We start from the raw sequence: 144,179 nt of genomic DNA on the forward strand, positions 1-144,179 counted from the left end.
GTCTCCAATAGTCACCACAGAGAGTTATGGGATCATCGCTGTCTGCTGCACCCTGCACAACCTAGTGCTACAAAGGGGGGGGATGTCTTGGCTGAGGGAGAGTTGGGGGAGTGAGATGTTTCCTCTGACGAGGATGGTGAAGGGGATGGAACTGATGAGGGCCAGGATGTCGCCAAACCACATGCAGAGGCCATGACAGAGCTATTACATGGCTGACAGGCCATACCAATCTGACAGCTACCAGATTCCAGGCAGAGTAAGCTGCTGACATACTTCTTTAAATTTTTGGTTTTCTATCCTCTGTTGGCTGGAAGGCCCCAGTTCCTTTTCGTTTACAGACGTTATACCTTGCTCCAAGATACCTTGATTTATGGGAGCTGAGTTAAATTGCACAACTACCATCTGCCCTGCTGGTAGTTTGCTCCTTTGCATGCACCAAACTTTGCCAATACGCAGAGACCTGGCACTAAATGCACGCATTAGAACCTGCACATCACCCCATTCTCCCGCAACCTCGGGCACCTGTCAGTAATAATTGTGATTTTACCCATGCCCAAAGTCTGTGTGCATGGTGACTTGGAAGCAATCTCAAATCTTACTTTGGCAGGAATACACTCGTGTCACCCTCACACCTGCTCCCAAGCGGGATTGACCTGGCAGAGAGCTTTTTCAGGCAGAAGCAGATAGATGGATCCACAGTAAGGAGCAGCATGAGAACCCCATTTAGCTCCTGGAGACCACTCCTCCGTGCAGATTAATTAGGGAAGATCATGTTCCTGTCCATCTCCCCACATGCCACTCGCTCTTATCCCTTGACATCTCTATCATGCTGAGAAGTTTCCATGTAACTTTGGAGTCCGCTCACAGAGAGTGCCTCAACTGCACTGTGGGTTAATGCAACCACTCCGGACCCTCCAATAGCAGAGACCCCTACAAATCTCAGTCCTAAATGGCCTTAGCATTAGTGCGAGACTGTGATCTGTGATTGTGGACGCCCCAGCTGAGGTAAACTTCTTCCATGCAAGCACTCTGCAGAGGCCTGTTAAAGCTGCTGATGCTTCACTTGGATAGTCTCAAAGTCCTTGGCTCGGTCCACACACAGGCCCATTGTACTCTGCTTCTCCTCATGCACTGATAGATATCCCAGTCCTTCAATGATGCCCGATGCACTTTGGTTGCAAATCTTTTATGTGATGTCTACTGCCACCCTTGAAAAGGAGGCGAGCTGGCCAAAGAAATCTCCATGTGGTCTCACAAAGGCTTCAGTCAACTGCACACACAACTCTTAAATCATTATCAAGGCTAATATACTCGTTGCCTCCTTACTTACAGCTCTGCATGCACATTAACTCAAAATGACAAAACACCAGGAAGGCCATTAACGAATGGATGCACCCACCACAGCTTCCTCCAGACATGTGGGGTAGCCTCTGGTTTTCTACCTTTAAGGAGACAGTGTAGAGCTTCACTCTTTCAGCCCTGAAACTGCATCTAGAGTGTTACTAGCCACTCACATAGCGGATTTAATTCCGCTCAAGTACTCTTGGCATCCACCCACATCTTGCATCAGGGCAACAGCAGCAGGAGATACAATGACCTTGAAGAGCGGATTTTCAGAGGTCAGGACATGGTGAGCTGCTAGTAATGGATTACATGATGTGTTGCCAGGCAGCACGCTCACAAATAAAAACCAGAGCTTAATCATACACATGTGGGATTATTGAGCAATCACTACGTTGATCATGTGAGAGAAGTGAATCTATAGGAGTTCATTATCAGACTCTGATGGGGGCCCACATTCCACACCCTTAAATGGTTGTGACCGTTGAAGCAACTAGCAGCAAGATGGAATCCAGGAAACCTCCAAACAGTGCAAGTGAACATATATTTACAAGTGCGAAAATAATAAACAATAAACAATGATTGTGCACATGTACAAGTGTGCTTTCAATACTTTTAAATCTTTTTTTGCCTACTGCTATGTCTAGGTGCAGCCCTGACACCCACAGCTGATGTAGAGGCAGCCTGCTGACTGCGATGCCCTGTTGACTGTGAGGACTTTGGTGGGTATCCTCTGGTGACCCAAGGCCTAGAGGACTTCAGCCTGCTAAGAGTCTCCTGCTCAGGTGCAGGTGCACCCCTCCTGGCCTGGCCTGCTGGATGTGTGGGGTCACTGGCAGAGGGGAGGTGGAGCAGCAGGGCACCCTTGGAGTGTCCTGGGATGAAGCCACCGGGGTGCCTGGCTGATGCTGCTCCTCCCTGTGGGTGCTGATGGCACCTCTCTGACTCCTTGAGGATAAGGGGCAACTGGAGGGAGGTCGAGGTGCCCCTTCTACCTCTCGCCTAGCCAGTGCTGCTCTGCACCCATGGGTGGAGAGGTGGAGTACTGGTTCGAGTGCATATCCAGCAGCCACTGTGCATTCTGCTGGACTGGGTCTCTAAGGCGGCCACCACCCTTTGCATTGAGGCAGCCAAGAACTTGCATGATGGAGCCATGACATCAGACAGAACATGGATGGACTCTTCTTCGGTCCAGTCTGTGCATGGCCTCTGGTATCTCTGCCTGATGTTCCCTCCCTGTTTCTGCATCTACAACAGATCTCTTAGGGCCGAGTCCAGAGGCTTGTCATCTGAGCAGGGGCCTGGTCTCCAGCAGTGCTCTGAGTGTCGGAGACCTTGGCTATCACCTCCTCTGCCAGCTGTGGACCTGTGACAGTGATATGTTCACCAGACTGTGATCCTGAACCTACTCTAAAACCTAGACCCACCGAAGTGACTGTATCTGTGCTGGTGGAGGGTGCAGCTGAATGCCATGACAGTGCATCCTTTGAGGATTCTGAGGCATCCTCCTCCACAGAGACCATGCACAGACTGAACCAAAGACTGGAAGAGTCCGTCTATGTTCTGTCAGATGTCATGGCTCTGGCATGTGAGCACTTGGCTGCCTCCATGGAAAGGGTGGTGACTGCCTTGGAGGACTCCGAGGCATCCTCCTCAGGGATGGAGCTGGGGCAGGGGCATGGCGGGTCTGGGTTGCTGGCCTCCCCTGCTTATTACTGGTACCTGGAATGGAGAAAAGAAAGATTTAGAGATTGACTAAACAGGCTCCTTAATTAAAGCAATTTGCTTCTCTAAGGGTGCATCTGACAGCTGCAGACTGGAGGCATCCTCACTGGCTTCCTGGGGGAGCCCTATTTGTCCCTCCACACAGTCATGGTCCTGCTTCTCCTTGGATATCTCTGTGGCCAGCTCCTCGAATGTCCAGAATTCCACCTCAGTCCTGGGAGCGCTCACACTTTTTGTGTGTGTTTTTGTTCTGCAGAAAGACAGAAGGAATGATGTCCTGTCGAAGGGTCATGAGGACTCGAAACGTCAACTCTTTTCTTCTCCGCCGATGCTGCCAGACCTGCTGAGATTTTCCAGGTAATTCTGTTTTTGTTTAGGAATGATTGGCATCCCAATGGTTGCAGGAGCAGTTCAGGAACGGGCGTGCCTATGGCAGCTGCTCAGCCCTTCCCTGTAAGAAGTTGGATGTCCTGAAACTGATATGAGATCGAGAGCATGAAGTGGCTGGCACACATTCAGTGCAGAAGTCTCATCTGCTGGCGAGTGCTACAACCCACATTCCAAGTGACATCCCTGCGCACTCACACACTTAGACTGCCTGATGCCCTTATGAGTGTCAGTTTGCAGTGAGAGTAGACGGTGCACTTACCCTGGCAGAGCGCAGCAGATCACTGATCCACTTCCTGCACTGCTAGGCATCTCCATGCTGGGCCCCACTGACACCAGCTTCCACTGTGAACTGCGCCCAGGCCACCATGGTCAGATGGGAGGACCTGCTGCTGCCATCCCAGGGAAGCAGTGCCACCTGCTTTCCCTGGATGACCTGGAGGAGAATCTCCAAAACTCCAGGGAGGCTTTGCTGAACCACTGTTTGCATTTCTGGATGAGTAATGCGGAGCTCCTGGCCTGTAGTGAGTGAATGGCTGTCCAGGTTCCCTTTAAATATGGTGACCGGACCCTCGACCCTATGAGGTAATGATGGAGACGGTGAATTCCTGCCCACCACCACCACAAGATTCGCCATGCTCATGCGTGTTCAGCTGTTTCACCCTCCAGTGGAAACAGAAACATAGAAAATAGGAGTAGGAGTAGGTCATTCGAGCCTTGATATGATCATGGCTCTACCTCAATGTCACACTGCCGCTCTCCCCATACCACCCTTGATGCCTTTAGAGTCTAGAAATCTATTTCCTTCTTAAATATATTCAGTGACTTGGTCTCCACAGCCTTCTGTGGTAGAGAATTCCACAGGTTCACCATACACTGAGTGAAGAAATTTCTCCTCATCTCAGTCCTAAATGGCCTATCCCGTATCCTGAGACTGTGACCCCTTATTCTACGCCCTTCCGCACCGCCGGCACCCCCCCGCCCCCCCACCCCACCACCCCACCCCCCACCACCCCCGCCCCTCCACCAGCCAGAGGAACCATCATCCCTGCATCCAGTCTGTCTGGCCGTATCAGAATTTTATACGTTCAATGAAATCCCTTCTCGTTCTTTAAAATTTCAGAAATCAATCCGGCTTCTGCTCCTCCCATCAATCTTAAACTTCAGAGCGGAAGATTCCACCCACAGCTCTGTACAAAAATGGATTAATCTTAATGGAAAAGAAAAACAATCTGAACTAGTGCCAGATCACAATAATAATTGTTGCCAAGGTAATAACATATTACTAGACCATTCTCTGTGATATAGTAGTGTTGTTAGAATAATAATATTTTTGAATTCAATGCTCCTATCAAGGGGTCTCGACCAATACATATCGGTGGTACATACTGGAAACTTGGCATGCACTTAAATTTCCTTGTCAAATTTGAAGTGCACTCTCAGATGGCAAGGCCCACGGTCAGCATTAAAGATCTCAGTTTAGATTAACTACTTGAGCCATGCCAGATTTTTGAGAAAGAAATATACCTGGAGCGGATCCATCAGCTCCATATGCCTATAATATAATTGGGAGGTCTGAGGCCCTGCTGGGGGAGATTGTGGTGTAGTGGTAATGTCACTCAACCAATAATTCAAAAGCCCAGGCTTAGCTGTCAGGATACTGGTTCAAATCCCACCAGGGCAGTTGGTGGAATTTAAATTAGATTAATTAAAAGAAATTCAATAGATTAATTGTAAAAATCTGGAATTGAAAGCTCATCTCAGCGATGGTGCCATGAAACTACCGTTGATTGTCGTAAAAAAAAACATCTGGTTCATTAATCTCCTTTAGGGAAGGAAATCTTGCCATCCTTACCTGGTCTGGTCTATGTGTGACTACAGACCCACAGCAATGTGGTCACTCATAACTGCTCTCTGAAATGGCCCAACGAGCCATTGAATTGTAATAAACTACAACAGAAAAGCCAAAAAGGAATAAAACCGGACGGACCACTTGACATTGATCTAAGCATGAGAAATGGCAATGCACACCCAGACCTATCGACTCTGCAAAATCCTCCTTCCTAACTTCTGGTGCCTTATGCCAAAATTGGGACAGCTGTCCCACAGACTAATCAAGCAACAGCCTGACATAGTCATACATAGAATCATAACTTATAGACAAAGTTCCAGACTTTGCCATTACCATCCTTGGTTATGTCCTGCCCCACCACAGGACTGACCCAGCAGAGGATGAAGCAAATGGAGTTAGCAGGGAGTTGCCCTGGGAGTCTTCAACGTTGACTCCAGACCCTATGAAGTCACATGGGATCAGGTCAAACATGGGCAAGTAAACTCCTAATGATTACCACCTGATCCTTACCAATCTACCTGTCACAGATCATCCATGATAGTATAAGTAGGAGTGACCACTGCATAGGCCTTGTAAAGATGAAGTCCTGTTTTCACACTGAGTATTCCCTCCATTGTGTTATGTGGTAAATGGGATAGATTTAGAACATATCCAGCAGCTCAAAATTGGGCATCCATGAGGCGCTGTGGGCCATCAGCAGCCACAGAATTGGATTCAACCACAAACTGTAACCTCATGGCCCAGCCTATCCCTCACCCTACCATTATCATCAAGCCAAGAGATCAACCCTGCTTCAATGAAGAATGCAGGAGGGCATACCAGGACCAGCACCTGCCATCCTTAAAATGAAGGGTCAACCTGGCGAAACTACAACACAGGACTACTTACATGCCAAACAATGGAAGCAGCATGGGATAGACAGAGCTAAGTGATCCCACGACCAATGGGTCAGATCAAAACTCTGCTGTTCTGCCACATCCAGACATGGATCGTGGTCGGCGATTAAACAAGTAACTGGAAGAGGAGTCTCCACCAATATGCCCATCCTCAATGATGGGGAGCCCAGCACATTAATGCAAAAGACAAGGCTGAAGCATTTACAACCATCTTAGCTGGAAATGCCGAGTGGATGGTCCATCTTGGCCTCCTCCTGATGTCCCCAGTGTAACAGATACCAATCTTCCACATAACCTCAAGAAACAGCTGAAGGCACTGCTACTGCAAAGATTATGGACCCTGACAACACCCCGGCAATAGTATTGAAAACTTGTGTTCCAGAACTAGCTGTGCACCTAGCCAAGCTGTTCCAATATAGCTAATACACTGACATCTGCCTGACAGTGTGGAAAATTGCCCAGGTATGTCCTGTCCACATAAAGCAGGACAAATCTAATCTGGCCAATTACTGCCCCCTCAGCCTCCCCTCAATTATTAGCAAAGTGATGGAAGGTGCTGTCAATGGTGCTATCAAGTGGCACATACACAGCTCTAACCTGCTCACTGATGCTCAGTTTGGGTTCTGCCAGGGTCACTAAGCTCCTGTCCTTATTACAGCTTTAGTCCAAATCAAACAAAATAACTGAATTGCAGAGGTGAGGTGAGAGTGACTGCCTTTAACATCAAGTCAGGATTTCACCGTGTGTAGCCTCAAGGAGCCCTGGCAAAATTGTAGTCAATGGGAATCATGGGGAAAACTCTCCACTGGTTGGAGTCATACATAGCACAAAGGAAGATGGTTGTGGTTGTTGGAGGTCAATCATCTCAGTTCCAGGACATTGCTGCAGGGGTTCCTTAGGGTAGTGTCCTAGGCCTAACCATCTTCAGCTGCTTCATTAATGACCTTCCCTTCATCATAGGGTCAGAAGTGGGGATGTTTGCTGATGGTTGCACAATGTTCAGTACCATTCGAGACTCCTCAGATACTGAGGCAGTCAGTGTCCATATGCAGCGAGACATGGACAAAATTCAGGCTTGGGCTGATAAATTGGCAAGTGACATCTGTACCACGCAAGTGCCAGCCAATGACCATCTCCAACAAGAGAGAATCTAACCATCACCCCTTAACATTCAATGGCATTACTATTGTTGAATCCCCCAGAATCAACATTCTTGGGGTTAACATTAACCAGAAACTGAACTGGACCAGACATAAAAATACAGTGGCGACAAGAGCAATTTAGAGGCAGGGAATTCCGAGACAAGTAACTCACCTCCTGACTCCTCAAATCTGTCCACCATCTACAAGACACAAGTCAGGAGTGTGATGGAATACTCTCCACTTGCCTGGATAAGTGCAGCTCCAACAACACAGAAGAAGCTTGACACCATCCAGGACAAAGCAGCCCACTTGATTGACACCCCATCCACGCAGCTAAACATTTGGTCTCTCCGCCATCAACAGCCAATGGCAGCAGTGTGTATTATATGCAAGATGCATTGCACCAAGTTTCCCACAACCTCTACCACCTAGAAAGACAAGAGCAGCAGGTGCATAGGAATACTGCCACTGCAAGTTCCTCTCTGAGCCACATACTATCCTGACTTGAAACTATACCGCTGGTTCCTTCACTATCACTGATCTCGGAACTCCCTTCGTCACAGCACAGTGAGTGTTCCTACACCACATGGATTGGAGCAGTTCAAGTAGGTGGTTCATCGCCATCTTCTCAAGGGCAATTAGGGATGGGGAACAAATGCTAGCCTTGCTAGTGATGCCCACATCCCATGAAAAAATAAAATAAGCTATGAGCAAAGCCCAAGACCAAGCTGTGAGTTGCAATGGGAAACTGATGGATAAAGAGAGAGGTACAACCTACATTTAATATAGGTTAAAAGTCATACACATTTCAGATAAACCTCTACCAAAGCCCCTCACACGAGGGCCTGAATTATGTAGCTGCTAATAAGAAAGCTTGATATATGACATCTGACTGAGCACCAAGAGACCGCATTATACATTGCCGCTAGCTCCCTGCTCATTCCAATTGACATTCCTCGCTTAAAGTACAGTGACCTGGTCAGGCTACAGTTCAGTTCTGGTCACCAAGTCATAACAGAAGTTTCAAGTCATGTGTCGTTGTAGAAAAGAGCATTAGGTTAATCCATAAATTGAGGTATGAGGGCATGTCTGCTTGCTCAGGTGGACATAAAAGATCCCATGCTTTTTTTCAAAGAAGAATGTAGAGTTTTCCTGATGTCTGAATCAATGTTCACTCAACCAGTATCATTAAAAAGAAATGATCTGTTCATGTGCAGATTGTATGTCCTTGCTGTGTGAATGTCTGTCACATTGTCTACATAACACCCATATCAGTACTTCAAAATTAATTTATTAATTGGATTGTAAAGCACTTTGGGATGTCCTGTGGACATGATATGGTGCTATATAAATGCAAGTTCTTTCTTGTGCGGGAAGAAATTCATTCGCGCATTGCTGCTTCTAGTTTCTAGTTTCACTATGCAGAGTTATGTTAATTCCCTGGGGACAGGCAGCACCGAGGGCCACTTCCTGTGAGACCCATGCCATGTTCCTCATTCGTATCACTCAGAGTTCCTGGATTGGCAGCGCTTCTTGCTCCCCAGCGAATTGAGTTAAGTCTGTGCTAGAAGTGAAGCAGTGTAATGTGCACCAATTTCTCCCTGGTGGATCACCTGAATAAATGTTAATTATATTCTTTTTTATATGTTGAAATGTCCTATATGTGATAACAAAAATATAAAAGGATAAGTAACAGAGGCCTCTGAGTCTGCCATCTGCTTAGTGTTAAAAAGCTGGAGAGTGATCAGTTTCATACTTACAAATTAGACAAACTAAGTTTTACCTAGAACTTGGAGGAGATTTATTAAAAAGTCTCCAAAGTACAAATTGCTAAACTTTCAGAGATACATTTATAATACAATTGCAACAGGCACTTTTTGAACTTGGTGTAATTCTTTCACTCAGAAAATTTATCAAATTTCTAATCAGAGGAAATGGATGTCAAATGGAATAAAATATATTTATAGTGTGGATGACAACTGGGCTATTAGGGTAAGGGAAACTTTGCAACAAGCTGAAAGGATCAGATGTAGCATCAAAGCACAGAAAGGAAGGATTGGAGATGGATGAATAATGAAATGCTGGTGAATTGCTTTATTTTTGTGCAAATCTAGAAAGAAATTCAACCCTCATTTGTTGGAAGTAGAATTTTACAGCCCTGCTCAGACTGTTCTTGCATTTGGCTTCCAATCAGAAATTAATGAGCGCCACTGCTATTAACTTTGCTTATCATAAAACTTCATAATTATGTCAGAGCAGGTCGCTGGGCAGGGCATTATGTGAAAATGGGCCATTTCAAATCAGTAGTAAACAGACTGATACATTTCCTTGTCGCATTTCGAATGTAATTCTGTTTTGATGATGGAGTAGCATGAATGGTGGGCTTGGAGAGGTCCACAGCCCAGATGGCTGTTGATGCTGTTCCTCTGGAGGTTCCACAAGAGGATAACTCCTGCTGAATGGTATCTAAGCTGGCTTACATCACATCATTAGTATTTTTGTTTAAAATAAACTTATTGCTGGGTTTAAAGACATGCAGAAGATAATCACAGAAACTAGAGATTACTTAATTTACACAGTTGTGAAGATAATTTATATTTTACAGAAGTAAAAAAGGCTTACAAGAATTGATACTTATTCCCAATCATGCCCAGTGTCTGAGTTTTGATGCACTTCATTAGTAGGCTATTGGAAGCTTCCAAGAGACATGAAGGTCAAAGTGTGCACGCACTATTGTTGAACTTTTTCAACTACGATGGCAGCCAACTTTCACTTCCAGCAGAGACTTCCTCGTTCTTCTATATGTCCAGTGCTTGTACTCATGTTGAGTTGATACTGGTACAATGCTACAATGCTCTATTACCCAGTAAGAGAAGGTATGTTACTAATTGGTCATTGCTGCACTGTATTATAAACACCCTTCGCATGAATAAAAACAAAGTAATTTTCTGTGAAGTTGGACTTTGGTAGGTTACTAAGCCTCTGGACACATTAAAAGTTCAGGAATGTCTTGATTGCATATCCGAGTTTAAGTTCATCCCAATATGAAGGGAACAACTTAAATAGTACTTTCCATGTATGACAGGCCCTCTTGAGTCTGATTATAAGATTTCACTCCCACAGTTTTGAATAATTACTGCCCTGGTGGTGCAATTGTTACAAATGACAAGCCATATTCAAAAGAGAGATTAAAATATTTATTTTACACTCTCACATTTCAATTTTTAAGAAGTTAAAATCAGAAGGTTTGGCATTATGGACAGAAGTTAACAAAGGATCTCCTGAGTTCACCGGATGACCCAGACTTTACTTGATCTATTAGTACCAACCTAGTGAAACAACAACATGTTAAACAGTGGAAGCAGCATGCCACAGATAAAGCCAAGCAATTTTAAACTAACAGATCAGATCAAAGCACTGCAGTCCACATCAAGTTGTGAATTTTAGTGGACAAATAAATACCTAATGGGAGGCGGAGGAGGCTCTTGATCATCCCTACCCTCAAGGATTGTGGAACCCAGCACGTGATGGCAAAAGGCAAGGCTGAAATATGTGCAACCATCTTCAACCAGAAGTGCCAAGTAGATTTGGCCTCCTCCTGAGGTACTCACTATTCTGGTTGCCAGTCTTCATTCCATTCAATTCACTCCATGTGATATCAAGAAATGGCTGAAGACACTAGATACTGCAAATGATATGGCTCTAACAACATCATGGCTGCAGTATTCAGGACTAGCCACACCTCTAGACAAGTTGTTCCAGTACAACTAAAATATGGCACATAACCAACAAAGTGGAAATTTTATCCAGGTATGTCTAGTCCACCAAAACCAAGTCAAATGCAATTTGGCTTATTACTGCCCCATCAGCCTACTTGCAATCATCAACAGAGTGATGGAAGGTGTTATCAATAGCGCTATCAAGTGACACTTGCTCAGCAATAATCTGCTCACTGATGGTGAACTTGAGTTCCACAAGGATCAATCAGTTTCAGACTCATTATAGCCTTGATTCAAACAAGGATGAAAGAGCTGAATACCTGAGGTGAAGTGAGAGCACCTGTCCTTGACATCAGGGAAGCATGTGACTGAGTATGGCACCAAGTGGTACTAAAATTGATATAGTCATACTACCAAAAAGGACAATGGCTGTGGTTGTTGGAGGCCAATCATCTCAGTTCCATGACATTGCTGCAGGAGTTCCTAAGGGTAATGTCCCCAATCATCTTCAATTGCTTCATTAACTTCTTCCAACGTAAGGTAAAAGTGAGGATGTTCACTGATGGTTGCACAGTGTTCAGTACCATTCGTAATTCCTACAAACCAGGCCATCTCCGCAAGCAGCAAACAGCAAGGCCTGGACAACAACCAAGGTTGGACAAACACTTGGCCATACAAACACTTGGACAAACACCTTGGCCACAAGGGCAGGTCTGAAGCCGGGTATTCTGCAATGAGCACCTCCTGACTCCCCAAAGCCTGTCCACCATCTACAAGGCAAAAGTTAGGAGTGTGATTGAATACTCTCCACTTGCTTGGATGATTGCAGCTCTAACAACATTCAAGAAGCTTAACATAATCCAGGATAAAGTTGATCGACAACCCAGCCACCACCTTCACTTCCTCCAACACCAATGGAATGTGGCTGCAGTGTGTACCATCGACAAGATGCACTGCAGCGACTCACCAAGGCATCTCCACAGAATTTCCCAAACCTATGGTCTCTACCACCTGGAAGGACAAGGGTAGCAGGTGCACTGAAACACCACCACCTTCAAGTCACATGCCATCCTGACTTGGTAATATATCATTGTTGCTGGATCAAAATCTTGGCGGTGCCTACCTAAGAGCACTGCGGATATACTTTTCCTGTACATTGGCAGACTGAAGTGGTTCAAGAGCACAACTCACCACCAGCGTCTAAAGGGCAATTAGGGTTAGGCAATAAATGTTGGCCTTGCCAGTGACACCAGCATCCCATGAATGAATATATGAAGCACTTAGAACAACAGGTTGAATTTTAGACATACGCCAGACATTCAGCAATCGATAATTCCAGAAGCTATGAATTTTTGCATGGGTCAACTATGTATTAGCTTACAAAATACTTTTTTCTGATGCATTATTTTTCTCTCTTTTCTCTTTAGGTTTAACATTAGTTGTGCATCCTGTGGTGTTGCTTTACAAATGTAAGTTTAACTTTAATTTTAGATTAAGTGTTTTGTTTCCATCTATCAGTTCCCTATAATATAATGGTGGAACTGATGTTATTGCAAGCGATGCTCTGGGGCCCTTCTCACTATGGAGCAAGATCCAGGACCAAGCTATGAGGTGAGATTGTAGCAAAAAGCTGAAACTTTTGAATGGAGAGAGGACCACAATCCACATTCATTCTGGAGGGAAAGTCAGTCATACTTGAGATAAATCTCTAGGAAAACTCATGAAGACCAGAATTAAGCAGCTGGTTTTAAGAAAGCCTGGTATGTGACTTGGGATTGAGCAACAAGAAAACTGGCTCATTGTACAATGCGCTGCATGGGCCCTTCGCCACAGTTGAACTCTCCCCCTCCCTCTCCTCCTCCCTCTCCCCTTCTCCCTCAATCCCTCTCCCTCCTCCTTCTCCCCCTTTCCACCCTCTCTCTCCCTCTCCCTCTCCCCCTCTCTCTACTTCTTGTCCCTCTCCCACTCCTCCCTTGTCTCCCTTCCCCTCCCTCTCTCCCTTTACCCCCTACCCCCCTCACTCCCCAACCTTCTAGATCGCCCCCTTTGTTCTCCCCCAGGCTGAAATTGGATAAGCATACACTCATGCCAGGAGCGCAATGGGGCGATGGTGCTGTGCATCATGAGGCTGGTGGCAATAGAGCCTGTTGCATCTAGCATTGCTGACGGTATTCAGGATGATTGTAGTTCCTGCCTTATGCTGCTTCTCAGCCCCTACCTATCTCTCATTCTGCATTATGTGCATAGTGCAGATAGCATAACCATGAACTTCCTGCTTTCCTCCCCATTTCCCAGACCTCGCCCCAACCCTCCACTTCCGATTTCCTGCTGTCAAATAATCAAGACTTTCAGCCGCAGCACATCCAGGAGGAAGAGGGATGGCAGCACCTGACACCCGAGGAAGAAGTGTCACCACTTGAACTGACATCCACAGCTACTGGCTCAGATGCTGGCTCTGCATGAACTTTAGAGGGCAGTGTAGAGTCAGGTGAGTCACGAGCCACAAACAGGCTGCAGCCTGACCAGGGAAAAGAATGGTGCAGGCACCAGCTCCCCAGAGGGCAAGGTCACAGATGCATTCTGTTGCAAGAGGCTCAGATGAGGGCTTCAATGGGGAAGCGTACAGGAGGACGCTGCTGAACACGCACACAGAGATACTTGGTGAATTGGCAGGCCTGTCTCACAGCCTCTTGGGGCATGGAGGTGTCAGAAATGATAGCCTCTTGTACAGAGGGCAGCTTTTGCCTCCAAGCAACCACTCTCTGGTGGCAGGAATGGCAGGCCACCTCAGAATGAAGGTATTGTGGTTGCTGCCAGGATAGCAGATTTTCACTGACATAACATAGTGTGCATGGTTGCACACCAGCTGCTATAATTGATTTGTAAACCTTGCAATTTCTACATCTCTCCCCTTAGGGCCAGGTGCCTGCAGCTGATGACACCCTGCACTTTTGGGGATCTCACTATGTTGGCAAATCCACAAACTTTCTCATCCTGCCTCTCCCTTCTGATGGTGAAAACGATGTATTCAATTCTCCTGGAAACATGGTGTCTGTCATTTCCCAGATGCCTCGATGGATGATGTGCAGGGAGATGCTGGGTATGTCATCTGATCCTTAGGAAGATCTGGATGCATAAAAGTTCAATGTCACTGTGACTATTATGGCCACTGGCAGTGCCATCCTTACACTTGTACAAGGTTCCAGGTCATGGCACAGTTCTGTAACCACCTCTGTGTTGAACCTGAGTGAGCTGAGGCATTGTTCCTGGGTTAGGTGGAGGTAGGAGAACTGCTCTCAGGAAATCAATGGTGGTTAGGGTCTTCAATGGAGAGTCCACCTCCTTCTCTTCCTCTTCACAGAGTTTCCCCTCTCAGTAGCATCTACTCCATTTCTCGGTCATATTGCAGACCCAAAGGCATTGCAACTAAAGCCCCCGTACCCCATGCAGAGTTGAGCACTAGATCCTCTGGTCTTACTGAATGTAAGCTGCAGCTCACAATGAAACCAGCAAAAATCTAGCCTGAGACTTTAAATAACACTAGCTAGTGATCCTCATGATGCTAAATGTATGTTGAGGTGAGAGTGACTAGCACAGGCCTTCAATGCAAATGCTCGGACCAAGTTAGTGAAACATGCATCAAATCAGTGGAACGACTGGCTGACCTCACAACCAGGCCTCTTCTCAAGCTGTCAGGACATGCACAGCATGACCAGTGCCTTGCAATATGTGGGCTAGTATACGGAATTCACCGGAAGTCATCGATGCTGTGGCCCATGCCACTTTATTGCTTCAGGACATCCATAGTGCAGGCACCAACAGCACTACTGTGCAGTCTATATCTGTACCCATAATAATCCAGTAATCGTAATAGCCATCCCATGTATCACCACACATAAAGATTGTAAAATATATATGGGAAGTTGGCATGATGTCAGTACCACATTGAATATTTGCTTGTGGAAAAATATTCTGTGGAGCCATTTATCACTGAGTGGTTGGAGATGAATTTCCTTGCTGTTTTTGGCATATTTTTGGTGCATAATCAGGACAAGTAAATTTTTGTGGTTGGAAAATTGGGGGGGAGCCTTTTTATCAATCTTCCATCACTAAATCATTTCCCTGAGTTCCCTGGAGATCTATGGTCCTTCCCACAATCCTTATGTCCAGTCTCAAGTCTCATTTAAATATATGATAATAAGGGGCTATGACGACAATTCTTACATTCCCAGTGCATTAAGGGTAACTCAGACTGAAAATCATAAATGTAGTTCTTGCCAGGGTTATTGGAGAGAAGCAACAGTGCAGTCTTTCTGAGTCTGAATAACCTGGAGAGAATTATTAATGATTTCTGCAGCTGAAAAAGCAGCAATCATTTATTATTCTCCTTCTACAGACCTTGAAACGGACTTGCTTCTCACTGCTCCTGTCAGGATCAGACCACTGGCAGAATCCTCCACACCCACACCCAGCTTCCACTCCACTCTTTACCTCTACATATTGTGAGCACAGATCGCATTCTCTATTAATGTGCCATGATTGTGCAGACAGGGGATGAACATACGAACATAGGATTTAGGAACAGAAGTGGGCTATTCAGTCTTCGAGCCTGCTCCGTCGTTCAATAAGATCATGAATGACCCGGTTTTGGTCAACTCCACTTTGCTGTTTGCCCCCCATAAACCATGACTCTGTTGTCTATCAAAACTCTGTCATCTCTGCCATGAATAAATTCAATGACACAGCCTCCACTGATTCCTGGGGAAGTGAATTCCACGTACTAATGACCCTTTGAGAGGAAGAATTTCTCCTTACCTCTGTCTTAAACGGCAGACCTCCTATTCTTAAGCTGGTGTGCCCTGGTTCTACAGTCTCCTACAAGTGAAAACATCCTCCCAGTATCTACCCTATCAAATCTTCTCAGGATCTTATATGTTTCAATAAGATCACTTCTCATTCTTCTGAAGTCCAATGGGTATAGGCCCAACCTGTTCAACCTTTCTTCATAAGATAAGCCCCTCATTCCAGATTGAGAGTGAGTCATATGGAGCTTCTCTGTACTGCTTCTAATGCAATTAAATCTTTTTTCAAATAAGTAGACCAAAACTGTTCATAATATTCCAGATGTGGACTCACCAAGGCCCTGTAAAGCAGTAGTAAAGCTTCTCTAATTTTATATTCCATTCACCTTGCAATAAATGCCAACATTCCATTTGCCTTCCTAATTGCTTGCTGTATCTAAATACTAACATTTTGTGATTCATGTGCCAGGACACCCAGATCCCTCCGTACCACCGAGCTCTGCAATCTCTCTTCATTTAAATAGTATATTGCCTTTCTATTCTTCCTGCCAAAGTGGACAAGTTCACATTTACCCACGTTATACTCCATTTGTCAAACTTTTTCCCACTTGATTAACCTGTCTATATCCCTTTGCAGACTCTCTACCTCCCCTTGCCTTCCTACCAATCTTGGCATTATCAGCAAATTTAGCTACCATACATTCAGTCGCTTCATCCAAATTATTGATGTAGGTTGTAAATAGTTGAGGGCCCAGCACTGATCCCTGTGGTACTTCCCTAATTACAGGTTGGCAACCTGAAAAAGACCCATTTATTCCTACTCTTTGCTTCCTGTTACTTAACCAATCCTTTAACCACGCTAATATGTTACCCACTACATTATGTAACTTTATCTTGTATAGTAACCTTTGATGTGGCACCTTATCAAATGCCTTTCAGAAATCCAAGTACACCACATCTACAGGCACCCCTTTATCTACCTAGCTTGTTAATTTCTCAAAAAAACTCAAATACATTAGTTAAATGATTTCCCTTTCACAAACCCACGTTGAATCTGCCTGATCAAATTATGATTTTCTAACTATCCTGCTATAAACTCCTTATTGATAGATTCTAGCAATTTCCCTATGACAGATGCTAGGTTAACTGGCTTGTAATTTCCTGCTTTCTGTCTCCCTCCTTCCTTGAATAAAGGTTGCACATTAACTATTTTCCAATCCACTGGGATCCTTCCAGGATCTAAGGAATTTTGGAAGATTATAACCAATGCATCTACCATCTCTGCAGCCACTTCCATTAAGACCCTAGGATGCTGGCCATCTGGTCCCCAGGACTTGTCAGATTTTAGGTCTAATAATTTTCCCAACACCTTTTCCCTAGTGATGATAATTGTTTTAAGTTCCTTACTGCCATTCGCCTCTTGATTTTCAAGTATTTTGGGAAGTTTTCTAAGTCTTCTACTGTAAAGATAGGCCCAAATACCTGGTCAATACCTCTGCCATTTCTTTGTTTTCTATTATCAATTCTCCAGACTTATTCTCTAGAGGACCAGCACTAGATTTAGTTACTCTTTTCCTATTTAAATACTTGTAGAAACTCTTACTATCTACTTTTACATTACTATCTAGCTTACTCTCATGCTCTGCTTTGTCTTTTTTTAGTCTCATTCTTTACACATTCTTAAAATTCGACCAATCTTCTGACCTACCACTAATCTTTGCAGATTTGTACAGTGTTTCTTTCAATTTGACACTATCCTTAAATTTTTTATTCGGCCCTGGATAGTGAATCCTTCTCAAAGAGCCTTTATTTCTCACTGGGATAAATCTTTGCTGAAATTTATTAAATATCTTCTTAAAAGTCTGCCACTGCATCTCAACTATCCAATGTTTTAACAAAGTTTCCCAATTCACTTTAGCTATATTTGCCTTCATACCCTCATAATTACCTTTAAAACACTAGTTTAAAACACTAGTCTTAGACTTACACTTTTCCCCTTCAAACTAAACATGAAATTCTATCATGTTATGATCACTGTTGCCTAGAGGCTCCTTTACTATGAGGTTACTGATTAATCCTATTGCATTTTTTATTACCACATCCAGAATAGCCTGCTCACTTATTTGCTCTAGAACATGCTGCTTGAAGAAATTGTCCTAAAAACACTCAAGAACTCATGTTCCAGACTACCTTTGCCAATCTGATTCATCCAATCTACACATGGATTAAAGTCACCCATGCTTATTGTGGTAACATTCTTACATACCCTAATTATTTCTTCCGCTATATCCTGTCCTACCGTGCAACTACTTTTGGGGGGGGGGGGCGGGGGAGCCTATAAACGATTCCCACAAGTGACCTCTTAACTTTGCTATTTCTTATCGCTACAAAACTGATTCTATATCTTGCTCTTTCCAGCCAAGTTAATTTCTCACTACTGTACTAATGGCATCTTTAATTAACAAAGCTACCCCACCACCTTTGCCTAGCTTCCTATCTTTTTGAAATGTCAAATGCCTTTCAGTGTGAGATGTCATTAGGTGAGTGTCCCAACATGATTGCACACTCAATTGATATTTCACTCAGCAGGCGCACATAACAGTCAGAAGTGCACTTGCCAACAATTAAGTGGGCAATTAAGCCCATTAACGATGCAATCAACAGCTGTTTCATGTGGTCCGTCTACATTTACAGTTGGTGGACGGGCTAGTTTCCCAAGCAACATTCATATTTTTGCTCAAACCTTGATCCAGGATGGGATGAAATCTACATGGGGAAATAAAATGAAAAGAGATATCTGGATACTGGCTTATTATAAGGTATGCTTTCAGGTGCTTGATTGTGCTGCATGGACGTATTTTGTGGCATTTTTGCCTAAACTTCAGCCTGTGGAGATCTGCAGTCCCTAGGGAAGCTGTCTGCCTTCAGGGAGCTCTCGAAGTGCTCACCTGCACCCTCAGTTACCCGCCCCCACCCAGGCAGCACTGAGCATTTCAGTGCATTTCACGCTGGCTGGCTGTTAATTGGCCAACCAGCATGAAATCGCAGTCAGGGGCCGATAAATAAATGAATGAATAAATAAATAAACAAACAAATAAATAAATAAATACATAAATAGATGAATGAATAAATGAATGATTGAAGGGAAAAAGAGGCAAGGGTGGAGGACAAAGTTCATAGTGTGAAGTTGTTGAACTTAATGTTGAGTCCGGAAGGCCATGAAGTGCCTCATCGGAAGATGAGGTGCTGTTCCTCCACTTTGTGTTGGGCTTCACTGGAACATTGAAGAAGGCCAAGGACAGACATATGGGCATGACAGCAAGATGGTGAGTTGTAATGCCAAGCATCATGAATGTCTGGGTCATGTTTGCAGGCTGAGCGAAGGTGTTCTGCAAAGTGATCACTCAGTCTGTAGAGGAGACCTCATTGGGGGTGGTGAATACAATAGACCAAATTGAAGGAGGTGCAAGTGAAGCACTGCTTCACCTGAAAGGAGTGTTTGGAGCCTTGGATGGTGAGGAAGGAGGAAAAGGGGCAGATGTTGCACCTTCTGCGGTTGCATGGGAAGATGCTGTGGGAAGGGTTTAAGGTGTTATGGGTGATGGAGGAGTAGATCAGAGTGTCCTGGAGGGAGCGGTCCCTACGGAATGCTGACGGTGGTGGTGAGGGGAAGATGTGTTTGGTGGTGGCATCATGCTGGAGTTGGTGGAAATAGCGGAGGATGATCCTTTGAATGTGGAGGCTGGTGTGGTGAAATGTGAGGACAAGTGGGCCCCTATCTAGTTCAGGGTGGGAGGCGAAGGGGTGAGGGCAGAGATGCTGGAGATGTGTCAGACACAGTTGAGGGCCCTTTCAACCACAGTGGGGGGGAACCCTTGGTTAAGGAAAATGGAAGACGTCAGAAGTGCCCTTTTGGAAGGTAGCATCGTCGGAACAGATGCAAAGGAGGTGGAGGAACTGAGAAAATGGGATAGAGTCCTTACAGGAAGCATATTTATTTCTATCTGTGCTATCTGTTCATCCACTTTATTAAGAATGCTACGAGCATTCAGACATGAAGCCTTTAACTCTGTCTTTTTAACATTTTTGCGCTCTCCCACCTTAAATGTTGATGCACTCTTAAGCATATAAGAGCATAAGAAATAGGAGCAGGAGTAGGCCATTCAGCCCTTTGAGCCTGTTCCGCTATTCAGTGAGATCATGGCTGATCCTTTACGTTGCACTATTTTCCTGTAATATCCCTACATCCCTAATGTTTTTAATATACAGAAATCTATCGATCTCAGTCTTGGGGCACTCCACAGAGCCTCCACAGCTCGCTGGGCAGGGAATTCCAAAGAGAAGTTTGTGCTCTCTGCCCTTTCCTGCCACACTCTGATTATTATTGCTCAAATTGCTCTTCTGCTCTATTACTTTGTAGTTACACTTTGATTTACTACATCTCCTGATGCATGACCCCTTCCCCCAACTATTTAATTTAAAGTCCTCTCCACCACCCTAGTTATACAACTTGCCAGGACCCTGGCCCCAGCACTGTTCAGGTAAAGACCGTCCCAATGGTACAGCTCTCGCATTCCCCTGTACGGGTGCTAATGTCCCATGAATCGAAGCCCATTTCTCCCACAGCAATCTTAGGGTAGAATCATCCCAGATTTGCACCATGTGGTAGCGGGCAGGAAAAAGGACGAGTTACCCTCCAGCTGCAAAGGCTGCTTTTCGCTCCATGTCATCCCATACCTGCCTCATTAATTATGCATTCACGGGAAACACGCTGGATCACTGGCAGGCGGGCTCAGTTTTGCCCGCCATGACATGACCTCAGCGCTTCCTCACTCCAGGTGCCATATTTACAGCAGACTAGAATGCAGCCTACTTCATGTTTTCAGACCAGGACTGCTCCAGGTGACAGATGGCCCCAAATGCATAGAAGAAGGCAGCCCTCAAATTTAGTGACGTCTCTCTGGGGTGCCTGCTGGATGCAGTGGAAGGCCACTGCAATGTCCTCTTTGGCCGCAGGAGGTCCACCAGAGTCACCAATCGGACATGGGAGGCAGTGGCAGCAGCAGTCAGCATCACCAGAATCCAAAGGAGGTCAACTATCCAGTGCAGGAAGAGGATGAATGCTCTCATCCATTCCCCCAGGGTATGTCAACCACCTCATCACTCTCAACTCACATACTCACAAAGCCATCCACAGAGATCTCACACCTCAATGGACAACGCCACTAACTCTCACACGCATCCTCATATCTCCATCAGGCTTATGTCCTCTGGAGCTCTCGTCCTCATCCCATAAACATTCCACACAGTGTCATGTGTTCTGCTCATATTTTCGCCATCTGTTTTCATGCAACAGGTATGCTCACAACAGCAGGGAGAGTTCCCAGACTCAGGGTGGAGTGGTCCACATTAGGCCCCTCACTCATTTTGATGAGTGTGCCATCGTGCTGACTGGTGAGTACATGGACTGTGCCTATGGCGACAGTGAAGTTGGTGGTGAACACCCACGTGAGGATCCTGCACCACATCATCCTTTTCTTAACGCAACTGTGAGTGCTCTGTCTTCTGCTTTTGACTCCACTGCCATGCACTAATTATCTCTGCTTTGGTTCGTAGGGAGCTCTGCCAAGTGACTGATGCCCTCAGCCAGCGAATCCCTCAGCTCCATCCAGGTCCTCATCTCCAACCAAAGGATATCTCTGCCATTGAAGAGCTGGAAATAAGCAGCCTGGAAGACCCATCACAGTGCTTACCCATGCTCTCCAACAGCACATAGAACCCACACTCTCCACCAGTGCAGAGACACACACCTTGGTGGGACCTAGATCTAGAGCAGGCTCAATACACAATCTGGTGGTCACTGCATGGACATGTGTCTGCAGCCGGAGGAGGCAACTTCAGCTGAACTCCCCAGCATTCGGAGGACTGCTGGGTGTTATAATGTAAATGTCGAACTGCTGAAATCCCAGACGGAAACTTGAAACAGCGACCACAACTGCTTTGCAATTTGTATTTTGTTTCGAGATGTGTGCCTTGAATTCAGTGAGACTTAGAGGTTTTTTACAAACTAAATTAAACATTTATTGATAAAATAAAAGATCTTAAAAACATACGTACATCAACAAATTACAACTATAATAACTCCTAACTCCCCTAATTAATCTTGCTCCCAGTTACATCTCCATTAAGGCAACAGTAAAACAAAACAGATTTGGACAGAACCAGGCGAAGCAAACAATACCCTGGACAATGATGTTCAAAGTGAATTTTCTTAGCTTCAGTTCCTGTAGATAGCAAGTTGATGCACAGAGGCTGGAGGCTTTTTACATTTGTGTTAGGTCTTAGGATGCCTTCTCCTTACCCATAACCTCATCTCCTTTATATATGCTTCTCCCTTTTTAATGTAAATTCCATTGTTCCAATATGTCTTTGCAACTTTACTTTTCTCATAATATAAATCTTTCATAGTACTCATATTATCAGTAACCTTTGGGGAAAATAAAAAGCTATTTGTCTTAGCTACTTATAGCTAGGTGTAACAGCTTACCATCTCTTTGAAATTCAACCTAACCAAATTTATCGAAAAATGCAAATGTTCTTCACAACTCACATTCTAAAACTTCATCCATGTTTACGTATTTAGTAGTTCAAACCTAGTTTCCCCTTTGACAACTCAGAAGCTCCAGACCAGCTGTCTCCAATTCAATTAAATCCCCCACACATAAATATCCGCATAAATAATTGAAACCCCACTATTAACCTACCTTTACAATATACCACAATAATATTATGAAAATTACTATCTTTTCATGACACTGGGAAAAAAACATCTGTGAGGTCCAAGTCAGATGATGAGTCTCTGGATTTGTCCTTCCAACTCATCATGGAGAGTCAGCAGGAGGCAGGGGAACATCACGCAGAGCTGTTGGAAGACTTCACCAGAGTGCCTTGTGATTCAGAGGAGTGCATCCGCCTGCTGTCTGATGAAGTGTTATAGGTCTCTATGGGAAGGATGGCGGATGCCATGGAGACACTGGTCCAGCAGAATGCAGAGATGCACACAGACCTGCACTCCATCGTGGTAGCCATGGATGAGTTCCTGCAGTGGCAAAGTCCCTCCAGGTGCTCCTTCCCCTCAAGGATTCAGGCCAGAGCTCTTGGGCACCCAAAGGGAGGAGGAACAGCAGCTGAACATACCTAAGACATCCACTCAGGAATCTCAGAGTCTGTCCTTTCCCTCCGAGGCCCCTTTGTCCGTGAGCCCCTCTATCACCGCAGAGGAAGCCGCTGGTCCAGAGGCAGACAGCCAAAGCAAGCTGGGGCCCATTAGTGGGATGCAAAGCAGGTTCACGCTGGCCTCAAGTGGGATTGGCGTTCCACCATGGCAGAGACAATTGCTTTCATGCCGTTGTGCAACTGATTTTTGGTCTTCTCGCTGTCATGGCACCCCCTCTCCCCCCTCCCGCTGCCTGCCATGACGTCCAACACCGGTGGGGTCAGAAAATTCCAGTCTTTGAGCCACACATTCATCTCTCTAATCTTATATACCCTATGCCAATTTGCTCTTGGCTCAGGCAATAATCCCGTGCTTGTTACCTTTGAGGTTCTGCTTTTAAAGCTGCTGCTAATGATCCCTAAGCAGAACTCCTTTCCTAGTCCTATCTATGTAATTGTTACCAACATAGATCATGTTCTCCCTTTCCCACTGCAAGTTCCTCTGCAACCCCAAGCAGATGTCCCAAACTCTGGCACCGGCAGACAACACAGTCGCCTGGACTCATGGTCTCGGCTGTAAAGAACTGTATTTATCCCCCCATCTATACTGCCCCAAACTACCACTACATTCCTATTAGCTGCCCCCCGCTTGGTTGGCTTCCTGTCCTATAGTCCAGTGCCATGGTCACTTTGTTCATCCACCCTGCAAGCCAGCGCTTTCATCCATACAGGCTGCAAGCACCTCAAACCTGTTGGATAATTGCAAAGGCTGAGGTTTCTCTAATTCTACCTTCTCGATCCCAATTCTGCATCAGTCATAGTCGCACTGTCCTGTCCTTGACCTCTGATCAAATCAGAAGACCCCTTCAGGGTGTGACTGCTTCCTGGTACAAAGTGCCCAGATAACTTCCCCCTTCCCTGATGCATCACAGTATCTGCAGCTCTGTCTGCAGCTCAATGACTCAGCCGAATATCCTCAAGCTACAAACATTTATTGCAGATGTGTATGCCCCGGATCACACCAGTGTCAAGAAGGTCCCACATTCTGCAGTCACAATACATCACCTGCCCTGACATCTTTATTATGTGTTAATTAATTTATTATTATTTTCTTAATTAATTTATAGTTATTAAACTGTACTACTCCCATGAGCTTTGCTACTGCTTGTAAGCCTTATTAATACTAATAAATCATTAATATTAATAAACCAATTATGAAATTACATTAGTTCTGAAAGATAAATGAGCAAAATACTCACCAACCAAGCAATTCTCTGTTTCCCTGTGACATCGATCTTTGTTTTTTTTTCTCTGAATACAAACAGTTCACAGGCTAAGAACCTTACCCACCCTGCTTCTCGTGCTGTTTAAGGCTCTCCAAAGTCTTGCTGCTCTCCATCCCCTTCTTGTGTTGTTTAAGCCACTCCAAAGTCTTGCTGCTCTCTCTCCCCTCCTTGCACTGTTTAAGCCTCTCTGAAGTCTCCCAGCTTTGCCTCCCCACCTCATACTGTTTAGCCTCTCCAAAGTGTCACAGCTCTCTCCCTCCTCCTCAAACTATTTAAGCCTCTCCGAAGTCTCGCCATTCTCTTTCTCCTTCTCGCATTGTTTAACATATGTCCCTAAGACATGACATAAATTATAAACTATGTAAGTGAAACTTTATTCTTTTTTGCTTATTTAAAAATGAACTTTGCTGAATCAAAAGATGGCTGCCACAAGTTACCTGATGTCTGAAATTGTAAGTTGACCACAAAGGTATTATATAGGTTGCACTGGAGACATGCCCCAACATGTTATGCTTGGAATCTCACACCTGGGACTGTTAAGGTCCATTTCAAAAAAGAACTATTGGAGGAAATAGTCTTTATAAGCTTACCCCTCTAGCAGAGTCTGAGGTTCTACCAAGATAATAGCTACCCAGAACAGGGTCATCTATATGGATAACAACTCTTTCAGTGGCTAATGACTGGGACATTATAAGCCACAAGACAAAAACCAGATCAGAGATCCAATTAAGGCCCGCCCAGCATGATGTCTGCACGGAAGTGCTATGCGCTCCTTGTGCAGGCGGTGGAGGGATTCCCTGAGCCGAGAGTGCACTCTTTCGCGCATGCACACAAAAGAGCACACTCATCTCCCTGAGGCTGCACTTAGCCTCAGGGAGATTGGCTCCACAATAAAAAATCTGAATAATAAAAAAAAAATTCTCTGACATGTCTCCTCATGTGACACTGTCACATAAGTTAGGACATGTCCATAACGTTTAAATACACTTTAATTACATTTTTAAAAACCTACATGAAACCTCATCCTGCCCGTGGATGAGGTTTCATGCCTTTCCTAATGCCCGCCAGAGCTCCTGGCCTGCCTGCCAACCTTAAGGTTGAACGGGCAGGTCCATTAATTACTTCAAAGACTCTGTCAATGACCTCAGTTGGCCATTGACAGGTCAGCAGGCGCACAGCTGATTCTACTGAGCCCCCACCAACCTGAAAATTTAAATAGGGCGTGGTGACATCGGGAGTTCCGCCCAAAATCATCCCGCGTCATTTTATATGTCGATGAGTGGGCCCCGCACCCCCCCACCCCTGCTCACCGACTGGGAAATGCTGGCCTATGACTTTGCTGGAGAGCCAGACCTAGCTGCTTTTGAGACAGAACCACAAGGCAAACAGCATTACAATGGCCTGTACTTGGAGGATTCCTCAGTGAATGCTTGAAGGGATATCTGAGCCCATCTCAATAGCCATCTTCCCCTCTATTGATACTGTCTACTTTTTGTAGCACAGTCTTACTCCCTTCTTCCCTATGTTCAAGTAAAAAGTCATCAGCTCGCCTCTATATGGCTATGTCAATAATCATTGCCTGAATGAATAGTTCTGCATCAACAGTGCACCCTATTCTGTATGACTCTAAACTCCATGAATAAGAAGTCACAGCACCAGGACATAAGTCCAATCCTGTATGTCACAGCACCCAAATATGCCATTCTTTCATCCATTCAAGTTCTTCTCAAGGTCCAATATTGCAAGAGGTGATTGGACCATCCTTTGCTACAAAAGTGGGAGTGAAGTGGTCTTCTTCTCATGGCAACTTGTTTGTGACAGGGAAGTGCTGCTGACTACGCCTCTGATGCTTGTTCCTGGGCAGCCTGGTGTCAACCTCCCATATCCTCCCATGGCGTCCTGAGCAAGATGACAGGAAGCCCAGAGTGTGGTATTCTCCTAAGAATCGGCACTATCAGGCGAATGGACTCCAGTTGTCAACTTTTCACTGGACCCTGGATCTGTGTCCCACAAATCACTGGGATCACTGATCTAATGGCAGCCATCAGATCCTGGTAGCCCTGAGTTCCAACAGCATGCGTTGAAGCTGCTGTTATTTTCTCCACTGTCGCCCCGAGAGTTGCAGTCTGGGCTTTCACTGTGGTTGAGGCACTGACTAGCCGCCTCACAGATTGGAATTCTACTGCAGATTCCAGTGAACAAACTCAAATGTGCCTGCAAAGATGAGAAGGATTCTCCGATATTAGCACAAAGGAGAACTACCACCTTATGAGTGTCATCTGTCAGTGGCTGCAAATCTTGGAGACTCACCTCAGCCCCTAACTCTGGGCGGGGTTCTCTTCAAATATCCTTCTTTTTAGGTGAGTATTCATGAGTACTGACATTCTGAAATCATTGGTCGTTTTCTCCTCAACCTTTGCTGAGGACATGGCACATTGTCACCCACTCCCCAATCCTCCAGTTCCCTTATGATTCATGAATCACCCGATGAGACATCCTCACTAAACAATATTTAATTTCACCAGATTGAAGCATCAGAGCTTGCACATGGAAATGAATTAAGTGTGCAGTTTTGGTCTCCTTATTTAAGGAGGGATGTAAATGCATTGGAGGCGCTTCATAGGAAGTTACTAGATTGATACCTAGAATGTGTGGGTTGCCTTATGAGGATGGGTTGGGCAGGCTAAGCTTGTTTCTGCTGGAGTTTAGAAGAGTGAGGGGTAACTTGATTGAAGTATATAAGATCCTGAATGGTCTTCACAAGGTGGACATGGAAAGGATGTTTCGTTTTGTGGGTGAGTCCAGAATTAGGGGGCACTGGTTTAAAATTAGGGTCATCCTCATAGGACAGAGATAAGGAGAATTTTTTCTCTCAGAGGGTTGTGCAACTTTGGAACTCTGTCTTAGAAAGCGATGGAAGCAGGGTCTTGAATATTTTTAAGGCAGAGGTAGATAGATTCTTGTTAGGCAATGGAATCAAAGATTATTGGGGGTGGATGGGAATGTAGAACTCGAAACGCAAACACATCAGCATTATCTTATTGAATGGCAGAGCAGGCTCGAGGGACCGTGTGGCCTACTTCTGCTCCTATTTCATATGTTCGTATGTTCATCAGTGATATGAGGTTCAGTTAGAGGGAATTCAGAAGAAGAGCATGGGGCACAAACTCATGGGTAGGCATCAGTCTGTTCATATTTGACAAGCATGTAGTTACCTCTGTTCCTCCCCTTCCACTCAGTGCCAATGCCACCTCCCTACATGTGGCAGAGGTGAAATTCATGTCAGGTTTACAGCAATGGATTCCCTGCAACCTGTGTCTGTTTAGCCCTATTCCATTGAAGAGAATTTATAGGTTCAAATCTGTCTTCTCTTCTTGACTTCCATGTGTTGCTGCCTTGTTTGGCTGCTTATTCCAGACATTCTTGCATAATATCAGGAAAAAGTGAAGTCAGTTATGAGTCAAATGTGTGAGCCATTTCTTAAGCTTATTTCTTAATCATATCCCAATCTGCTGCTGAGCTGCTTGAGAAGAACTGTGTTTTTAAAAGTAGCACACAAATTTCCATAGACTCTGGTTTATCTCTATTCCAATTGATATGCAGATAAGTTGATCCAGGAACTCTTGTGTGAATACTTCTCTAGCTAGGTGCAAATCTTTTTTTCCATTAGCATTACAGCAGTTAACTTCAAGAGGAATTTTGAGAGTTATTTGTATAAAATTAATACCGCTGTCATGGCATCTCAGGCAGTGCAACTCACCATGTGGAAATTCATCATATCTGTTTAAAATTTATATTAAGCTAGAATATGTTTTGCAAAATATTTAAAGCTTCCTTAGGAAAGATATCAGATGCTCATGAGCATGGTGATTCTTTGTTGTCCTCTTTTATATTTGATTCCACATGATAGTTGATTGTCAATGTTGTCTGTAATGACTTTGTCCTGTAACCTACCGAAGGTTGCCAATGAATTCCCAGCACTGCCTGAGATGCAATGAGAGCAGTATTAATTTTATACAAGTAACTCTCAAAATTCCTCTTGAAGTTAATTGCCTGTATTTCCTTGCTTATCTATAAAGCCCACACTTTGAAATGATACAAATTGAGTGATTAGCACATTAGCTACTTGAGAACTTGGGTTAACCAGTGTCTCCATTTTGATCACCATTTTCCTTCATTTCCTCTGTTTACTGCCAATGCTGAGTGGAGGAAAGTGATTTGAATTAGGCAAGTGGCTTGATTTTGATAGTTAATGCAAAAATTTTGTGTCATTTCAAATGAACACTGAGTAACTGTCTGCCTTGTAAAAAAAAAGCCAGACAATTTTTCAGTTTTTTCTGCGTCTGCAAATTTAACAAACTGGATTTCGTCCACCAAAAGTTTCTAAGACTTTCTGAAAATGCCTTTTTAAGCGTCATCTGGAAAATCACACCACTCTGACCCCATTGTTGAAATCTCACTGGATTAAATGAGCACTATATAAGCAAGAATGAAGCCTTTTTAAAAATTATTCTGCTTTGGAATGTACAATAATAGTAATTAACAATTGATTTCCTTTATGAAGAATTAAGATTTGAAATACTGGCCAAACTACATCTGACAGTAATTAAGTTTACGATTTAGTCCACAGGGCACATTACTGTTGTTTTCGCTAACTATTTACATCAAAGCATTTGATACTTTATTTAAAGTTGTGCTGATTATAATAGACATGTTAATGTGGCATCCTTTAGCCATGCAGAGAGCTCCCACCATGGTGTATACAGGTATTGCATACTTTCCATAAAAAAGGTGTTGATTCTGGCCCAGGAAATGTTCTTGTTTAACATCAAGAAGCATTAAAGAGGGTGCAGTGGAGCTCCTGTGGTTTAATGGTAGCTTCAGGTTTCAGTGAGGGTCTGATGCCCAGCCAAGAAGCCAGCCTGCTCCACTGTAATTGAGCTTTGACTGGGGAAGAGCCTCAGGAAGGAGTTGAACTTCTCTGAAGACTTGGTGGTTAAACCACAGGAAGAAACACAAGTTTTGCAATTACTTCCAGAGTTTCCTTTTTGCAACAAGGTAGACATGGTTAAAAGCCTGGAGGTTCCCTACATCGTTTTCTGCCACTTTCCACTGTGCCACACCTTTTGATGTTTTTAACTCTTTGAAGCTCTTCCTCCTTTTATCCAGCAACTTTTTTCTTTAACAGTTTTTATAAATCTTTCATTTTGGTTTTCCTATTCAACTCAACAGCTACAATGTATGCAGCAAATTCGCCCCACAATCTTTGGCGGTTCTTCTCTGTAACTATCCACTAGGAGGTAGGCAAGAATAGGCCATGATATATTGGGCTTCAATTTGATTTACCTCCCTTCCTGTGAGGGATTGTGTAGTCTTTCCCAGGCTGAGATCGGGAACCCAAATTTTAAACTACTATGATCTTAAATTCCCATCCTGCCACTCAATGCTGCAATGTGCCATGGAGGTTTGGCAGCTCGCCACACCAGAGCACTAATGACACCTAAATATTTGAACAGGTTTATTTTGCTTCTACTTGGAGAAAAAAACAGCTTGGATTTCATTTTTGTTGCAGAAAACTTCTCCATTAACAGCCTTGCTCATTTTAGTGAGAGAAAATTATATGTCTTTCAGCTGGGTTTGAAGTAACAGGTCAAGAGATAATGCAGGGCCTCATCTTCAGTCAGTAAGTAAGAATATGTGCTGGAGGTTTAGGGCCATTTTGTCTCTGCATCAAGAACCCCAACCCCCTCCACTCTGTGCGCTAAGCAGTCACGATGTGCTTGTACTGTGCTACATAATGAAGGCCTCAATCCACCTGATTTTGCTGTACATCCTACCATGTAGGAAGGTAGCATACCATCAGCCAGCCCTCTGACTTCCTTGTGTTCTGTGAATCACCTGGTACCACATCTTCACAAATGTTCATTTTTGAACTCATTCATAGAACCTGGGCATTGAAGATCAGCATTTATTGCACATCACCAATTGCCCATGAGGAGATGGTGGTGAGACACTTTCTTGAACCATTGCAGTTTGTATAGTGAAGGTACTCGCACAGCGCAGTTAGGTAGGAAGTTCCAGGATTTCAACCTGGTGACAGTGAAGGAACAGCGATATAATTTCAAGTAAGGATGGTGTGTGATTTGGAGGGAAGCTCACGGGTGGCGGTTTTCCTATGCTCCTGCCTGCCCCTGTCCTTCTAGGTAGTAGAGGTTACAGATTTGGGAGGTGCTATTGAGGAAGTCTCAGAGAGTTGCTGCAATGCATTGGTGGAACCCAAGCTGAGCACCAGTGAGCTGATTACTAGTGCAAAGGTACCTCTTGATAGCACTGTTGACCTCATTTTCCATCACTTTACTGATGATTGAGATTAGACTGATGGGGTAGTAATTTGCCAGATTGGATTTACCCTATTGTTTTGTAGATTCATTGTTCCTGGATAAATGTGTCACAGTTGGTTTCTGGGAGTGAGTTGGAGGGCACTGGGACATGATAGAAGGTCTATGCAAGAGTTCATGGTTGGGCTTCAGTTGCAGTCATCTCCCTCTTCATCATCCTCTTTATCATCACTGTCATTGACCAGCAGGTAATTTAGTCTCTGTTCTTTCTTCTTTTCATCCTCTTCACCATCATCATAATCACCATCATCTTACGCATCTGTTATTGTGTGGATCTGCAGGAGGAAAGATAGAAGCTAAGAATGGGTGTGTATTACCCCAGTGGAATTAAGGAGCCAGTTAAAGAGGTAGGAAGTTGTGTCAGTGTTTCCTAGGTAGGAAGACAGTGAAGGTATTCAGACACTAACCTGCTGCTGGAAATCTGCAGCTTCCCTTGCTACTTCTACAATAACAGAAAAGATCCTTCACATCAGTTTCATGGCTTTCTTCTTATCTGTTGCTAGGCCTTTAGGTGAGGAAAATTACCCCAGGTGCTATGCCTCTGACAGGCATTGTACATCAGTTTCTCCTAGAAGAATACAGACTGGGTGAGGGGAAAGCTAGCAGTTGTGTGGTGGGTGCCAAGAGCTTTGGAGAACTGAAGTAAAGGATGTGGGTTATCAGCTTGTTTAAATAGAGGAAGGGGTTTTGGGGAGGTTTCTGTTTGTGCCATACCAAAAATTCTTAGTTATAGCTCCCTCATAACCAGAGTGCAGTGTGAAGGGTAAGTTATACCAATGTTGCTTTAAGAGGGCGAAGATTGTTTTGGCGCCCAAGGTGAGCAAAGAAGGAAAGGGTGGGTTTCTGCCCTGATGCGGCTGATGAGCTTTTTGCAGTGTTAGTCAGCAGTTCTTAAGGTGGCAATTCTCTCCCAAAAAAAACTTCTAGGCAGAATGTTTCGCTTGGCGTGCGGGTGTGTGCCCGACCCGCTTGAGTGTAAAATAGTGTGGGATGTCGTCAGGCGAGCGTCCCGACATCATCCCGCCTTCGCGCGATAGTTCAATCAGCGGGCGTGTGTGAAAGTTGGAAGTGCGCCCGCTGACAATTAAGAGGGTAATTAAGTCCATTAAAGTTCCAACTGACTTTGATTATCCATGGTCCGTCCAACCTTACGGTTGGCGAACGGGCAAATCTGCTACGTGGACTTTGCGTTTTTGATGAAACCACAGCCAGGGGCGGGATGAGGTTTCCGTTATTAAATTTGAAAAAAATAAAAATCTATAAAAAATAAATATATATAAAATAAAAATATTCAGGTGACTGACTCTGATGCATGGACATATATTTTCGGAATTTTACATCTCTATTCATTGCTGTTAAATTCCTCAGCTCCCTGAGGCCATGCTTATGCCAGTGTCCACCCTCCTCTTGCCCCCACCCCGGCAGTGCTGAGCATTTCAGTGCACCTTTCATGCTGGCTGGCCATCAATCAGCTAGTCAGCATGAAATCGCAGTCGGTGGGGGGGGGGGGGGGGGGGGGGGGGTGGCCGATTGCGCTTGGTGGTCAGTTCCCCAGCCACTCCCGGGCCCGCTAATCACCGGCTCCTGTCGAACTAAAAATCCTGCCCTATCTTTCTGCAAGAATGGTTCAGTTGTATATCTGGTTAATCCAGGGAGGAGCATCAAATTTCAAGAGTGCTTCCCTTTTAGTTCCTGGACCTCAGGGATCTCGGGGCAGCAGATTTTCACTTCACTACAATTGTAGAGAAATGCTTCAAATATAGTGGGAGGTCTTTTGTTTGTCTGGGCTCTCAGTGCTGTGAAGTCCACCCCAAATACATCACAACATCGCAGTCAATGCAATAACAACAACAAAAAGCGAAAACCGGGATGCTGGAAATCTGGAATGAAATAAGGAAATGCGAGAGGTGCTCAGCAGGTGTGCAGTTGTTGAAATCAAGTTTCTTACTTTTGTTTTCTGATCACAAACACATTGGGGAGGTACACACGGAAGCCTCAACAAGTCAACTGTATTTCTGACCTGTACATTCCGCTGAATCCCTGTGGTGTCCAGGGTCAGAAAGAAAAATGGGGTGGAATTTTCTGACCCTGCCACAGTAGGACCTGTCAGCTGTTCAAAAGGCCATCAACTTTGGCGGGACCATAAAATCCGGCAGGCATAAAATTCCGTCCATGGGCTTCTGCCATGTCTAATGCTGGCTTCACTCTGACTCCAGCCGTGGAGGGAGAGTCCATGGGCTGGATTTTCAATTCAGGGTCAGGAAACCAATACCCGGATCATTTCCAGGCCACGACCCTGCGTTTTTCAAATTCAAAGGCCCTGTTGGGCCAGAGGCCTGTTTGGCATGCCATCTATTTTCAAAGTGTGCCCATCCAGCCTTGCTCCCCATGTCTTGAGTTGACTACCACTCGTGGTACTGCTGCAATGTGAATACAGATTGATGATTCACTTCATTGACATGGTATTATGTTCTGGAAATTAGATTGTGCCCACAAAGGACTTCACTGGAACAGTACAAGATCTGGTCCATTCATGGCCCGGGAGGTTGCTTTCCCTCATGGGTGGTGCTGGGAAGAATTGGAGGCTGAGACAGAAGAAATAAAATCATCCAGCACACCAAATGAGTTGAGCACTGAGGAGGCAACCGGCAGGGGGCAAGTAATTATTTTAAAAATTCATTCAAGGGATGTGGGCTTCACTGGCTGGGCCAGCATTTATTGCCCATTTCTAGTTGCCCTTGAGAAGCCGGTGGTGAGCTGCCTTCTTGAACTGCTGCAGTCCATGTGGTGTAGATACATCTACAGTGTTGTTAGGAAGGAGTTCCAGGATTTTGAGCCAGTGACAGTGAAGGAGCGGCGATATATTTCCAAATCAGGATGATGAGTGACTTGGAGGGGAACTTCCAGGTAGTGGTCTTCCCATCTATCTGTTGCCCTTGTCCTTCTAGGTGGTAGTGGTCATGGGTTTGGAAGATGCTGTCTAAGGAGCCTTGGTGAATTGCTGCAGTGCATCTTGTAGATGGTACACACTGCTGCTACTGTGCCTCAGTGGTGGAGGGAGTGAATGTTTGTGGATGTGGTGCCAATCAATTGGGCTGCTTTGTCCTGGACAGTGTCAAGCTTCATGAATGTTGTGGGAGCTGCACTCCTCCAGGCAAGTGGGGAGTATTCCATTACACTCCTGACTTGTGCCTTGTAGATGGTGGACAGGCTTTCGGGAGTCAGGAGGTGGGTTACTCGTCGCACAATTCCTAGACTCTGACCTGTTCTTGTAGGCACAGTATTTAAAAGGCTAGTCCACTTCAGTTTCCGGTCAATGGTGACCCCCACATCCACACTTCTGACCTTATGATGGAAGGAAGGCCATTAATGAAGCAGCTGAAGATTGTTGGGCCAAGGACACTACCCTGAGGGACTCCTGTAGTGATGTTTTGAAGCTGAGATGACTGACCTCCAACAACTACAACCATCTTCCCTTTTGCTAGGTATGACTCCAACATCTGGTTACTGTCTGCAGTTTTATTGTGGGGGTGGGATAGGCACACCTGCTCCTTTCAAGTCAATATTATTTAAAAGTGTACTTTTTGGTGACAACTAGGTGAATTGCTAATGATTGCTTGAAACTCCACTCTTGTGTTGTTGTGCAATATGCGGTGTGATTAAACCAGTGTCCTCTGATTATTTGTGCCAACCCTATTCATGGCAATATGGCTTGTGGAAGATTTTGTGCCAACCCCGATGGAAGGCAGTAACTGGCTGCAAGAGGCCAATGAAAGTTTAGAAAACTTACCTTTGTGTAAAAACCTTCTGGACCAAGAGTAGTAGGTGAGCTCCTCCCAGGCCCTGCAAGGATTACTTGGACCTGTCCAGCAATGGCCTTGCTTCCTCCCCTGGTATTGGCTGCCAAAGCCCTTGCCCAACACCAGTGTTCTGTTGAAAACCATTCCCCTTGGGACCCTGGTGGCCTACGTTTCCCGACCTGATTTTCTGTTCTAGCCTGCTGTTTGTGACATTTGTTTTGGGAAGGAAACTGTTCTGGAATATTTAAATGAGGCCTCAGACAGATCTTTGTGTGGGTTTCCCTAATGCCCACACCCAAGCCTGCTCCAAACCTACCTTCCCCAGTAAAATTCAAGGTCAATGCCAGTCTTACGGAAAATAGATGAGGGTTGGCAGCTCCAGTGGTAAAAGTGCATTTACATTGGCACTGGCTCTAGTTCATATTCTAGGACATTAATGTCTGCGACCTGGGTTCTCATGTTTTCACTGCTAAATAGCTCCTCTAAACTGGTGACAGAACCAAAGACTCAGGGCTTAATAGGCGCACAGTTCTGCAGCCGAGGTAAGGAAGATGATTAAAAATCTTAAGTGTGAAGAGGTTGCTCACAGACACCAATAACTGGAATCTGAACTGAACAACTGGCAGTGTAAAAACATTTTAGGATAATAAATATTCACCGAGGAATCATCCTATCATGAAGACATTAAGGATAATTGGCTGACAAATGCATGGCAATTATCACTTAACTAGTGGAGGGTCACTTTCTGCCTTTTATGTGTCAATTAACCATTCCATACTATGCAAGGTTAAGGGCCAGTTAGCTCATTTGGCTAGACGGCCAGCATGTGGTTAATAATAACGCCAATAGCGTGGGTTTGATTACTGTTCCAGCTGAGGTGGACTTTGGACGTCGCTCCTCGCCCTGCCCCTGAGAGCAGAAGGCAATGGCAAACCACCACTGACAGAAAAAGCTGCCAAGAAAATGGCCTAGGCTGGATCATTAGCATGCAATGATCCAAGGACCTGCCTTTGGGCAGGGCACACATGACATGACAATGCAAGGTACAAAATTAAATAGTTTAGCAAACAGAAACAACCCATAGATGCACCAAAAAATTATTTCTCACCGGTGTCAACAAGATTCAGTAAAGTTACAAAAAAGTTTACTTAATCCCATTAAGACATTTTAGGAAGTTTGGATTTCATATTTTAGCGGAAACACCCTTTAAAAGATAAAGGAAATTGGAGGCTGGAAAAGCTACTCCCTGAGAACGTTTGGATAATGAAATACCTGGGGGAAAATCACGCAAAAAATTAACCAAGCTTCAGAAATAGCAAGTAGCTTTGTGAGGGCAACAGGGTTGTAAAAGTAATGATGGCCCTCAGCAATCAATGAGGTGGAACTGTGGCAATTAAAACAATTAGCGATAAAAGAGAAAGGGAAAATATCCAGATGTTCCACCCCATGTGAAAAAAGAACTTCATCGCTGATTGCACAAACTGGTGTTACTTTTTGTACAAGATAATGGAAGTGAATTTTTTGTGAGGCTTCTCCCGCTCCACCTTAGACAGAATCCAGGACAATTGGATTATCTAGTTCAATGGCAGGAGATAAAGAGTATTTGTGAATTTAGTAGCATGAGGCTTGGTTAGGAGAGATTGAGTACAATCCCATAGGGGTCAGTGGTTGAAGCCTTGTTGGTTTCTGTCTGCATGAATGGTCCTGATGTCCTGTTAAATGGGCAGAAAACACCAAAATAAGGAGAAAAGTGGATTTACTGTATACAGTTAAAGAGTGACTTGGTGATTTAGATCAGACACACATGCGGTTGGTAAGTGATATTTAACACTGGGCGGGAATGTCCTCTCCCATTGCTGGCGGACATCATGGCAAATGTGAGAGGGCACTATGGCGAGAAGGCCAAAAATCAGTTTCACGCCGTCCTGAAACCAGTTTTCAATTGTCTGCTCCGCCCATCAATGCTGGGCTGTGTTTCCTGCCATCCAAAGCCAGGAACTTAATTTTAAGGCATTTGCATCTTATTATTGTGCCCTCACCATGGAATCATTCCCCCATATCAAATTTACTGCCCACATCGGCGTGACTTCAGAATGGCGTGATTCACAGCTGTCTTTAAAATGCAGGCACCTGGTGAGCTGAATGTTGAGGGGAACTGGGAGATGAGTGCACACAACCTAGCACTGCAACTGGAGAGAACCTGGCTGAGGAGGAGATGGAAGAGCTGCACATCTCCCCCGATCAGGAGGACGTTGAAGGGGTTGACAGTGATGAGGTCCTCGAAGGTGAGGCTGCTGGTGATGAGGCCTTCACATTGACCAGATGAGGCAGGCGCACGCAGGAGGTCCTCATAGCTGCAGGATCGTGAAGGATGATGACGAGATGCTGTGTCGACCTTGCATCTGTGGACACCTGACATCTGTATAGCTGAAGGCAGCGCACATACCCCCAGTGCTCAGGCTCATGTCACGGAGATGCAGCAGAGACCATAATAATTGCCAGATTCCAGGAGAATGATGATGACATTTGGTGAGGACATTCCATAGATCTTCACATTGCCAGTGTGAATGTCTGACTCCTGTCTGGTTGAGGGTAGCTCCCTTTCGCTCTATGATCAGTGTCATATCACAGAGACACAGCCACGAAACTTTACAAGCACCTGATCCTTTGTCCGCCTTCAGCACCTGAACCCTTCAGGAGCACAGCATCACTGATCACAGATGCTGAAGAGATGGGGGAGCAACCCCACCTCAAAGGTGCTGAGAGCACACAGAGAGAATGATGGAACTCTGTGACGCCTGCCCACGACATTCTGGCAGCAATAACAAGCACTATCGCGGTACAGGCATCACTGACGTATCCAGTGAGTGTGAAGCTGGACCATCACTTTGCTCTGAAGGTTACACACTGAACAAGGAAGAGACCCTGGACTGAGACACCTGCCTTTATCTAGTGCAGGAACCAAGGTTTCACATCTGAGTGACGTGAACACCGCTCATCATAACAAGGAGCCATAGACAAGGAGACATTCTTGGGAATTTATTTAATTATTATTTAATTTATTACGGTGAACACTTTGTACAAGTGATTAAAACCTGTGCCCATGTTGTGCAACTACATATCCTTGACCTTTCTAACCCTGCTGCTACGTCTTGGTGCTTCCTTTACATCCACAGTAGAGTTGGAGGCAGCCTACCATCTGCGATGCCCTGTCTGTGCTGACTTTGGCATGCATCCTTTGGAGGGCCAAGAACTGGAGGGCCCCGGCCTGCTTGGGTGTCCTTCTGTGGGCCACCTACACCCTCCTCGGCCTGTGGATCTGGAGCTGCAAGGGTCAAAATAGAGGGGATTTTGGATGGGCTGCACATTCCCAGAGTTACCTAGATGGATGGCCCTGGGGTGTCACACTTCTGGTCCTCCTTCCTGTGGATGCCTGCTGGTCCCCGGCTCATTCCTTGAGAAGAACAGGAAGCTGGAGTGAGATCGAGCTGCCCTGCGCCCCTCTCACATTGACACTGTTGGAGGCCAACTATGGTGTCAGCGATGGAGTTCAGCCCACACAGCAGTGCAGGACCAATGTTCTGGACCATGGTATCCATGGTGGCCGTGATCTGACACTGTTGACCTCAGTGCATCAGCATGCTGGTGCTATCACCTCAGACTGAAGATGGACGGACTCCTCCTTCATCCATTGCAATCTGAGGAGTGCACCAGATATTCCTTCCTGATGTTTCTGTGATTGTCTTTCCAGCTTCAACAACTGATTGAGGACCGAGTCCAGAGGCTCATCATCTGACTCAGACTCAGCAGATTCCTTGCCTCTGGCAGTCCTTTGAGTGCCAACAACCAAGAATGTCCCTGCCTCCACCTGCTGTGGAACAGATTGTGTGCTGTGCTCACCGGATTGCGATCCCGAGGTTGCTTGACATCTAGGTCCCACTGAGGTGTGTGTCGCTGCACTGGGAAAGGGTGTGGGTGAGCGCTGTGCCGGGTCTTCAACGTTGCTGCCCTCAGGGTCCTCATCCAAGGTGCTCTTGGCGCTGGGGTCAGGCTCAAGGTTGCCTGAGGGCAACGTGTCAGATGTACCTATTAAAGAAGGTGGAGATTATTAGTACTTGGCAGCTGCATTGAACACAGAACAGAGCAGCATTGACAGAGGGATGATGTGGTGCCGGATCTTCACGTGGGTGTTCACTGCCAACCTCACCATTGCCGCAGGAACAATTCACATCCTCTCCGGCCAGGTCCAATGCGTAACTCTCGAACGAAGTGAGGACATTGATGTCCGGCACTCCACCCCAGGTCTGGGACCTCTCCTGTTATTTGTGTGTGATCTTGTCCTGCATAATGACAGATGGAGAGACCATGAGCAGGCCAGGCCAAATCAGGAGGATGCCAGACATGTTTATGTGCTGAGTGGAGCTATGGAAGGGATGAAGAGGCTGCCTCCAGAGGAGGTGAGGCTGGTTGGAGATGTGAGGGTGTGTGTGAGAGAGTGACTGGTGATGTCCCTTAAGCTGACAGTGAGTGAGATACCAGTGATTGCGTGATGGGCTTGTGAATGTGTGAGTTGCGATTGATGAGATGGTTGACTTAGCCTGGTGGCACAGATGAGATCATTCATCTGTTTTCTGCACTGGATGGCTGACGTCTTGTGTGCAGCATTGGCACTGACCACCTCTGCCACCGCCTCCCAAGCCGGAGTAGTGACACTGATGGGCCTCCTGGGGCCAAAGCATGGCTAGAAGGCATCACAGCTGGCCTCCACAGCATCCAGAAGGCATCCCAGGGATGTGTCACTGAATTGGGGGGGGCTGTACTCTTCTTGGCTTTTGGGACCACGTCTTCACCGGAGCAGCCTTGGGCTGCAAGCATTGAGAAATGTGTGGGTGGCTGTAGTTTAAATATGGCACCTGACATGAGGAAACGACAAGCTAATGGCTTAGCAGGCAAATCGGAGACTGACTGCCAATGATCCAGCATCCACAGTTTCCTGTGACTGCATAATTTACAAGGTGGGTGGGGGACAATATGGCTTGAAAACCCGCCATTGCAGCTGGTGTGTAAAACGTCTTTTTTCACACCCGTTCCCACACTTAGTGCAAATCTGGGACGATTCCGCCCACTGCCACACGTAGGCCATTGCACAATCTGAAGAACTCGGATAATAAATTGTACATTAAATAGAATACATTTAGCCCTTGGAGACTTTTTAAAGGATTTGACAATAATAATAATAGTATTGTCTCTTCCATTGTCAAAGCAATTAAAAAGGTTAATAGAATACTGTGTTGCACAACCAGAATAATGAGATTCAAGCTTACAGATGGTATGCTAAGGTTTATAATGCACTGGTCAGGTCATATATGCAGTTGGGCCATCGGTTTTAGTCATCGCATGATGAAAGAGAAGCAAATGAATTGGGGTGAGTGATGGGATGAGCAGCAAAAATGATCCCTAGGTGTATAGGAGATGTGTCTATGAGGAAAGATTAGAGAAGTCCAGTAAAGGATGAACCTTCAAGTCATATTAAATGCTATGGGTAAGATAAATCCAAAATTTGCTTTCAGAAGAAGTCAAGCTTAACAGGACCAGGTTCACATACATATAAATTAATTTAAAGTTAATTAGTTTAAAGTTAAATTTTTTTAAGTAATTTTTTTCCCAAAGGGTGACAATATTTGAAATAATCTGTGGAATAATATGGTTCATCAGGGGAGTTCAAAACACAGTTTACTGTTAGATGATACATGGTTGTGTGGTACTTATTCACACGGTGTGTAAATAAAAGGCTGAAGAGTATGTTATGACAATGGAGCAAAATCCTCTACTCAAATCCTCTATCCTGAGTGTACACCGTATCTGCATTCCCAATCTAATTTCGGACCCACCAGGACGGGTCCATATTCCCCTACAGCCTGGGTATTTGGAAAAACTCAGCAGGTCGGGCAGCACCTATGAAGAGAGAAGCAGAGTTAACATTTTTAGTCTGTAGGACTCTTTTCAGATCAGCTTCTTCTTCAGTCATACGGACTCGAAACTTTAACTCTGTTTCTCCCTCCACAGATGCTGCTAGGTCCGCTGAGTTTATCCATCATTTTCTGTTTTTATTTCAGATTTCCAGCATCCACAGTATTTTGCTTTTATCCTTGGGTATTTGGGATATTTGTGCAGAAGCCTCACCTCTGATTTAAGGACATTCACATTCTTGCCACACCTTTAGTCTCACCTTTAGTTCCTCAGAACAGTTGGGGCACAACAGCAGTCACACCCCACATCCTATTTGACTAGGTAGACTAAACCAGGCTAGCAGTAGCAAGCAGCTGCTAGTAACTAATTGAGGATAGTGAATGTATATAGAGTGAACACAGCAATGTCACAGGAGCCTTCCTGTTTGGTCACGAGCAGCATAATCACAGAAACAAAGTATGTGGTACAGGATATTACAATACAGGCACAATTGTAAATTGTAACTGGCCACCACAGAATGATACTAAGTGAGGCTACTATGTGTTTTTTCCTTATTGACTAGAGCATTCATGGGATAGATTTTGACTTTGTGCGATGTTGTGAAATGGTGGAAAGCTCATCAACAGGCTGATGTACAACTTTTTCAATTTTTATTTCCACTGAAGTGTGTGCAAGCCAGACAGAGCAGATAGGAAGCAAGAGAAGTAATTCTAGATGGGAAGGGAATCTAGCTTTGAACATGTTGCCTCATTACTGTTTCCTATAAACAACCAGAGGACACACCAGAGCAATGAAGGAAATGATATCAATTTAGCCCATTTTCCTATACCTTCCTACAAAATGTTGACAGATCAACACACTACTGAAAACATGAGTGCAAATATTGGTTGCAATAAAGATTTGAAATCAGCTCTCATTATTGGAAGTCCACTGGTGTTGCAATTATCAGAGTCTTCAAATTAGGCCCTATTTCTTGACATGAACATGTTGAAGTGCTTGCAAGAATTAATTTGCTCTTTATTCAGAACAAATGTTCCAATATACTGCTCCCTGTAGTTATTTAGGCTGAAAAACATCAATAAAATCATAATAAAACATCATATTTTAATAGATGCCTTGAGAAAAACAGACTTAAAAGAATATTGAGCATGCTGTTATTTTTATTGCTGTATGAACCTCAAAGCCAACTACGGTATAATTAAGATCACACAGGTAATGAGCTGTTCTTGATACAGAATTCTACAGAAGGTTTCCTTTAATGAAAGAGAAGGCACAGCAATGTTTCCATATTAAATTTTACAATGTACCTAAAACTGAAAGCATAGGTTCTACCAGTACCCTTACAATACTGTGGCCCTGAAGTGAAAGAAACTTGACTTCATATACGTGAAAACCCAATATTATGTTAAGTCAAATAATTAAAGTAAAAACCATGCTAATATTTAGCAAGCAAAACCCTGCATGAAACTAGGTAGGTTGGTTGCAAGAAAAAGAAAAACTTACATTTATATAATGTATTTCAGAGTCCCAGACCACTCCAAAGTTCTGCACAGACAAAGAAGGACTTTTGAAGTACAGTCAGTCAATGTTGTAATGTAAGAAATATTAGGCATTAAGCGTTGCCTAGCTGCAGTAGAGAGGAAAATTGGGCAGGCACCATTATGGATATCTGATCCCTTCTACACTCTGCCTATGCTCATCCTCTGGTAGAAAAGACAAAAGTCCATTCTAGACAGTGATATGCCCATGCGAAAATTTTCTCTGCACTAACAAAATTATGAACTGATTCTTTATAGACAGGTTTAATCATTTTGGTACATGTAAGACACTGAAGAAATCTTCCTACCATGTTATTGCTTGGGTAATAAATCTGTCACCCTAAATTTCCATGTGGTGTGTTATACTGCCTTAGCACCAATGTAAAAAGGGTTGAATCTGCCAATAATCTGGAAGAGAACTTACAAAATTCTCTCAATATTATGTTACCCTAATGTGACACCTCCTTTAAATTATTCCCATGTCTAGCTTTCTGCTTCAATCATCTGTTCCAATCCACACTTGAAGATTTCCTCGTAACATTTGTCATGGCCACGGATCATAACACTGAATTACTTATGGACATACTGAACTTTTAAGTAAAACATGTTTCTTTTTTTTAAAAAAAAGGACCTGCAAGCAAAAGCTGGCTGAGACTGTAAAGTAACCACTTGCTGGAAAATTCCTATGTGGATTACTTGACCAACTGGTCCAGAGAGAATGGAATGTCGCACCTAAAATGGTATCAGACAGAGACACTTCAAAGAAAAAGGTACAATGAAAAAACTGAACGGTAATCTCCTGCGATCACAGAGATAATGAAAAATAATTACAATTTTAGCAGAAACCATCTCCTGCTGGGTTTTATGTCAGACTGTGAACATGAACTGAGTTCAAAAGAAAACAGATCTGGGCAAAAGACGTTTGTTTTTTTCCCTTTCAGGAATACACAAGGAAAAGGGTTCAATAAAAGCCAACTACAACCCTAATTTTGTGTGCTAGTTTTGTTGTTCTTGTACTAGTGTGTGCTGTGAAGGTCACAGCTGGAGAACATCAACTAGGCATCCCTGCACCTGCAGATAAATAGTCCTTTCTGTCTGATTGCTGGAAGCAAGTCACAAGTCAGCAAAGCCACTGTTGAAAAGGAGCAGGACAACTCCTTTCAGCTAACCTGCAGAACCAAGGATCTCCAAATCCACTGCTTAACTGCCAAAGTATGTGCTACCAGAATCACCCAACTTAATGGCCGCAACTTTTTACCATCTACTGCTCAGGGACAAGCCAAAAGACTGATTCCTATGCATTTTTTAAATCTTTATTTCTGGACTCACTTCTTATTTTGTAATCTGTCTGTATGTGTGTTGTGTTTTATTACTTTTTCTCGCATTTTAGTAACTAATAAACTCACTCTTTCTTTGGCTCAAGAAAGCCTGGTTAAATTGGCTCCATTTAAAACATAAATCCATTTGGACTGGGAAAAGGTATCCATGAAGGAAGGGATCCTTTTTAAACTAACCTTGTTGTGACCAACTGAGTGGGTTGAATAAAGTAGGGGAGCCAGTTCATCCCTCCTCACCCGGGAGCATAACAATTTGGGGTACTTCATCCGGGATCATAACAAATTTGGGGCCTCATCCAGGGGTTACAACAGATTGGGGGACCTTGCCCGGGGACCGGTCGTAACACAATAATCACAAAATAATTGAATGAAAGCAGCACACCGACATTTGATTCTGTCTAAAACTCACCAATGGACTAAGTAATGCCAATAGCACAAAACTATGTGTTATAGGGCAGGATTTTCCTCACAGGTTTCAGGATACCACCAACAGTTTCAAATGGAGGTTTGAAGCCTGTGCTCTGTGAGGAATAGTCTTTCATCTGTAATTTTCCCCTAATTGATCAATTAGTGGCCAGATGGCATGACTTCCAACTATAGGCCTTAATAAGCCCTTAATTAATTCAACTGACTGCCGCTTATGGGCAGGTAGCCCTGCCACCCCCAACACCAGGAAAATGGCCTGAGAGCAGGTTGGAGCCGTGGAACTGACACGTCTGCCGGCGGTGAAATTTTTGCTCCTGATCACCTCCATGTCCACCCCCATTGGGAGCCAAAAGCCCTCCCCACTGAGCCTGAACAGTGCAGAAATATAGAACTGAAATGGTGCTTTTAGCCATCATACACGTTAGTGGAAGTTTAGGATATTTTAAAGTCCATGTCAGCTCTTGCGCTCTCTTTGAGGAATCAGTAAAACATGATAGAATTTCCTGACCAAAAGAATTTATAGCTTAAGCCATACTTATAAAACATGTTACCAACATGTTGAACTGTAAGCAAGGAAAATTTAATTCACATCCCATTCTGATGTTAATGTTCACACATAAGCTTCTCATAAAGAGTCAGCTTGCTCGTCTCGGTGAAGCCATAAATGCAAGATGGAAAACTCAAGGAGTTTTCTGACACGTGTATGGTGAAGAAGTTTGCATCATGTCATGCTGCAATCCATGGATTATTCCTCTAAATTGTGTGGATGTAAAGGATTAATTCCTTTGAAAGTTAGGCAAAAACATAAACTTTCCAAAACCATCAGTGCATCATGTACATAAATGAGAACAGCATTCAATCTAAATTATTTTCCTTATTTTTCCTTAATCTGACACTATGTATGTTATGTTAGGGTGCATATTTTCAAAAATATTGGAGTCTGTATAGCTGAACATAAAGTTTAATTAGCAAAGCTGATGAGCAAGCGAAGGAACCTCTGTCTGACCACTGGGCCTCAGGGCTAATTTTAACACCCATCTAAAAGCCAGGCAGGTCTGAGGCTGAGGCAGACAACAAACCATCCAGTCCGCTGCACAGGGGAGACTTCAACCCTGAGGCCTCACCTACCTAGGCCACAAAGTGCCAGCCAAATCTGGCAGGAAGTACTTGCTGGCAGTAGGCCACTGGGGACACATTGAAATTTGTCATTTAAAGATGGTTGGGAGGGAGCTTGGTAGAGAGGGTAGAAAGTCTCAAGTAATTCTGCTCCTCTGATCCACAAGTTAACTAAGAAAAAAACACCATTGGTTAATTATAACTCAATGCACATTTGGAGGCAAGAGGGAAAACTCCATTCAATATAAGACCTGGACCACTGGTACTCATTTGAATACTGTAGCATTGTCTCGCACCTGAAAATGACAGGAGTGACTTTAGAGCTGGTAGACAAGAGCAAAAATTGAGTGGGGAGTCTGAAGAAATCAGGGGCCTAAAGGAACGGTGTCCAAAGTAAGGTCAGTGATGGGTGCAGGGGAGGTGGGGCCTTGATAGCAAATAACAGCACTGGGGAGGTGAAGCAAGGCTAGGACTAGGGAGAACCATGAACTCCTTGCGGGGGGTCATGGGTAGCATTGCTGCTTACCTTGCACTCCTCTGGACACTCCACTGATATCTGCCAGGTCATGCTGTCAGGTTTGGCACTGTGCAGAGGTCCCAAATTTTTGTTAGTTAAAATGGCATTTCAAATGGGCACAGGGGACGGTCCTTGCTTGCATGGTGGTGAAGTAAGACGGTCAGGTGCTGGGACGTGTCAGGAATGTAATGTTCCTTCTGAAAGTGGGGTGATGCGGACTATGGGCGGGGGCAGATTTGTCAGGGCAATTTAAGATCAACCCCAATCTTTCTGGGTGTCGCAGGCTTGTCACACATCTTCCCCTTGCAGGCCCCTGGTTAAAATTGCAGTCAAGCTCCAGTAATGATTAATGAAGGATGGGCAGCTGCCCTCATGTCTGCTCAAAAGAGCAACATTAAGATCATGAACTACAGCAATGAGTGTGATCAGTGCAGGAATGTGAGACAACCATGGTCTCAGGTACATAGATGTATATCTATTGCTAAATATTGATTAAATACATCATTTTCTCTCTTGAATTAATTATTTCAGAGGCAACTTCTTTTGTAGTCGGCCCGGCCACCATAAGGAGTTAACACGTCTTCCCCAGACACAAATTAAACTAGATTCTCCTTATCTACTTACTATCGGCTAAAGTCTGGAAAAAAAAGTTGCCCATTTACCCTTACAGTTGAGTAATGTTACGTTCTATATGCCTGAGGAAAGCGTTGAGAAGAGAATGTAGACAAAAGTATAAGGTTAATGTCAGTTCACTGCACCACAGATGTGAAGATGGATATACTTGAGCCCTCAGTTTCCTGATTTCAGCTTGCTTGTCTGGACTGTTGCTGATACAGAGCAGAGGGGCGATGTATTTTTGCCACAGGGAAGGAGTTTTAACTGCTTGGTGAATGGCCCAGAAGGTAAAAACAGTTTGGACCGGTACCCTTATTTACCAGTTTTTACTGGTGTTCCATTTGAAGGTGCACAAGACCAGTTCAGACCTGTACTGTTATTTCCCAGTTTTTACTGGTTTTTCATTCTGGGAGTGCAGTGTTGCAGGCTGAAAGTGTTTGATTTTAGCAGCTAACACTTCAGGCTTGCAGTACAACCATCCGTTAATAATTTCTCTAAATCTTTACACCTAAATTTAACAAGCCGTTCTGCTAAGGGGGCATCACAATTAAATCTAGTGACTGTCCACATGTACTTTGTGTAAGGGCACATTAAAAACTGAATTGATTAAACATACCATTTTAGAACTATATAAAAAAAAGTCATCCCTTCCAACCTGTATTTTCTTTTCTATTTCGATTAGGTAATGACCACAGCAACATCTATAAACAAAAATCTTTAGAACTTCTATTGTTTCCTTTCCGGAGGACTCTGGGGATGGGAGGGGTGGGGGGGGTGGTGGGTGGGGGTTGGGGGGGTGGGGGTGCGGGGGGTGCAGGGGGTGGGGGGGGGGCGGTGGGGCTGGAGTGGGCGGTGAGATTTTCAGCTTCAATGGCCTGTCATAAACCCCTCCTGATTTTCCCGTCCATCACACAGGGTGTTTAACAAATCCACTACCACCAGTCTTATGTCCCCATCGAAGTTGAAATGACCCCTCTGACTCTCATGGAGATTCACATTCCACAGGTGTGAACAACCTTCCTGTGTACCTCAACCGCATGGACATTTCTATTCTCATTTCCTTCAAATCCTGCAAAACAATTAACAAAAAGGCACAGGAAAGATTCCAAACTTAGCACCCTTCAGCAACATCGTCAAAAAGCTGCACCGGCAAATAACTCATGAAGATCTGATACTGCAGCTGATCCTGCTTGCTGCCACGCATTCCTAGCAGCGGAATACAGAGAACCTCGCTTCGTCTGTATACCAGAAGGGGCTGCCAGTCAGTCGTGGAAGCAACCAAGAGATGCTCAGGGGAAGTTCTGTGAACTGCAGATAAGTCATGGCTGTTCCCCCTCCCCCACACCAGGCCTTGGCGTCTGCAGCTCCCTGAACAGACTGCTATACCTCCCATTATCTTTTCAACTCAGCATAACTGAACTGGATGGCTTGTTTGAACAGAGGGAATTTGAAGCCGAACAGTCAGAATTTAGAATAATGAGCTTTGCTGAGATATCCTGCAAAGGGGAGCTTTTTACAGATGTACTGCGAGTTACTTTCAGCTGAAATGCGATTTAAATCTTTTCCTCAGCACTTGGAAAAAGACACTCTGTGGACTGTTTATTCCTCTTCAGTGTGATTGCTGAGTGGAAATGTGCCAGAGTAGGATTCCTGCTTGTGCAAGTGACGTGGCAAATAGTCCAAGCTCAGTTTCATTTAAGTAATGTAGGTGGACTCCCACAGGCATTGTTACCTCCGACTGGGTCCTCGCCATTGATGGAGCGGGGGTGGGAAATAGCTGTTGTAGGATTTCAAAGCTTGCAACAGCTTAAAGTCCCAGGCATCGGAAAACAATTTTCTACCCAATGGTACCTCAAACCATTTAAATACCAACTGTGACCATTTAGTCTTCCATTACGTTGTCGAACAAAGTTAATCTCCAGTTGTACCTAGGCATCCGCAATGTGTAGTGTTACCAAGATGATAAAAAATAAAGACATCTGACCCCTTCACTTTATTACTGCCTTGATCATTTGACTGTTGCTATTATTTGGGTGGGTTTCTCCAAAAGCCAGCGGAAGTGATGCAGGAAATATGGTGCTGCTTCCTGGTCTCACTGTGATTTTGAGTATGACATCAACTATGCTTTCAATTTACTCCATACCTCAACTTTAAATGGGCTCATCTCCAAATCCTTAATTTCTATAACTCTGTCCATCTCTGGTGGTTTTGCTCTTAATTCTCACTCCCTTTCTGTAGCAATGGGCTTTTTAAAAGTGATTACATGGCCTCTGACTTCCACAGCTACCTAAAGTATATTTTTCCAACTCAATTTGCAACAAAGGTTCCAAATCCTTTTCCCAGTTTCTCTGTTTCGGTGAGATCTGCTGACTTTACCTTCCACACTGGAACTTCTGAAATGTCCTCCACTTTCCTCAGCTTGAGATTCCTTCAGCAATGGCTGACAGGACCTTTGACTGGATTGGTTCCATTCCCCATGCCTCTGTCCCCCCTCTCACAACTGTGGCAAGGTTTCCCTGTCCTTATCTTCCACTCCACTAACTTTAGCATTTAACAGATTATGTTCTGTCATTTGCAACATTACCCCATCGCCAGGTACATCTCACCATACTCTGTCTGCCTTCTGGTGGGATCTTTCCAGCCATAACACTCTACTTCAATCTTCCATTATTCAGCTTCCACCTGCCCTTTCTCTAGCACGTTCCTGTGCGACAACATGACACGTAAAAGCTGTTCACTTATCACCTCCTACACTATTGTCCAAGACCCAAAACATTCCTTTCATGTAAGGCACCAATTTATGGCCTGGATTTTGCAGTCAACATCATCACAGTCCTTGAAGGAAACTGCTCAAAAAGATCTAGCCGTCTCTGTGGCAAGGCTTTCATCTTTCACAATGGTAGTTGAAATCTGGCCCCACATTTAGGGGATATTTTGGTAGGCAGCAAAAGTGATGTCAGGAAGCAAATAGGCAGCCAATCGAATGGAAGGATTCACACAAAGCAAACCAGAAATTAAAGGCACTTAAAATCCTTCACTTTTAAGTTAAAATTTCAGATAGTGAATTTGTCTGTTTTAAGATAAAAGGTAAAACAAAGATAAACAGACTTTTAAGAAAATATTTTTTGTTTTTTTAAAAATATATGGAACTTTTAAACATTGTGGAAAATTTTGACTTTTCACAAATATAGAATTACATTTTCGGGGCCAGTAAGAGAGCTTAGAAGTAATTGAGAAGTTAGTGTGCATTTAAAAACCCAGTTACAACTCATTCAACAAGGCATACATTTTTCCCGGGGCCTTTACAGCAAGACTAATTGTGTTAGAGTTCTCATCAATTCATAATTGTAATGGAGTTTGCAGACCAACTGAATCTCTACAGCAGACCTTATGGAGAACCTAGATTCACTGAAAGCAAGTTCTGGATTTCAGCACTGTGGGTGTGTCTACACCACATGGACTGCAGCGGCTCAAGAGGGCCACCGCCTTCTCAAGGGCAATTAGGGATGGGCAATAAATGCAGGCCTAGCCAGCGAAGTCCAAATGCCATGAATGACCAAAAAAAAAATTCTGCATTATTCCGAGCATGCCTGAACTCTGGAAGTTGCTTTGAGTTTCAGTGGAGTAATGATGGCAAACATACTGACAGCGTTTTCATCATTAACACAGGAAATTCCAAGCCCATATGTTCTTCTCTAATTAACTTCATGGCTTTTCACTGCTTGTGGTGTGATCATCTTTACACTTACCAGAGGAATTTTTGATTGATTTTCCAAAAACCTCTCTTCTAGCTGGCCTATCTGCTCAGCTTCCTGTAACTCAGCATGTTTATCTGCCTCTCCAGCCTTTGCTTTTTCCTTCTACTATTCCAACAAAGCTCAACACAAGCTTTAGGAACAGTGGCTCCAATTTTAACTGGAAATAGGAATCTTTTAGTCAAGGAGAGAGGGATGCTCCAACCTGCCTCAATCAATGCTTTGGAGCCTCATCCATTTGCACTGGTCAGCGAAATGGCCAGGAAGCAGCAGCTGACTCACAGCTGGATGCAGAATTTCAGGCGGCAGGAAACCGTTAGTTGGCACCATTAAAATGGTCACTGGCAGCATAGTAAATCACGGAAAGGAGTCTTGTGGGAGGGAGATGGGTAACTTGGGGCAGCAGAAGCCAGTTGTTGGGAATTTTGGATATTACTCAGACAGAAATTTCCAAACTGCATTATGTGAATCCAAATTATATTTACACTCCTTCCCCACTGTAAAGGAAGTCTTTCTGAATGGACCTTTTCTTTATTTGCCTTGTAGCTCTGATGTCACAGTATTAGACTTCAATGGTTGCAGCCTAGCTTTGAATTGTTTCAGTCTTAATGCATGTCTGATTAGTTAGCACTCCATTACTGCCACTATTATTTCCTAAATACAGTTTCCCAATAAATGTATAGTTACTTTAGCATGGCTCTGCTGAAGCCTCTGTGAATCAGAAAAGGACCATAAAATATTCATATCAAACATTCGCAACTAGAAGACAGAAAACATGCAAAATGCATTCCTGTGCTGATGTCAAGTTTGTCCTGAGGGCAGCACAGCATTTAAAATGTCATTTTCAGTTCCAAATCACTTCCAAAAACTAGTATACTACAGAAGTAAAGAGGAATGTCAAAGGAATATGAAAATGGACTGTAATGGACACTTAGGAATTCTGTTTTCCAGCATTTGATATGCCAACCAAAATATTTTCACTTTGATTCCCAACTTTGAGAGACCTCCCAACTTAGTCGTTTTCATTGGCTACATTTCATCGGTTCTTAGTCTGCCCAATAGATTTCCCAGTGCTGGGTAGTGAATTGGGCAACAGGGCAATAGATAATTTGGGTGCAATTGTATGAGGGCACCAGGGGGCCCAACGTCCAGCACCAAAACTTGCAAAACCCCTGCCAACCCGATCTCCAGGAGCGCCAAAGGAATTAATTCCCAAATTGACAGTGGGAATCCTGCCAGTGGAGTTCCAGGCTCCACGGAGTCATTTAATTCAGTTCCTCCAGCAGAGTGAAAATCTCACCCCTGAGAGCTGACATCCGATCAGAGGCTGGCAGCTCTCCATTCCCGGCAGCTGCTGGGAATTCACTTGGGCCTTCATCAGCGATCCCTGGGGAAAGATAAGTGAGTGTGGAATGGGATCACGGTGATGGGATCGCCAGTGAGGCGGGCAGTGGGTCGGAGGAAAGGCAGGGAGATGAATTCAAAGTGGGTCCCCCCTTTCCTAACGCCGGGTCCCTTGATCAGGTACCAAATGCCTTTGAACAAGAGGTACCCCCTAGAAGGCTGCAAGCAAATGTGACAACCATTTGCTTGTCGGTCCTCCCACATGGTGAGTCCCCCGCTTGCCACTGGCAGCAGGGTGAGGCCCTTAAGTGAGCATTAATTGCCCACTTAAGGGCCCCAATTGGCGCCCAGGACACCCCCCCCAAGCCTTCCCGCCCCAGATTCAATCGAAGTTTTTCCAGTCATATTGCTTATTGAAGGGAGACTCCCACTTCGGAACTCACCTCCCAATAAATTCCTCCCAATGAGTCAGTATATGGTAGGTCAGGATGTGATAACACAGGGTCTCATTTCTGAGGAGGAGAAGGAGGAGAGAAGTAAAGCACAGTTACGACCTACTTCCTCAGACGCTCACTCACTGTCACAGTTTGGGGCTTTTCATACCATCTTATCTCTCCCTTCATAATATAACACCAGTTCATAGATGACCCCTTGTCTGCAATGATCTTTTTTCCTATATCCTGGCCTTACAGAGGTCCATACCTCAGGCTAAAAGTTACTCCAGTTCCAATAATCTGTTTACTAGGTTTAAACAGTTCCATGCTATAGAGCCCAATTCATTTTCAATTGATGGATAGCACTTCAAAGACCGTGATGGTTTCAGAGTCTTTTGAGACCTCAGGGGAGCTTGTCCCCATCCTTTTGCGAGTCACCCCAGGCCCAGGGATGGCTCCCATGCTCAGCATGGCCATGGCTAGCTACAGAGCTAACACATTTTCGGGTAGTGATGGTGGAAGTGCTTCAACCTTGAAGTACAAGGTAGAGGATAATTCAGGGAGAGGGATGGAAATAGAGAGCCACCTCGTATTCTTTTCCAAGCCATGTGGCTTACTGAAGTTGAGAAAATGGGAGGCTCCAATGGACGACTGAAGAGGAAAGCACAAGACTGCAAGGCGTGTAGAAATGAGAAGGTCCTGTTCCTCGGCAGATCACTACTAACCTATACACCAGCGTTTAACAGACAAAAAAGACCACTATCCTTACATAGAAATGGTAGGACATGAATGTATGAAAAGGATGAACAAAGACATGGGGTGGAATTCTCCGTCCCCGTTGGCATCGGGTGTCATGGCGGGCATGAGCGGACAATTTGGCGGGAAGGCCAAAAATCAGTTTCACCCTGTCGTGAAACTAGTTTGCAAACGTCTGCCCCGCCCGTCAATGGTGGGCCGCCTTTGCCACCACCACACGTCGGGAACATCATTTGAATAGATCTGTATATCGTTATAAGAACTGCTCGCTGGAATCAACCCCCATGGCAAATTTACTGCCCACGTCGGCGGGAGAACACGCTGGTGCAGAACACATCTTGACAAGTGTGACGTGCAGCAGTCGGGGCTTGATCCGATTGCAGACATCCGAGAAGCAGGAGATAATGGAACCCCACAGCTACTGGACCCTGAAGGAACACTTGCATTGCATGCTGGGTGGATTCTGATGGATATGGCTCTGCCACAAAGCAGTTCATAGAAGGTGGAAGGTCACCGTTCAGGGTCTGCTTTGGGACATCAGTGTCTTGGCCAGGGTCTGCTATGATGATCGTCAAGGGGGTGGAGAGGAAGGTCCAGCTGTGCGTGGGAGAGGAAGATCTAGGTTTGACTGAGATAGAAAGGTGTACCGAGGTGGTGAGATTGGGAGGGGGGGGATTGATGGAGTCCGGGGTGGGGGGGAGGAGGGGGGGGATGTTGAGGCTGGGGAGGAACGTTGCAAACTGAGGAGCTAGGTATAAGGGGGTGGAGAGTGTAAGAGAAGGAGTTCAGAAGGTGAAAGACTTAGGGGGGAAAGACTTAGGTTGGGGGAAGGAGTTCAGAGGGCGGCAGGACTTTGAGAGGAGGAAGGAGTTAAGGTGAGGGAGGAGTCCAGGGGGAGAAGGAGTACAAGGGGAGGAAGGAGTAAGTGGGAAGGAAAGAGTAAGGTGGGGGGAAGGAGTGGGTGGAGGGGTGTCCAGGTGAATGTGCAAGGTTCTGTGGAGTCGATGATTGCATCCTGGAGAGCGAAATGAGGGTGGGCGTAATAGGCTGGAATGGTGCGAAAGAGAGAGGGCAGAGTGAGCTGGTAGGATGGGAGGGCGAAGGTGCGAATGTAGCGGTAGAAGGGATGGCGAGGGTTGATGGTAGGGACTCGGAGGCAGACATGGGCCCTGGGGGTGAGAAGGAGGTAATCAGGGTGGTCAATGTGGATGGGGGGGTTCAGATTCTTGGGAAGATAGGGAACAAACACTTTCAACTAGACATCCCGGAAAGAAAAGGGTTCTGGCTGGTAGGTGATAGTGGGGAGGTGGAAGGTGGTGCTGGGGGCTCAACAGTGATGGGGTAAAGGAAATGAGTGACTGGGCGAGGGGAAAGGACAGGGGAGCTGAAGACATACTCCACGAAAACCATTGTGCAAAATCAAAAGCAAAAGGAGCCTTGTGCTGGATTGGGAACGCAATCAGTGGGTGGATGGAGATGCAGGTCAGCTCAGTTGGTCAACTGAAAGAGAACCCCAGCAGGCAGCATTGAAAATGCTCAGGACAATGAGATGAGTGAGATGGAGGAAGGATCCGCATGCGTGGGAGATACTTACACGAGGATCCGAAAGGCCCTGCCACACACACACTTCTCCCTCCAGATGATCTGTGGGCCAGCTGCGTGCAGCCAAACTGCTAATGGGGAAATGCAGGGGGAGGACTTGTGAAGCCTGTAACTGAAGCTGAAAGACACCATTACACATTATTCAGTAAAAGTGAATATATCTTTAGATTATAAAGTGACAAAATGTGTTCACCCGGTGCAATCTCTTGTGATCAGAAATTCTTAACTTTTCTAGGCCTACCGCTTCTTCTAGTTGCTGCCCTGACATCTGCAGCAGTGGTGGAGACAGCCTGTGCAATGGTTGGCCCTGTTGTCTCTGATGACTCCGGCACGGGTCCTCTGGAAAGCCAAGGCCCTGGGGGCCCCGGTTTGCTTTGGCTGTCCTCCTCTGGACAGTGCTCACTCTGCAGTAACAGAAGATGAGGTTGGGGGGGGGCGGTGCGTCACAGACAAAGGAGACTCAGAGGGAGAGGACAGCCTCTGAGATTCCTGAGTGAATGACCCAGAGGTGTCCGGCTGCCACTCCTTCTCCCTTCGGGTGCCCAGGGGCACCGGCTTGACTCCTTGAAGGGAAGGAGCACCTGGAGGGACATCGAGGTGCCCTGTTTCCCTCACATTGCTACTGGAGAAACTCACCCATGGCTACCACAATGGAGTGCAGGTGTGCATGCACCTCTCCATTCTGTTGGACTGAGATCTCCATGGTGTCTGCTATCCTTCCTATGGAGACCTCCATATGCGCACATGTGGGCACCACTTCATCAGAGAGCAGATGGACGCACTCCTCCAACTCGTGTGCCACTCAGTTGAGGCCTTCCAACAGCTCTGCGTGATGTTTCCCCGCCTTCTGCTAACTCCCCAAAATGAGTTGGAAGGCCAAACTCAGAGGTTCATCATCTGACTCGGACCTCACAGATGCCTCTTACCCAGCAGTGCTCCAAGTGCTGGGGAGCTCAGCTGAACCTGCCTCCTCCTGCTGTGCACATGTTTCTGTGCACGACCACAGATATTGAACTTGAGTCTGCTCTAGATGTAGGTCCCATCGAGGTGTGTGTCTCTGCGCTGGTGGATGGTGCGGGTAAGCGCTGTGACAGGTCTTCCAAGCTGCTTATTTCTGGCTCTTCAATGGAGGAGGTGTCCTCTTGGCTGGAGGTGAGGACGTGGATGGAGCTGAGGGACTGGCTGGCTGAGGGTGTCAGTCACTTGGCAGAGATCCTTATGAACCAAAATGGAGATTATTGGTGCATGGCAGCAGAGTCAAAAGCGGGAGAGAGAAAGCACTCACAGTTGCATTGAGAGAGGGATGATGTGGTGCAGGATCCTCATGAAGATGTTCACCGCCGACATTACTGTCACCACAGGCACGGTCCACGTCCTCACCAATCGGTGCAATGGCACGCTCCTCAAAGTGCATGATGTGGGCCATTCCACCCCCGATCTGGGACCTCATCTTGCTGTTGTGAGCAGGCTTCTCCTGCATGAAAACAGGTGGAAAGACTGTAAGCAGAATACATGGCTCTGCGTGGAATGTCCATGTGGTGAACGGAGCCATGGACAGGATGAGGTCGTGAGCTCAAGAGGATATGAGCCTGATGGAGATGTGAGGGTGTGTGTGAGAGTTAGGGGTGTTATTCCTTGAGGTGTGAGATTCCTGTGGATGTGTGATGGGTTTGTGAGTGTGTGAGTTGAGTGTGATGAGAAGAGTGAATTACCCTGGAGGAATGGATGTCTTTTGACACAGGGTGGCTGTCCTCTTTTGAAGTGTGTTGGCGCTGGCCACCACTGCCACCACCACCCACGCTGGATTGGTGACCTTGCTTGCTGGCCTTTGCCCAGAGTTGGGGTAGAGGACACCAAGGCGGGTTTTCACTGCTTCCAGTAGGTGCTCGAGGGAGGTGTAGCTGAAACTGTGGACAGCATGTTTCCTCCCTTTGGCAGCCACCAGCAGCTTCCTATCCATGGAAGGGTGTTAGCTCTGTGCAGGAGCAGCCTTTAAATATGGAACCCTGTTTACTGAAGGACTGAGGTGACGGCAGGGCAGGTGAATCAAAGGATACCCCATCTGTGACCTGGTGTGTTGCCTGCAGGATTGGGATGATATGGCACACAGACCCGCAAAAGCGTCCTTTTGCCTGCCCACTACCATTTAATGAAAATCTGGGATGATTCTGCTCATTGGGCCCATCAAGCCTGTGCCATCATCAGTTGATGGTGCAACATCCTCCACCGTTTTGTCATGGATCACATTTATGACAAAACAGCATTGTGAAATAATATGTTGGGACCAGAAAATAACCACCTCCCAGCAAGGCCATTTCCTACAAGGGATTACAAAATAAACAGTGGTCAATTCGGGAAACAGGTTCCACTCCACCCCGCAATGCATTGAAGCAAAGTTCAGGAGATTGCAATTGCAACACTCACCGCAACCTCAGCCAACAAAGTAACTTATCGATCATATCTGGATTTCTTTTTCTCTCAGGAGTTTGTCAAGTGCCCTTTAAAAGGGCTGTGGAGACTCAAACCTTAGGATGTGTTTCGAAAGTTCTGGGGAAGAGGGTGATGACTCAAAAAGGGCTATTCCCTAGCCTCTTTGCTACAGATTATAGAGGCATAACATCTAGAGCCAAAAATAAACAAATTAGCCAGTCTGTATTCACACTATATCATTTTCAAAACTTTAATTTATTTCCTCTCAACCTGCATTTTTCCCATGGAAATAATCCCACTGCTTGCACTTTCTTCTTATAAGTAAGTAATGTAAACTTTGCTACCATCTTGGCGACCTCCTGTCTGCAATCTCCAGAATTTCAGAACTAACTTGAGGGGCTGAATGGCCACTTTTGTTCCTGTCTTCCTTTAATATCCATCATCAACGGATAAGATTTTCCACCCTGGAGATAACAAAACTGAAAATGAAAATTAATGTTGCTGAATAGTCCACATGTGAATGTGACAGCTTTTTTAAATTCATTCACGGGATGCGGGCTAGGCCAGCATTTATTGCCCATCCCTAGTTGCCCTTGAGAAGGTGGTGGTGAGCTGCCTTCTTGAACCGCTGCTGTCCATGTGGTGTAGGTACACCCACAGTGCTGTTAGGAAGGGAGTTCCAGGATTTTAACCCAGTGACAGTGAAGGAACGGCGATATATTTCCAAGTCAGGATGTTGAGTGACTTGGAGGAGAACTTCCAGGTGGTGGTGTTCCCATGTGCCTGCTGCCCTTGTCTTTCTGGATGGCACTTGGTTGTGGGTTTGGAAGATGCTGTCTCAGGAGACGAAGTGAATTCCTGCAGTGCATCATGTAGATTGTACACATTGCAGCTACTGTGCGTCAGTGGCGAATGGAATGAATGTTTGTGGATGTGGTGCCAATCAAGTGGGCTACTTTATCCTGAATGGTGTCAAGCTTCTTGAATATTGTGGTAGCTGCACTCATCCAGGCAACTGGGGAGTATTCCATCACATTCTTGACTTGTGCTTTGTCGATGGTGGACAGGCTTTGGGGAGACAGGAGGTGGGTTATTCGCTGCACAATTCCTAACCTCTGACCTGCTCTTGTAGGCACAGTATTTATATGGCTAGTCCAGTTCAGTTTCTGGTCAATAGTAACCCCCAGGATGTTGATAGTTGGGGATTCAGTGATGGTAATGACATTCAACATCAAAAGACGATGGTTGGATTCTCTCTTCATCATTGCCTGACTCTTGTGTGGCACAAATGTTACTTGCCACTTATCAGCCCAAGCTTGGATATTTTCCGGGTCTTGCTGCATTTGGACATGGACTGCTTCAGTATCTGAGGGGTCGCAAATGGTGCTAAACATTGCGCAATCATCAACGAACATCCCCACTTCTGACCTTATGATGGAAGGAAGGTCATTGATGAAGCAGCTGAAGATGATTGGGCTGAGGACACTACCCTGAGGAACTCCTGTGGTGATGTCCTGGAGCTGAGATGACTGACCTCCAACAACCACAGCCATCTTCCTTTGTACTAGGTATGACTCCAACCAATGGAGAGTTTTCCCTCTAATTCCGATTAACTCCAGTTTTGCTAGGGTTCTTTGATGCCACACTCAGTCAAATGCAGCCTCGATGTCAAGGGCAATCACTCTCACCTCACCTCGGGAGTTCAGCTCTTTTGCCCATGTTTGAACCAAGGCTGTAATGAGGTCAGGAGTTGAGTGGCCCTGGCGGAACACAAACTGGGACACAGTGAGCAGGTTATTGCTAAGCAACTGCCGCTTGATAGCACTGTTGATGATCCCTTCTGTTACTTTACTGATGATCGAGAGTAGACTGATAGGGCAGGAATTGGTCGGATTGTTTTTGTCCTGCTTTTTTTTTGTGTATAGGACATACCTGGGCAATTTTCCACATAGCCAGGTAGATGCCAGTGTTGTTGCTGTACTTGAACAGCTTGGCTAGGGGCACAGAAAGTTCTAGAACACAAGTCGTCCGTACTATTGCCGGAATATTATCAGGCCCGATAGCTTTTGCAGTATCCAGTGCCTTCAGCCATTTCTTGATATCATGTAGAATGAAATGAATTAGCTGAAGACTGGCATCTGTGATGCTGGGGACCTCTGGAGTAGGCCGAGATGGATCATCCACTCAGCACTTCTGGCTGAAGATTATAGCCTTATCTTTTGCACTGATGTGGTGGGCTCCCGTATGTGGAACCTCCTCCTCCAGTGAGTTGTTTAATTGTCCACCAGCATTCTCAACTGGATGTGGCAGGACTGCAGAGCTTAAATTTGATCCATTGGTGTGGGATCGCTTAGCTCTGTCTATCACTTGCTGCTTATGCTGTTTGGCACACAAGCAGTCCTGTTTTATAGCTTAACCACATTGATGCCTCATTTTTAGGTATGCTTGGTGCTCCTCCTGGCATGCCTTCCTGCACTCTTCATTGAACCAGGCTTGATCCCCTGGCTTGATGGTAATGGTAGAGTGGGGGATATGCTGGGCCACGAGGTTACAGATTGTATTCGAGTACAATTCTGTTGCTGCTGATGGCCCACAGTGCCTCATGGATGCCAAGTCTTGAGTTGCTAGATCTGCTCAAAATCTATCCCATGTAGCACAGTGGTAGTGCCAGAAAAAATGATGGAGGGTATCCTCAACATGAAGACAGGACTTCGTCCCCACAATGACTGTACAGTGGTCACTCCTACCAATGCTGTCATGGACAGATGCATCTGCGGCAGGCAGGTTGGTGAGGATGAGGTCAGGTATGTTTTCCCTCTTGTTGGTTCCCTTACCACCTGCCGCAGACCCAGTTTAGCAACTATGTCATTTAGGACTCGGCCAGGAGTGGTGCTACCGAGCCATTCTTGGTGATGGACATTGAAGTTCCCCACCAAGGGTACATTCTGCACCCTTGCCACCATCAGTTCTTCCTCTAAGTGGTGTTCAACATGGCGGAGCACTGATTCATCAGCTGAGGGAGGGGAGTACGTGGTAATTAGCAGGAGGTTTCCTTGCCCATGTTTGACCTGATGCCATGAGACTTCTTGGGGCCCAGGGTCGGTGTGGAGGACTCCCACGGCAACGCCCTCCCAACTGTATACTACTATGCCATCGCCTCTGCTGGGTCTGTTCTGCCGGTGGGATAGGTCATACCCAGAGATGGTGATGGTGGTGTCTGGACATTATCTGTAACAAAAACAAAAATACTTGGAAAAACTCAGAAGATCTGATAGCATCTGCGGAGAGGGATACAGTTGACGTTTCGAGTCCATATCTGTAAGGCTTAATTCATGAGGATGACAATATCCAGCTGTTGCTTGACTGGCCTGTGAGGCAGCTCTCCCAATTTTGGTACTAGCTCCTAGATGTTAGTGTGGAGAACTTTCCAGGGTCAACAGGGCTGAGATTGCTGCTGTTGTTTCTGGTGCCTAGGTTGATACTAGGTGGTCCTTCAGGTTTTGTAGCAGTTTGTTACAACTGGGTAGCTTGCTAGGGTATTTAAGAGTCAACCACATTGGTGTGGGTCTGGAGTTACATGTAAGCCAGACCAAGTAAAGACAACAGATTTCCTTCCCCAAAGGACATTAGTGAACCAAATGGGTTTTTACAACAATTGACAATGGTTTCATGGTCACCATTAGATTTTTAATTCCAGATTTTAGAAATTGAATTCAAATTCCACCATCTGCCATGGTGAGATTCAAACCTGGGTCCCCAGAGCATTATCTTGAGTTTCTGGATTACTAGTCCAGCGACAATACTGCTATGCCATCATCTCCCCCGTTTACATAGGACATTCAAGTTATTTAAGTGAATATCTCTTCTGCAACAGCTTGAGAACGACACTTGCTGATTCTTTCTCTGCTGCATTTGAGGATGTGGACAATTCTAGCCAGGCCACGTTAATGTCCATCTTCAGTTTCCCTGAGAAGTGGTGACCAATGTTCCCCCTAAGATGGACATGTGCATGGCTGTGCAGCAGCCTGGATGACTGCACAGTCTTTGTTCCTTATGAAGTAATGCACTTGTGTGACCACACAAAAAAAATTATAGGTACCACTGATAAAACTGACTGTGCACACCAAGAAAAAATTATTGGTGATGAGGCTTCTTCTTGAACTGCTGCACTCCTTGTGCTGAAAATGATGTTAGCCAAGGAATTCCAGGATATTGTTCCAGTGACAATGAAGAAATGGCAAAAGTCTGAATAGTTTGTGACTTGGAGGAGAACTTCAAGTGGTGATATTCTTGCTCTTGTCCTTTTTGGTACTAGAAGTTGCAGGGGAGAAAGGTGCTGTTGAAGATCAAAGGGGGATCTTGTTTGAAATGGCCTTTACCTGGCATTAATGTGGTACAAATGTTACATTCCTCCTGTCAGCCCTAGCTTGATGTTGCCTAGGTCATGCTGTACATTAGTTTGGGCTCCTTCATTATTAGAAGAGTTGTAAATGGAGATGAACACTGGAATAATCAGCAATCAGCTGACCTTATGATGGAGGAAAGGTCATTGATAGTTAAGGGGCTGAAAACACTTCCCTGAGGGCAATGATAACTGAACTAGCAGCCGCAAAAAAAGTCCTTTGTTAAATTTGACTTTGGATGATGAAGAGTTTTTCCTTTGAACTCTATTGCCTTCCATTTTGCTGAGCTCCTTAATGTTAAAGATTTTTGCAATGTCTTCCGCTTCCTTGTCTGCATCCTATGTTGCATTGCTTGTGATTCCATGTGCATCACTTCTTGCTCATCCTCCATTGTTCCTTCCCTTTGGATGGAAAAACTAGAGTGCGTAACAGATTATAGTGATCTTGATGGTTAGTGGGGCAGGACACCCATAGTTGTCAAGCTTTCAGAAGTATTGCCAATAGTTTGTTCAGTTGTAACCCTGGTAAATGCATTATTACCACTGTAGTAGCATTTAGCTTCTGTCCATTGCCAACTCAAGAGTATCTTTAACCACATCTGAATAGCCAAATTTTGATATCCTCTGTGGCATCTTTCAAGTCTACCAACTCCCTTAAAATAAATCAATCATAGAATCGCATTAATTTGTATGATCCTGTGTTTCTTGGCAAAGAACACATGGACATTGATAGAGTGGAAAACTCTTGCGCTTCATAAACACTGTGGTTTTGTGTTTGAGGTCTGGATAGCTACCTGGATTCCATCAATAAACGCCAACACTGTCAATGAAATGAATATACTGCCCCTCATTCTGCTATTACATTTCCACTGAAGAGATTAAGGTCTACGGATTTGTAGACATTTCCTGCAGTAGCTTGGTAGGAGCTGGCGGTATAAAAGATGGTGATGTTCACTGCGACTACCTGTGCCATCTTTGTGGTTAGGCAGTCAGCACATGGCATGACTCCATTACTGCTTACATAATGAACCTCAGCCTGGGCAGTTCACTTCAGTAGATGTGCCTGGGTCCGAATTCACAGCTGCATATGTTCACATCCCCAGCAATTCTCTCCAGAAAAATATCAGGCAGAGAAGAGTACAATATGCAATACCTATTTTAGCAAATTTCTGTTGCAGTAATCAAGGGCAGGATTTTTCAGTCAGTGTCCGGGGGCAGGCCCGACACGCCGATGTGTAAAATGGCGCGTGATGACGTTGGGCGTGTGGCCCGACATCATCGCGCTGTCTCGCAATGTTTCATTCGGCGGGTCCGCGACAGGGTTGGTTGCACGCCTGCCGATATGTAAACAGTCTATTAAGTCATTAAGGAGGCAATTAAGGTAACTGTTAACGCTGCCCGTCCAACCTTAAGGTTGGCGGGCAGGCGTAAAGGCCAAGCGGCCTTCATGTTTTTTAGGAAACCTCATCCACGAACGGGATGAGGTTTTCCTAAAACTTCTATTAATTTAATAACATTTTTTCCTACGTATAAAAATATGTCCCATCTCATGTGACATGAGGAGACATGTTTAGATACATTTCTACTCCATGTATTTAATATTTTCAGTAGTGATTCGATTTCAGTAGCATGCGCAAAAGAGCACTGGCCCCCGACTCTCTCTCCTCCCCCCGCCCGCACAGTTAGTGCTGAGCGCTACTGCTCGCGTCTTACGCTGGGCGGGCCTCAACTGGCCCGCCCACATGAAATGGTGAGGCGGAGCTGATCGCAGGCAGTGATTGGCTCTGTGACCGCCCCCCCCCCCACCCGCTCCCGCCGAGCCCGCCTGCTGCCATGGCAGAATTTTACCGCCCCATCATGGCGGGGTCAGGGCTGTAAAATGCAGAAAGCCATTCAAAAAATCCATCGACTCTGGCGGGGTCATAAAATCCCACTGCCGTAAAATTCTGCCCGCAAGCTCAGTAGGATTTTAATTAAAGAAATTCTGCCAAAGAACTCCCTGTGCAACCTCCCAGAACACCCAAGCACGCCCATTTAGTACCAATTGGAAATTACGCCCTAAGTTCTGGCCCGAGTGAAATGTATAATAAATGGATAGACAGACTGCGTTATAGTGGTTAGATTTGAATGTCTTCTTTACTTTGGGCAAACATTTGTATCTTAAGGAACATTTTGATGAAATGTTCGTTTTGTTTTCGCTATTCAGCTTAACATTGCACAAGTCACTAACCTTACTGAGCCTTCATGAGACATAATCTTGTGAAACTCTCCAATTGTTGCACAAAATGCTATGCTATCTATGTTAATGGACAAACAACTATGCAGAACATTTGCTTGTTGGCCTGTAGTTCATTGCTATGGGCTGCCAAACCAAAGGAGGGGAAAAAATGCTGTAAAAAAATCGTGTTTCCAAATTCTGTTATAAAAGCCCAAACCCTGCCCTCCCAAACAAAGTTACATTTAAGATACACAAAAATATAAAGCACCAATTAGCAAACAAAAAAGCACACAAATACAAAACTAACAAGTACTTCTAAATATAAACAGGGTAAACCAGCGCAGTATTTATAACTTCATCTACATATCACCAGAGGTCCCTAGCACTACTTCATCTTGAAAACCATAACTTCAATTCTGTTCAAATCCATTGCACCAAGTCTCTGGGAACAACTTTTTCTCTGAAGTTTGAATGTGAGTTGAGGTTACTCGAGAAGGAAATGCCTAAAGCAAAGAACAACAGCCGATTGCTTTCAGATCAGAATGTAGGGTGTAATTGATGCAGAATGAACATGCTTGGGGTACTGGGAGGGTTGCACAGGGAGATCTTTGGTAGAATTTCTTTAGCCAAAATTACTTTTTGTGCAAGCACACCACTTTACTAATTAAGCTATTATGTAAATTAGATTTAAATAAGATCCCAAACTTTGCAACAGGGTCTCAAAGTACAAGCATCCTGGTGCCTTTTAGTGGTCATTAAAAATCAGAAATATTCTGGCCTTCCAAGAAATTACTCAATTACTGCCACAAAATTGCATATTAGCAAACAAATAGTGGTTAAATTTAATCAAATCTTGGTACCTTGTTTTAGCATTGTTGGTGTCCACAAAGCAAGGTCCCTAACTCTGCTCACAGCCTCTGTCTGAAATCGTTCATTTCTATGCCAAGAAATGTGGAGCCATTTAAAATTTCTGACAGCATCATCTCAATTAACGAGCTGAAGTTTGTGACCCCACTGTCAGTATCAAATAGGAATCAGCTGAATGGACTTCACTTCTCCTCCAGAACTGCTCTGTTATCTTGACTGAGGGAATTCAGATGCAAAGGTTCACTTTTAGAACAACATCTCTCAGGGGCCAGTGTAAAACAGGAGACATTGGATTGGCCATTCAATTGTCAAATGGAAAATTAGACAGGTGTATAATCGACAGATAGCCCAATATCTCCTAAAAGTTAAAATTATCCACAATGCCATCAGTGTTCAATAAGTATACTAGTTTTTGCAAGTATAGTCTCAATGATTGAAAACTATTTCCTTTCAATAACATACAACATATTTATGATGGGATACCTTTGGGCCCTTACCTGGGTGAGAAAATTAAATCAACACAGTTCAGTATGCATATGCGTAAGAAACATTTCAGTGGCTTGACTGTTATGTTTAGTAAAAGTTTATGTCACCCCAAGCAATAGAGAAAATATTTCTTGCTTTCACTGTCTAGAATATGGTTAGTAATTGGATTGCTGCATACTTTAATCTAGGTGACTGCAGTAAGGATTCAGGCTTAAGCTTAAGGCAATCTGATACAGTGAGTTGAGTTCATTGGCTTGTAAGGACTTGCTTCACAAGTAAATAGGTTGGTAGATGACTTGAAAATTTGCAAAGACGCAATTTACAAAAGTAAAAATATGATTTAGCATTTTTTTAAAGAAAAGTGTTCCTGTTTCATTATTTCCATCCTCTGCTCAATTACTTATACCTACAAACTCATTTCCCTTGGAGGACACATGGTCACAGGTGCCATTAAACTAAATGAAACTCTGCCTGTATTACTGAATTTGCAACGCTATGAGGCAGTCCATTGCATCAAGTATTTTAAATGTACTAGGTTGCATTTCAGTTTTGTTTTCAGATCATTCTTTGTACAGAATTCAAAGTCTGACAACAGTTGTCATATATGTGCAATGGACTGGATATTCTCAATCAGGCAGTTCAAGTACAAAAACTCTTTGATGCTTGACAGAACATTCACAAACCCAAGGTTGCCTGTCTTGCAAAACTGAATGGACCTCAGTAGAATGGATTTCAGCATTGCACCAAAGCAGTCCACTAGGCCTATAGTTATGCACCTACCTTACATCGAAATGCATTACAAACGTATTGCTTTTGTGAGGGGCTTAATGAACGTAATTATTCAATTAAAATGAGAATTGCATTTGCTTGAAGGATAGTCTCAATTAGATTAGAAATTTCACCATTCTCCTGCAGCCAATTACTCTTCCAAGGTCTGCCCGCAGCGAGGCTCAGCATCATTGGCAGAGGCTTGTAAAACTGGTGCCAAAACTTTCTTCTCATGTAAGTGTCGTCTGTGGCTCTTGCTGCTAGGGTCACTTGCACAGATACTCTGCACAGGTTAAGTGACACAGGTTAATGCACCATCAGTAGTTGGTCACAATTGACTTGAGGGAACTCCAATTCTGTCTATTGTCTTAATACTCATTGGTCTAGAAACATCCCCCAAAGTGACGCTTGACCCAAGTGCAACACATGCTGAAGGTGTCTGTAGGGATTGCTGTTAGGACCAGGGTCAATTGGTCCTCTGGCCCCATTTGTATGTTACTTTTGGGCTGAAAGCATCACTCATAGCTCCCAATGCAACTTGTCAGATGTGGGAAAGGAATGAGATCTGCTGGCTGAGGGCATAAGGTAAACCTGTTGGAGGGAAGGGGAGGGTAGGGGAGGGTGGGGGAGGGGGCAATCAAAGTGTCAAGATCGGCAGCAGTCTGTAGTTTTATTGTGGAACAAGGAAGAGCAGAAGTGCTGATGTAAGTAAAAATCTTTTTTCCTTAGTTTTTTGGGTGCTAACCTCCAGTTTTCCCTTGAAGGATATTTGGTTTGGCCACAGTGTGCCTGAGAAAACTGACCAGCTGGACTGACCAGCATGGCCTATGGTGCAGGCAGTCAAGAGCCAGTTTCACAAGGGGCCTCCAATTTCACAATGCGCCCAATGCCAAATTCAAGCTGGTACCTTTGACAACTGAACATCATCATAATCAACACGATGTAGAGTGCACTCCATTAGGGTCCTGCTGCACTTGACTATGGGCCTAAAAATGGGCAGTGTGCGATCGGATTTCGAGGCCATCATCTCTTAAAAGAGTTAAAAAATATAACTACTGATGAAGATAATTTGAAGTGATTAATTCAGTTGTGTCTGTGAACAGCAGATCCCATGGTGAGCTGAATTTTAAACCCTTTTTAACTTTTGTTGCAGAAAATTGTTTCAACTGTGGTTAGGAAGAAATCCAATGAATAAACGTTTACGCATCTGGACAGGCTGGACTTTTCTTGCTGCATTCATGCTTATGTTACTGTCCACAGGATGCTTGAAATGTTAATATATTCTATAATATTAAGAAGCTTTGATAATATGCAAGCTAGGCCATTTAATATGAGATTGTGAGTAGTATTCTCAAACAGTGCACTGATGTATTTAATTCCAAGAACAACACTGCAGAGGTGAAAACTAAGGACTGCTCTTGTACCCACCTTCCCACATCTTAGCTGAAGGCTGACTCTGGTATACTGCCAATAGTAACAACTCAGAGGCAAAGCAGACTAACCTTCAGACAGAACTAAATGCCTATATCTGCATGACATTGCCCTTATATGAACCACATTGGGCAGCGGTTTCTACAGTTGTAATTTTATATTTATTTCTAGAACAGCAAGCTGCTCGTTTTCAAGCCAGCCTGTCGTTAGTAAGGCTGAGTGGCTGATATTTAAAAAGTTGTGGTCTGTATTTTCCAACTGTTGTGTTTGGATTGGTGTTCTTAACTCTTTACTTGGGAGGAGCTTTTAGATCAATTTGGACTTCAAGTTCCCTGAAAGCAAAGGCCAGAAAAAGGCAGCTGGTATGACACATGAGAAAGTGCTTCCCTCTCTTACAGGAATTCAAAATATGCAAAATACCAGCCACAAATGATTAGATGGATAACCACCTCCCTAGGTTATGTGGAGTGAGATGTCTACTTACCACTAGCAAGCATGAGGTTTAAAATTATCACATTTTTCCAACAAAAGTGGACTCATTACTATCCAATAAACCACCACCGGAACGAGACACACACCTATTAAATCACTACAACAAATGGGTGTGGACACCATTGGAAAAAAAATATTAAAGTGTTTATATTTTCAGCAATCCCTGCCATTCAAATAATCATGGTGGAGGCAAGCTGTGAGTATCAGTGCAGAAGCTGCAAAGGTCTTCTTGGGTGCAAAGGTTTGGTTGACTTTATTGTTGAGTGCAAGATTGGGGTCACAAAGTCGCAGGACTAGAAAAGTGGGTTAAAGGGATAAACATTGGCATTTGATTTAGAATGAGATTTGGTCAGTGCAATTGGAACTGATCACTTGCTACCCCTTTAAACACATATGTCTTCAGTGAAATCTGGGAAACCCTTTCATTAAGAAAAAGAATATCAGAATGATACAACTATGAAAACTATTCATATTATTAGTATAGTACTTAAAACTAACAAACATTTATGTGGCAATCTGAGGGGTAATACACCTTTAAGAGAATGTGAGCAGATTGACCATGTGACTAGAAGAGCCAATAGCTGTGTAGCGCAGGCTACCATGTTAATGTTAGTCTAGAGTAGGGTTTGTTTGGAGAAGCGCAAATCATGTTAGTTCTCTGTTGTCTGTGTAAATAAATAGCAGGTGCTTCATTTCATATTGGTCTCTGCAAATGCAGTATATTGTAATCGACTCACCTGCCGCCAGATAAGTGTGCAATTGGTTTGCAAGCAAAGTGACCCCATAGTAGAACATAACAACTGGTGATGAGGCAAAACACGGCCAGTCAATGACACCAAGGAAAGCCGCAAAAACTCAACTGTACTGAATCAGCCTTGCCTTGCAGGCTGATCGTAAGTACATTACAATTGTAAGCCCTCACCATAGTTGTCGAAGCTATCTTCCTTCAGTATGCCACAATTTGGCCGCATCGAACTGTTTGATCAGACCACTGATGACTGGTCACATTATATTGAACGCCTCACGTTTTCCTTTTTGGCCAACAACATATCCGGGGAGGCGAAGAGGCAGGTGATCCACTAATCAACATGTGGCAGTAAAACATACAGCCTAATTTGTAGTCTAACGGCACCCAACATCCCAGATTCTAAGCGCTTTGATGAATTGATGAATCTAGTGAAAAGCCATTTTCAGCTGAAACCCTCGGTAACAACGTTGTGTTTTAAATTCAATTCGAGGTGTTGTGCCCCTGGAGAGACAGTCGCTTGCTATGTAGCAGCCTTAAAACAACTGACAGAGCACTGTGAACTCGGGACGTCGATTAATGACATGTTAAGAGACTGATTAGTGTGTGGGATTAACGAAGATGCCATTCTAAAAAGGTTGTTGTCAGAAACAAATTTAGATTTCAGCAAAGCTCTGGAGTTGACGCTCACAATACAAAGCGCAGTCAGGGACTCAGAAGAAATCGAGGGAGCACAAAATGGCGCTGTTCTTCATGTCCAGAGGGAGGCACCGGCTAGAAATGGCGCGGAAGTGCAGGGCGTCGCGGGAAGGTGGGAAACAGCCACCATTAACAGACTAGCAAAAAGCAACAGTTTAATGGATAAAAACCATAATAATAGCAGAATTGGACCAGACGGCCTACAAATGACAATTTAAAAGAACCCAGTGCTTCTACTGCTATCGCAATGGGTACATTTTGCGATATTGTAAAGAAAGATTGAAGCAAAATTTCGAACAAAAAGGCAGAAGTTGTGAAATTTATATAACAGAGGAACCAGAAGAAACAGTCAGATGTTTGCTCGCTACACAATTTAAAAATGGGTAAAACAGAGTCAAACTATGTGACAGTAGAAGTCAACAGGAAACCCATTCAAATGGAGGTGGATACAGGTGCATCCACAACAGTCGTAGGGGAACACAAGTTTAAGTATATGAAGGAGTGGAGGAGGCCACTCACTAAAGCTGGAAAACTTAGGTGCCAGACTAAAGACATATACTGGCGAAAACGTATGAGTAAAGGATATATGCAAGGTTCCAGTACAATATGGAAGCCAGTCTGCTGACCTACCCCCGATAGTGGTAGCAGGGGAGGGTCCAACTTGACTTGGTCGGAACTGGCTTAAGGAAATAAAGTTGGAGTGGGCTGAGAGTTTTCAATTCAGAATGAAAGATCTGCAAGAATTATTACAGAAATATTGCCTCTGTGTTCAGGGAAGAGCTCAGGAAGATTCAGGGACTGCAGACTAAAATCCACCTGGATCCTGGAGCAACCCTCAGATATTTGAAGGTGAGACCAGCCCCCTATGCATTACGAGAAAAAGTGGACATTGTATTGGACAGACTGGAAAGGCTGGGAGTCTTATAACTTGTACAATTTTCTGAATGGGCAGCGCCCATTGCTCCAGTACTAAAGCCTGACTAGAGTGTGCGAATATGGAGGGGCTACAAGCTGACTGTTAACAAAGTGACCAGACTTGACAGGCACCCTATGCTGAAAACTGATGAATTGTACTCCAAACTGGCAGGGGGATCCACATATACGAAACTCGACAGGAGCCACACTTACCAGCAAATCGAGCTAGAAAAGGCTCTCGGGATTTTGTGACTATCAACACACATAGCGGGTTTTACCAGTATACCAGGCTACCCTTTGGAGTCTCATCGACTTATGATATTTTCCAATGGACAATGGAAAATTTACTCCAAGGTCTACCCCATGTGGTGGCTTATCTCAATGATGTCCTAGGAACAGGACTAACTGATGAAGAACACCTGGCTAACTTGGAAGAGGGATTGAAGCGTTTCTCATAAGCCGGAGTACGTTTGAAAAGAGAAAAATGTATCTTCCAAGCAAAATAAGTGATTTACTTGGGCCATAGGGTCGATTTGCAGGGTCTTCATCCAGTAGAAGACAAGGTGAGAGCTACTCATGAGGCACCAGCCCCAAAAGATGCCACAGAACTCAAGTCCTTCTTGGGAATGGTTAACTACTACAATCATTTTCTCCCAAATTTGTCAACAGTACTGGCTCCATTATACTGGTTACTCAAGAAAAACCACAGGTGGACTTGGCAAGCCCCACAACAACTGGCTTTTACGGCAGTAAATCAGTTATTACACTCAGCGGCCCTGTTGGTACATTTCAACCCAAAGAAAGAATTGATTTTAACATGTGATGCATCCCATTATGGTATAGGGGCAGTACTCTCCCGAATGGCCCATTGGCTAGGCCTTAAGAATGCTCAGTGTGGCAGAATGAAGATACTCACAAATAGAGAAAGAAGGCTTATCCATTGTATTTGGCGTTAAGAAATTCCACCAATACATCCATGGTCGCCAATTCACCATCATATCTGATCACAAACCACTACTAGGCTTGTTTGGGGAAGACAAGTCAATACCCTGAAGGGTTCTCAAAATTCCCACATTTTTCATATCATCAACAAGGATATGACTTTTGGACTTTTATGGCAGAGGACCCAACTGCTGTTAAATGTAGAATCCTGCAGCCCATGAAGGCCTGGGACTGGACATGCCTGGGCTTGTTGAGTGCAGTGTGGATAGTTGCCTGGGACCAGACAACGAGAGGAGACAGAATATGCATTCTTCCCTTTAAAACAATCAACCCAGAGAAAGACTTCATCTTACATGAAACTAAAGCGCACCAAAATCTTGCATAAATAATCGCTACTAACCACTAAGGCAGGAAGGCCGCAATCAATGCAATTATGCGAACCCATCAATACTCCACACATACAATGGCTTTCAGTTCAAGACTAGTTACGGGGACAGGAAGACAAAGAAAAACATCATGCGAGCCCATTAAAAACAACGAGACAACAATCACCTGAAGAAGCCCAAATCAGACAAAGAACTAACCTTGATTTGGTTTCAGATAAGAAATTCGTAAAAACAGTATAACTGGGCGACCAGTTACGAAAGGGAACAGATCTGAAGTGAGCAGTTTTGAAGGATGAGCAGTTTTTGGAGCAGTTTAAGTAGAGTTTAAGCAGGGAGCTGTGCCAAGTGGAGGAAGGCGATCTGGAGGTTTGCAGGCCCGCAGGCAACATCACGGCGAGGGGCACGGGGTGACAGGCTCAACCGAAGGCAACAAGGCTGCAACCGCTGCCCTCCATGAAGATCAACCACCCACAACCGTGCCCTCCACCCAACTGAAGAACCTTCGCAGATTCCACAGACCAGAACCATGGGGGGACTGCAGGCCCCAGAGGACACAAAGTGCGTACCCCAAAACTGCAACCGACTTAGCTGGCTGGATTTTTGAACTGTCAAGGAACCCTGGTTGGTGAGCATGATCCTTGACCTCTCCTAGTTCAATTTAGTTAGGTTTTGGGGGTGGGACAAGGGTAAGGGGGCTACTAGCGTGATTTTCCCTCGTTATGCTGTGTGTTCCCCATTCTTAACTAAGTGTACTTTGTACGTCTGTATAATCTCAGTGTAATCCTAATGTTATAAGTTCATTTGTGACTTCAATAAACCCAGTTTTTTCTCGCACCAAAACCCGTTGTCTGCTGCACTTTGTCACAACCCCCAAATAATTCCAAGGTCTAGAACCCAGGGAGTGGGAGTGATTCGAACCGCTCAGAAGTCAGAGGTGAAGCTGACACACACCACCATCCCCTACAACCCCCAATCACCTCGGCACACATCCAAAGGTGGACACTGATTCTAGCTGATTACAAATATACTTTTATCCACCAGCCGGGAAGACAGATTGCCAATGCCGATATGCTAAGCCAATTACCTCTAAAGGACAGCAGTATGCATATCCCCATCCTTCAAGTACTTGTCTTGTTATTAAACTTTCTGGATTCATCACCAATGAAAGCCAAACAGATCACAGAATGGATACACCACGACCCAGTTTTGTCTCATGTCTGGGAACATGTCTTGCAGGGATGGTCTAATGAATGAAAGTCGGACGAAATGAAGCCCTATTTTAATGAGAGATACGAGTTCACCTGCCAGGATGGCATCTTGCTGTGGGGAGCAAGAGATATTATGCCTCCCAGAGGAAAACAACCATTATTGATAGAATTGCATAGCTCTCTCCCTGGTATTTTCAGAATGAAAATGTTGGTGCACAGCTACTTATGGTGGCCAGGGATGGACACTGAAATCAAAAATATGGTCAAGAGCTGCATGCAGTGCCAACAGGTGCAGAAATTGCCTCCTTCTGCTCCACTGCATCCTTGGGAATGACCAGGGAGTTCATGGGTCTGCCTCCATGTTGACTACGTGGGGCCTTTTTTGGACACAATGTTCCTCTTATTTATGGACGCTCACTCGAAGCGGATGGATGTATACAAGGTGAGATCACCCACATCTGCCACCACCATAGACAGATTGCGTCAGAGTTTTGCAATACACGGATTACCAGAGTTAATAGTGTCTGATAATGGAACGGCACTCACTAGCGGGGAATTCCAAAGACTTACAAGTCTCAATAGCAAACCACATGTCAAGACCTCGTCATACCATCCAGCATCCAATGGGTTGGCCAAGAGGGCAGTCCAGACCTTCAAGGCCGGAATTAGTAAACTACATGGGGTCTCTATAGCAACAAAGTTATCATGTTTCCTGCTCAGCTATAGGACTAAGTCACATACGACCACCAGTATTGCCCCCACAGAGTTATTACTGAAGAGACATCTCAGGACATGTTTGAGGCTGAATTTAGGGGGGGAGGACAGAGAGAAGTCAGGAGGCCCAGAAAAATGAACACAATTAACACAGTTGTGAAAGAAACTTCACTGTAGGAGAAGCAGTCTTTGCAAAGAGCTTTGGAGATGGGTCCAAATGGCCATCAGGTGAAGTTAGCACAGTGACAGGACCCCTGTCCTACCATATATCAGTTAAGGTTGGATAACCAGGAGACATTTAATTCACCTCAGGAAAAAGGAAACAGATCCACAAGAAAAAGTGTGCCAAACATTCCCGTTGGAGTCTACGCCAAAGGTAGAAGGAACTCCTCTTGCTTTGGAAATATCTGTAAAACCCGTTGAGCCTGAGAGTGTCGAAGAGGCAAACTTACAGGTTCCTATTGGGGAGCCTAGTGGACAGATAACTCCTGAGAGGGATGCCTCAGATAAACCATCCCGAAGTTGTAGAACTACGACGGTTGACACATTTGAAAATCTTCCTGAGAGACTGAATGTGTAAATAGTTCATTTTTGTAAAATGTACTTTCAAATAAAGGGAGAGGAATGTGGTAATCTGAGGTGTAATACACCTTTAAGAGAATGTGAGCAGATTGACCACGTGACTGTGAGACCCAATAGCTGTGTAGCATGGGCTACCAGGTTAATGTTAGTCTAGAGCAGGGTCTGGTTGGAGAAGCACACATCTTGTTAGTGCTCTATTGTCTGTGCAAATAAATAGCATGTGCTTCATTTCATATTGGTCTCTGCGTCTGCAGTATATTGTTATTGACTTGTCTGCCAACAGATAAGCATACAACCGGTTCACGAGCAAAGCGACCCAGTGGTGGAACATAACAATTTAATCGGTTTAATCTATGAAATTTGTTTGCCTATGTTAATCATCTTCAGTGGGGATACTTAAATAGATTTGCTGACTGACATTTTTAAGAGAATTTCTGGCAAAACATTTATATTTTACTAAATTAATTAAATTAAACCAATAGAAACAAGACAGGATGTTGCTGAATCCTTCTTCCTAAAATTGTAGATGGGCAGGACCTCATGATGGGACAGTTCATACCCAGTCAGCTTGTAGACATCAAGCTTGCAGTCAACAAAATGGGAACCTTTCATTTTACAGAGTCCTGAACGATGGTCTAGGCTTTTAAATCATTGAATGAAATGTGTCTTTGAAGAGGAAAGCTTTGCACGACTATGGACTAAGAGCAGGGGAGTGGAACTTATTGGATAACACTTGGAAAAAGCCAGCACAGAAACAATTGATGTGCTAATTGGCCTCATTCTGTGCTGTATGATTCTATGATAATGCCAAAAATAACATTTGATGTCGGCAGTATGATCTGATAAAACTTGGTTCCTGCTTCAAACAGAGCACTTCATTCCTTTTAAGTTCATTTATCAAACACATTAATGACAGTGAACTGGGGAGGGGTTCCCCACTGGAATTACAAGCAGCCCACTTCCCCCACCCACTATTTTGGAATTTCTGCTCCAAAATATTTTACATCGAGCCAACTTAAAACAGCTGTTATACATTTTGATTGTTGTGGTTTTTCCGTGTTGTAGAAAGTGCCTCATCAATAATTATCATCTACCTGGCTTCTTCCTGCACACGTTTGAAACAAGAGACTGGAAAGGCTTTAGAACTTATTTACAAGATGGATGTGCACAATATTTTGGATTGAAACACGTTACTTTAAATTTAAACGGATTCAGATTTCAGTCTGAGTCAGGGGTTTTGGCACAAACTGACATGATGGGCTGAAAGGACTAATGTAAATAGTGGATGTTGTGGTAAAATGCTCCTAGTTTGTATTTCAAAGGAAAAAAAGTACAGTTCAGACGGTAGACATGAGGCCTGGATTTTCCACACAATTACACTCTTTTCTTCACAGAAGATCGTGAAATTCGAAGCACAGTTTTCATTCAGTGCAACTCAAGATTTGGAAACCTTTTGCGCTAGTTTTAAAAATATTGCACTGGGATTGGTCATGCCCTCAGGGTGAACTAATCACCATCAGGGGTTTCCATTATCTATCAGAGGGGATAGATTCTTGGCAAGAAAAGGGGTGATAGGTTATCAGGGGTAGGCAGGGTGCAGATTTGAGGTTACTATCAGATCAGTCATGGTTTTATTAAATGGTGGAGCAGGCTCGAGGGGCCCAATGGCCTACTCCTGCTCCTAATTTGTATGTTCATATGCCTTCAGGGAGGCTTTAAAAGTTAAGCTGGTTCTTGTGGGCACAAGGACACTAAAAAGTACTTTTTAAATGTGATTTCTGTTTTAATTTACCAAGAAACTTACAGATCTAGCCTAATATGGATAGAAAATACTTTTTTTAAAAGAAAGTGAACCTCAGTAATTTAAAATCAGGGGCAGAATTTTCCACTCGTCGGGCAGGCGTGTGCCTGACCCGAACCAGCGTGAGCTGACCCGCAATGATGTCAGGCAAGCATCACAACGTCACCGCGCAGGCCCGCGATATTTCGGTCAGTGGGCGCACGTGGGAGTTAGCAGCAAGCCCGCTAATAATGAACAGTCCTATTAAGGCCATTAAAGATTTCATTAAATGACATCTCTTGCAGCCCGTCCGAAATTACAGTGGGCAGGCAGGCGAAAAGGCCAAGAGGCCTTTGGATTTTTTGCAAAAACCTCATCCACGGGCGGAATGAGGTTTCGATCAGTCAAAAAAAATTTTTTAATTTTTCAAACTCGTTTCTAACATGTCCCTGCTTGTGTGACAGGGTCACATGAGGGGATGTGTTATGAACATTTTAAAAATCTTTCTTTTTTATTTTCAGAAACCTTCATTTCACCAAGGCAGCTCTGTGCCTTGGGGAGCTTCACCTGTGCGCACCTGCCGCGCTCGCCGTCCCCCCACCCTACATAGGCACCGCTGAGCGCTGCAGCGCACGTTTCACACTGGGCGGGCCTTCGTTGACTTGCCAGCGTGCAATCACAGTCGCAGCCCAATCGCAGGCAGCAGTCGGCTTCCGGGCCACTTCCGCTCGACCCCGCCGGCCCACCCGACGAGGGCAAAATCCTGCCCCAAGTTACCCAGAGGTGATGGATTGACATTGGGCAGGATTTTCCCCTCGGCGATTTGGGGGCGGGGCCCACTCACCGAGGGGAAATTGATGCGGGCTGACCTCGGGAGGAACCCCCGACATCATCCCGGTCCCTTTAAATCTTTAGGAAGGCGGGTGGACAGCGAAATCAGCTGTCCGCCTGCTGACCTGTCAATGGCCAATTGAGGCCATTGACAGGGTCATTAAGATAATTAAAGACCCTGCCCGTCCAACCTTAAGGCTGGCGGACAGGCCAGGAGCCCCACCGGGCTTCTGATAGTACATGAAATCTCATCCACTGGCGGGATGAGGTTTCATATTCGTTTTTAAAAACTTTAATACATTTTATGTGAGATTGATTAACATGTCCCGTCATGAGGGGGACATGTTAATAATTTTTTTATTTTTCTATTTTTCATGATTTTTAAGTTGTCACTAATCTCCCTGAGACAGCGCTTTGCCTCAGGGAGCAGTGCGCCCTTTCGCACCCATGCACAAAAGAGCGCACTTTGACAGATGGGGATTCCCTCCACCCCCCACACAGGAAGCTCATAGCGCTTCCTGTCGGGAAGGCCGCTGGGTGGGCCATAATTGGCCCGCCCACTCAAAATGGCGGCAGGCCCCGTTTCAGTGGCGGGGGTGGCTGCCCACTATAATTAAAAATGCTTATCTTTCGGGACAAACCAAGTTTCACCTGTTTTAATCATATTTCACCAAGTTACTTCTCTTAAATATACAGGGGAAACTTATTTTTAAACATAATTACGTTTCAAAACGCTGCCTGATTTTGCCAGATGACGGCAGTGTTTGCGTTCAGTGATATGCAAGTGAGTTTGAGTGGAAACTCAAAATTTAAAAAACTTTTCAGAACTGGCACAATTTTGGCTTAATTTAGCTGATTGTGCCCAAAGCGGAAATCATACTCCAGGGGCAGAATATTGCTGTCGGTGTGTGGGGACATGTAAAATGACGCGAGATGACATTGGGCATGCGGCCCAACATCTTCGCACGTCATTTCGATATTTCCTTCGGTGGGCACACGCCGGAGGCAGCTGCGTGCCCGCCGAACTGTCAACGGCCTATTAAGGCCATTAAAAAAGTAATTTACCTTATTAACAATGCTGCCCGTTCAACCTTAAGGCCGGCGGGCAGGCAAAGAGCCCAAGCGGCCATTGCATTTTTCAGGAAACCTCATCCATGGGCGGGATAAGTTTTCCTGAAGGTTTTATAAAATAATTAAACAAATTTTGTAAACTTCACAAACATGTCCCAGCTCATGTGACACTGGGGGTACTTGTTTAAATATTTTTTTACTTCTTCATTAAAATGTTTTATTATCAACTTAATCTCCCTGAGGCAGCTCCGTGCCTCAGGCAGATTGCTGCGCTCTTTCACGCGCATGCACGAAAGAGCGCAGGCCCCGACTCTCCCTCCTCTCCCCACCCACACAGGTAGCACTCCAGCCACACATTATGCTGGGTGGGCCTTAATTGGCTTGCCCACATAAAATGGCGGCGCGCAGCCGATCGCGGGCGGTGACCAGGTCTGCGTCTACTCCCAACTAGCCCGCCTGCCATAGGAATAATTCAACCCCAGATGTTCATATGGGACAAATAGGGTATGCTCAATCTAACTATTAGCTGGTGAGGCAACATAGAATAGTTGTTACACCATTGTACATAAGGATTCAGTAAAGACTCAGAATAGTGTCAAGAAAGGCCATGATACAAGGGATTTAGCTAAATAATACCAGCTAATATCCAATGTCATATATTAAAAAATACGTTGCTGCATATATTGCACTTTTATAAAAGTAAAGACAGGGTCTAACTCATGGGTAGTGCATCAATAAATTCAGTGAGGATGCAGTCCCAGTGCAGAACCTCACTGAATGGAATCACAGTTCACTGTTAGGTCACAATACCAAAGACCAATGTTGTTATTTAATTCCCATTTGCAGGTGATCTGCCTGGAAACGCAAACTCACTGAAGATCATGTTACATTCACATTGATTAAATCTTATTTCATAGGGAAATCCTGAGTTTGGGTAGGACCTATGTACAGAGGGACCCTCTATCTTCATCAATTCAGCAAACAGTACTCACTATGTTAGTATAGGCCAGTGGAAAAATGTCGTTGTAATAAACTACATATTATTTACTTATCAAATTGCACTAAATACTTCACAATCATTAATCTTAAAGGGAAAATTGGAGTGCTACATTGCACAGCATACTAGCTATCTCTATCTATATCAATAGTCCACTATTGTCTTTACTCTATTAAATTAACATAATACATATACACTGGGGGCAAAATTGGACAGGGACCAAAAACAGTCACTGAGATTACCCGACGCCCATTGCTTCCGATGCAGGCAGAACACAAACTTCATGCCGTCCACTAACTTAAATGATTGCAGCATGCAGGAGTGTTGAACACACATTTTGAAGCTGTGTTGTTGAGTGGGAATGCAAGTCATGAGAGGCTACAGGTTAGAGCTAGACTGTATGAACTAAAGGCAATCTGCACCTCATAAAGAGAAGGTGCATCGTGACTGGAAGTCCTTCCAAAAGTGATCTTGAGGTGGAAACACTCATTAGTGACACAACATTTTTTTCAATTTGTTCATGGGATGAGAGGGTGCCTGTCAGTGCCTATCCTTAATTGCCCTCAAAGGTGATGAGATCCATCCTCTGCCCTTGCTGCTGACCTCCCTCACCTGCGACCCTCTTTCCTGCATCACTCACCTATGGCCTGGGCTGCTCCTCGATCCTAGGCCTCGGGTAAGCGTCATACGGGCAGCATGCAGTCAATGCCTCCCAGCTGCTCTTGGCAGACTGGACTTCCACCCCCTGGGTCCTTCATCCCAGGGAAAGGGCTACCTCTGGCTTGCCTGAGTGGCACAAAATGTGGTGGGACTTCCTGAAAAGAGACTGGCAGGCAAGACCCTGTCACCTCCATTAAATACCAACCACTCTGCCCAAAAAAGAGGCACTATGCAGCTATATTTTGTGTCAATTATGTTTAAATATTTAAACAACAACAGAGTTCAGATAGTGTAGGAACTTCACTCCTGCTGACTTCCTAAGGCTGATGTTTGACTTGGGCACACCAAGCCAGAAGCAGCCTTTTTGCTGGGAGTGTGTTTGGGGAGTTGCAAGTCCACACTGTCTGAATTTCCTTAAAGTGGACTAAAAATCAGGAACCGCGGCCTGCAATTTCCCAATCACCACTCCTTGTGATTGCTACTTCTCAATGTGGAATCAGCCTTATAACTAAACCCTTCAGTTAAAATGACTGCATCATAATCACTCTTAGGCATCTATTATATTGATGTAATTGATTCTAATTTTGCATAACATAAGGAAAGAATACAAGAAAAGTAAAGGGAGAGGAAGACCATTAAGTCCTATAATAATACATTGTAATGTAACAGAATGGAACTGGTTCCAGTGTTGCTATATCTGTAGTGGAGTCACAAAAAAATCTTTGCAACATATGTCATTATCATTATGGAATTAAGCCCAGTGCTGCTGATAAGAGCACACACAATTGTATTTAATTATTAATAATACATGCAAGTTTTCAGAAAATGGTCTTTACGTAATCATAATGTTGATAATGGTCTCTGAAGCCTGCAATGATCTGCAAGTATGTTCTACACTTAAGACAATTATGTCACCTTCTGCCGACTCTCACTATTTAACTTAAAACTGCATTGACTAATGAGATTAATATCTTTGGTATAAATACATACATTTTAAAACATGATTGAAGTGTTTTCTTCTCCAGAATCACCACATTAAAAAGAGACAAAAATAACACCAAATAAGTATAATTTGTTGTACATTAAATAAAAGTAATAGATACCAACAAAGGTATACAAATATCAGGCAGTTGGCAATACAAAGACAAAAAATTTTTTAAAAACAAAAATGCTGGAAAAACTCAACAGGCCTGTTAATGTTTCGAGTCCATATTACTCTGAAGAAGAGTCATATGGACTCGAAGCGTTAACTCTGTTTCTCTCTCCGCAGATGCTGCCACACCTGATGAGTTTTTCCAGCACTTTTGTTTTTATTTCAGATTTCCAGCATCTGCAGCATTTTGCTTTTGACTTACAGTTTTAGATCTTTGAGCAGTAAATATGGAAAATTCATTTCAGTCTGAAAGTCTCACAATTAAAACAGTGTGCGTTGAATTGTCAGATGCTTTATTCTTTTTGTCTCATTGCCAGGCAGAGATTTGTTTCACATTTCTGGAGTTGCAATTGCTGCATTTTTAAAGGAAGTGTCTGCTTTACAATATACTGTTGTTTGTTAAAGGTTATCATTGAATATTTCACCTTATAAAACTGAAAAGCAGCACACCAGTTTGGAAATGCAAAGCATAACCACTTAATCCCTTAATAAAAGAGTGCTCACACCCTGAAAATAGTGATGTGTCAACTGATTCCAAAAGATTCAGCAGTCAGATTCAACGTTGACAATGAAGCATTCCATTTTACATCACAGGAGTTTGATATTATGATTCTAGTTTGCCTTTCTTCCCTTTAAAGACACGGACCTGACACTGAGGAGTTGAAATGTGTCTATAGCAGGAGTGTTAAACCAGCTCACAGCGAATCAGCACCAGATTTTCCACGGGGCCCAATCTCCTTTCCGTTGAAGTTCACAGGGCGGTAATTCAAACCCTTTTTTGGAGACTTGTTTCCTAGCCTCACTGTTGCTTTGATTTTGTTTGACGTTAAAAATCTTGGCAGTATTTTCCATGTCAATAAATGGGTGCAATGTGCAAATCAGCTGGCGATTCACTACAAGCCTGTTCTGCGTTGCCAATTTCACTACCACCCCCTGCCACACCCCCACAGCCCAGTGTCAACCTAAGAAAAATTTACAAGACTCCTTGGTACTAAACTGTTAAATCTAAATATTCTGATCTATACTGGTGGTAAGCTAAGGCATTGAATTACATCATAATTGAAATAATTCAAATTTACTGATTTAGCTAGTGGAAATTAAAGATTTTATTCATGAAAGTGGATGTAACTTAAACATTTAGATAGTAAAACCTGGAAGTGAGCAACAAAAGTAAAGGCACGTAGGAAACCATCGTTTGATGGAATGGAATTGTTTTAAAAATCAGTGTATCAAAATGAAATTTGCCAAATCTTCACAAGATCAATCAACCACTTTCGACGACTGAAAAACTAACAACATCTTTCAAGTTTGGAGGAATTAATAGAGTGTGTGGGGAACATATCCATGGGGAGAATTTTCTCCCCATCAGGTGAGTCGGTTGGGAACGGGCGCAGTCGGTGGCGGAGCCAATCGCTGTCCATGATCGGCTGCGCGCCGTCATTTTACATGGGCGGGCCAATTAAGGCCTGCCCAGCATGACGCGCACCTGTGTGGGCGGGGTAAGGAGGGAGAGTCGGGCCCTGCGCTCTTTTGCGCATGTGTGCAAAAGGGCGCAGAGATCTCCCTGAGGCACGGAGCTGCCTCGGGGAGATTAACTTCTGTTTTAGAGTTGGAAAAAATAAAAAATAAAATTATTCAGGCAGGTCCCCTCATGTGACAGTGTCACATGGGATGGGAAATGTTCATGAATTTTCATAAAAACTTTTATTTAATTTATTAAAAACTTCAGGAAACCTCATCCCGCCCATAGATGATCCCGCTCTTCGTCTTCCCGCCAATCTTAAGGTTGGATGAGCAGCTTTCTCAACAGGATTACTTGGCCTTAACAGGCCTTTGACAGTTCAGCAGGCGGCCGCCGACTCTGGTGGCGATCCCGCCGAACAAAAGATTGGAATGACGCGCGGTGATGTCGGGCCACACACCCGACATGCATCATTTTACACGTCAGCGTGTGGGGCCTGCCCCTGCATGCCGAACAGAAAGAGCTGGTCATGAGTTTCAATTTAAAATAGCACGCATTATTTTAAAAAAGTTCAGGGATGGGCACCTCATGTTGCCCAATTAAAGATACCAAGACGGTCAGGAAATATGTTTGCAGAACAAATCGATCTTGTAACCAGGGGAGTCTGCATGTGCTTACAGAATGCTAATTGTGATTGGTGCTACAAACATTTCCTTAATTTATTTTAAAATGTCCACTTAAATAATATCATAAAGAAGGTATTAAATTATTCTATAAGGTTAACAGCAGTTAATAAAATCTTGTAAATCTAATGTATAATGTCCTGTAACAACAGCCATTTGCTCTTGAAGTAAATAAACAATGTATTGGATCTATCTTCTGAAACGTTCTTACTGTAAGGACAGTTTTTAAAAGCACATTCTATAGTTAAATGATGAAAATACTTTCACTGTATCCACAGAACTGTCAACTAGATCTACCTTTGAGCCCATTAACACTTTGGAGGAGGAAAGTGAAGCTTACAGGGATGTGAATCTGGCAAGAGAGAGCACACCACAGTCCCCAAAAATAATGGATTTGTGCTCCAGGCTTTGGTTTCTGATGCTGCAAGGGAACCTCATACTTATAGCATGACCATTCATGAAGTCAGGACTAGATTGATCCTTAAGACCATAAGGTGGAATTTTATGCCAGCAGGGATTTTACAGTCCTGTCGATATCAATGAACATTTGAATGGCTCGCCGCATTTTATGCACTCTCTTGATGAGGCTGAAATAAAGTACAATCAAATTTAATACCCACTAAATGCATTGTGTTTGTGCCTAGTCTTTATGGTGGTTCTTCCCCATAGCGATATTGTAAGGGCAATTTTCATCTCAAGTTCTTTCTAGTTCAGCTCTGGTGGGCAGGGGTAGAAAATTGGGCACATGCCTATCCTGACAGAGCTTTATACAGATCTGATATTCAGTAGGTTATGCTGTCATTTCTCTCTTACATTTTTGGCCGACATTGTCCACGATCTCACACATCTCTATCAGCTGGAAGGATAGGTTATGCTCTGGTGTCTTCCATTACTCCATGAATAACCTGCAGCTGGTATGAATCAAGAATGCCAATCTGAGTGATTTTTCAAAATATTCATTCACAGGATGTGGGCTTCGCTGGCTGGGCCGGCATTTATTGATCATCCCTAGATGCCCTTGAGATGCCGCTCATTCAACGTAAAATTCTGGCCCAGAATTTTTCTGGCAGCAATAAGGATGTCAAAAATAAATGAACAGTTTTTCAAGAGGTTTCCAATCTCCTCGTTTAGACTTTTTATTACCACTATTGAATATTATTTTACATCTGCAGTTACTTACACTTGACAATCTGCTAGACAGTTGCAATTGAGTTCCATCATTGCTCAACACTCAAACTAGTTTAATGCATTTCATTGAGTTTCAAGGTGACTCATGGAAAGGAAATATAAGAGAGGACTGATGGAAGAGCTGGCAGAGGAGGTTATCAGCTCCAGGGTATCACGGCAGGAGTTCCTCAGGGTAGTGTCCTCAGCCCAACCATCTTCAGCTGCTTCATCAATAACCTTCCTTCCACTATAAAGTCAGAAGTGGGGATGTTTGCTGATGATTGCACAATGTTCAGCACCATTCATGATTCCGCAGATAGTGAAGCAGTCAATGTCCAAATTCAGCAAGACCTGGACAATATCCAGGCTTGGGCTGACAAGTGGTAAGTAACATTCATGCCACATAAGTGTCAGGCAATGACCATCTCCAACTAGAGAATCTAACTGTCACCCCTTGATGTTTAATGGCATTACCATTACTGAATCCCCCACTATCAACATTCTGGGGGTTACCATTGACTAGAAACTGAAGTGGAATAGCCATATAAATATTGTGGCTACAAGAGCAAGTCAGAGGCTAGGAACCCTGCAACGTGTAACTCACCTCCTGACTCCCCAAAGCCTGTCCACCATCTACAAGGCACAAGTCAGGAGTGTGATGGAACACTCCCCACTTGCCTGGATGAGTGCAGCTCCCACAACACTCAAGAAGCTTGATAATATACAGGACAGAGCAGCCCACTTGATTGGCACCACATCCACAGACATTTACTCTCTCCTTCTAGAACGCACAGTAGCAGCAGTGTGTACAACCTACAAGTTGCACTGCAGGAATTCACCAAGGCTCCTTCAACAGCACCTTCCAAAACCACGACTGCTACCATCTAGAAAGGCAAGGGCAGCAGACACCTGGGAACGCCACCACCTGGAAGTTCCCCTCCAAGTCACTCACCATCCTGACTTGGAAATATTTCGCCGTTCCTTCACTGTCGCTAGGTCAAAATCCTGGAACTCCCTCGCAAATAGCACTGATGGTGTACCTACACCACAGGGACAGCAACATTTCAAGAAGACAGCTCACCACCACCTTCTCAAGGGCAGTTAGGGATGGGCATAAATACTGGTCTAGTCAGCGACACCTACATGACATGAATGATTAAAAAACTGCTAATTGTGTTTTTGATAGATTTCTAGAAATTGTCCTGAAAAATAAATGCCTTTCATTAAATCATCGAAGATGGGGAGATTGGGGAACTTACAGATGCCTTGGTGAGAGAGGGCTTCATTACTTATATTTTCCAGTGTGAGCCATTGAACCTGAAACTGAACATTCAAGCTAGGCCATCCTGACAGCAATGTACATTTACAGATTGATTGTCATCTGTGTCCTTCTCTTCTTCAATGCTCTCAACATTAGAAGCTGCCTGATGAGCACCTTGGTTGTCCTCCAGCTCTAATCCTCTGTGCAATCTTTTCCACCTCTATCTTTTCCATTTCCCCTGTGTGCACCTCTCTCATGCCCACCTGCAGATCCCACCGCAGCAAGGCATTGCTGCGATTAGTGGTGATTGTCTTCCTCATCTGATGTCCTATTGAGAACATCCACGGCACCTCAATCTTGATCTTGTCCGTTTGAAATCCTCAAAGCTTCTGAAACATGTCTATGATAACAAGAACTCTCAAGTGAAAAGTTTGCCAGAAGGAACTGAGAAACCAATTGTAAGTATCGAGCCTTCATTCATATAGGGCAACCTGAATTTTAACCCCTCACCCTCCACCGACCACTCCCATCCCACCCACAACACCCCATGAAAAACAGCTCAATCCCATGTCATTTTAACTGGATAGTCTCTCAAACCCCAGGAAATAGATACTGGAGGTGCTTAATTCAAATCCCTGTAGAAACCTTTTCATTATCACATGTCAGTGAGATACTTTTGATCAACCCTTATTTAGATGCCAAACAGGTTACTCAAATGCAGCTGAATGTGCCTCTACTAGAACCAAAAATCAATGCATTGGTGGCTAGTTTCAGTCAGGTTGGAGAATTTAATTTTATCTTCCTATATTATAATAGTATACAGAGTTAACTAAATTTACTGTATGTTAATGTGTCCAGTACAGACAAAATTAGCAAGAATATGATTTGGAATGCTCGACATGGTCCGGCTGGTAGAAAATACTTACTGTCCTTCATGGTCCTGCCAGAAAGGATTGTTTGAAACCGAGCCCATAAGTACATTCTTACTGAAAGGGAATCAGACACTCCGACAACTCCATAAATACAAAGCCAGACTATTCTGACCGTTTATTTGGACATTCGAATGGATATACACCGAGGATTAGTAAGGTGACAGGGACAATTAGTGAAAGACTGTCACATCGACCCTCTCCTTATAATACTGTGATTAGCTTCAGAAAGTTTCTGTACTTAATTTAACAATTACATGTGAGTCAGTTGTGTGTGTTACAGCTGGGCGACTAAAGTCCCTTCTTATTTTGTAATTTGTTGTTTGTTTGTACTTGTCCAAACCTCAAAAATTCAAATAAAATTTTCTCTTTAATTTTACTAAGCTAAATTGGGTTTTGGTGCAAAGCATAATAAACCAGTGGATAGGCGTAATTTTATATATACTGCAGCGATTACATATAATTGGTCAAAGTATATGCAATTCTTCTAATCACATTCAGATGTCTTGTTACATTGCAGTAGAACAGCCACAAGTTGGAATATGAATCAAATTCAGGAATCTAAGCCAGATTTTCCAAATTCTTTAACTTCAGAGCACATAAAAGGTTAAAATATTTCAGGTATGATGTTTTGAGATCAGCTGTTTATCCATTAAACCTTAAAACGATAATGTGAGGAATGGGAAAACTCCTCAAGCATTTAATAGATGGAGTTCTGGCCGAGGAGTGGCAATTCTAACTGCAGACACAAAGACAAAATGGAGCTTTCTTAAAGTCAGTTATTCTTTTGCACTGAGGAAGCCAAGTTGCCAAGTCTAGTCTCCTGCAGAAGCGTTCCCATTTCTCGTCGATGATTGTTTAACTGAAACTTCCTATGCATGCCCACTAACAGGCTGCACACAAGAGCTCCGGGAGTATCCTGGATGGAAAATAACAGGATGCTTCTGCAGGGTGGAACAATTTCTACTGCTATTTCAGACGTTTAAAATGGCTGTGTATCCTAAAACATCATGGCAACTGGAACTGAAAAGAAGCAGATTTCATTACTTCAGCCTAGTGTTCCAAGTTGCCATCTTACTGCCAATCAATTCTCCTGGTGCTTGATTGCATTTAGTGGAGCGAAATCTGCTAAATTAATATTTTTGTTTAATGAAAAGAGAAGAGGAAGGGGAACTAAATATTTTTGTCAATCCAGAATCATCCTTTCAAATCCCACCATGGCAGTGGGGAAACATAAATTCAATGAATTAAATACAATCTGAAACAAAAAGCTAATATTAGTAATAGTGACCATTAAGCAACTGGGTTGTTGCAAAAACCCTTTTGATTCACCGATGTACTTAAGGAAGATGTAGTAATTATGGTTTTATTTAGTGTGTAATGTACCTTTAAGAACAATACGAGTTAAGGAAGATTACATGATCTGTAGTAACCAATAGGAGAGTAGTGTGGGCTACCTCATCAGTCAGTGTAGAGATGGAGTTGGATTTGAAAGCACACGTCTAATTGCTGCTGAGTATATTGTAAATAAACTTAATGTTTCCAGCCAAGAGGTGTATGCTTATCAATTCTATTATTAATAGTACAACTTGGCCACCCCACAACAGAAGGAAATCTCCTGTCCATCACCTATCTAGCTGATTTGTGACTCCAGACCCACAAAAACATGGCTGATTCTTAACCGCCCTCTGCAATGTCTTACAAAGCCAATCAGCTGTATTCAAGAAGATGGCTCATCACCTCCTTCTCAAGGGCAATTAGAATGGGCAATAAATGCTGACCTTACTGATGCCGTCTACACCCTGAGATTGAATGAAAAGGGCTCCTGTGCAAAGTGCGTTTTTGTCTAGACTTGCTGTTACTTATTACACTTAAAGTAAGTCAGAAATTCCAGAACACATTAAAGAAAGAATAAATAAATATTATGGGTACAAGATTATAGCTGAGGTGGAAGCAGCTAAACATCAAAATCAATTAGGATTTAGCTTGCACTTCTATTGGCTGAATTTTTATCTAATTGGGTGGGCGTGTGCCCGACCCGACTGAGCGTAAAATGACATGTGATAATGTCAGGTGGGCGTGTCTACGTCATTGCGCACTCACGTGTTATTTCAGTCTGCAGAGTCGGCAGCGTGCCCGCCGACAATTAAAAGGCCGATTGAGGCCATTATAAAAGTAATTAAAAGAAATTTTTCACTGCCAGTCCAACCATAAGGTGGGCGGACAGGCAAAAATACCAAGCGGCCTTTGCATTTTTTTTTGAAACCTCATCCACGGGCAGGATGAGGTTTCCAACAGCAAATAAAAATAAAATTAAAAGTTTAAAATTGAATTGATAATACATCCCTGTTCATGTGACAGAGTCCTATCAGATGTAAAGGCAATAAAAATAATGGGCCAAATCTTGCTGGAAAAGCAATGGTAAGCTAACAACACATGCTGTGCGCAAATCGGCAAACAAAGTCAAGGGGTTAAAAGATCAGAGTAGACAAAAGGTCATTGTACTGAAATGTTAACTCTGTTTCTCACTCCACAGATGATGCCTGGCCCGTTGTGTATTTTTAGCATTGCTGTTTTTATTTCCCCAGTATCTGGAGTAATTTGCTTTTGTATGTGGTTCACAGTGTAGGATTATCGTGGGCCCTGTTGCTTCTGCTACAGGTAACAGGCAAAGTTTCCGCTGCATGCTAATTAAGATAATTGTCTCACCTAGCCAATGCTAAACAGGCTGTTTTGTCCCTACATGCCAGAGTAGGGGGTGCATAATCATGAGAGGTTAGCATCAGAGTTTAAGCTAGCACGTACAATGTAAAACCAGTCTGCACCTGGCTAGAAGGTGTTCTACAACTGATTCTAATCTAGGAAAGATACAAGAATGGCACAACATGACAGAGGGTGAGTTCCAAGGTTTTCTGGCAGTGGTCTGGAGGCCTTGGTCCAGGAAATGGAGGAGGAGAGATGTCATCTACTCATAGTGGCTAGAGCTGCCTAGGAACACTAAGACAAGGCAGACAGAAGAAGGGGACTAAAGGAATATGCAAGGATGATTAATTGATGTTTTAATGCAATGTTTATGATTTAATTTGTAGTTTGTTTTGGAATGTTTCGTGGTGACTTCATTTTTGCATTATAATAAAGCGAATGCTGCCCCAGAACAAATAAATGGTAAGAACGGGGAAATAAAAGTACTGGTCCAAACTGTTTTTTCCTTCTGGAGTGCTGGTCAGTCACAGAGGGTGTGGGACCAAGGTTTTTTGCCACCTGCCTGGCTGTGCCACAACCTGGAAGCCCCTAGGCAGGCCATGCATAAGTCACCCCCTTTAAATGAGCGCACATGGCCATGGAAAACAAGTTAAAGAGGCTGTGTGTTTGAAAATTAATGAGAGGAAACATTAGCCCGTTACTTCTGAGCACCCCAGCATCGGATTTGAGGGGTACCCCAAAGGTGCACTGGGGGATCCCTTTGGGAAGTTCCCAGGTAAGGGTTTGCACTGCACTTGCCCAGAAGTGCACACTTCCTCTGGGCAATTGCCCTGCGCTGGGAACCGTCTGAAAATGTGATTTAAATTGTAACTTTGGATGGTTCCGCCAGGGTTACACCAGTAGTTGCTCAGAAAAAGTTAGAATTAAAACCTCTTCTAACATCTGAGTAACTACTGTAAAAACCCAGACCGACCTGACGGGACTTTCCGCACCATCCTCCCTGACCACCACCCACCGCGCACCCCCCCCACCCGCCCCCCCCTCACCCTTGACCTCTGACACCACCCACACACCCAACCTCCGACCCCAACCCTTGGGATTTGGACTGGCCCTGCCCCCCCTCCCCATGAACTTGCGAGCCCCTGTCGCCCCCACCCCTGGACCTTCGGCTGACCTCAGCCTCCAACCTTGGGCTGCACACCCCCACCACTGCCCCGGACCTCAGACACCCCCCACGACCCACCCCGGAACTCGGACCCCCACCCCATGAACCCTGCAGACTTTGAACCATTCCCACAACTCTCCTGGACCTCGGATAACCCCACCCCATGACCCCCCAGACCTTTGACTGACCTCCACCCCAACCTCGGACAACTGCCCACACCCCCTCAACCCCTCAACCCCACACCCCCACTTCAGATTCCTCCACACTACCCTTGGGCTTTCGACACTCCCCCCACCCAGACCTCTGACTGACCCCCCACACCCCTCCAACACTCCCAGACCTCCGACCCAACCCCCTGATCGCCCCAGACACGCCCATCCCCCAAATCCTATTTTTTCCCGTGGCCTGTCAATTTCCCTGGCCCTTTAACCTCACCTGCTTTACGGCAGCTAGTGCTGTAAAAAAGGAGATGTGGCCTCCTTGAATCCACCAGAGCTGCACTTCTCTGGGGCGTGAGAGAAGTCTTTCGATGCAGGCCCCAAGCAGCACTGGTGAACGTAAGTGTCAACATCATTTTCAAGACCAGGTAAATACGCATTTAGTTCTTCTAACTTCTGTGGGCCAGCACTTTCCGACGCTTGCCGGAAGTTACGGCCCATTGTATGGATTATTCCTAAATGGGAAACTGTTATTCCATTTACTGGTATCACAATCTGATGAGTGGATCATGGGCAGCCTAATCAGGTATGGCCTCCTCCCTTGCTCCTTCTGTTCCTCCTCCTCAATTATTTGCCACGGAGTTGGTGGCAAGCAGCGAGCCCTGCAATGGTGAAGATGTGCAGCATGCAGCTTGAGTCTGTGCACCTGCACTGCTGAGTACTACATGGCTCCTCCAGTGTCTTCCAGGCAGCAGAAGCATTGCTTGTAAGCACCCCAATGGTCTGCTCTATCATGTTTTGTGTGGCAATCTAGCTTTTGTTGTATACATGCCACCTATGTGCAAATGGAGTGACACGTCAGAGTCATGAACATGTCATCAAAGGATAACCGTTGACATCCAGTAGCCAGCCTCTGATTTGTCGTGGTAGCTCAAATACAGATGGCACAGCAGACTGCCACAGAATGGCAGCATCATGACTGATGTCAGCATGCTGGCCTTTGACCTGCATTATTCTCGCATGCCAGTTGGATGTTGAGGTAATGGAATCCCTTTTGCTTGCATCTCAGAGTTGATGTGTGGCACCAGCAAAGTGATGTGCATGCAGTCAATTGTATATTGTGCCATAGAGAAGCCTGCAGTCCTTGTGAAGACAATTGCTTGCTCTGTGTGCTTCTCTCTGGTAAGAAAGAATGAAATGTATTCAGCTGTCTCAGAAACAGATCTCAGCAGCCTTGCCTATGTAACAGTGGATGGCAAATTAGAGAATATTGCAAATATCGCCTGCTCCTACATGGAAGGAACCATAAAATTTCATGGTCTCAGTCACCTTCACAGCCACTGGAAATGCCATCCTCATCCTGCTTTAAGGTTGCAGTTGTGCCATTAGCAGATGGTAGATTTTAGTGAGGACATCCGTAGTGATGCAATTATAGTTGACACACATTTCCTTGTTGAGGTTGAGGTCGGAGAATTGCTCCCAGATTACCCTGGGTGGATATGGTGTCCTAGTGAGAAACCTTCTCCCCCTCCTCCTCCTCCCCCTTCCTGCAGCTTGTCCTGCTCTGTGTTATCTCTGCTCATTCTCCTAGTCCTGCTGTGGTCCATAGGGGTTCCCTATGACTGCACCCACTGGAACAAATGATTTCTCCAAAAGTCAAGACAAAGTCCTTCTACATGTGACAGATTACCCCCTGTAATCTGGAAACTACCAAACACTTCTACAAACTCAGCAACAGCTTGTAGAAATCAATCAGCAACTGACCCTGAAATTGTTGATGATCCCTTTATATAGCATGTTGGAGGAGGTACTTCCTGCTGCTGAACGCATACTCAGTTTTGTGCTCAGCTTTCAGCTCCAAAACAACATCACTAGTATCAAATCATCATTACGTGCTGATTGTGTCACGATCTGCCAACTCTTCATAATTCAGGTGGACGATCCCTGTGCCCTCATTAATGCTCCATCAGAATGGCATCAGTATGGCTAGCACAAGAAATATGATCATGTGCTGTAGATACCAATTTGGAGGCAAACAGTATTCTTGGCACCAAGAAACCAGGCACTGAAGCATTGAATTTCATGGTCACTCTGTTGTTCTTCTATTTATTTCTCAAATCCTAGGGTTATGCACTGTTGGTTCTGCTGCTCATTAAGGTTGCAGATGCTTTGTTACCCTCACTGTGCCATTATCAGTTTGTATTTCCAGCATGTCATTAGAGAAAAATGACGATGAGCTGATGGGCACAGGAAAAAGTCTAATATCATTGCCCCAAAAAACTCTGGCAAAATTTGATCTAATGACTTTCCTCCTCTTCACATTTGGTTTTACAGATAGTCCAGTCAAAGTGTACTGAAGGAAATATATATTTCCAAAATAAAATCAAATTGTATTAATAGAAATTTGCAATTGCCTTGAATGTTTTTCCTATTCATAAATTCATGGCTACCATGCATCTTAAGAACATGGTCTTCTGAGAATGTTTTATCACGTCAGATGATAAATAAATATTCCCTATGTACATATTGCAGTTGTTAATTTGACTTCACTTTTTAATTGAGAATTTATTTAAGGTCCAGTGAGAAGCCACGTGAGATCAGAGACACTTTGAAATCCACCTCGAATATCTATAATAATTACAAAAATCTTCTGCAACAAATAGGGGAAAGGACCATTTTAACTCCAGGCACGCCTCTGAAATAGCAACTGCTGCTATTGGTTTTGCATTCTCTGAATCCTCTTATAAAAGAGTGTAGTCAGCATTCTTAACTCCAAAGCTGAAATCCAGACCAAGGGTATGATATATTCCAGGTTACAGCTGTAGATTTCTTTCTTCTTTCTTAAGCCACGTAACTATGATATTATTATCAAGAAAGGTATGAATGAATGAGTCTGTTATTTATCACTTTGTCAACCTTCAAGAATTTAAAATTACCCTTGGTCATGCAAGTGGAGCATTCAGAGCTGATCTCTTTGGTGTCTGTCTCAAACCTAGACAGTTGAAATTTTTGTTTGTGTCCTTGGGTCATGGCTGTTCAGAACATATAGTCTTCAGAAATAATCACATCACTTATTAAATACAGACCCTGGTTGTGCATTGGTTTATAGAGTTTCTTGATGGATACTGACACTAAAGACTGCCATTTCATTCCCCATAAGGACATAATTCTCCTAAATATTCAGTACAACTAATAAATTTGGAAACATAAAATTAGACAGGACATTATAGAAGGTTGGTCTTTATTCATATCAGGAAGGTATAATAACTCTTATAACGTTATTGGAATTTATTGCAAAATAGTGATATCTGAGTCTGTATGTGTCTGTGTGCGTTGTGTGTGTGTGTGTGTGAGAATTAATTGGATTAAAGGCATGTTCTAAAGGCTATGATGTAAACATGGTAAACATGGTATTTGCATTTTTAAATAAACCAGCCTAGATTGTTTTCAAAGGAGGGAGGAAATGTGTCACCCAGCCAAGTGAAAGTTAGAAACAGTGGCCAGGATTTCCCAGTCGGGGGGGAGGGGGGGGCGGGGCCCGTGTGCTAAAGCATAAAATGATGCGGGATGATGTCGGACGGAACTCCCGACGTCACCCCGTCCCATTTCAATTTTCAGGTGGGCGGGGGCTCAGCAGAATCAGCTGTGTGCTCGCCGACCTGTCAATGGCCAATTGAGGCCATTGACAAAGTAATTAAAATGCTTAATGGATCTGCCTGTCCAATCATAAGGTTGGCGGGCAGGCTGGGAGCCCTGGCGGGTATTGGAAAAAGCATGAAACCTCATCCACGGACGGGATGAGGTTTCATGTAGGTTTTAAAATTTTTAATAAAAATGTTAATGAAAGTGATGGACATATCCCAACTCATGTGACACATGAGGGGATATGTCAGGGGAATTTTTTTTTTTTCTATTGTTAACATTTTAACATTTGGCGCCGATCTTCCTGAGGCTGCACTTAGCCTCAGGGAGATGAGTGTGCTCTTTCACGCGCATGTGCGAAAGACTGCACTCTTGGTTTAGGGAATCCACCACCACCCCCCCCCCCTCCACCCGCACAGGGACCGCATTGCGCGTCTTTGCGGATGTCACGCTGGGCGGGCCTTAATTGGCCCGCCCACAAATAATGGCAGCACCTCCCGATTGGGGGTGGCGATCAGAGGCGCATCTCCATGCATCCGCTCTTAAATTTCACTCCCAACGGGGGGAAAATTCTGCCCAGTGTGTTTATTTTTCCCAAAGCTTAGTCCTACGAGAGATTTTTATTATCAGGAAGATAAAGTCCAAAGACATAGGCCAGGATTTTCCAGCCCCATTGCAGGCAGGACCCCAGCAGGTGAGGCAATGCCCCAGCCAGAATTCCATTGACTTGCGGCAGGACCAGAAGATCCCGGCAGTGGACAGGTGCAGAAAATCCCGCCCATAGTAAATCAATGGATATTTGCATTCAAAGGGGAAAATACGTATAAAGGAGCAAAGGCTGGGTGTAAGGGTAGGCACTTTTATGATCTAACAAGTGTGAAAAGCCTTCAACACCTATGCCTCAAGCTTCTGCTTACAAAGAACTGAAATTAAGAAAACTCACTTTGAATTCAACTGGTTCAGGATATTATGTTTCTTTGCCTGTGTCTGTGTCTTTGTTGCCTTAACAAAAGTGTAACTGGGAGTCAGATTAAGTAGGGGATTTAGAAGTTACCTATGGACAGAATTATCCCCCCAACTTGGGGGGAAGTTCAGGAGCGGGCGCACCTCTGATTGACGCCCCCAATCGGGGGTGAGCCGCCATTTTACATGGAACTCCCAACATCACTCCACCTCATTTCAATTTTCAAGTTGGCGGGTGGTCAGCCGAATCAGCTGTGCACCCTCCAACCTGTCATTGGCCTATTGAGGCCATTGACAAAGTAATTAAAGTAATTAGTGGACCTGCCTATCCAACCTTAAGGTTGACAGGCAGGCTGGGAGCCCTGGTGGGCATTGGAAAAAGCATCCACGGACTGGGAAACCCTGGCCTATGTATGTGCTTAAAATCATTTCTCTTATTAATAAATGTTTAATCTAGTTTTGTAAAAACCTATAAGACTTGGTAGCTTTATTACCACTGAATTCAGGGCACGCGTCTCGAAATTTACACAAATTGCAAAATACGTTGTGGCAGTTGTTTCAAGTTTCCCTTTGGGGTTTGAACAACTCAGCATTTACCATCAGCTGTGCCGTAACAATTCAAAACATAATTTGCAGCAAAGGTATACTGTTACCTACCACTCAATGAGCCAGTTTTTATTAATACATAACATAACACTAAAATACCTCAGTTCCAATCAATTTCAAATGCAGTCAATCTCAAAAGATAATAGGATATAATACTGCTTCTACTGACCAATCATATATAAAGAGAAAGAACATAAGAAGCATGAAATAAAGGAAGGCTTTTTGTCCCATCAGATGTTCCCTTCACAAATTAAGCAGATCCACTTATAAAATATCCCCTGGTAAGCTTCTGTAAAATGTTCTCCTATACTTTCAAGGTGTGGACCATACTCCAGATATCTGTCTAATCTGTTCAACTTCAGTTAACCTACCATGGATGGTTGATTTTTGCAGAAGCCCTCTTTAGACTTCCAGCAACACAAGAGCAAACCAGGCAGGGTTTGAACACAGAGATAAAAACAAAAAAACTGCAGATGCTGGAAATCCAAAACAAAAACAGAATTACCTGGAAAAACTCAGCAAGTCTGGCAGCATCGGTGGAGAAGAAAAGAGTTGACGTTTTGAGTCCTCATGACCCTTCAACAGAACATAAGTACATAATGACAGTTTTTGTATAATAAAGTTAAAAATTAATTAAACATGTCTCCTCATGTGACAGTGACAGATACATCATTAGAAAGTGGCAGTTCAAGGTTCAGCAGCTCTAAATAGACATCGGGTATGTCTATTCTAGATCAATCTGACACCTCAGGGATTAATGGTTCGACATTAATCAAAGGCGGAATAGCTGGTTGTTGGAATGTCTCTCTAACTCCTAAGATGATCCATATGTTTTTGAACAGTTCAGTCTTCCACTTCCACCTGGAAGGACAAGGGACCAGTTTCTGAGACAATTGTACCAGGAACCCAACAAGACTCACTTCCAAAATTCCACACAATAACTTTATCTCCTACAGTAAATCTTTGAGCTTTGCTATAAATATCGTGATTCGATTTTTGATTACTCTGATTCTTCTCTGCCTTCCCCTCTGAGTTTGGAAACTTAACCTTATATGTAGCTGGCGTTTCATCAATAATTCAGACCGTGTTGATCCCATAGTTGAATGAGGCGTCATATGATAATTGAGAAAAAAGCAGGAAAATTGAGTTTCTAAAGTACCTTCTGATAAGCTCTTCATTCCTGATTTGAAAGTTTGCACAGCTCTTTCAGCTACCCCATTTGATGAGGATTGATGTGGTGCTGTTTTAATGGGTAGAATTTTCCCCTTGATGAGTGGGCGGGCCCCACCGGCGGGCGGGCAGCCGATCACTGCCGCCGAAACGGGCCCTGCTACCATTTTAAGTGGTCGGGCCAATTAAGGCCCACCCAGCGGGCTGCCCAACGAGAAGTGCTATGCACTTCCTCTGTTGGGGAGGTCAGGGGGGTGGGGGGTGGTGGAATTCCCCAACTGTCAGAATGCGCTCTTTCATGTATGTGTGCGAAAGAGCGCACATCTCCCTGAGACTAAATGCTGTCTCAAGGAGATCATTGACGGTGTTTCAAACTTCGAAAATAGAAAACTAAAAAAATTATTCATATGTCCCCCTCATGTGACAACGCCACACGAGATGGGACATGTTAATAAATATGACAAAAACTTTATTAAACTTTTTAAAAACGGACATGAAACCTTATCCCGCCGGTGGGTGAGGTTTCATGGTTTTTTCAGAAGTCCGCCGGGGCTTCTGGCCTGCCCACCAGCCTTAAGGTTGGATGGGCAGGGCCTTTAATTGGCTTAATGATCCTGTCAATGACCTCAATTGGCCATTGACAAGTCAGCGGGCAGACAGCTGAACGCACTGTCCACCCACCTTCCTGAAGATTCAAATGGGGCGGGATGACATCGGGGCTTCCATTTTTGCATCAGCGAGCGAGCCCCACCCCCAACAAGCCAATGGAAAAATTCTGCCCAATATATCTGATTCCATTTAAATGCGTGGGGCAGGATCTTCTGCCTGTCAGGTGGGCCAGTTGGGAGCGGGCGCAGAGCTGATTGCCGCCTGGTCACTTTATGTGGGTGGGCCAAGTAAGGCCCACCCAGAGTGATGCGCACCCGATAAGTGCCACCTGTGTGGTGGGGGAAGGGAGAGTCGGGGCCTGCACTCTTACATGCATGCGCGTGAAAGAGCGCAGAAATCTCCCTGAGGCACGGAACTGCCTCAGGGAGGTTAAGTTCAGTTTTAATGATTGAAAAAAAAAGAAAGATTAAAATTATTCAGACATGTCCCCTCAGGTGACCATGTCACTTGAGCTGGGACATATTTATGAATTGTGAAATTTTTTCAAATTTATTTAATCAAACCTTCATGAAACCTCATCCCGCCTGTGGATGAGGTTCATAAAAAACGCGAAGGCCGCTTGGGTTCTTTGCCTGCCCGCCAATCAGGCAGCCCTGTCAATTCGTTTAATTGGTGTATTAATGGCCTTAACAGGCCTTTGACTGTTCGGCACGCACGCAGCTGCCTCCGGCGCATGCCTGCTGAACGGAAGATCGGAGTGACGCGCGGTGACATCGGGATGCACGTCCAATGTCACCATGTGTCATTCTGTGCATCGGTGTGTGGGGCCTGCCCTCCATGCCTAAGACAAAATTCTGCCCGTGAATCTCTAAAACTCTGTACGAGTAAACACTGTGCCATTATCCAAAATTATGACTTGCAGTAGGGATGCATGGTAAAACATTCAATAATTGCACTCGATGTCAGTGATCTAATTTTATACACAGCCATCCACTGAGTATGCGCATCAATGATCAATAAAAACATGCCAGCTAAGAATTGTTCTGCATAATCAGTATGTAGTCTAACCCAGGGTTGACCAGGCCACTCCCACAGATGCAGTGGAACTGAAAAACAGCAACCTCTGTTGTTGCTGACACTGGAAACAGAGCTTGGCCATGCTTTCAATGTCCCTGTCTATGCTTGGCCACCAGGCGTAGCTTTGTGCCAGCATCTTCATCTTCGATACGCCTGGATTAGCACCGTGAAGCTCTGTCAAGAGTGGTTCTCTTCCTTGCGAAGACAACTCTTGATCCCTACAACAAAATTCCATCTTGACAACTCAACTCTGTTTTTCAGACATGGAATAGTCTCATCTCTTCAGACACTGGTGAATTCAAACACCCTTGCAATACAAGGTCTCAGACTTTCAACAAAATTGGATCTCTGTTTGTCCAAGTTTGAATTTGCTTTGTGCACACAGGCAAAGAATCCAAGAAATTCAGTAAAAGCACAACTTTTTGTGGAACTGGAGCATGTACAATGCCATCTGGTAATGGGATATGACTAAGTACATCCACATTTGCAATATGCATGCCAGGATGGTGCATAAAGGTATACTCACAGGCAGATAGTATCAAAGCCCAATGTTGAATTCTTGTTGAGGCTATTGGCGGAATGGCTTTATCCTCACTAAATAAACCTATTAATGGCTGATGGTCTGACACAATGGTGGAATGTTGTCCGTGCAGATACTGGTGGAATGTCTTCACTCCAAATATTACTGATAAACCTTCCCGTTCTAGTTGTGAATAACCCTTCTTGGCTTCAGAGAGGGTTCTGGGGACATAGCCAATTGACCTTTCAGAACCATTTTCCATCCTGTTTGATAACACAGCCCCCACACCATAAGGAGACACAGGTTAATATCAATTCCATGATCAATGATGACCCTTTTTTCAGCAAGTGTAATGGTGCTAACACTGTTGACAAGTTTGGCAAGAAGCAGTTATAATAATTTATCATGCCCAAAAAAGATGAGTTCAGTTACATTGGACAGGGGGCAAAGGAGAGATTAACAAAGATGTCATGAACAAAAGGGCAAAGGGACATTAACAGTAGTGGTACTAACGATTGGACTGTACATTTCTCTTTCTTTACTCATACACCGGCTTCCAAGAACCTTCTTAACACCCCTTCCAGGTTGGCTAATTGTTCGGTTTCAATTGACCCTCAATGATTGCCCTAATTTTCTCCTCTACTGGATGCAACCCTATGGCATCCATCCGATGACCCAGGTAAGTGACTTCTGGCCCAAAATCAGAAAATGCTGGAGAAACTCAGCAGGTCCAGCAGCATCTGTGGAGAGAAAAACAGAGTTAACGCTTTGAGTCTGTATGACTCTTATTCAGAGCTAAAGAGAAGTAAAAATGTGATGAAATTTATACTGTTTAAGGGGGGCGGAGCAGGTGAAGTTGGATAGAAGGCCAGTGATAAGTGGGGGCAAAGGAGAAATTAACAAAGATGTCATGAACAAAAGGGCAAAGGGACATTAACTGTAGTGGTACTAACACTTGGACAGTACATTTCTCTTTCTTTACTCATACACCGGCTTCCAAGTACCTTCTTAACACCCCTTCAAGGGTGGCTAATTGTTCGGCTTCAATTGACCCTGTGATCGGAGCATCATCTAGGTATATTACTACTCTGGGAAGTCCTTGCCAAAGACTCTCCATTGTCCTATGGAAGATTGTACATGCAGACAATAGTCTAAAGGGTAGGCGAGTGTACTGATAAAGACCCTTGTGTGTGTTAATGGTTACATACCCTCTAGATGTGCTATCCAGCTCTAGCTGTTGGTATATATGGCTCATGTCCAGTTTGGTATAAGATTTGCCTCCAGCTAGCTTTACATACAAGTCATCTATCTTCAGGATAGGATATTTATCTGGTTTGGCTGCCTTGTCCGTGGTCATTTTATAGTCCCCACAAATGCGTATAGTTTGATCATGTTTCACCACAGGGAGTATGGGCTTTTCTAACTTGCACAGTTCTGCATCCACCTTCTCCTTTAGGGCATAAGGCACAGGTCAGGCCTTAAAGAAACAAGATGTCATCTGAGAATCTACATATATTTTTGCTTGCAGGCTTTTAACTTTCCAAATTTATCATGAAATACACCGTAGTAGTCCCTTAACAGATCAGCAGCACCTCCTGTTCTCAAGTGAAATACTTCAAACCAGTTAAGCTTAATTTTACATAACCAGTCTCGGTCCAGAAGACTAGGTCCTTCACCTGTCACGATGATCACTGGGAGCCGAGCTGCCTGTTGCCTATAGGGCACGGGTACTGTGGCAATGCCCTTTATCTGTATGGGTTCTCCGCGGTAGGTCTTCAACTGAGCCGTGGTTTGCCCAGATTCAGTGGCTGGGTACCTTCATTTAGGTATTTAAATGTGTGCTCTCCCACCACTGTAGTTGAGGCTCCCGTGTCTGCCTCCATTACTAGAGGCTTCCCATTCACTTGAAGGGTGACAGTTATCGGTTCAGTTTTTACTGCTTTGACATTGTACAGGGAATAGATGTTGATATTGGCAGCTTCAGGTGCTGTTGTATTATTCAGTTCAATCATGCAGGTTTGCTGCCTTAAGGGCTGTCTCGATTTTGCCCTGCATTGCTTTATTACCTACTCTTTTTACAGCAGTGGGGCATTCTGCCTCCTTGAATTTGCAGGTTTCTGGTATGTGGTTACCCCCAGATCTATAAAAGATTAACTTTGAAGTTGCTGCTGAAATGCTTCCACTAGGCCTTTTCATTTTTCTAGCAGCTGAAACTGTCTCTTGCATCGCTGCGTGTCTCTGGTTATCGCGCCATGCCCAGCGGTAGGTTCCTGCCCCACCTGAAGAACAGCGCTATGTTGCACGGTCTGTAAAGCCTGCAAGTATCTTGCAGCACTTTCCATAGCTAACGCTATTTCCATGATGTACTTCAAATCGATGTTAACTTCTGTGAATAAACGGCGCCGAATGGCGTCATCGTGAACTCCACAAACTAATCGGTCCAGCAGCATATAGTTGAGTGTGTCTCTGAAATCACGGTGCTCAGTGAAGTGCTTCAACTTCACTACATAGACTGCGATGGACTCTCCAGGGGCCCTTACTCTGGAGTTAAACTTAAACCTCTGCATAATTACTGATTGCTTCGGTTGAAAATGCGTTTCCACAAGGTCTACTAATCCATTAAAAGATTTAGAATTGGGCGTGAGTGGGGCCGTCAGGCTGCAGATGAGATTGTATGTCTTGCTACCACATACAATCAGAAGGATTGCTTTCTGCTTCTTCTCCGCAGTAATTCTGTTCACCACGTAATAAAAACCAAGAAGCTCTACATACTCGTTCCAGTCTTCCATAGACTGGTTATTAGGGTCAATTCTGCCAAAAAGTGGTATGACTGGTAAGTATACTTTTCTTCTTTCTTAAGAGCTGATGTACTCACATTCACAAGGCGAGGTGAAGTGCTGGAGCTAGTTTACCCTCAACGCCAAATGTAGTGACTTGACGCACCAGACAGGCCTGAAACAGATAACTTTATTACAGAGAGGTCTTCAGAAGCTAAATGCTTGAACCAGGTCCTCGACTGGAAAAGAAACGCACCCCCCCCCCCCCCAACTGGATTACCCGCACTTAGGGCTCATTCGTCAGAGTCTACAAGAACAGTCATGTGACCCTGATAGGCAATAAGAAAAGGCTATATCTCCAATCATTACAATATTGTGTTTATAAAAAATAAATTCTATATTTCAGACGATATTAGCAGGCATCAGAGCATATGTTTCGACCTTGGCACACCCATCTGCTCGTGATTGAGGACAACTGCCTCAACATGTTCAGTCAACAGGAAGCCAGTTACAGCAAAGATCCTACAGCCTACATACAGCATAGGGAATATACTGCCAACTGTTGGCAAATTTACCAGTGCCCTCTATTGTTATGTTTAAAATTCATTCCCAGCTAACAATGCCCTATTATTTAATTTGCTGCACACACGATGTCTTCTTTTCCTTTTTCCAGGTGTTGCAGATAATGTTGGCATCACTGAGCCTTAACAAATCAGGCAATGTCCCATGCATCAAACTCATTAGCAGCATATCCATTTTGTCAGCTATTGAACAGGGATCAGGTCAGGTGCTGCTTCATTACTTACCCACTCGGTTTTGTGTGCCCATGTTGTGACTTCCATTCTTCCATTCTCACTCCTCACTTCCTCACCTATACAATGTTTGCAAAGGATGAAAACTTTTTAAACTTACTTTTGAGCCTGTAAAATATTTGTCCCCGTTTGTATTTATTTACCCTAAGGGTGGCTATGTCCCTCTAAATTTGAGATTCAAGATTTTGTCACTCTAAGCCCCAAGTAGCAAAGGAAGCTCGTGTTAGAGGAACATTTCTCATGGTTCCTTGTTTGGTAATTGGTGAAACCGATCTCCTGCTGCTTATGGTGGATGCAGCAAGAACTATCCTACCTGGAATTCTGGAGCAACCACCCAGAGGAGAGTCATGCACTATATCTGGTGTGGAGTGAGACCCAGGTTCAATGTCTCAAAACCTGGGAACAGTTAGTGGAGGACACACTGGCTAAGTGATTGGTTAACAAATGAGCTGATAAAAATGAAAGAGTAGCTTTTCCAATGTAGTGCTGATCAGCGGATGTGAACCTGCACTGACCCTGCTGCAAACTTCCCAGGCTCAGTCATTTACATAATTATTAGCCACCAGAGGTTGAATGTATTTTACTGTTGCTGTATATTTAGATTATTTTTAGGAACTGGCTGCACAGCAGCTGATAAAATCCAATGATTATTCCGTCACCTTGCCGAGTTATCTCCAGTCTTGCCTGGGCTTTGCTAAAATGCACCTTAGTTCTGCGATTAGAGTACAAATTAAAATAAATTGTACAAATTTACATTATGGCTAACTTTCAGGGTTTTAAAAATAAAAGGAGTAGCTTTCCTGGAGAAGTGCTGAGGCAGCAGGTCTGAAACTCTGTCTGCCCACTGACCCTGCTGCAAACTTCCCAGATTCAGCTCACTTGCACAACTGTGGGCCATCAGAGATTGGATGCGTTTGCCTGTCGGCTTAACGTGCTATGTTACTGGGAGTTCCAGTGTAAGTCCATAACCAGGGCCAGATATATCATTCAGTCAAACCAGAGACTTCCAGAGCCCGACTTTTCTTCACTCCACAGTCAGAGAAAATCCTAACCTGGGAACTAACGCTACAACGTCTGAGCAAAATGGCAAAGCAAATTGCATTGCAACAAAGCTAAATGCCACATCAGTTAAATCATCGCATAATTGCACCTGAAAGTAAATGAATGCAAAAACAATTAACTGTTAAGTAGAAGGTGAGAGAAGAGCAAAGGGCAAAAATTCGACACAACATTAATAATTGGAAGGGAATGGTCAAATGGGCCATCGTGAGAATCTGAACTGGGGTGTTCAGCTGATTCACATTACAACTTCAGTATTATCCCTCCCCTATATTCGGATGGAATACAAGACTGACTTGTCAGAGCAAAAGCAGTTAATTAGATACAATCATGGAGTTGGCAGTTAATTTGTTTCCTTATAGACTGCACTGCATTCTACTCTGTCGGAGCATTACTCCATACGGAATCTTACATGTGGCTTAACAGGATATTAAAATTCATTCTCAGGCTAGGCAGAAAGCCAGAGCTTCATGTTTGGATTCAATTGCACTCGTCTGCTATTACTACAGGGAGGGACAAATGGAAGGGGAGGGGAAGAAAAAAATTGACCTAGATAAAAGTCTAGTCCAGACACGAGAAGCCAAATGCAAAGGAAAAGTTTCTGTATGGCCACTAGTTCTTAGATGTCCACTACGTAATATGAGGAGACCATCTCTTTTCATACTTCAGCCATCATTGTGGATTCTGCATCATCTCCGACACTGACCTAGCACAGAACTAAAGGGAGACATTTTCACTCCATGAGAAACAGATTTAGTTTGAATTGCTCTGCCCATTAACTCTTCTACTTTCTAATTTTTCTCCCATTAAGTCATTAATAGAAACAATTCTATATTCACTGAATGTAGCAACATGAATTCTGTCAATCAATATATCCGGGAACAACAGGCCTCACGTGAACCCAAATATTTTGAGTGTTGTCCTCAACTCCGAACTACAATTTCAAAACTTCAAGGAGGATAATTTCTACCATTTCACATTTTAATAGGCTATATTTCTGTGCTGTCATAAACACTTACCAAGGCAGCATTCACTGTATGTGCATTCTGCAGGTCACAAGAAGTCCGACATAGAATTGTTGAATATAAATAAATTTAAGAGACAAAGAAAAGAAAATGGCAAGGCCTACTGATGTCTCTTGGGAATTATCCTGATTGGTTGCAGTCACTTCAGTGGAAGATCAGGGAAAACCCCATCATGTAAAAGGAGTTTCTAAAATCATTTCAGCACAGAAAGAGGCCATTCAGCACACCTTGCAGTTGCCAGCTCTTTGAAAGAGTAATCCAATTAGTTCCACTCCCCAACTCTTCCTCACAGCCTTGCAAATCTTTCCTTTTCAAGTAGATATTCACTTCCTTTTGAAAGTTACTTCTGAGGCACTTCCGCCACACTATCAGGCAATGCATTCCTGGTCATAGCAATTCATGGCATAACTATAAAACCTCTGCTTCTTCCTTCTGTTCTGTTTCAATTACCTTAAATCTATTTCCTCCAGTTACAAACACCCCCTACCAATGAAAACAGTGGGCAAAATTTAGTTAAAAACAAAAAACTGCAGATGCTGGAAATCCAAGACAAAAACAGAATTACCTGGAAAAACTCAGCAGGTCTGGCAGCATCGGCGGAGAAGAAAAGAGTTGACGTTTCATGTCCTCATGACCCTTCGACAGAACTGTCATGAGGACTCGAAACGTCAACTCTTTTCTTCTCCGCCGATGCTGCCAGACCTGCTGAGTTTTTCCAGGTAATTCTGTTTTTGTTTTGGGCAAAATTTAGTGTTGGCTAAGGGGGTTCTGTCCAATGCAGGTACTTACCAGGGAGGGGGTGCTGATGAGGGGTGGAGGAGAGTCGAAAGAAAGACCAGGAGTTGTGGCTTTTCATGGGCTCCCCCCCTCCCGAGGCCAGGTTCCTCGATCAGGCACAGAGTGCCTGAGAATGAGGGGCCTCTCCTACTTGGCTGCAGGCAAACCTGGTGGGGTTTGCTGGTCTTCTCAGAGGGCAGGTTCCCCGCCAGCTGCTGGCTGAATATCAGTGGTGACAGGAAAAGGCCATTAAGTGACTACTTAAGAGTCTCAGTAGACTTCTAGGCAGGAAGGCCGTCCTCTACCCTCCCCACCCCGGAGCTTGATAGGAGGGAAGTGGGAAGGTGGTGGGCTCTCCATCCCACATGCCCTGCCACCTGATCAAACGCCCCCTACCTCCAAACTCAACTTTGGGGAAAGAAAGCATTAATTCCACCCAGTTTCTCCCCATACAATCTGATCAGAAACCAATGTAATTTTAAACACTTCTTGTTGATCTTCTGCTAATGTTACAACGGCTGATGATGAGGACCTTCAAAGAAATTAAGGACAACAGTCCTCAAGAGCTGCTGGCCCAATCTGAGGGAAGGTAGCTTAGCGGTCCCAGCTGTCCCCCTGTTAGCCGCGGCCAGTGTTGAGGCAGCAATTCAAGGGACAGGGCATCTCAATACTGGGGCACCTTCCAAGACAGATAAGTAAGGTTGTGTTGTAAAGTTCTTCGTGTCTCACTAAGAGGTCTGGAGACTTGTGTGACTGAACATTAACTGTTTGTTAACACCTCATAATGATATACATCTCCATGGTACAGCCCTGGCTAGGTGCCTTCCTCATGCTGGCTTCTGCTAAACTCTACTGTATTTAGTCTACCATCATGTGACTGTCTACATCATACTGGGTGTGGTAGTTTTCCAGTCCACATTAACCCTTATTAAGCTAAACACATTTGTCCAACACCTCCCCCAAGTCTTTACCCAAACATATTCACAATAAAATCTTTACTTCCATACAACCCCTTCTTGCACCCCTTCCCCCACCCCAAGAGGAGAATTTTCTCCCCATTTGGGGGGCTGAGTGAGAGTGGGCGCAGCAGGCACACAGCCGATTACCGCACCCGATCAGCTGCTTGCCGCCATTTTATGTGGGCGGGCCAATTAAGGTCCGCCCAGTGTGACATGCTCCCTGTGCGGGCGGGGGGAGGAGGCTGAGTCAGAGCCTGTGCTCTTTCGTGCACAGAGCTGCCTCAGGGAGATTAGTTTGACTATGAAGAATTAAAATAAAGAAAAAAAAAAATTCAGATATGTCCACTCATGTGACAGTGTGACATGAGCTGGGACATGCCAATGAATTTTAATAAAAATTTTTATTCAATTTATAAACACTTCATGAAACCTCATCCCACCCGTGGATGAGGTTTCATGATAAATGTGAAGGCCGCCTGGGCTCTTTGCCTGCCCCCCGCCAACATTAAGGTTGGACGGGCAGCCCAGACAACCAGCTTAATTAGATTATTAATGGCCTTAATAGGCCTTTGACAATTCGGCAGGTGCGCACCCGGCTTCAGTGTGCACCCACCAAACTGAAGATCTGAATGATGTGCGGTGACTTCAGGACACATGCCCGACATCACCACGCATCAATTTTAAAAATTATTCAGACATGTGAGCGGGGCCTGCCCCTGCATGCCAACCAGAAGATTCAGGCCCAAATCTCTGACTTTAAAAATTCAGACAGCCTAGAGGCTTGACAATTCTTCCAGAACTCATCCTTGTCACATTTGGAGCAATGGTAGTCTTGGTTGCTTTGGGTTGATTTTGTCAGCTTGGATTTGAAATCATAGTACTCTGTGTTTCCAGCACTTGAATGTTTCCATTTGGGTGTTGATCCTGATTATTACAATTTTAAAAGGTAATTTCTGCCTTTTTATTGTATTTTGCTCACCCTTTTTGTGATCTGGCTAGGTCCTATGACTCTGTGTTGGATCAGGCCTGGGATGGACCTCCACATGCTCTGGAGGAGTCCATCCACCTGCACATCTGCAATGGAGCTTCTTTCTAGGTGATCTCTAGTTGTATCTTCAATTCAGAAGCACTTTGTTCAGGTTAGTCTGTATTTTATTTAGTGTTTCATGCCTTAAGATTCTGGGGTCCTTCTCCAGCCTCTTCCATCTTCTTTGAGGTTATGGGTTCTTCCATTAGCTGCCACCATGTTGTAAGCTTGTTTTGTATCTTGCCAAGAGGTCTGGAGGCTTGTGCGGTTGAACATTAACTATTTATTAACAACTCATAGCTATATACACCTATACAGCTCCATCTAGGTGGCGTCCTCATACTGGCTTCTGCCAGGCTTCTACTGTAATTGGTCTACCATCATGTGACTCTACATCATATTATTGGTGATTCTGTTCTCTCATCCCACATTAACCCTAACTAACCCGAACACTCTTATAACACAAGTTGGGGGAAGCCAGCAGAGTTTACCTGGTGGTCTTCCCATGAGCTGGCAGTCCTCCCAACACAAGCAAAATGTCCACAGAGGCAGGAAGTAGCTCTTAATTGACCATTTAAGTGGCTTAATTGGCTGCCATTCAGACCGCTGAGCCAGCACATTTCCAGTCGCTAGCACGGCAACAGAAAGAAGTCAAGCTCCCCTCCAGACACCTCTCCCCACCATTTTACCAGCCTTCCCACCTCCCAGCCCATTGGGAAAATTCAGCCCACTTTTTCAGTGCTTCTCAGAGAATTTGTTTTCATTATCTCACGGTTCCTAACTTGTAGCCTAAAAAATATCTTAGGAGCTTTGTGGAAAAAAACAGCAGTGTAGAAGCTTCAGAGAGGGAGGTAAAGGCATTACTGAATATAAAAAATGCAATAGGAAATCAGAACCAAATTGGGACCAGAGTAAAAATCCATATTTTTTTTCTGATAATACAGAAATACCTTTATCTTCCCTAGAAAATTCAAACTTTGATCAAATAGATTCCTAATGAGGAAAACCACTTGTTTTTCTGTGACTAATATTCATTATAAAACTAACCTATTACCCAAAGAAATATTAACTTTTTCAGTGGCAATACTCAAAAGGGAAAAGAGCTTACAAAACTGGGGTAGCAAGTGCTATAATGTACGCCCAAAAGGCATACCAATTTAGCAGTGGGATAATCTGTGCCCAATTTACGCTGGCATTTGGCTTACAGCTAAATTCATTGGGCTCATTTTTTCATGCACCCTGAGCGGCTACCTATAATGAGGTGCTTAAAGCCTATTGAAGGACGCCTTGCTAAAAATTAGTTGACTATGAGTAGAACAGGCATTAGTCCTGTTCAATTCTTCAGCCAGCCCTGCAGCTGCTGACAAAAGCTGGCTTTATTTCAACTCTTCCCTTTCTGTTCAATCAGGGAGAAGCAGGACTGCTCCCCAAATCCCCAGTTGTGATTGATCTCAGCCCACCGACCACCTCCCAGAGCAGGTTCTAAGCCCCCACACCTGGGGATTATCAATATGCCTTTTGCATGAGCTGCCTGTGAGGTACAATGGGCAATGGCAGCTCATGCCAATTATGTCGATGAGGGCCCGAGCACCGGTTCCTGGTGAGCCTCAGGCCTCATGGTTTACGTTGCCTCACGGAGTCTGGGCCCCAAAATCAAGTACTAGCAAAAGTCTACCCCATAATTTGTTCGCAGTTGCATTCCTGCTACTCAGGGGTACTCTGCAGGTATTACTGCATTCTGTGAATCAGTACATTTTGTTTATGATGAGATCTGGTAGCAAATGATCCATTTGGAAGCCAATGAAACTCAGAGCACCGCATATTGTGCATGTGTAATGAAATGAAGTCTCCAAATAAGCAACTTCTCAGCCTGAACCATATGTTCAACTTTACTGATGGTTTGGGTTAAACATAATTTTATTGCTTTTTCTACACATCTGCTTTGTGAATAATTACTTAGGGCTGGCCATACTTGAAAGGAATTAAATATAAACAGCACTTAGTTTGCTATATTAGATATATGATCAGTATTTGTACTAAGAACAAAAGTAAAAGTAACTTGGTAAGCAGATTGTGTGAGTCAAAAAATTTTAATTATTTAAAAAGCTTCTTTAGAACTTGAGCATTGTAACTGTGTTACGAACCACCCCCAGGTGAGGTTCCCAAAGTTGTTGATCCAGGTGAGAGCCCTCAATTTGTTACCATCTGGCTGGGGCACCCCCAAATTGTTACGCCCTGGATGAGGAGGGATGAACTGGCTCTCTGCTTTTATTCAGCACCCCCCTCTGTTAGTTGCAACAAGATTTAATCTAAAAAGGATTCCTTTCACCGATACCTTTTTCTCAGACCCAATCATTCTGGTTTTGAAGGAGCCAATTTGATCAGACTTTCTTGACTTAAAGGTAAGTGTGAGTTTATTAATTACTAAGGGCAAGAAAGGATAAAACACACGTATATATGGTCATACAGGTTAAAAGTAAGAATTTAACTCAAAGTAAGTGAATATATATATATAAACATAATATATATAAAAGGTATACAGAACAGTCCTTGACTTTTGTGGTGTAGGCTATTGAGTGTTGTAGCCATTGCAATTCGAGGTTCCAGTAGAGTTCACTCCAGTAGAGAAATAGTCAGTTTCGAGGACCCAGCAGTGTTGAATTCAGTAGAGAGGGAGTGATATCGGGATACCTGCAAAATGGCAATTCGCAAGAGTTTGGCTGTTACTTCCGAGTCAAACTTCCAGCGCTTGCACTCTCTCTTAGAATACCCACCAACAAAGACCGGGGCAGCTTTTCTGCTCACTTTTAACCCCTTCTTTGTATATTCCAAGCGGGAAGAGAATTTGCAAATCTGCCTGGGTATTGCTCACAGGATTTGTTGATGAGATGATACCCATCTTCCATTATGTCCTATTGTCTCAATTAGAGGGAGCAACAAGTTTCCGGATGTCTTTAGAAGTACCTTGTCTGTCAACAGAGTGGGGTTCCATTACCTCATAGGGAGTCACCCTGCAGCATTCCAGCCAGTGGCTTGTGTGCACTTTTTGAAAACTCAGGTTTTTATTTTTAAAGTCCAATATTTCCAGATGCAATTTGGTGGTTTTCCTTCATTATCGTGACAAACTGCTTATGAAATATTGCAAGTAAAGCATACTTCACTTCTACTAATTCTATCAAATTTGTATTTTTCTGAGTATTTCTTTTTAAATTAAGAAATCATTTATTGCCAGATGTATGGAGTTTAGTGCTCTAAATTATTTCCTAATGGGAACTGATTGAGTCAGCCCAAATTTATATCACTCAGACCCCTAATAGCAATTAGAAGAAGCAAAGCAGAATTGCTAAGGGGATCAGTTTTAACTTTCAGGTGACCAAACAGCAGAGCAGGCCCGGTCCATGGGTGAAGAAGCTGGAGAAATTTTGAGGCCCATCCCTCATTTGAATGGAACCACTGAGCTGAGGGGATCAAAGGAACAAACCTGGCCCTGTAGCAACTCAGAAACACAGTAACCCAGATTTACATATTACGTAAGGCCTAAGGTTTGATTCAAGCAGGAGCTTTGGCCACTAAGACCTTAGTAAAAGTGGCAGTGGGCAGAATGCCATCCTCAACAGGGTGGTAAATTCACTGACTCCATTTTGAGGCCATTACTTCCCAATTGGCAATTCCAGCAAGTTAAAATCAACATTGCTTGTTACTTTTAATACAGGATTCACAAGATAAAGAATTGTTCCTCTAACCTACTATATCGGCCCTTTGTCTTTTAATTTCACACATTTATGAGTGTTAGCGTGTGAAAAACTGGTGACTTGCTGAAGCTTCCAGGTTCAGCATGAATTTGTGGCATCCTGTTTTAAGATTGCAGATTCAATAACTAATATAAATGAAACAAAGGTTTGCATTTGTATAACATGTTTCATGACCTCAGCATGCCCAAAGCACTTTACAGCTTACGAAATACTTCTGAAGTGTAGTCACTGTGTTCATGTAGATGAGTATGTCACGTATATAATTACTTTGTTGAGCGCCTGGTATTGCTCTGAACCAAAAGAAAGCTGTGACAGGGACAGATTCTGCAAAGTGAGCCGGAGATACTGTGAATGTAGCAATTATGCTGAGATTGAGTTGGTTTTTGTCTTTAGACTTCCTCAGGACTGTCTGAGATCTCCTCCTCCTATTCTGGTCTCTTGTGTAATCCCCAAGTTCCATCATTAAATCCCGGGGAACTGTGCCTTCAGTTACCTTGGCCCCAAACTCTGGAATTCCCTCCCTAAGCCCTTCCATCTCCCCTGCTCTTCCTTTAAGACAATCCTTTAAGCCTATCTCTGTGATCAAGCTTTTCTCACATCTTTACGTGGCCCAGGGTCAAAGTTAATTTGATAGCTCTCATGTGAAGTGACTTGGAACATCTTACTATGTTAAAGGCATCATGTTATTGTCCACACTGCAGCTACAATATAGCAGTATTGGATATTGAATCCCAAGGTAGGGTTGTCAATATAGTGGACTGTCCTGAATGGTGACCAGTTTCTGGAGCTCTGAAGAAGAGTCATACGGACTCGGAACGTTAACTCTGTTTTTCCCTCTACAGATGCTGCTAGACCTGCTGAGGTTTTCCAGCGTTTTCTGTTTTTATTTCAGATTTCCATCTTCCACAATGTTTTGCTTTTAGCTTCTGGAGTATTCTTGCAGCTACATTGGTTCAACAAAGTGAGGAACATTCCACACTCCTGGTTTGAACCTTGCATATGGTGAAAAGGCTTTTTGGGTTAGGATGCTCTTACTTGAAGGCTCGGTCTCTTTCAAAAGGATAGGTTTGTACCTGATTTGTGCTGTGCTAAGTAACAACTGTTAGCTTGAGAGAATTCTTGCAAACTAAGTATGTTCATTGTGCACAACCACCTAAGTTATGTTTCATTTCAGCTTTTGGAGAAAGGCTACAGGACAAATTTCAAAAATGTTATTCAAACTAGACAGGGCGGGGTTTGTGTGTGTGTGTATGTGTTTACTGAAAGATAGAGAGAAAATAGAAAATATATCACAGATTGTATTAATTATATACCTGTTATGACCTTTTTTACTGTTTAAACTACAGTGCACTATAGACAGAACCAACAATTTATGTTAAAAGAAAGAGAGGCACAGTGTCTCTCCTCATATTGATTTGAGAACGTTTAAAATGAATGAGTTGAATTTTGAAAATGGAAAAAATCTTTAAATATTACCTTATTATCACTTGTTTTGCTGTAATTTAGAAACTGTAAATGCTCTGATGTTCCAATTGTAGAAAATAGGGAATAGTAAGAGGAAGAATCAAAAGTGATAATGTTTATTTAATTTTTCAAAATGGATTTAATTTTAAAAAAATGCAGATGAGTTGAATTTTGAAAGCAAACATAAAGCCTTTAATTCTCAAAGAAAGAACTTGCATTTAAACAGCATCCTCCATCCTTGGGACATCCCAAAGCACTTCACAACCAATGAAGAACTTTTAAAATTTAGTAACTATTGCAATACAAGGATACATGGAGCCAAATTGTACATGGTAAGGTCCCACAAATAGCAATGAGACAATCAGCAAACAATGTGAATTGGGATGTTAGTCAAGGAATAAATATTGGTCAAGATATCAGGGGAATTTTGCTGCAATTCTTGAATAATATCAAGGGGTCTTTAACATGAGAGAGCAGGCTGAATCACAGTTGGTCATCTCATCTGAAGACGACATTCTGATGGTAAAACATTCCTTCAATACTGCATTGAATGCTGGCCTAGATTGTGTGCTCAAATCTCTCTAGTGGGTCTTGTGATGGGTAGGGATAGTCTTACGTGCCCAGAACTTAGAGCATGAGAGAAAGCTAGATAGAAATATCAATATAGATAGTAAGAGTTTCTATAGTATTTAAAAAAGAAAAGAGCAACTATAGTGAATATTGGTCCTGTAGCGACCGGAGAATTACAAATGGGAATCAAGGAAATGGCAGAAGTGTTGAACAGTTATTTTGCATCTGCCTTCACTGTAGAAAACACAAAAAATCATACCAAGAATACTTGAAAATCAAGAGATAAAAGGGAGCGAGGAACTTAAAACAATCACAATTACTAGTGAAAAGGTACTGGGAAACTTTTCAGACTGAAGATTGACAAGTTCCCTGGGCCTGACAGCTTTCATCCTAGGGTCTTAAAAGAAGCAGCTGCAGAGATAGTAGATTTATTGGCTGTGATCTTCCAAAATTCCCCAGGGTCTGGAAAGGTACCAGTGGAATGGAAAATTACTAATATAACACATCTATTCAAGAAAGGAGGGAAACAGAAAGCAGGAAACTACAGGCCAGTTTGCCAAATGTCTATCATAGGGAAAATACTAGAATTCATTATTAAGGAGGTAATAGCAGGACATTTATAAAATCATAGTACAAATAGGCAGAGTCAACATGGTTTTGTGAAAGGGAAATCATGTTTGACTGATTTATTATCATTCTTTGAGGAAGTAACAAGCAATGTGGATAAAGGGGAACCTGTAGATGTGGTGTACTTGAACTTTCAAAAGACATTTAACAAGGTGCCACATCAAAGGTCACTTCACAAAATAAGAGCTCATCCTGTAGGGGGAACATATTAGCATTTATAGAGAATTGGGTAACAAATAGGGATAAATGAGTAATATCAGGTTGGCAAGCTGTTGCTAGTGGAGTGCTACCGGGTTCAGTGCTGGTGCCTTAACTATTTACAATCTATATCAATGACTTGGATGAAGGAATCAAATGTATGGTAGCTAAATTTGCTGATGGCACCAAGATAGGTAGGAAAGGAAGCTGTCAAGAGGACATAAGGGATCTACAGAGCGATTTAGATAGGTAAAGTGAGTGGGCAAAAATTTGGCAGATGGAATATAATGTGGGAAAATGTGAATTTGTCCACTTTGGCAGGTAGAATAGAAAAGCAGCATATTATTGGAATAGACAGAGACTGCAGAACTCTATGGTATAGAGGGACCTGGGTGTTCTTGAACATGAATCACAAAAAAGTTGGCATGCAGGTGCAGCAAGTGATTAGGAAGGGAAATGGAATGTTGGAAAAGGGAATTGAATATAGAAGTTGGGAAGTCATGCTACAGTTGTACAAGGTATGGGTAAGACCACGTCGGGAATACTGCGCACAGTTTTGGTCTTATTTAAGAAAGGATATAATTGCATTAGAAGTAGTTCAGAGAAGGTTCACTCGACTGATTTCTGGGCTGAAGAGGTTTCTTATGAGGAAATGGTGAGCAGGTTGGGCTTTTATCCATTGGAGTTTAGAAGAATGAAAGGTGATCTGATTGAAACATATAAGGTCCTGCGAGAACTTGACAGGGTGGGTGCTGAGAGGATGTTTAGAACCAGAGGACACAGTTTAAAAATTAGGGTCTCCCATTTAAGACTGAGATAAAGGGGATGTTAGTCTGTTGAATTCTCTTCCCAAGAAAGCAGTGGAGACTGGGTCATTGAATATGTTCAAGGCTGATTTAGATAGATTTTTGATTCGCGAGGGAGTAAAGGGTTATGGGGGTAGACAGGAAAATGAAGTTGAGGCCACATTAAGATCATCCATGATCTTATTGAATGACAGAACAGGCTTGAGGGGCCAAATAGTCTACTGCTTCTGATTTTTATGTTCTTGTGACTTGAACAAACAAAATCACCAGATTCAGAGACAAGAGTATCATCACTGAGCTAAGGCTTAAACCTGAATATCACTTGTGATTCTGTTAACAGTAAATACATTCTTTGAGGAGTTTTGTGATCAATGACAGCAGTATATGAATGAAAGCAAAAACTGCGGATGCTGGAAATCCAAAACAAAAACAAAAACAAAAATACCTGGAAAAACTCAGCAGGTCTGGCAGCATCTGTGGAGAGGGATACAGTTAATGTTTCGAGTCCGAATGACCCTTCAACAGAACTAAGTAAAAAAAAGAATATGAATGAACGTTCTTTCTTCTTCTTTCAGACACATCTGAAGTAATGACATAGAGAAAGAGGAAGTGAGATCGAGAGAATGAAACAAAGAAGGATATTGATAAACACAGCATGCAAAGGAAAGACAGACAGTCCTAACTATTAACCACAAAATATCAAATATGATATTCTCACATATCTGTTTGAAAGTTACAAACCCAGTCCTGCCGGATCTGGGATGCCATTGCTCCTGCACTTACACTGAGCACTTTCAAATCTGTGCCCTCCTCCCTACCTCATTTCTGACATGCACCAGGAATCCAAAATGTCAAACCCCATATTCCAACCGAGTTCTGCCAAAGTCAAGGGCCCATGCCATTAAAAGTTTCTCTTCTGATTTGCATTCAACACATACACAGGTATGAGGTGAGATATAAAGATAGATTTTGGTCTGGTCCTTTCTTTACAGGTTGCATGCACCCTAAGAAATTGCTTTATATATTCAGGGGAACACATCTTTAGTTGGCAACTGCAAGTACTAAACCATCCTGATTAGGCCAATCCTGAAACTGCTCTGCTCATTTTACAAGGGGACTTTCCACAAGTGCTGGGTCCTTAATGAATAGAGAAAAAGAGCTTAATGTTCAGTTTTAGGTGGCCACCTGCTATGCCTGGAAGCAGACTGCATCAATTTATCAATGGGACAAATGCCTATGCAGATTGAAAACAAATCCTCGTATTGCTAAAGAAGTAATTGTTTGGCCTAAAACAGGCACAATTTATAACAATTTCTACCCCATAGATTGTCAGCTCATTTGATTAAAAATGCAACAGACATACTGGAAGTCCCTGGTTCTGTTGTGTTATTTATTCTGCAGGAAAATAAGGCTCAAGGGATCATGGTTTGCAAGCTTGGTTGCACAGAAATATTGTTTACGTTGCAAAAAGCAAAGTCCGTTCATTCACGTTTCATTAAAACATGCCCCCATCTCCATAATCAGTTAGGAAGGATATCTCTCCATCAATACCTTTAAGAAATGTTTATGGTTAGCATCCTTTTGTTCTATCAACTCTTCTGCTGAAAGATGAAAGACTTACTCCCCATGACAAAAAGGGATTGGTTATCAACAAGTTTTCAGATGCTCATTTTATTCCACTTAAGTTTTGACTAGGCTAGTCCATGAATATAGTGTCACAGAATGTTACACCAGAAAAAGAAATGCCAAGGCAATTCTAAATTTAGATTTAGTGAGTTAAAAGTTGAAGATTATTCAGTTTCATTGGCGCAGCTATTTGTCCAAACTTTCCATTGACAGGATTTTGACTTGAGCCCCGCAGCCATTTAATGCAGTGTTAAGCAGTTGGAGGCAGGACTTCTACACCTATCTCAGGGGAAAGTACCTGCATTAGAGAGTTGCCCGACAATTGGATGACCAGCAGCTTTGTAGACCCAGCAACACCGCTGGGAGCCCAGTTAAGTCCGGGTCTAGGGGACAGGTTGAAGGGGGTTGGGGAGGGCAAATGCAAGAGGCCGGGGGAAGGGTTAAAGAGGGGAAATGACCTGGGGGGGTGCTACCTTTGATGGCCAGATGAGGCTCTTAAGTAGTCATTAATTGGCTACTTAAAAGGGCCTCCCTAATCCCTCATTTAATTGTGATGGGGGTAGGGGTGGGTGGGTAGGTGGGCGGACATGGAGCTCGCTAGATTTTACGTGCTCCCACCTTCAAACCCACTGGCAGAGGAGCGTATAATCCAGCCCCTGTGTTTCATAACCCTGTAGGAGATATGTTGGAGCTGGGTGCAGAGGTGTAACAACACACAGAGGCAGAGGGGCATTTCAATCACAATCTGAAATCTAGTAGCTAGCCATTGTACTTGCTCCAGCCATTAGGTAGCAACTAGATAGAATGCAGTGGCCTAGAAATTTGTGCACACTCATTTTTGGGCACACAGTGGGTGCAGGACGCAATCCCTGTGCCTGAATATATAGTCTCAGGTCACCCTAATATTGGACCTCCGATCTCATTATTTTTGAGCCAGCAATTTCCCGGTGCCTAATAGGTGTCCGCAAGCAGCTCACTGGCCGAGGAATTGAAAATAGTCACTGCAGGTAAATAGTTAAAGGGGACCAGGAAAGGGAGGAATCAGGAAGGGGGAACAATCGAGATGACATGTCAGCAATGGCCTTGAAGGATGGAGGGCTATCAGTGACTGGGACTAGGCAGGCAGGGCAGAAGCTAGGATCAGTTAAAGAGGGTAGAGGTCAGGATAGTGAGCGGATCTTAAGGTCGCAGTGGTACTTAGCAGAAGACTGCGTGTGTTGAATGTAGGATCAGAAGGTACACTTCTCCTCAGTCTCCACGATCATTGGATTACATCGGATATACAGCACAGAAACAGACCGTTTGACCCAACCAATCCATGCTGGTGTTTATGTTCCCCCATCTTTTCTCATCTAAATCTACAATCATAACCCTCTATTCTCTTCCCCCTCAAATGCTTGCCTAGTTTCCCCTTAAATGAATCTATACTATTCTCTTCAACCACTCCCTGGTGTAGCCAGTTCCACATTCTCATTGTTCTTTGGGTAAAGAAGTTTCTTTGAGCTCCGTGTTGGATTTCTTGGTGGCTATCTTATATTGATGATCTTTAGTTATGCTGTTCCCTACAAGAGGAAACATTCTCTCTGTATCCACTCTATTAAAACATTTCATAATTTTAAAAACCTCTATTAGGTCACCCTTTTGCCTTCTGTTTTCAAGGGAAAAGAGACCCTACCTTTCAATCCTTTCCTGATGTATATATCCATGTATTCCTGATTTCAGCCTTGTAAATCACCTCTGCATCCTCTCCAGTACCTCTTTACCCAATATGGCAGCCAGAACTGCACATAGTACTCTAAATCTAGTCTAACCAAGGTTTGATACAGGGTTAGCATAACTTCCCGACTTTTCAATTCCATACCTCTAGAAATAAAGCCCAGTGCTTAGCTTGCTGTCTTGCTAAACTGTGGCACAACCTTTAATGATTAGTGTATTCAGACTCCAAGATCCCTTTGTTCCTCACCCCACCTACATTTCAAATAATAAGTGACCTCCCTACCCAATTCAGCTAAACATTTGTTGGTTGTAGCCGTTAAAGACCCTTCTGTTAGGTTACATGCATACCTGGCTATCTAATATTGCCGAATAGGCTTCACCACAGGTTTTATGCTCCTTATTTGAATATGTAAAGGGTCTTGAAGTCTGTTTCAGGGCCCAAATATTATTTTCTTCTCTTCCTGCATCAATATGGCAGGTGATGGACTTCTAGTCAATAATTAGCGTGCGCTTCCTGCCTGCCATATTGCTACAGTCAAAAAACATGCACTCCATAGTCGAATACCTCGATCAATATTAGGAATTAAAGGTTGTAAAATATACACTAGGAAGAACACTGGGGTAAAACACACACACTCAACATTTGGAGGAAATAAATTTTCAATAATTTTCAACTATTTCCAGGCAGTGCTCTTCACATAGTTTTGCATAAGGCTTTAGCAGATGAAAGGAATGAGATCTGTGTTTGGCTCAGTTCATGGAGAGGCCAATATTGGGTAAAATGTGTTTGGCCAGTGCACAGTGCAGATGTAGAGAGTATTGTTAATACAAATATATGGAGAAGTGCTTTGTTGGTTCGAGCTGCCTGAAAGGTGATCCCAGGCAAACTTCTTCAGATTCTTTGTATTCTCCTTGCCCCTGTCTCCAGGTGGATGTTTCACTCCTCTACGTACTTCAGGTTTATGCCACTTTGGAGCCTGTTCAGCATAACGCACAATGATCTTGGAGACCTTAATGTTATATTGTGGATATCTCCAGTTATGTGCAGACATCAAAACTCTTGATTCAATATACCAATCTTTTGCATAATGATGATCTTTGTCCTTCCTGATTCTCCCCACCTTCCACAATTGCCTGTCCCATTCCCTTAAGATGTGCTGTTTGGCATGGCTCCATAGAAGCACTGCCAGATTCACACCCCTCCTCTGATCAGCGAGCTAGTCATCGGCACTCCTTTAGTGCTGCCAGCTCATTAGTTTTATTATAATGAAGTCTGATCACTAAAATTGATTAAATCGTCTGGGAGATGTTACCGCCTTGTCCACTGCTCACCTGATTGCTATCTCAATAATCGCCCTCTATATCCTTACAATAAAGCAAATTAGCCATCCTTGTTGATAGATGTTTAAAGCAAATTAATTTCACCTATGAATTGGTTCATAGCAACTGTTTTAATCAGGAATCCAGCTTGCCATTGTCCCTCACTGATATCAACAATTGTGGAGTTCAGGGATAAATCATTCTTAAACTTTTTGCACTTAATTATAGTGAAAAAAATCATATAAAGCACAGTTTCATTGCAAAAAGCCATCAGAGATGTCCTTCAATGATGCTGGCTTTCTTACTATCGCAGCCTGTGTGCTGCAATGATTGGAGAAATTCCTTATATGGAACCTAGTTGCTTGTATCTGAAATGTTCAGAAGTGAGAATAGCTTGTATATAAAACTTCTAAACTTCAGTCACAATACATTTCTCTAGCTCTAGTATCATGAAATTATTGCTTTTATATATTAAATAGTGTTGATTTATTTATTCATTTGCTTGCACTGATACCAGAATAGACATTATTAAAAACTGATACAATCTTTACAGTTTGGTGAATAAATATTTTGAACAAAGCATTAACAGTTCGATTTAGGGCAGGAATTTTTGATCATAGCCCAAGTCCTCCACTCTGTTATCCATTCCACATCATCACTAACGTATCATTGCCAAATGCTGGTTCTGCAAACATCCCGCATTCGTTCCGACTTCTATTTCACTTAATTTAAACTGCAGTAATGCTCTAGTGGTCCAGCTCTTAATTTAAACAAGGCATTGTTCTGCTTCTCTTAGCGTTTACGATCTTTTATTCAGTGCATTGTCAACAGACGAAAAAACACCCAGCACAACCGGCGCTTGAAATAATAACTTCTACAGAAATGAAAGTATTGCATGTGAAAAAAGAAAAAATCTAAAGCTGTTTCAAATCATGTTTAACTTTGACATTATTTCCTGAAAGAAACGCAAGGAGCAATATTTTTGGCAGACCCTGTTGGACAAATAGGAAAAGTTTACCTCACAAAATAATTACAACCATCTGCGACATGGTGGATTGACCAGTTTATACATTTGCAGGCAGAAAGAATAAAGGGAACCTAATCAAAATGGGTGATGGCAGATATCGTTAAGTTTTGACTAGAGTTACCCCTCTGGTGTGGTTATCAGCTGGCACCCCAATAACCTAATGGGTTGGCAATAATCTACCAACTCAAATCAGTGATGATATTTCGCAGAATCACAGAATTTACAGAATTGTTACAGTGCAGAAGGAGGCCATTTGGCCTGTCATGACTGCACTGTCTCTCCGAATGAGCAATTCACCTAGTGCCATTCCTCCGCCTTCTCCCTGTGACCCTGCACATCTTTTTCAGATAAGTCAAATTCTTTTTTGAATGCCTCGATTGAACCTGCCCCCACCACACTCTCAGACAATGCATTCCATGCTCCAACTACTCACTGCATGAAGAAGATTTTCCTCATGTTGATTTTGCTTCTTTTGCCAATTATTTTAAATTTGTGCCCTCTCATTCTTGATCTTTCACAAGCGGGAACAGTTTCTCCCTATCTACTCTGCCCGGACCCCTCATGATTTTGAATACCTCTATCAAATCTCCTCTCAGCCTTCTCTCTCCTCTAAAGGAAACAGTCCCAACTCCTCTAATCTCTCTTCATAACTGAAGATCCACATCCCTGAAACCATTCTCGCAAAGCTTTCCTGCACTCGCTCATATTCCGTCACATATTTCCTAAAGTGCAATGCCCAGAACTTGCCGTAATGCTCCAGCTGAGGCCAAACCAGTGTCTTATACAAGTTCAAAGTAACCTCCTTGCTCTTGTACTCTATGCCCCTGATAATAAAGCCTAGGACACTATAAGCTTTATTAACTGCTCTCTCAACCTGTCCAGTCTCAACTTTCAATGCCTTATGTAAATATCCACCAGGTCTCTCTGCTCCTGCACCCCCTTCAGAGTTGTATCCTTTATTTTGTATTGTCTCCCCAAGTTTTTCCCACCAAAATGAATCACATCACATTTTCTGTGTTGAACTTCTTCTGCCACTTGTTTGCCATGTATTTTGGAAGTTCTATACTATCCCCCTCACAATTCACAATTCTTCCATGTTTCCTATCATCTGCAAATTGTGAAATTGTGTCTTGTAACCAAGGTCTAGGTAGTTAATATATATCAGGAAAAGCAAGAGTCCCAATACTGACCTCTGGGGAACTCCACTACAAACTTTCCTCCAGTCTGAAAAACATCCAATAACCAATACTCTCTGTTTCCTGTCACTCAGACAATTTTGTATCCACGTTACTATTCACCCTTTTATTCCATGAGCACTCAAGTCTGTTGTGCAGCACAATATCAAATGCCTTTTGGAAGTCCATGCAGACCCCAAATCAACAGCATTGCACTCATCAACCTTCTCTTCAAAATACACCAGCAAGTCAGTTAAACATAATTTCCCCTTAATAAATCCATGCTGGCTTTCCTTAGTTAACCCGCATTTTCCCAAATTATTGTTTCTAGACCTTTCCCCACCACCGAAGTTAAACGTAGCGTGTAGTTCTGGGCTTACCTTTACATCCTTTTTTGAACAAGGGTGTAACATTTGCAATTCTCCAGTCTTCTGGAGCCAACTCTGAGTCTGAGGAAGACTGGAAGTTATGGCCAATGCCTCCGCAATTTCCACTCTCACTTCCCTCAGTATCCTTAGATGCACCTCATTCAGTCCTGGTGATTTATCAGTTTTTAAGTGTAGACAGCCTATCTAGTTCCTCTTTCTAAACAATTTAAAATCCTTCTAGTATTTTAATTACCTCCACTTTCACTATGGTCTGGGTAGCATCTTCTTCCTTAGTAAAGACGGACATAAATCATTCATTTCATATCTCAGCTATGCATCCTACTTCCATGTATAAATTCCCTTTTTGGTCACTAATTGGCCCTGCTGCTCTTTTTACCACCCTTTTATTATTTATAAGCTTATAGAAAACTTCGGGTTTCCCTTTTATCTAAGCTGCCACTCTCTTTTCATACTCCCTCTATGCCTCTCTTATTTGTTTTTTCACTTCTCCTCTGAACCTTCTCTTTTGCCTGGTTCTCCATTGCATTACTTGAGGAAAAAAATACTTCTGGTAAGGAATATTTTAAATTACGATAGTGAGCTAATGGTGTAAATCAAATTAATAGAGAAATGCATAAGCTCTGCCAATATATGGTGAACATAAGCTAGGCAGATTAGTTCTGTGAGGAGGCTGGAGAATGCACTTTGCCATTATATGTCTTCCAGTCTATGGATTCACTCTATTGTGTCCCTAAAAATCATGGTATGAGCAACATTGAAACATGTAACATATGGTCACAAGGCAAGTTCAGAAACTGAACTGGACCAGCCATATAAATACTGAAGCTACAAGAACAGGCCAGAGGCCGGGAATTCTGCTAAAAGTAATTCACCTCCTGACTCCCCAAAGCCTGTCCACAATCTGCAAGGCACAAGGAGTATGATGGAATGCTTTCCACTTGCCTCGACGAGTGCAGCTCCAACAACACTCAAGAAGCTCATGCCATTCAGTACAAAATAGCCCGCTTGATTGGCACCCCATCCACCACCTTAAACATTCACTCCCTCCACCACTGACACGCAGTGGCAGCAGTGTGTACCATCTACAAGATGCGCTGCAGCAGCTCACCAAAGCTCCTTCAACAGCCAAACCAATGACCTCTACCATGACTAGAAGGACAAGGGCAGCAGATACTTGCATCATCTGCAAGTTCCCAACTACCTGCATGTTCCCCTCCAAGTCACAAACCATCCTGATTTGGAAGTATATCGCCTTTATATTGTCACTGTGCCAAAATCCTGGAACTCCCTCCCTAACAGCACTGTGCGTGTTCCTGCAACACATGCACTGCAGCGGTCCAAGAAACCAGCTCACCATCAAGGGCAATTCTGGATGAGCAATAAATACTGGCCTAGCCAGCAATGTCCATATCTCATGAATGAATAAATGAAAAAACAGGCTTACCTTGCTGCCTAGTCTGCTCATCTGATCTAAGACGTTCCCTCATCTGGTCCAGAACCAGCTTCTTCAAGCTCTTGGGTTCTTCAGCTCTTGAAAATCAGCAACCTTCCATCGCACAAGTAGGAAAGTGGCCTTGATATTCTGCCTCATTTCTACAGCTACCTGGTGAAGAAGAAGGGTTATGTGTACCTTAGGAAGCACTTGGAATTCACAGAGCAATATAACAGCAGTTTTTCTGTCTCTTTTCCTTCTCATTCCACCTGGGAAATTAGAGTGCCTCAGATGCTCTGAAGAGAAACGTTGAAGGCAGCATCACAATGCATGGGAAGAGTGGAGGTCCATTTTGAGTTACGAAAAACAAAGCACAGGGTCATAGAGTCATAGGGCTGCATTTACATGCCCCCACCAGGTGTGTTTTTTGCAGGGGGCACATAAAGTAGGGCGAATGCCCACCCCACCACCTTCCCTTCCACCCCTGAGCTCAGCCCCATAATGCTTGGTGATGGTGGTGGGGGGTGGTGGGGAAGGTGGTGGTGGTGGGCAGGCGTCGAAATCAGCAGCCCGCTCGCAATATTTAAATAGATAATCAAGGGTCAATTAGCCTTGTTACCAAGTCAATTGACTCGATAATACACTGCCCATGCCATAAAACGGTTGGCTTGGGCAGTTGAGCTGGAAAGCGCAGCCCAAAATTTTTTTATTTTTAATTCTTCAAAGGACAGGAAGGGAAGGCTCTCTCTTTGGGAGCTGCCTTTTGCAGATCAGGGCAGGGAGGTGGGTGGGAGTCCTCCTAAGATAGAACCCTCCCTTTCTTCCTACCCATCAGCTGCCTTAAGGAAGAGGAAGATGAGAGGAGTTGGCAGTTGAAAAGGAGCGCGAGAGGAGTCGGGAGGTGAAGAGAAGCTGGGAGTGCAGAGGTGACTGAGAGAGTTTGGTGAGGTGGGAATGCAGTGATCCTTTGAGTACTGTGAGTACGGTTGGGTAAGTATTTACTACTTTTATTGCTTATAGTTTTTAAGGTGTTATTTTGTGGTTCATCATTTGTAAGGGCTATATTCTGTAACAACAAGGAGCAGGGAATAAGAGCCCTAGAGCAATTGATATTATTTGATATCAAGTATCTTCCAAAAGGTTTAATTTAATTTAAAGGGGTAAGTCATGGCAGGAGAGCTCAAAGCCATGGTGTGTTCCTCCTGCTCTATGTGGGAAGCTGGGAACATTTCCAGTGCCCGGGACCAGCATGTGTGTGGGAAGTGTCTCCAGCTGAAGCTCCTGGAAGCCTGGGTTTCAGAACTGGAGCGGTGGCTAGGGTCACTGTGGAGCTTCTGCGAGGCGGAGAGTATCATGAGTATCATGGATAGCACATATAGAGAGGTAGTCACACCACAGGCTAAGAGTCCACAGGCAGGAAGGGAATGGGTGACCACCAGGCATAGCAAGAGGACGAGGCAGGCAGTGCAGGAATCTCCTGTGGCTATTTCCCTACAAAACAGATATACCACTTTGGATACTGTTGGGGGGAATGGCCTCTCAGGGGAAAGCAGAAACAGCCAATTTGTTGCACCATGGTTGGCTCTGCTGCACAGGGTAGGAGTAAAAAGTGTAGGAATGCAATAGTTATAGGGGATTCAATTTTAAGGGTGATAGATAGGCATTTCTGTGGCTCCAAACACGACTCCAGGATGGTATGTTGCCTCCCTGGTGCTAGGGTCAAAGATGTCTCAGAGTGGCTACAGGACATTCTGAAGGGGGAGGGCGAACAGCTAGTGGTCATGGTACACATTGGTACAAAGGACATAGGTTAAAAAAAGGGATGAGGTCCTAAAAACAGAATATAGGAAGTTAGGAAGTAAGTTGAAAAGTAGGACCTCAAAGGTTGTGATCTCAGGATTACTACCAGTGCCACATGCTAGTCAGAGTAGAAATAGCAGGATATATCGGATGAATACATGTCTAAAGAGATGGTGTGAGGGGGAGGGTTTCAGATTCTTGGGACATTGGGACCAGTTCTGGGGAAGTGGGACCAGTACAAGTTGGACCGGTTACACCTGGGCAGGACCGGAACTGATGTCCTAGGTGGAATATTAGCTAGAGTGCTTGGGGAGAGTTTAAACTAAAATGGCAGGAGGATGGGAACCTATGCAAGGAGTCAGCGGAGGGGGAATCTAGGACAAGAACAAAAGACAGAAAGGGTAAGAAAAGTGATAGGCAGAGAAATCAAGGGCAAGAATCAAACAGGGTCTCAGTGAAAAATAGTGGGAACGGGACAAGTAATGTTAAAAAGACAAGCCTTAAGGCTTTGTGCCTTAACGCGAGGAGCATTCACAATAACGTGGATGAATTAACCACGCAAATAGATGTAAACAGATATGATATAGTCGGGATTACGGAGACATGGCTGCAGGGTGACCAGGGATGGGAACTGAACACCCAGGGGCATTCAGCATTTAGGAAGGACAGACAAAAAGGAAAAGGTGGTGAAGTTGCATTGCTGGTTAATGCAATAGTGAGGAAAGATATTAGTTCCAACAATGTGGAATCTGTATGGGTAGAGCTGAGAAACACTAAGGGGCAAAAAACATCAGTGGGGGTTGTATATAGACCCGTAAACTGTAGTGGTGATGTTAGGGAATGGCATTAAACAGAAAATTAGAGACACATGTAATAAAGGGACATCTGTAATTATGGGTGACTTTAATATGCGTATAGATTGGGCAAATCAAATTAGTAACAATACCGTAAAGGAGGAACTCCTGGAACGTATACGGGATGATTTTCTGGACCAATGCATTGAGGAACCAATTAGACAACAAGCCATCCTAGACTCGATATTGTGTAATGAGAAAGGAATAACTGGCAATCTAGTTGTGCGAGGCCCCTTGGGGATGAGCGACCATAATATGATAGAATTCTTCATCAAGATGGAGAGTGACATAGTTAATTCTGAGACTAGGATCCTGAATCTTAATAAAGAAATCTACAATGGTATGAGGCACGAGTTGGCTATGATGGATTGGGAAATGTTATTTAAAGGGATGATGATGGAAAGGCAATGGCAAACATTCAAAGAGTGCATGGGTGAACTGTAACAATTGTTTATTCCTGTCTGGCGCAAAAGTAAAACAGGAAAGATGGCTGAACCATGACTTACAAGGGAAATTAGAGATAGTATTAGATCCAAGAAAGAGGCTTACAAATTGGCCAGAGAAAACAATATACCCGAGGATTGGGAGCAGTTTAGAATTCAGCAAAGGAGGACCAAGAGATTGATCAAGAAGGGGAAAATAAGAGTACGAGAGTAAGATTGTGGGGAACATAAAAACTGACTGTAAAAGTTTCTGTGGGTATGTAAAGAGAAAAAGATTGGTGAAGGCAAATGTAGGTCCCTTACAGTCAGAAACAGGGGAATTTATAATGGGGAACAAAGAAATGGCTGACCAACTAAATACATACTTTGGTTCTATCTTTACAAAGGAGGACACTAATAACATACCAGAAATGTTGAGGAACACAGGGTTTAGTGAGTGGGAGGAACTGAAAGAAATCAGTATTAGTAGGGAAATGGTGTTGGGGAAATTAATGGGATTAAAGGCCGATAAATTCTTGGGGCATGATAATCTACATTCCAGAGTACTTAAGGAAGTGGCTCTAGAAATAGTGGATTCATTGGTGGTCATCTTCCGAGATTCTCTAAACTCTGGAATAGTTCCTACAGATTGGAGGATAGCTAATGTAACCCCACTATTTAAAAAGGGAGGTAGAGAGAAAACAGGGAGTTATAGACCAACCTGACATCAGTCTAGCATGTATAGAAGATTGGCTGTCTGGCAAGCGGTAGAGAGTGGGGATAAGGGGGTCCTTCTCAGGATGGCGGCCGGTGACTAGTGGAGTTCCGCAGGGGTCAGTGTTGGGACCACAACTTTTCACTTTATACATTAATGATCTAGATGAAGGAACTGAGGGCATCTTGGCTAAGTTTGCAAATGATACAAAAATAGGTGGAAGGACAAGTAGTATTGAGGAGGCAGGGAGGCTGCAGAAGCATTTGGACAGGTTAGGAGAATGGGCAAAGAAGTGGTAGATGGAATACAACGTGGGGAAGTGTGAGGTCATGCACTTTGGCAGGAAGAATAGAGGCATAGACTATTTTCTAAATGGGGAGAGAATTCAGAAATCTGGAGTGCAAAGGGACTTGGGAGTCTTAGTCCAGGATTCTCATAAGGTTAACTTGCAGGTTGAGTCGGTAGTTAGGAAGGCAAATGCAATGTTGGCATTTATTTCGAGAGGACTAGAATATAAAAGCAGGGATGTGCTGCTGAGGCTTTTTAAGGCTCTGGTCAGACCACATTTAGAATATTGTGAGCAATTTTGACCCCGTATCTCAGGAAGGATGTGGTGGCCCTGGAGAGGGTCCAGAGGAGGTTCACGAGAATGATCCCAGGAATGAAAGGCTTAACATATGAAGAACGTTTGAAGACTCTGGGTCTATACTCGATGGAGTTTAGAAGGATGAGGGGGGATCTGATTGAAACTTGCAGAATACTGAAACGCCTGGATAGAGTGGACGTGGGGCAGATGTTTCCATTAGTAGGAGAGACTAGGACCCGAGGGCACAGCCTCAGAATAAAGGGAAGACCTTTTAGAACAGAGATGAGGAGAAACTTCTTTAGCCAGAAAGTGGTGAATCTATGGAATTCATTGCCACAGAAGGCTGTGGAGGCCAGATCATTGAGTGTATTTAAGGCCGAGATGGATAGGTTCTTGATTGGTAAGGGGATCAAAGGTTACGGGGAGAAGGCGGGAGAATGGGGTTGAGAAACTTATCAGCCATGATTGAATGCTGGAGCAGACTCGATGGGCCTAATTTCTGCTCCTATGTCTTATGGTCTTGTGGTAGTGGGGAAAATTCTAGAGTCCATTATAAAAGATTTAATAGCTGAGCACGTGGAAAACAGTAGCAGAGTCAGCATGGATTATGAAAGGAAAATCATGCTTGACAAATCTACTGGAATTTTTGAGGATTTAACTAGTGGAGTTAATGAAGGGGAGTCAGTGGATGTGGTTTATTTGGACTTTCAGAAGGCTTTCGACAAAGTACCACATAATCAAACAATATAAGCGGCACTGAGGGAGAAAGATTCATGCAATGTGTCCAGGAAAATTTTTTCAACCAATTAGTGACAAATCCAAGGAGAAGAAATGCAATTCTAGACCTAGTCTTGGGGAATGAAGAAGGGCAAGTGGGTGAAGTGACAGTTGGTGACCATATCAGGGACAGTGATCACAATTCAGTTAGATTTAGCATTACCATGGAAAAGGACAGAGATAAGGCAGGAGTAAAAGTCTTGAACTGGGGGAAGGCAAATTTTGCAGAAATGAGAAGGGACTTGACTAAGGTGGACTGGACAGCACTGCTGGAGGATAAAACAGTGGAAAACCAGTGGGAAGCACTAAAAACCGAGATCCTAATTGTACAAAGTAGACATGTCTCCTACAAAAATAAGAGTGGTACTGCCAAATCTAGACCCCCCTGGTTGTCTAGAGGAATACAGGGGAAGATCAAATAGAAAAAGAAAGTGTACGATAGGCACAAAGATCTAAGCACTGCAGATAGCCCAGACAAATATAGGAAGTGCAGGGATGAATTAAAAAATGAAATAAGGAAATCAAAGAGAGGGCATGACAAAAGATTAACAAGTAAAGTTAAAGATAACCCAAAGGTGTTTTACCAATACGTTAATGCTAAAAGGTTAGTTAAGGAAAAAGTGGGACCTATCAGAGATGAAGATGGAAACTTGTGTGTAGATGCAGAGGTTGTGGGAAGGGTTTTGAATGAATATTTTGTCTCTGTGTTTACAAAGGAAAGGGAGGATGGAGATATAGTAGTCCAGGAGGAACACTGTGAGATATTGGATGGGATAGCCATAAAGAGAGAGGAAGTACTTGAAGGGTTGAAATCCTTGAAAGTTGATAAGTCGCCAGAGCCAGATGGATTGTTTCCGAGGCTGCTGAAGGAAGTCAGGGAGGAGATAGCATCTGAGGATGATTTTCCAATCTTCAATAGATTCAGGGGAGGTACCAGAGGACTGTAGAAATGCAAACGTAGTCCCATTGTTTAAAAAGGATCAAAGGAAGTGCCAAACAATTATCGGCCAGTTAGTCTTACATCAGTGGTGAGCCAATTAGTCGAATCAATCCTGAGAGATAGGATTAACTGTCATGTGGAAAGGCATGGACTAGTCAGGGATGGTCAGCATGGATTTGTTAAAGGAAGGTCTTGCCTCACAAATTTGATTGAATTCTTTGAGGATGTGACAAGAAGGGTTGATGAAGGTAGTGCAGTGGATGTTGTGGACATGGATTTTAGCAAGGCATTTGACAAGGTCCCACATGGCAGATTGGTCAGGCAAGTAAAAGCCCATGGGATTCAGGGTAATGTGGCAAACTGGATAAATGGTTGGCTTTGTAACAGGAAACAAAGGGTAATGGTCGATGGATGCCCTTGCGAATGGAAAGTTGTCTCAAGTGGTGTTCCACAGGGCTCGGTGTTGGGACCCTTGCTGTTTGTGTTATATATTAACGATTTGGACGTGAATGTGGGGGGGCATGATTGGGAAATTTGCAGATGACACAAAGATTGGCCGAGTAGCGGATAGTGTAGAGGATAATCATAATCTCCAAAACAATATAGAGTGGAGTGGGCAGTAAAGTGGCAGATAGATTTTAACATAGAGAAGTTTGAGGTCATACATTTAGGGAGGTCAAATAGTTACAGGGATTACAAAATAAATGGGAATATACTAAGAGGGGTAGATGAAGTGAGAGATCTTGGCATACAAGTACACGGTCCCTGAAGGCAGCAGTTCAAGTAGACAAGGTTGTAAAGAAGGCATATGGAATGCTCTCCTTCACTGGCAGAGGTATAGAATATAAAAGTAAGGATATAATGTTGGAATTGTATAAAACATTTTTGAGGCCACAACGGGAGCATTGTGTGCAGTTCTGGTCACCAAATTACAGGAAGGACGTAATAGCTCTGGAGAGAGTGCAGAGGAGGCTTACAAGAATGTTGCCAGGGTTAGAAAAGTGTAGCTACGAGGAGAGATTGGATAGGTTGGGGTTATTTTCCTTGGAACAAAGAAGGCTGAGAGGTGACTTGATTGAGGTGTACAACATTATGAGGGGAATAGATAGAGAGGACAGGATAAAATTGTTTCCCTCGATGGAGAATTCTAGAACCAGGGGACATAGATTTAAGATGTGGCAGAAGGTGTAGGGGGGACATGATGAAGAACTTTTTTATGCAGAGGGTAGTGGGTGTCTGGAATTCGCTGCCCAAGTTGACGGTAGAGGCAGAAACTTTAAACTCTTTTAAAAAGTACCTGGATCTGCAGCTAAAGTGTTGTAAGCTGCAGGGCTATGGGCCGGGTGCTGGAAGGTGGGATTAGAAAGGGCATCTGGGTGTCCTCAGGCTGGCATGGACAAGATGGGATGAATGGCCTCCTTCTGTGCTGTAACTTTTCTATGGTTCTATGGTTCTAAGAGATTAGCATGTAAAATTAAAGCGCATGGGATTGGGGGTAATGTATTGAGATAGATAGAAAACTGGTTGGCAGACAGGAAATGAGGAGCAGGAATAAACGGGTCTTTTTCTGAATGACAGGCAGTGACTAGTGGGGTACCGCAGGGATCAGTGCTGGGATCCCAGCTATTCACAATATATATTAATTATTTGGATGAGGGAACTAAATGTAATATCTCCAGATTTTGCACGTGACACAAAGCTGGGTGGGATGGTGAGCTGTGAGGAGGATGCAGAGATACTTCAGTGTGATTTGGGCAAGCTGAGTGAGTGGGCAAATGCATGGCAGATACATTATAATGCGGATAAATGTGAGGTTATCCACTTTGGTAGCAAAAACAGGAAGGCAGGTTATTATCTGAATGCCTAGAAGTTGAGAGAGGGGAATGTGCAATGAGACCTGGGTGTCCTTGTACACCCGTCACTGAAGGTAAGCATGTAGGTGTAGCAGGCGGTAAAAAGGCAAATGATATGTTGGCCTTCATAGTGAGAGGATTTGATTACAGGAGCAGGGATGTCTTGCTGCAATTATACAGGGCCTTGGTGAGACCACACATGGAACATTGTGTGCAGTTTTGGTCTCCTTATCTGAGGAAGGATGTCCTTGCTATGGAGGGAGTGCAGCGAAGGATTACCAGACTGATTCCTGGGATGGCAGGACTGACATATGAGGAGAGATTGAGTCGGTTAGGATTACATTCGCTGGAGTTCAGAAGATCTATAAAATTCTAACAAGACTAGACAGGGTAGATGCAGGAAAGATGTTCCCAATGGTGGGGGAGTCCAGAACCAGAGGTCACAGTCTGAGGATATGGGGTAGACAATTTAGGACTGAGAGAGTGGTGAGCCTGTGGAATTCGCTACCACAGAAAGTAGTTGAGGCCAAAACATTGTATGTTTTCAAGAAGGAGTTAGATATAGCTCTTGGGGCAAAAGCGGGAGCAGGCTATTGAGTTGGATGATCAGCCATGATCATGAGTGGCAGTGCAGACTCGAAGGGCCGAATGGCCTACTCCTGCTCCTATTTTCTATGTTTCTATGTTAAGTACACCACACCGCTTGACATGCATCTTAAGCCGTCATTTTTTTTTGTTTCATCATATTCTTTATCTCCCTTGTCATCCAAGGAGCCCTGGTTTTGGTACCCCTGCCCTTCCCAGAAACCTGTACCTGAAACATCTCCTCCTTGAATGTTATTGTTCTATTCCAGATTTTCTGGTTAAGCTTTGATTCCATTTAACTCTGATCAGGTGCTTTCTCATCCCATTGAAGTTAGTCCTCGTCCATTTTGGAAGTTCTATTTTAGGTTTTTCCTTGTTCTTCTCTCTTACTAATCCAAATGTTATGACACAATCCTGCCTTAAGGTAATATAAAATGATATTGTTTTGTTGAACCTCCAGCTGGGCAGATCCTAAGCAGACCATAATTAACCTGCACCTAACTGTAACTCTGCTGATCTGAGATAGATTGTTCTAGGAACTTCTGAATCGGTGTCATTTACCTGGGGCTGAATTTTAAGGCACGTGCACTGCTCCACCCCCTAGAAGAAAAGTTGGTCCCAAATCGACTGACTTTAAACAAGGACGTTCTGTAGACTGAATAAGCTCTAGGCGGCCTTTACACGGTGAGAGTCAGACTTCCGCCCCTCAGTGAGAGGAAGTCCCACCTTGGGAGCTACCAGCCAATTTGATTGGGGCATGTAAATTTGATTGGCCAGCAGCTCTAGTGTTCCCAGCAGTGTTAGAACAGTGCAGCATTCGCTGCTGGGACTGCAACCATTCCCCAGGATAAAGAGAACATGGCCACCACACTCAGGTAAGTCCAGGGTTTTGGACAGGGAGGGATCGGGGAGGGGAGGGGTGTGGGGGATGAGTTTTGAAGGCCAGACGGGAAGGTACAAAGGATGGGGTGGGGGTAAGATCATGCTCCCAATGCACACAGGGCATCCCCCCCCCACCCAAGCCTCCAAAGGAGCTAGCTCCCTTCCTTCCCGCCCTTTCACAAAAACTGGTGAGAAAATGGTCTGTCCACTCTAGTCTGTCTTCCACTGGCCAGCGTCTTGTGCCAGTGGAGGTGGGTTGAGGCCCTTAAGTGAGCAATAATTGGCCACTTAGGGCCTCGATAGGCCTAAGGGCAGGAGGCCTAGTAGACACCTTACTTAACCCACCGTATTATGGGGAGGGGTAGGGGGTGGGCAGGAACAAGGTGGACTTGCCACCCGACATATTTTATGAGCACCCCACTGAAAACATGCCCAGTGGAAAGGCTTTGAAGTCCAGCGCAGGGAGCCAGGGAGCTCCTGGTATCAGGAACCTGTCACTGAGAGAACTGTTTTGTGATAGGGAAATTGTGCTACAGCTGCTGCAGAATATAAATTCAAAACTTTTCTTCTTTGTCTTTTACAGTTTCTACTAGCTCAATCCTCTCTAGTGTTGCAGCCACTGGGTTAGCAATGTATTGTAGCATTAGAACAGGTAAAGGCACACAGAAAACAGGCACTAAGGGAAAGCACGTGGGTGATTCATTGACACTTGCCTGGAATACCGGCAGGTTTGACTTGTAAATTTGATTTGGAATTCTTATTTTACAGGCTTTTATTTCAATGTTCTTGCTAAGAGGATGCTATGATGATCTGTAACGGGGGATGGAAAAGTGTGGGACTGTTGGAGAATGAGGAATCGGGATTGTCCTCACTAACACAGCAGCTGTATGAGTCGATCACAGACAGCCTGGCCAGAAAGGGACTGTATTGGCTACTGCCTCCCTTCTTCTTCCTCTGTACTGTGTTTGTAACCCCAAGATCAAGAGTTCAAATCTCACAATGGCAAAACTATGAAACAATGTAACTTCATCTGAAACAGATGGAAACGTGTTTGTACTCGAAAGACTTACAACTGGTGGCAAGAGCTGGGTCTTCATGATGATGAGGTTGTGAGCAAGCAGCAGACCACAAAGCTATCCTGCATTCAAAGCTATCAAGTGCACTCAGTGCTATCGAGTGCACTCAGTGCTATCCAGTGCACTCAATGCTGTCCAGTTCACGCAAAGCTAACCAGTGCACTCAGTGCTAGCCTACACTCAATGCTATCCAGTGCACTCAGTGCTATTCGGTGTACTCAGTGCTATCCAGTGCACTCATTCTGCTTCTCTTTGGCAAGAGAGAATGAAATGTATTCAGCTCTCTTTGCAAACAGAGCTTCAGCGACCTCCCTTATGCGATAGTGGACAGTGAACTGAGAGATGTTGCAATTATCACTAGCGTCAGTTAATGGCCACTGTCACCTTCACAGCCACTGGCAATGCTGTTCTCTCCCAGCTCTGAGGCTGCAGTTGCGCTGTAGAAAGTGGCAGATTTCAGTGAGCCTCTCCTTAGTGAAGCAGAGGCATTGTACAGATTTTTCCTCGCTATGACTGAGAAAGAAGAACTGCTTCATGAAGTTCATGAGCAGGAGTGGCTTCCTGTTCAGAGATCTTTCCCCTTCCTCCTCCTTCTTCCAGCAGTGTGTCCTCCTCTGTGTCACCTCTGTTCATTCTCCCTGCCATGCTGTAGGTCAAAGGGGAAATAAACTTTTAGTTTCAGTGCAAGTGGTCTGAAGAGAAGACTTGAAGACAGCCAAATCCTTCAGCACATGCTCCACCATTCTCTGTAAACTTTGGCATCTTAAATCAACTATACAAACAAATACATATTTCTACAATCATAGCAAGAGCAGTAGAAATCAAGCAGCAACTAACCTGAAAGTAGTTGATGATCATTTTAAATAGTGCTGGTAGGGGTGGGGGGCGGGGGAGGGGGGTGGTGGAATTTGGGGGTGGCATTGGGTTTTGGAGTGGAGGAGCCTTTCATGCTGCTGAGCAGGTGTTCAGCTGTGTGAGGTTGAGAAAGCATTAGCTAGACTGTTCAGGTTCAAAATGGAGACCCTGGCGTCAAATGTTTACACAGTGACTGACATCACAAACTGCCTTCTATGCATACTTCCAGCAGACACACCCTTTGCCCTTGCTAATGCCACTTTGGACTTGGAATAGCACATATCATGCAGAAAATATAGGCACTAAGTAATCTGGCTAAGAACCAACATCAGCAAAGTCAGGTTAAGTAGACATTCATCTCACTGATGGTACTTCTGGTACCTTGCTGTGTGCAAATAGATGTCTGCGTTTGCCTACATAGTGACAACAACTGCATCCCAGAAAGGCATTTTGACTGTGTAATTTGGTAAGAGCAGGGACGTTATTCCTGCTGTTCTGGCCAATATCTATCCTGCAATTAGCATCACAAAAACAGATTATCTGGTCATTATCACATTGCTGTTTGTGGGAATTTGCCATGTGCAAATTGATTTCTGTGTTTCCTATATTATAAATGTAACTACATTCATTGGCTGCAAAGTGCTTTGAGACATCTGATGTTCATGAAAAATGCTATACAAATGCAAGCCTTCCTCCATTCCTTCCGTCCCTTCTTCCTTCTTTCCTTCCTTCCATTGGAACATAGGACCAGAAGTAGATTATTCAGTCCTTCGAACCTGCTCCGCCATTCAACTAGATCATGGCTGATCATCTACCTCAACACCATTTTCCCATGCTCTCCCCATATTCCTTGATGCAGGGCCAGGGAGAGAAATCATAGGCCCTGGTGCTTCTCCTATTTCCGGGTCCCTAATTCCTCCCCCTACCCCACCTCCCCTACCACCAACACTTTACCCCTCCCCCTCACATCCCCAGAATTAGGAACCATAGTCACAGTGGGGTTGAACTGTTTGATATAGATTTAGCAAAACGCCTTGGATTTTGTACTCTATGCCTCCACTTAGAAAGCTCATTCAGTACGGTACACTTTAAAACCACGGCTTTATCAAGAAATTACACACAACTTGGCTGTTCATGTTATACAACCAGTTCTGCTCCTTTGAACTAGGCCCTATGCAATATTCAGACAGCAACATCCAAAAGATGCTTACAAGCGCTGTAAACAACAATCCTATGCACAAATGCGAATATCTTGAACTAACAGTGACTTATTCTATTGGCACATAACTCCTGGTTTCACTTCCAAGTTTAAAAATGACAAAACTTCCAATAAATTAGCACCAACCAATGTTAACAAAAAAATTACATTTTGCATTAAGTAATAAATATTTTTTAATTCCAAATTCAAACTAACTACACTTATATGCTCCATGCTGGGCATTTATAATAGGAGAGCGAAGTACTGCAGATGCTGGAAATTGGCAGCACCTGTGGAGAGAGAAACAGAGTTAATGCTTCTGGTCCATGATGTGCACTAGTTCTGATGAAGGGTCTCTGAATTCTGTTTCTTTCTGCACAGATGCTACCAGACATGTTGAGCATTTCCAACACTTCCTGCCTTTATTGGAGCAAAAATAACCCCTTTTGGCAGCTCCCCAAAAAGCAGTCAGATTACTTGTGAGTCTTTCATTCCCCTTCAGCAAGAAGCCCAGCAACAGCTGCGTGAGGTCTGGTTTGGCACAACATTAAACATGAATTTCAAAAAAAAAGTTTACAGTATGAAGAAAACATACACACCTTGCTGAGCCAAAAAAAATCAATGTCAAAGCAATAAATTGATAATTTAAAAAATTAGTAATTAATAAAGATGATCATTTAAAAATTCCCAGCAGCAGAGCTAACCAATAAAAACGTATTTTGTCTTTTCACTTAAGAGGCAGAGCTAAAAAGATGCAGACTAGGCCCCTAGACTTGCTCACCAGGGAAGGGGGAGAGAACTGGTGCTGAGCTCAGGATTTGGGTTTAACTAACACCAACCTTGCATTCACCTCTGGTGGTGCAGACTCCAAGTCCAGAATTTCAGAATTTTCCTGTTGGCATGGGGGGCGTTGGGCCCTGCACACCGGCGTCCCGATGTCATCGCGCGCCATCGCGATATTTGGGAAGCCAAGTGCCATAAGTTCGGACACGCGCCTGCCATCAATTAAAGGGCCAGTTAAGGCCCTTGAGGCAGCAATTGATTTTGATTTTTCGCAGCCTGTGCGACATTCAGGGCATCATATGGGTGCAATGGGCAGGTGGGTAGGAGACATTTGTATAAACCTCATCCACGGGCGGGATAAGAGGGGTCGCAAATGTGATGTTTGATGGATTTAAGTATGAAAGTAACTTTTACTTGCCTGAGTGAGCAAGGAGACTTCAAAACTCATACCAGCTGACTGGACAGGAGTAGAAGCCTTGATCAGGACTCTACAGTAGAAATCATTTCTCGGGCCTGCAGCTTTCTGGAAGCCTTCCCTTAGTCTGGGAATGGGAGTTGTGCTCTCCACTGGAGGCACCTCCCCTGAGGAGAAAGGGTGGGCCAGAAGGTGGTGGGAGGCCAGGAGTCCACATTCAGCCTCCAGGGGAGCCATCTTTGGGAGGCAAGGCGCAGGCACAAGGGGCGCAGGGCTAACAGGAAGTGCAAGGCAGAAGGGGCCTCAGAAGATGCCAATATCCTGCTGCCAGGATTTACCGGTGGCAAAGCACCTACCTCAATATGTCTGAGGTCCAATGCCGAAAGAGGCTTAGTCTCTCAAGGGAGACTGTTACCTCCATCTGTCAGATGATAGGCCCTGAAATCTCCGCAAACTGTGTGGATGGACATCCCATGCCATCGTTCTAAAGGTCACAGCTGCCCTCAACTTCTATGCCTCCGGCTCTTTCCGGAGTCGGTGAATGATCTCTGTGGAGTGTCCCAGTCAGCTGTCCACACTTGTAACAAGCATGTGACGGACGGTCTAGTCAGGCATGCATTGACTTTCATCCACTACCGTTGGGACGAGGCCAGTCAGCCAGAGCGAGCCAGAGACTTTGTAGTGATTTCTGGCTTCCCCCATGTCCAGGGTGCTATAGACTGTACACATGTGGCCATCAAGGCACCAGCAGGTGAGCCCGGTGCCTTCGTCAACAGGAAGGGCTTCCACTCCATGAACGTGCAAATAGTGTGTGATCACAGGATGCTGATTCTACAAGTTTGTGCAAGGTACCCAGGCAGCTCCCATGACACCTACATCCTTAGACACTCCCAGGTGCCGGGGCTCTTCAGTACTCCAGCCCGTCTGGATGGCTGGCTGCTGGGTCACAAGGGCTATTCCCTCAAAAGGTGGCTCATGACACCTCTCCACCATCCAAGAGCAGAAGCTGAGCAGCGGTACAATAGGAGACACGGCTCCACACGGGCTGTGGTGGAGAGAACCATCGGTCTTCTCAAGATGTGCTTCCGATGCCTGGACCACTCAGGGGGTGCACTCCAATACCCCCCAGATCGTGTGTTGTTGATAGTGGTTGCATGCTGCGCTCTCCACAATCTGGCGCTGGAAAGGGGCGATGCAGTGTACAAGGAAGATGTAGACACAGTTGCTCTGGCTGCACACGTTGAGTCCAGCAGTGAGTCCGAGGCTGATCACACAAAGGAGAATGCTGAGGGGGTAGATGCTGACCCAGGCATACTGCAGAGAGGCAGCAACACCCGGGAGGCTTTAATCCAAAGAACCTTCAGCTAGCCCACCACAGATGGACCTCCAAAACATACCAGGGCTGCAGGCTGCACACTCGATACTTGAGTGCAAAATCTGCCTGGATAGGAACATTAACTAAGGCCCTTGTCAATTAAGCTCAATGTTAAATAACTCACTCATAACATCATGGCTTCCTGTCCACTTGCAGAAGTAAGGAATCACCCTGATGCTTGGCAACATGTCAAAATTTATTGAGTAAACAAAAGCAAATTCATAATGCAAAACAAAAACGATGTTGGACATCACACCGAGTCTTCAACTAAGTATTGTGGGCCAACGTAAAAGCACCAGTGAGAAACCCTTGGTGTGCTTAAGGTGCCTTAAATTTACCCTTACAGATGCTATATCTAGGGGCTGTTCCCTCGGTGGCACTGGCATCTGAGACAGCCTGCTCACTGTGCTGTCCTGTTGGCCTTGATGACCTTGGTGGATGTCCTCTGACCCGTGGATCATTTGATGGCCCCACCTGGGAGGGAGTGGCCAGCTCCACAGCTGGCTTCTCCCCAGTCGCTGTAGCATCATAGGATGCCATGATCACTGGCAGAGGGGCGGAGGAGCTGCTGCCCTCATCTAGATCACCCTGAGAGGAGCTCGCAGAGACAACAGGCAACTAGTTTGCTGACGTGAGGTCGCTTCAGACCTCCCTGCTCACCCTAGATGGATGGGCACCGAGCTGGGATACTTTGCCCAGACCATCTCCCACACTGGCACTGACCAGCTGAGGCCAATGTCACTGTGAGGGCTTGCAGGTCCGAGCACAACCCCAGGAGGCCCTGATTGGTCTCCTGGAGGAGCCTTTCCACGAGAGTTGCCACTCTCTCCCTGGAGGAAGCATGGCGCTCAGCCTTGAGGCTCATTGCATTCGTGATGCTCCGCGTGGACTCCTCAAGCACGGGCACAGGCCACGCATAGTCTCATGTATCTCCGCCAGATCGTCCCGCATACCCTGCTGCACTTCCAGCATTCGCTGCCTCACAGAAGACTCCAGAGGCACATTATCAACCACTGACTGAGCAAGTACCTGGTCCCCAGCAGTCCTCCGACTGCCGGCATCCTGGGCACTCTCTGTCTCTGCCTGCACCTCAAGCAAGTGTGAAGTGCCCTCATCACCGTGCCCCGGGACACTAGCTGAATATTTAATTCCCACTGAGGTGCTAGTATCTGCACTTTTGCCTGCCTGGCTCAGATGTTGTGACGCTGGAGAGTGCATTTGCTCAGGGCTTCAGGGGTGAGAGGTGGGCCCTCTGCCTCCTCCTCTAGACCCTGCTCCGGTGAAAGGAAGAAAAAGGACATTTGATTAGTTACAGTGCAGACAATGTCAACTTGCATGCCATTCCCCCAGATCATTATGCGCTCAACCTTCCATAATCAAGGGTCAACTCACATTGCTAACTTCAATCACTGAGCATTCAGCAGTGCCATGGCTTCTGGGACACACATGTTGACCTGACTGCTCGCCAAACATACCTCCCCTTGGCACCCCAGCCTCACCGCCACCGGTGGACCTGGGGGCATGGCGCCTCTCAAGGTCCATGGCCTGCTGCTCGAAAGCCATAAGAATGGCCAACTGGGCCTGCCCTCCACCAGTCTGCATTCATTTCAATGCATTCTACACAGCCGTTTCCTGAAAAGGAGAGAGGAGCATTAATTGGTCCAGCCTGCACCTGAATTCCCATCGCATCCCTGCCCAACCCAGCCAGAGTGCAACATTGCAGGACTCCATTTCTTCGTCACCTTGCAGCTGCCGCACACTCACCCAAACAAGCCAGGGCCAACCACCATTGCCCAAATGCTGCCTCCTTCACATGTGGCACCACCAGGCACCACTTTGCTAAGCAAGGAGGCACAAGCACATGGAGCGCAAACACCAGAGATGGATTAGTGCCCCACCACCTGGAAGCTCCCCTTCCAGCATTTTAGCACCCTGACTTTTGACGTGCTGCCCAGTTCCAGCACCCTGCCTAGGTGCAAACCCTTGACTTTCAACCCCATTCTATACTCTGGGTGTCAGTGTCATACATGCTGCAGATGCAGAACACATCCTAACTGAGCCCTCTCAGGGTAAACTGGGCAATCTCTGCTGTCTCACCCAGCAAGGGATCCATGTCATGAGGGATTCAATGCCATTACTGTACTCAGAGTTGCCGGGGATGTGGGGGGGCATTGGGGGGGTTTGGGGGAAAGGGTGATGGCTTCATTAGGTGACTTGAGGCAACATGGTGCTCACCCTTCCCGAGTGCAGGAGATCGTTGAAGCTTTTATGGCACTAGAGCCTTGTGCGCCGCACCACACCATGGGAGCTCACATCTCGGCCACCTCCTCCCACGCACGTTTGGTCAGGTGGGGAGGCCTGCACCTCCCGTCCCTCAGAAGAAGGACCTCCTGCCGTGCTGCCACCTCCTCCAGGAGGGAAACTAGGCACCCATCAGAGAAATGAGGGGCACACTGCCCTGCTGGCCTACCCTCCGGCCTGGCCTGCTCTAATGGCCTACCCTCCGGCCTGGCCTACCCCGATGGCCTACCCTCCGGCCTGGCCTGCCCTGATGGCCTACCCTCCGGACTTGCATCACCAATGTTGCCCCCCTGCAGAGCCCTTCGCCCAGCCACTGCAAGCAGACTTTCCAAGGCTGCCAGGCCTTCCTTTATACAGGCCGCCAGGTCGCCATAGGCCCGCTGCCACCTGCCGACTCCCACTATGCACGGGAGTCATGAAGAATGCTGGGTGGTTCTTAATTGGCCTGCCTGCTTAAAATGGTGGCGCGGACCCAAACGCGGGCAGTGATCAGGTCTGTGCCCGCTCCCGACCGGCCCACCCAATATGGGGAAAATTCTCCCCCAAGCTTGGCCTCAGTGGAATTCATATGAAAGTGGGAGTTGGAAGATGATTGGCTGTCAGCCTGGCTTTTCCTCCTCTTCCTGTCTGGCATGGATAGGTTTATGGGGAGGAAGGAGGAGGGAGAGGCGGGAGGCAGAGTGTGTGTGTATCCCCACACCATGAACTGTGTTTGCGTATGTGAGTGTGTACATGTGTGTGTGTGCGTGTGTCTGGTTCACTCCCAGCCTCAGGATTCTCACCCCCTCACTCAACTGCGAGGGAGGAATAAGGTCAGGAGGGATTGTTCCCACCAGCAGAATTGCACCTCACATTGTCAAAGCCTCAGGACCACAACCCCGACCAGAGACAAAATCAGAAATACAGATTCCACCCTCAAAGCCTCATGATCAGCGAATTATGAAATGTCAGGGTGCATCACCACAGACCCCCAGGCCAGGTCGCAGTGAAAACAAACTGGGGGATACGGAAAAACAGCACACAATCCGATACCCCAGAAAGTCATCAATTATTTGTCGGGAACGTGCCTCATTATATTGATGAGGTGAAGCTGAAAGAATTTTTCACAGGATACAGCAATGTGGTGGAATTGTGTATTAACACTAAGAATAGTGGCTGGAAGGGGTTGGGAAGGGCCTGACACAGTGGCCAGGGCCTGCACACCATCGAGGGAGGAGGGTTGGGAAGGGTTGGAGAGCTGAGGCTTTAAGTTCTTTACTTCTGACAGAATCATAGGCTTTAGCTGCAGCTTGACATGTTCTTTTCCATTTTTATTTTGAAAAGCAACCATCCGAGTAATTCAAAGAGTTTTCACAGCCGCTTCGGAGTTTGATGGTAATCTTTTGTAACTGTTAATGAGTTTTATGAGTGCCCTTGTGCCCAGGCCTGAACATTTGCATATATTTGCCTTTATCCAAAATTCTGCTGGGCTGCTCTGTACAGTCTTGAAAGTCTACTCAGCTTCTCAGTAGCTATGTCTACAGCCTTGGGCTTCCAGGTCTTGCTCTTGATGCAAAATGTCTGCAGTAGATTCTGTGCCAAATTAAATTGTCACTACACACCCAGTAGAAGGACTTGCTGATAAAGCCAGTGCGCAACAAAGATGATACCTCCAAGTAGGAAAAGCTCTCAATGGTTATCAGGCCTCCAGGTCTCAATTTACCATCCTTTGCTCCAACGAACTGAAAGAACCTAAAAGGCAGACTCAAATTCCATTTGTGGCCAAAACTGGCGACCTCAAGCTGGCTGGGCCAGCTGCCTTGTGACGCCGCTTTCTTACCCAGCGTTGCCCAACCCATCATCTGTTGTCAATGCACGGAGTCAGGAGGAGAGGCAGAGAGAGCTGGGTTTAAATCTCAAAATGGCCTAGGAATTGGTTCCAGTGAATTGAGGGTTTGAAATAGAGAATTCGTGCCCCAAGTGAAATTCACTTGCCCACACTTTACAGGGGAAAGCGGTGGGGTGGGGGGGGTGGGGGGGGGGGGATGGTTGTGAGGGGGGGTGGCAGTTGTATGGAAAAGCTGCTTTGAAACAACTGTCGCCATCTTGCTTACACTCCAGCCACGTCTGAAGATTAAGGAAGCAGCACTCCATGATGACCAGGCCCAAACAGTAGTCCACAGAAGGTGAGCACGGAATCTGGCATGTCCTATTACTCGACCAATGATTGCTGTTGTTCAGAACAACAGTGATCATAGGTTGATTAGCCTGTCAATTGGGATGGTCTGCCCATCAGATTAGCTGCTTTGGACGCTGACCATCCAGATTGACAGGCTACTTGGCCAATGAGCCTGGGTCCCCCGAGAGGCATGGGGTTCCTGTGATTAGGACCATCGGCATTCCCCTCTCCCGGGCACTGCCTTGATGTTATTTGTATCTAGGAATTTATCGATCTCGGTTCTTGAATGTACTCAAGACTGAGTGTGGTCTACCCCTCTGGGGTAGAGATTTCCAAAGATTCATTACCCTTTGAGTGAATACAGTCCTCCTCATCTCAGTCCTAAATGGCTTGCCCCTTATTCTGAGACTGTACCCTGGTTCTTGAACCCCCAGCCATGGGAAACATCCTTTCTGGACCTACCCTGTCTTAACCATTTAAGAATTTTGTATGTTTCCATGAAATCATCTCTCATTCTTCTAAACTCTAAAAAATAGAGGCCCAGACTCCTCAATCTCCCCTCATAGAACAGTCCCGCCGTACCAGGGACTAGTCTGGTGAACCAGACTAATTCTTGGATAATCCTCAATAATTAAAAAAGTGTTATCTAAATTAATTCTTTCTTTGCATACACATGACACCGCTTGGAGCAATTAATCTCACCTAAATGCTATGCTTTCTAAGTACATATTCACTAAGTCATTAGCAATCTTTTCCATCGAAATGTGCAGTGGATGGACCAAAATGATGCCAAATTCCCATTTGCAATTCAATCATTACTTTCAGGCTGTTTGGACACTTCAAGAGATCTCTCCTGGATCCTCATTTCTTTGGCTTTGCTCCAAAGATGAGATTTGTCATCTTTTTCATGATTTTATCTTGCATTCTCCCATAGTTTGACAAAACCATGTAACTGGTTATTCCCTAGCCATTGATATGAGACATGAACGTAGAGGGTAAGTTGATTGTGGTTCAGGATTTCTGTGTTTGATGTTGATGACCGAATGTTTTATGCTGGATTTGTTCAGTTTTTTAGAGGTAACAAATTTGGAAATATAAACAGTTGTAATTTAGTGCAACATAGATGTTATATGTTTCAGTGGGCTGAGCCAATTGTACATGAGCAGGGTATGTTTTCTACTGGTGCTGGGACCAGATTGTCAGGCAGTCCACAGGGCCCCTAACTCATCTGCCTGCATGAACTTTGGCTTATGACATCTATGAGACAGTTGTGAGCAACAGCACAATGCAGGTGGCACTGATTTTCATCTCTTATCTGCCCAGTTTTTCAAAGTGAACAGGGCCTCCTGTCGCAGAACCAAAATGTTGGGGGTGGGGGAGGTGGGAGTGGGAAAGAGAGACTTTTTAAAAAAAATTGTTGGTTTATTGACAAATCCCCAGCTGTTATAACTATTGAATGGGCTTTAATTTATGCAGTATGTACCCCCAGTGGGTAAAGGAGGGAGTATGTATGTTTAAATTAGGATCACAAATCAAATTTTATGAAAAAGCGGGAGGAAGATGACACTGCAGCCAGAACTCTTCCTCAGCAACTTATGAAGCAGTGCTTCAGCTGAACACTCCCTGCCCTCTGCCATAATAGTCATATACAATATCAGTCCCAATGCACTCCTAATTGGACTCTCATAGTCTACCCTCAGTAAACCTGAGCCCATCCAAAATTCTGTTGCCTGTGGCCTTACTCACACCAAGTCCTGTTCGCCTATCACCCCTGTGCTCGCAAACCTACATTGGCTCCTGGCCAAGTAAGGACTCATTTGTTGAAGTCTTATCCTCTTTTTCATGCCCCTCCATGGCCTGACTCCTCCCCGTCTCTGTAATCTATTCCAGCCTCACAACCCTCCGAGATATCTGTGCTTCTCTAATTCTGGCCACTTGACCATCCTTGATTTTAATTGCTGCACCATTGGTGGTCGTGCCTTCAACTGACTAGGATCTAAGTTCTGGAATTCCCTCCCCAAACCTCTCTATCTTGCTTTCCTCCTTTTAGACACTCCTGAAACCCTACCTCTTTGACTAAGCATTTGGCCATCTGATCCAATATTGCCTTCTGTAGCTTTGTGTGAAAATTTGCTTTATAACGCACCTGTGAAGCAGCTTGGGACTTTTTACTATGTTAAAGGCATTATATAAATACAAGT

The sequence above is a fragment of the Carcharodon carcharias genome, chromosome 23 (assembly GCF_017639515.1).
Source record: "Carcharodon carcharias isolate sCarCar2 chromosome 23, sCarCar2.pri, whole genome shotgun sequence".
Lineage (NCBI taxonomy): Eukaryota > Metazoa > Chordata > Chondrichthyes > Lamniformes > Lamnidae > Carcharodon > Carcharodon carcharias.